Source organism: Rosa rugosa, chromosome 1 (genome assembly GCF_958449725.1).
Source record: "Rosa rugosa chromosome 1, drRosRugo1.1, whole genome shotgun sequence".
Classification (NCBI taxonomy): Eukaryota; Viridiplantae; Streptophyta; class Magnoliopsida; order Rosales; family Rosaceae; genus Rosa; species Rosa rugosa.
In genome coordinates this window covers 56,069,670-56,207,474 of record NC_084820.1, presented here as the reverse complement: position 1 = coordinate 56,207,474, position 137,805 = coordinate 56,069,670, and the positions used below count along the sequence as shown (strand labels likewise).

Below are 137,805 nucleotides of genomic sequence, written 5' to 3'. Positions count from 1 at the left end.
GTCTGTTGCTAAAATCAATGGTTTTAAGAAATCCATAACAGTCTATCAACTTTTTAAAGAGTCTGTGGACTTTTCAAAAAGTTTGTCATTTAAAAAAAGTCTGCACAAATCCAAATACAATACACCCCCCTAAATAACTTAAGGGCTAAATACTACTATACTAGTTACTACCCTGTGATTTAGGTCCAAAATCAATTCAGTCCCTGTACTTCTAATTTCATCAAAAACACCTCTGCACTTTCAATTTTGATCTAATAGGTCCAATCTGTTCATCTTCTGATAATGGAGTCATTTAACTTGTTGACGTGGCTCATATATGGCTTATGTTTTATGATGTGGTGTTGAGGTGGCATGCATAGTCAATTTAGGAGTGAGTCTCACTATTAGAAATCTATCAAATAAAAAGTTTTTCAACAAATAATCCAACTATAAGTTGAACCCATAACTGAATATTAACAAATTGGACCTATTATATCAAAATTGAAAGTACAGGGGTGTTTTTGATGAAATTAGAAGTTCATGGACTGAATTGATTTTGGACCTAAACCATAAGGTAGTAACCAGTATTTAGCCCATAACTTAATGAGAATGACTATTTGTCATATCAATATTTTTTTATTTGATTGAACTTATCTCTGATTTGTGAGTTCCCAACCCCTGCCGCCCCTTCCAAGTAAGTGAATGTACCATAATTTTTTTTTTTTTAATAAAAGGCTGGTACAGTTGTCCTCATTCCTTAAGCCTTAATTAATGAAACTGTCGAATATAAGGGGGGATATTGAGCCTAAACCTCTTATTACAATAAACATCTAGAGTATGTCCCGAAATGATATCAGGATTCCCTACACAAGACATGTATTCTAACAAGCACCAACTAGCAAAAAGTGCTCTATTGGCTCATTCATTTGCTTTTACATAGTGGTGACATAAATGAAAGATAACTCGATATGTAACACGATTACAACGTATCATAATTATCAAAAGCACAGCTTTCCTATTATGTTGCCGCCGGGAAATAAGTTTGACGACACTTAGGTTTACCCTACCACTAGGCGGTAGCGACCATTTGACGAAGCAAAAAACTCCTGCCTACCTAGAGTAGACAAGACACTTTGAGTGCACACACAGACACATAGCTCGACTAGCTCTACATAATTAATGTAGGGACTTATTGCTCACAAAAAGCGCAACCAAACTAAAAAACAGAAATAAATAACAATAATAAAGAAAAACCCAAACCCTAATGGACCTAGGCTGATATCCCAGGCCCAAAATAGGTCCACAATTGGACTAAGGTTAGGAGGGCCCAAGCATTGAACTCAGCCCGAGACCTATGTTGCACAGCCACCATCATTGCACTGCCCAGATCGTCGCACCGCCGCTGTCGGATCCTGCTGGCCATCAAACAGACGCCGCTGGTAGAGTACCCGCAGATCATATCCCCCACCCACCACAACCCCGATCCTCGAGAACCCAAGCAACAGAAACCCACCACTGTGACTCCCTCCATCTCCTATTGCGCGATCCAAAATCAAGCCACCCCTAGACTCCAATTGATCAGTGACAAGACCCAATTGGATCCAATAACAGACTGGGAATCTAGATCGGGAGCGCACCCCAGCCACACGAACGATTACCACTAACTACCACCCTCTGAAGTCTTGTGTAGCCACCGCCAGCAACTGAAAACAACGTAGAAGCCCCCCCAGCCCCAATCCCTGATTACATATACTAACTTCCCATTCGGTCGCACTAGACGCACGCCGGCGAGGCCAAAAGCCTGCCCCAATGCCGTGGCGCAGCTTGACGAGACCAGATAGAAATAACAACGACGACAAGGTTAGGGTTAGAATGACAGATCCTCATGAATGTACCATCATTCTAAAGAAAAGAGATTATAATCGGTGGATGAGTGCATAAGAAAGAAATGGCTAGTTCATAAGCATATAAGCATATAGTCCTAGTAAGTTAAATTAACTTAAAAGCTATTTCAGTAATTTTCTTTAACGATATCTCTCATTTGTTTTACTAAATCCTCAATATTTTATTCTTCCGTAAATTTAAAAAATATTAAACTTTTGTAATTAATTTTCATCGTTTCATGAACTACATGGCAAGAGGCCAAATAAATTAAAGTAAAAGAGGAAAATTTTGAAGAGATTAGTGAAGCGGTGTTTTTGCATAACTTTAATTATAATAAATTTGAGACGAGGATAGAAAGGCTGTACTAAAAATTTTATAATACAAATGTGAAAATTAAGGTGTGTCAGTTACAATAAAGTGACCAAAGATTTGAAGTTTTTTTCACTATACACAAGTGAGAGCAAGGCAAAATAAAATTCAAGGTATTGCGAGTTTGGAAGGAATTGACAGGACACTACACAGGGTATTGCATAAGCTTGCTTATTTCAGTAGCTCTTCAAAACTAAAGGATGCATGTAAACATATGAAGCTTGGACTTGAAATTATCCTTCATTCAGACACTGATAAAACGAATGAGAAGCTTAATTAACCAATTACATGGGCAAATATCGAAGAGGCACCGAGATATATAGAGCTAAATAAATCCCTGGGGAGGGATAGATTCTCAGCTCATTTCTACTAGACCTACTAGCATGTGGTTGGAAGCAATGTAAGTGTACGCAGTCTGTTTACATGTTGTGAATGAGGGTGCATATGTTTCAAACTTGAAGGCATGTTGTTGGAAGCACTGTAAGTGTAGTCTATTTACATGTTTATGAATGAGGGTGCATATGTTTCAAACTTGAATATATACACTTATATACAGCTCATCTCAAAAATGGATATCACTCAACAAGTGCCTAATTTCATGCTTATTGGTTTATGCAGTGTGATTTATGAGTTGATTTCAAAATCTATTATGAACTAGATGAAGTATGTGTGTGTGGCCCTTCTAGTGAGGGATCCATTTTTTAGCCATTTTAAGGGATTTTTTATGGGACCCACTTTTCAATCAAATATCAACATCTCGACTGTTTAATTTTTAGGTCCCATTGTATAGATCAGTTATGAAAATTTTCAGCCAAATTGATGATCGTTAAGATATCGAACTAGATCAAGTCCATGGATGAACCAAATCTGTCCAACCTAAACCGTTCATGTTTAGAAACTTAAATCACGATTATGAATATCTTAACAATAATCAATTTGGCTGAAAATTTGCATAAACGATCTACTCATATAGACCTAAAAACTGAACGTTGGAGATTTCCATATGTGATCTAAAAATTGGTCTAATAATTGATCCCTTAAAATGACCAAAAAAGGGATCTCATCACAAGAAGAGCCATATATATATATATATATATATATATATATATATAAACTGAATGTTCGAGATGTGGATATGAGACCGAAAAGTGACCTTAAACTCTAAGCTCGCATTTTAATTTCAGAGCGAGGCCTTGCTTTAGATAAATATTATATATATATATATATATATATATATATATATATATATATATATATATATATATATATATATAGTTGTCATTTCTTCCTTCTAAAAGGGCTTTTGCACTAGAAAGATGTATTCATGAACCTGTAATCACACCCTCCAAATCGATGCACTCGATCATAACTGTGATGACCTGGATTTCTGTTATTTAATTTTGGTAATTAATAATGGACCAGTTGTACGAATAATTATTATTGTGCTTTATTCGTAGATTGTATGTGAAGTGGAATGGTTTTCGTCCGTATAATTATTTGAATTTCACAGTTTAGGGGGTCGTGTGAAGTTTGACTTTTTGTACGTTGGGATTCTCGGGAAACTTCCTTCACGAAAGTTGTAGAGCGCGTCGATACGAGTTCGTGGACATGCGGAACGCGGGAATCGGAGTTCGTATGAGAAAGTTATGGCTAGCGGAAGAAGTTTCCGTTTTAGTATAAATAGAGGAAAATCAGAAATTATTTTCATTTTTTCACTTTCCATTTCCGGAAAGGTTTTTCTCTCTCGGTCGACTCCTTCAGAAACAAAATTTTCCGTCTGACCTGACCCGAACCCGGGGATCCGACCCGGCCGGAACTCGCAACTCCGGTGACCTCTGGCCGTGAATTTTGGACAGCTGGTTCGCCTCCTCCGTGCGCTCCTCCCTGTGGTGTCCTCTAGCGTCGATAGCCACCGTGTACGGCGCAGCTAGGCGGTGCAGCTTGGCGTTTTCTGACCCGACCGGAAAACACAGCTTCGGCGATTGCACGGCTTCAAGTTTCTTGTTGTGAACTCAGAACAGCCTCCTTGATCGATCTATGGTCTTTGTTTCGATCGATTTACGTGGAAATCGGTCCAACTCAGTTTGATCAAAAATCCAAAGCTTGTGAGGTAGTTTTTGATCCCTTATGGTTGTTTTCTGACTTCGAGCTAGTTATGAGATTTCACAAGCATGCTTAGATGAAGCTTTTTGATGTTGGGAGTTTTGTGAAATAATGAGTTTTGGCCGGCGGCGGTGCGCCACCGCCTGTGGAGGCGTTCCGGCGGTGTTCCGGCCATGTATGAGACTGTTTCTGGTATTATATGTCTTCTACTCGTTGATACGAGCGTTTCGATATATAATATGCAAGTTTTGGAGTTCGAATGAATTTGTTATGATTTTTATCGTTTCATATCGATGAATTTATTCGATCCGTGAGGATTCGAGCGTCGATCGACTTGTGTTTGGGTCATATCGATCGTGGGCGTATTCCGGAGACTTTGGGAGGTCTCGGATGTGGTTTTGCCTCGATTGGCGCCACTTTGGGGATTTTAGTTCAAAACAGGGGTTTCAGACTTAAATCAAATGTGAATCGTTACTAAGTGGAAACCGTTTGTGATTAGGTACTTGACGAAGTATTTGGACGGTTAATTGGCGGATTGGCCGCTTTGTTCTCGGTTGAAGACGCAGCGGGAATTCGAGGTGAGTAAATCTCACAAGGATCTTTATGAACAGAAGTACCATTATGGTTTTGGCGCTAATTATTTAACTGCAAACTATAGTTGGTATTAGTAGGCATTCCTGAGCGAATGACTACGTATATATATATTTACGTGAAATATATATATTCTTGTGAATGGTATTTGATGAATAATATGCATGATGATGCTTATATTATTGTTGAATGTGACTTTTCATGGAAACAATATTGTGGAAAAAGATGTTTTCTATTGTTGAAATGTATTGAGTTTGATGTTACATTTTTGAGTCAAACGTGACTCATTTAAATGTATTGGTCTTTGTACCAAGAGTCACAGATGGTGAGCAGAGATAAGGAAAGCCGAAATTAGATGTTAGTAACGTTTTAGGTCAGGTGTGACTTACTTAACGTTCAACTTTGAGACCGGACGGGGTCTGAAGGTCATGTGTCACAGATGGTGACAGGTTGCAGATGGCGACCTTGATGTTTGATTTCATGATCAGACGGGGTCTGAAATCATATGTCACAGATGGTGACAGGTCGCAGATGGTGACCAAGGCAGGAAATAGGTAATCACGTCCTTGGTAGGACGAGTGATTACGATTTCAATAGAGTTCTAGTCTGTCTGTCATGATAGCTTATGGGAGTAACGGTCGAGGTTGCTGGAGACTCATAGGTATGTAGTTTAAAGGAGAGTTCCGATGGTATTCTTCTTTAATTATCTAGATGAGGCTTAAATTGCTACTTGATGGTTAAGTTAGCAAATAGAACATTGTCACGGCGGTGACTCATGTTGTCCTTTCTGTGGAAAGGATATGGAATGTTAGAAGGAATCATGGTTGCATGTGTTCCTTAAGTAGATTGATGTGAGTTGTTGATTGATGTTCATGAGTTACTCATACGGGCTTGCAAAAGCTTACCGGGTTTGTTGTTTGGCAACCCCGGTGCACCATTCAAACGGTTTAGGGGTTAATCCTGCAGGTCAGGAAAATCGTGGTTGAAGCTGAGGTAGCTTGTTGGCAGCAGAACGGGTAGGAAGTAAATTTTGTTGGCTTTGCCAGTGTATGACTTCCGCTATGTAGTAAGCTCTGAGGAGCATTTACGTTTTATTTTGTGATGACAATTTAATTCATAAATTTGTGTAATATATAACTCTGTGGAGCGAGTGTATATTAATTTGGATTGTTTCAGGGCATCAGTATATACTTGTTTTAAGGGAAAGATGTTCCAGGTATTTGTATTGATGACTGAACGTTCACGCATGTATAATTATGGGATTATATATATCGATTTTTATTTTGTTAAATACTTGTTACTCCTCAAACTTTTCCCTGAAAAACAGTTTAGTCCCTCGCCTTTCAAATTAAACTGGATGGTCATTCTTCTTTCTAATTCTCACACAACAAGTCCAAAACAGGTCTAAAATGACTATTCTACCCCCAAGATCATTTTTATATTTTTTTTCTCTCTCTTTTTCTAATTTTTCACTCTTTTTTTATTTATTTTTTCTGCTTTTCTCTCTCTCTCTCTTCTCCTTCGTTCTTCGTTCTTCTCTGCTATTTTTTCCACAACCTACCACCTACCACCATTAGCAACAAAGAGCAAATGAGGAGTCTGACCCATAAACCATCAATTACAAAACACCTGCCCAAAATCAAAGCTTTAATCTTTAGTCAAACAACCCCCTAATGCAATTTCTCAATCAATCACCCATTCTTAATCTTTGATTTGATTTCAGCGATTCAAACACTGAAAAGAAGGCACCTAAATTCGACATATTTTACCTCAAAAGAAGGTAAGACCATTCTTGTCGGTCTCGATCTGGACTCGTTCCGTCGCCGATAGTCTAGAATGCTTCAGTTCAGATCGAGGACTGGTAAACGAAGAGATCCTCGCCTGATGAAGCCAAACCCCATCTGGTCATTGAATCAGTTCACCGTTCCGGTCAACCTCTCACTCATCCTCACAGAGGAGAAAAACAAAAACCGATCTCCTGTTGTTCTTGAACTGCTTAGTCCAAGTTTCTTCATGAACTCCAAAATCTCAGCTTCTAGAGGAAACCCTCCTCCAAATTTGAATCCCTACACCACTCACAAACCCAAAACATCCTACTTTCCTCTCTCCCTACAAAACCCCACAGCAGAAGTCCTGCTTTCTCCGACGACAACAAATCTGGCCGCCTCACTCCAGCCACCGGATTGACGATTTGGAGGATCGGAGGAAATGCGCCGGAGACTAAATGAAAGTAGGTCGAGGTGTTTGTGAAGGAAGAATAAAGTATAATTTTTTCTTTTTCATTTGAAGCGTGGTGGGTAGAGGAAGAAGAAGGTGGGCAAAAAGAAGAGAAAAAAGGGAATAAAAAAATAAAGGATTAGAAAGAAGGAGAAGAGAGAGAGAAAGAGAGAGAGAGAGAGAAAAACAGAAAAAATAAATAAAAAAAGAGAGAAAAATTAGAAAAAGAGAGAGAAAAAAATAAAAAAATGATCTTGGGGGGTAGAATAGTCATTTTAGACTTGTTTTGGACCTGTTGTGTGAGAATTAGAAAGAATAAGGACCATCCAGTTTAATTTGAAAGGCGAGGGACTAAACTGTTTTTCAGGGAAAAGTTTGAGGAGTAACAAGTATTTAATCCATTTTTATTTTGTTAAAAATCAGGGGCGTGACAATAACAAACATAGATTCTTAGATTTACAGTTTATCGATTTGTCAAAGAGAGTTTCAAATTAGATTGGGGTTTGCAGAAGCCTCAGGGTTTCATCAATCGCTGTTGAGCTTGAACCAGGTAATTAAAACATTCGATTCTATGTCATTTACTTTGCGGTTGAATTCACGTGTGATTGGGTAGTTGCTAAATCATTTTGGTGGCATTAGATTTATACCGCTAGGCCCTTACCCGTATACTGCTAGACAAAATTCCTAAAATTTTACTCTCCACCTTTCCTTATCATTTATCTTCTCTTCAATAGGCTGTAATAGTCGATGAGAAAGTTGGGAAGTTCTGCTGCAAGGTTAGTCCAATCACTTACTATTTTTAACTTTGAACGAATAATACATATATAAGAAAGGCCTGCAATTGCTATACTTTTTTCATTAGAACTTTTATGTTATTCCTTTTATCATCCTCTCACATTCACTTTTCTTCTTACTAACAATCTATATCTCAGTTGCTAGCTCCCAGTTAAATATTCATACAAGATCAGAACATGCTGCAAATCTTTCCAGCAAGTGTGGTGAAACTATGGAACGGATGTGACGTATGGAGTCACCACTGCTACATACTAACAATCTATATCATCCTCTCACATTCACTTTTCTTCTTACTAACAATCTATATCTCAGTTGCTAGCTCCCAGTTAAATATTCATACAAGATCAGAACATGTTACAAATCTTTCCAGCAAGTGTGGTGAAACTATGGAACGAATGTGACGTATGGAGTCACTACTGCTACATACTACCTAGTACCTACTCAATGGAGGACACTGAGCTTTGGTTAAGGCACTTTCTAGGTTAGTAGTCCAGGAGTGGCTTTCTATATCTTCATATGGACAGCTAGCTGGAATTCTCAAGTATGGAGAGTGTTAAGGGTAAAAAAGGAAAGTTATATGTAGAAGTATAAAAGGTAGATAAGTTGATGTATTTTTGTAACAACTGTGGTTTTAGCATCAATCATACGAAGCTCTCTCTCTCTCTCTCTCCCTCTCATTTTTTGGGTTTTTCATCATTCTTCTTCAATCTTCCTTACAATTCTAACATGGTATCATGAGCCAGGTCGATCGGTGACCTAGTGATTGGTGGCCTAGTTTCTCTCAAGAATTGAAGAGTTTTCTAGCTTAGTTCTTCAACATTCTTCTTCATTTGCAATCCAATAGCTTTTCACAACAACCTTGTGACTACTTACAGAATATGAGCTCTAATAACAATGGGAATATCTCTCGTAATTCCCCTAAAGCTTGTCAAATTTGCAACAAAAAGGGTCATACTGCTCATGTATGTTCTTAGAGATCATCTCCTAGGCAAGTTGTGGCCATTGATTTTTCTTTACAGTGTCATATTTGCTTCAAGAGGGGTCACAGTGCAGCAGAGTGTTTTCATAGGCATCACTATGATTTCCAAACACCATCTTCTGCAGAATTTCAAGCTAAGGCTGCTTCATTTTCTCAACCAAGTCCATGTCTATCTTGGCCACATGACAATACTTCTCAATTTATGTCGCACATTCCTCCTGGCGGAAGCAAGCATCTTCACTCCTATCATAATCAAAACATTTTATTACTGTTACAATCTGATGTTAGTTTTCCCTACCATCAGCTTGAAACGGTGTTGGGGAGGGGGGGGGGGGGGGGTGTTAAGGGTAAAAAGGGAAAGTTATATGTAGAAGTATAGATAAATTGAGAAGTATAAAAGGTATACAAAAGTCGATGTATTTTTGTAACAACTGTGGTTTTAGCATCAATCATACGAAGCTCTCTCTCCTTTTCTGGATTTTAGCATCAATCATACGAAGCTCTCTCTCCTTTTCTGGGTTTTTCTCCTTTTCTGACACTTAGACCATAGTTTTCCTTAAGTGTATGATTCTCCCCAGGTACGGCAGAGGTCGTATATCCTAACATGCAGTCTATCCAGGTACGGCATAAATTTAACACATAGGACTCATTACGTTTTAGAAAACAAGAGAATCATGCAAACCATTACTTCAGGTACGACAATAATGTAATTCACAACTCTTAATCACAAGAAGCTGATTTGAATTATATTGCAGGTACGCCTCAAATTCATCTTCTAATTACTAGATGCAAAGCCCTAAGGTGATCAATCAAAGAACTTAAACATAAAGCATCAATTTAAATAGTGACTAAGAATTCATCATAAAGAAACTATAAATCCATCAATAAATCATCAAAGTACATAAACAATCATGATAGGGCATTATCCTGACCCAAGAAAAGGTTTAACAAAAGATAACTAAGTAAAACATAGGAAAAACATAAAAAGAATGGAAAGGAAAATATGGGGAAGATGGATGAGTCGTCTCTGCTCCTTAGGCATCTACATTGTGCTCCCGAGACTCCCTTTTCATGTAAATTCATGCTCCCTTATATAGAGAAGATTTCTACTCATCTTTGGCTTCATGTTTCCTTGTAAAACTTGGATTTAGATTCATTTCTTCATTTGGAATGGGAAAACCTTGAAATATCTCTTGTAAAAGTAGGAATAAGTTCTTCATTGAATACTCATCTGAATTAACTTCCTTGAAACATTAGGATTGATGATCTTGTGCCGCGAAACTTGAGTTCTCCACGAATGGTTGTAAATTCCCGAGCAGATTTCCTGTCCGACCTATCTTCACTCAAATAATCATAACTTGCTCTAGAATAATCAAAATCAAGATCCGTAAAATTCTACAGAAAGTAGACATCCGTAGCTTTCCATACATATAAGGCTCATTGTCTGATTCGATCTGGGTAACTCCCAGTAATTCGGTGAAGTTGGGTATTCTGCACAGACAGATTCTGGGATCTGGGCGTCTTTTAATCCTAGTTAGCTTATTTTAGCTTCTTTTCTTCTCTTTATGAGACAAACCTACAAAAACACTATAACAATATAAATGACTCGAAATAAGGAGGACTAAGCATAAATACTAAGATTAAGAGGCAAAGAAATATAGTACAATATGAGCACATCAGGAGGGGGGGGGGGTGTTAAGGGTAAAAAGGGAAAGTTATATGTAGAAGTATAGATAAATTGAGAAGTATAAAAGGTATACAAAAGTCGATGTATTTTTGTAACAACTGTGGTTTTAGCATCTACGAAGCTCTCTCTCCTTTTCTGGGTTTTTCATCCTTCTTCTTCAATTTTCCTTACAATTCTAACAAAGCGGACTTGCGTCATGCGGTCTGTGAGCAGCGAGAAGCTTGCTGACTCCTTGCTTTCACCTCCTTATCTTGGGAATAATTATGTTGATTTTGAGGAGAAATATAGCACTACAAAAGCTCGAGTCCAAGAGGTAGGGTTTTGGAGTACACTTACTGAAGGTAGTTCTCATATAGTGTCCTTTTGTCTTATGAATTCAAATTCTTTTCATAATTTCAATATTATCTTGCATGTGATTGTTTAGCTATTTCTTTCAATACTATTTCGACACAAGAATAGTTTCACTCGAGTTCCGAGATACAAAGTTCGAGAAATAGATATTAGAATAAAGTCCAGAAGACGGTTTACCAAACTTGTTCCGCACACCCAGCTCCGTCCGCCATTGTCCCGTCACCTGTGCATAGTACCTGCATCCACACTGTTCCTTGGAGTCTTTAGTTTAAGCATGTTTTCATACTGGGATCCCAAATATATATTTACTGGTTTCAAACCTAGTCGTGGTAGAGTTCCTGTGGAGCAGCGAGGACGAAAGCTCACCCCTACAACAATGTGGATGCAGGTACTGTGCACTGGTGACGGGACAATGGCGGACGGAGCTGGGTGTGCGGAACAAGTTTGGTAAACCGTCTTCTGGACTTTATTCTAATATATATTTCTCGAATTTTTTATCTCGGAACTCGAGTGAAACTATTCTTGTGTCAAACTTAGTTAATGTCTTATTCCTTGAACTTTGTATTGTTGTTAGTCGGAACTATTGTTGTTCTTCCTTTGAATCCCTTAATCCGAAAATCGTTATCCTTTGTTCGAAAGGCTTACTTATGTTCCAACTTGCCTTTGCGGTTAAACTTGTGCTTGCGTGATTTTCTGTCTTCTTGAATGTTGATAAATTATGGATTCACTTCCCGATTTGGTTGCTTGTCATTGCTTTGTTTAGTGAATCCGGATTGTTACAATTGTGCTTATTGCTATTAATGTTGGACTTGGTAATTATTCCTTCTTTGGGTATCTTGTCGAGTCTAGTTTACTTGATTGCTTCCACAAACACGTCTCCATCCAATTCCCGCTCACTACAAGCACATCGTTATCCGGGAATTTGAACTTAACCAGAGACATACGTAACCACCCGTAGGTGAAATCATGACTATCCATAGGTAAAATTATGTTCCTATCGCGGAACCTATGTCAACTATGAGAGCAAGTCAACGTCGTAGCCGCGACTCGTAGCTTCTGGCGACCATTGACGTCTAATGGAATACATTCTCTGTCAAGAGTTCATTGATTGTTACTTTGCGGAATTCGCAATTCACCGTGGAAGACATATCTGTCCTCAGAAGGACAACCACACACAAAGCTGGCCGCCTTCCCTAGTCACGCTTTACGGGGAATACATGACGGGCCTAATAAATGATTTCTAAAAGTTAGTCCACGAATTTCCACGTGATGTCATTTAACGATCTCGATAAACATCAAGGCGCTCGAGAAAACTTTCAGAAATTTTCATAAAGTGAAATCTGCGATTTAAGAGTTGAATGATAAAGTACACGATACGACGAGTTTGTGAAAATTTTCGGGGAATTTTTCGAGTAAGCGAGCTATTTATATCGATTTTCCGAAGTTGTGGGATTTTAGAAAATGAATTAAAGAAACAGAAATTTCATTACTCTCCTCATAACACTACCATACTCGTCATTTCCACAGACAATTTGTGTTTATACCACATAAGACTGGGTAACTACCAACCTTCTTACCCTAAAACAATACTGCCACAGCTGGCAACTCGTAGACGATTCACGTCTCCATCCAATTCCCGCTTATTACAAGTACAACGTTATCCGGGAGTTCAGACTAAACTAGAGACATACACAACCACCCGTAGGTGAAATCATGACTATCCATGGGTAAAATTATGTTCCTATCGTGGAACCTATGTCAACTATGAGAGCAAGTCGATGTCGTCATCGCGTCTCGTAGCCTCTGGCAATTTCTTGTTCAAATCTCTCATCGAAACACCTTTTTGAAACACTTTCAGGACTCCTTCGTAAACAGCTTTTTGAAACCCTTTTTTAGAAAGCTTTTCCGAAACGTTTTTCGAAACCCTGTCTTTGAAACCGAAGTCAACAGTTTCAACCGTTAGATAGAAATTCCCAAAACTGACCAAGTCAAAAATTCGGAAACACGTTCTCGAACAAGCGTTTCTCAGGTCGAATTTTTAACAGGATTGGAAAATTTTCACGAGCCGACAAACTTTATAAGATTTTATAACTTAAAAACCGATGCATAATGCTTTAATAAATACGGCGCCAAATTCAAGTATTACCTGATGACCGATCTCATAGACCCACTACACGACCTTACCTCAAATTAATTTATCATCAGGTAAGCGTAGTAAGAGCGTCCAATACCTAGCTACACACACATACCGAGTCCGTGATTGCGGATACTCGGACGACCGACATAGCTAACCCTCTGGAGGTTTAGGGAATCGAACCTAAGGAAGTCAGTGCCCCTTTCGCTCTCAAGCCATCACATTTCTCATGATTTGGTTAGTATGCATTGCACTTTAACATAACCAAATCATACCACTTAACATGCATCATTTTAATAACAATATATAAGAAAACCACTAACCGAGGAGAGTCCTGAATCCCTACCTTGACATTTCTCCATTAGAATTGTTTCCAAGGTTTAAAAGATCTTAGGTTTTGAGAAAGCTTTTCAGGTTGCAAAAGTATTCTGGTTAGAGTGATTTGGAAATTGCTAACGAGATTGTTTTCAAATCAAGGAAACTGTTCCAACAAATTTCACCCAAAGGCGAGAACTTCTAAAACCCTCCAAATCAGTTTCCAAACTGAAAATTTTAATCTCAAGGTTCTGCTGATTCTCCGTAGCAGCGACTTTGGGATCAGTTTTGAATGGCTTCCAAACCTCCGAATTTTTTTTGAAATTTTAACCCAATAATGTTCATCCTTTTGCCTAGTGATCTAGAAAATTTCACCTCGTTTCGACTGAAATTGAAGTCGTGGTAATTTTTCCAAGTCTGCCGTACGAGGAAGGAAAGTTTGAAAGCTTTTTCTGCAAGTTGTTTGGGCAAAATTTTCACTTCCTTTCTCTTTCCTTTTCCAAGAGTTTACATCTGGTGTTGAAAATCATTTCACGTTCCCTAGAGCTTAATTTCCTTCCCTTGGGAAATTTCCAAAGAAGTTTTGTTATTACTTTGGTTGCTTATTCATAAAAGTCAAGTTCAACGTAAATTGTAGTAAGGGAGGATTCTCTCTACACTACGAGAAATTTCGTAAAGTGTCGTCACGTGGAAATTCGTGGAACAACTCTTAGAAATCGGTTGTTCGGCTCCGTCATGTATTCCTACTAAATTTGACACAAGGCCAACTATTAACAAGTTCCGAAACACGAAGTTCGAGAAATATAATTTAGAATAAAGTCTAGACAATGGTTTACCGAACTTGTTCTGCACACCCAGCTCCGTCCGTTATTGTCCTGTCACTAGTGCACAGTACCTGCATCCATACTGTTGTAGGGATGAGCTTTTGTCCTAGCTGCTCAACAGAAACTCTACCTCGACTAGGTTTGAAAATCGATAAATAAATTATTGAGGTCTCAGTATGAAAACATGCTTAAACCAGGTATTTAAAGGAACGACAAACATTTCTTAAAATGTTTTTGAAAATCGATGCATGTTACTCAATTGAATACGCGCGTTGAATCTTACCCGATGGTCGGTTCCATAGACCCACTACACGACCTTACCTCAATTTACTTTATCACCATGTAAGCATAGCGAGAGCGTCCACTACCAAGTTACACACACGTACCGAGTCCGTCATAAAAATCGGAATTTTTGGACGACCGGCGTAACTAACCCTCCGGAGGTTTAGGGAATTGGACCCAAGGAAGTCAGTTGCCTTTTCGCTTTCAAGCCATCACATTTCTCACGATTTGGTTAGTATGCATTGCATTTTAACATAACCAAACCATACCACTTAACATGCATCACTTTAACACAATGCATAAGAACACGACTAACCGAGGAGAGTCCTGAATCTCTACCTGGATTCCGATGCTTTCTCTCACGTACTCTGAGAGTCGCTAACCCTCCATTCCTCAGGTAACTGGAGTCCTAAGTTCCGACATTTCGATAGTTAATAATCCATTGAACAATTAGATGAAATCTCGACGATTAATAAATCGTCCAACTTACTTTTCCTGGTTTTACCATTTTGACCATTGTTTGAACACCGTTTGACCAATTGAGACAAGTTTCACGACTCTCGGAGTACGTGAGAGAAAGCATCAGAATCCAGGTAGGGGATTCAGGACTCTCCTCAGTTAGTAGTTTTCTTATATTTTCTTACACGGCAGCTCGAGACCAAACCCAGAAACGAAATCAGCAAAACTCCATCAATTTCAAAGACTAATTGATCTAACGTGTAGAGAAAGGCGAGAGGAGGAATTTCTATACCGAATGCGGCCCAGACGATGGCCGGAAATTGCTGGAATTTGCCGGAACAGTCAGACCTTCTTTCTGTCGTTTCTCCCTCCTCATCCGGTGCATGAGCAATCGAAGACTGCAGTTGTGACAGCGACGACGAGAGGAAGAGATCGGTGGCCGGACGGCGTCACCTCGGTCGAGTTTCTCTCTCGGGTCGCGGTTGTGTCCGGGTCAGGGAGCTCTGATGCTCTCTCGAGTTTTCTGGGAGCAATTGATCACAATCCTTGATCTGATCAAGGGTATTTATAACCCCAAGCTCAATCTATTTTAATGGCTAGGATGAATCGGTGGATTTAAGGATGGTTAGGATTGCACCGCAGAAATTTCTGTTTCTTTAATTCATTTTCTAAAATCCCACAACTTCGGAAAATCGATATAAATAGCTCGCTTACTCGAAAAATTCCTCGAAAATTTCCACGAACCGTCGTGTCATGTACTTTATCATCCAACTCTTAAATCGCGGATTTCACTTTATGAAAATTTCTGAAAGTTTTCTCGAGCACCTTGACGTTTATCGAGATCGTTAAATAATTTATCGTACGATCTCCACTAAGCTGGAAACATTTTTCCGGGGCTCACATGTATTTTGTTTTTGCTTTGTTGGTTATGATATTTGCCCAAATTCATAAATGAAATCCTTCTTTAATTGTTATATGCATGACTAATGAATTCTTACTTTCAAAAGGAACAATGGTCTACATCTCGGTACTTTGGTCAAGGAAAATGGGTGCATATCTGATTTTGTTGCATCGAGTTTGACTCGGAAGTTGTACTTCAGTTTGAGGGTTGATTTTCAGGCAAGAGCAATGTTGATATTTGGAGAAAGATGATCTCATGTCTCACCCTTTTGGAGTTGAATCACAACCTGACGCATTGAGTTTTGGAACACTTGCAGCTAATAAAGCCCCTTTTAGTAGTGGATTCTCTTATGATAATGACGGATTCGAAGGGAAATATGTGGACTGTATATGTAAGCCCCTTTGAATGTCACCTATGAAAACTAGCTACTTGAAGAAAAATTTGTGGACTGTATATGTAAGATTTTACAATAACTTCGTTATTTAACAACTTTATTGCGTACTAAATTTAAGAAGAGGAAAAAAAACCCGCAGCATCATGCGGGGCTCATGCACTAGACTTTATAAAATTATAGGCAACGTTGTACTTCATTAATGCGAGAAGTTTATTTTGAACCAAATTATTTGTCTGATCATTCATTCATTTATACTAGGTGATTGATTTGGAAGGAATAATGGTGATTCTTATTGGTAAAATATATGGTCTAATTGCTATATTTATAATAAAATTAAGAACTCATTTATGCAAATCAAGTAATAGGTAAAAAACATAATTCAAATCAAAGTAAACCAATAAAAGTTAGAAAAACCTTAAATAATTTGGTCGAGTCTAGAACTTGGTTCTATGTCCTTAAGACAAAATTGCCTCCTCATCGGTGCTTAAAGGTTTCAATGGCAAACGTCTCCCAGGATACAACAACCTTCTTCTTGTGATAGTAGCACTCCAAACCTCAATAACATCAAACTTAGATTGTGTATGAACTCTCTCTTAAAAAGACTCAATTTGGTTTCAAGACACTAGGAAAGACTCAAATGTAAAAGAAGAGGAGGAAAGATGAATTCAAGAAGTTATTTTCAGAATATGGTGTAGCAAGTGTTTTATAGATGTAAGGTGACTTTTGGAGGAGAGATGACTTTTCACCAAAAGTTATCTTTTGTGAACAGTCATGACTTTCCCATTGCATAGTCATTTACATTTATTCAACTTCACACCTTTTCAGTTTTCACTATATTATTCATCCACAAATTATGGAAATTTAATAATTTAATGTTAAATTTTCCAACAATTCTTTCCAGTCTGGTTCCTGTCTGAATCGAGTTCAGTCCCGCCTCAGCATTAATTTGTTTAACAATGATGCTTTTGGTCAGTCTCAGATGCCATCTGATTTAAGAAGTCGAGCAAAGCTTGATAACTTTTCATCAGTAAAAGTAAAATGGAATTGTAACTTTTCCATTGTAAGTAAACCTTGCCAAGTAACAATAAAAACCCTGTGGGACAAAAAATACACCTTGGTCGAAGGAAAAGAGCACAACGCACCTTCTACATTTGAGGATGACATGTGTGTGTGAGACTCCCCCTGATGTCTACACCTCCCCCTGATACTTGCATTAATCAAGGGAGCTTGGAAAGTCTTTGCATTCCTATGTTTTTCACATGTTTCTCAAATGTGGCCTTAGGCAATGATTTGGTGAACAAATCTGCCACATTCTCCTCAGACCTTACTTGATTCACTTGAATCTTGAGGAGAGCCTGTTGTTGCTGATTGTAGAAAAACTTGGGCGATATGTGTTTTGTATTATCACCCTTGATATATCCTAGCTTCATCTATTCGATGCAAGCTGCATTATCTTCATAAATGCACGTAGGCTCTTCAGTGGTAGAACTCAAACCACTAGTTCCTCGAATATGTGTAATGATAGCTCTTAACCATATACACTCACGAACCGCCTCATGTAGAGCAATGATCTCTGAGTGGTTCGAGGAGGTAGCCACAAGAGTTTGCTTGGTTGATCTCCAAGATATCGTCGTGTTCCCAATGGTAAATACATAACCAGTTTGGGAACGACCTTTATGTGGGTCAGAGAGGTACCCAACATCAGCAAAACCAACCAAAACTTCATTTGGGGTTTTGGTGTAGTGAGTGGCGCTTTCGCCATCAACATTTCCTTTAGGGATTGCAGGTCCATTTGCGGTCCCTCTTGTCTCTCTGTAGGGAAAGAACAGTCACAAGTCAATGGTTCCTTTTAGGTATCGGAAAATGTTCTTGATACCATTTCAGTGACGCTGCATTGGCACTGAGCTAAATCTAGCTAACAAGTTCACTGAGAATGTAATGTCTGGTCGAGTACATTGGGCTAAGTACAATAATGCGCCTATTGCACTTAGATAGAGAATTTCAGCTCCCAACACCTCTTTGTCATCTTTCTTTGGACAAAATGGATCTTTCTTTGCATCCAAACTTCGACCGATCATGAGAGTGCTAACAGGATGCGCTTTGTCCATGTTAAATCGCCTGACCTTTGGACATACGCAGACTGGTGGATTAGTATTCCACAAACTCGGTATTCTAGTTCAAGGCCTAGACAGAATCGAGTTTTCCCAAGATCCTTCATCTCAAATTCCGATTTCAAGTAGCTCGTGGTTTCTCTTATTTCATCAAGAGTACCTATTATGTTCATATCATCGACATATACGGCTATAATTGCAAATCCGGAACTTGTTTTCTTTATGAATACGCAGGGGCACAATTCATCGTTCTTATATCCCTTCCCAATCAAGTAGTCACTTAGACGGGTATACCACATCCTCCCGGATCGTTTCAATCCGTAAAGTGAGCGTTTCAACTTAATTGCAGACGCACTCCATGGTTTAGACTCACTTGACTTGGGTAATGTAAGGCCATCAGGCACTTTCATATATATATATATATATATATATATATATATATATATATATCTCTCTCTCTCTCTCTCTCTCTCTCTTAATCAAGATCCCCATAGATATATGCATTAACCACATCCATGAGCTGCATTTCCAGTCCTTCTGAAACTACCAAGTTAACTAAGTAGCGAAACGTTATAACGTCCATTACGGGAGAGTATGTCTCCTCGTAGTCAATTCTAGGGCGTTGTGAGAAACCTTGCGCCACAAGACGAGCCTTGTACCTCAGGACTTCATTCTTCTCATTACGCTTTCTGACAAAGACCCATTTATGTCCTACAGGCTTTACACTTGGTGGGGTTAGCACTACCGAACCAAATACCTGTCTATTTGTCAGAGAATCTAATTCTACCCGGATTGCTTCTTTCCATTTAGGCCAATATGCTCTTTGTTGACATTCTACAACAGAGCGTGGTTCGATATCATCGTGCTCTATGATTTCTTGAGCAACAGTGTATGCAAATACATCAATGTGTATGGAAGATCTTTCTATCAACTCATACGTACTCTCATATTCCATTGAGATTTCTTTGTTCTCTGGAATCATTTCACACATCAGGGCATCCTCCAGTATTGATTCATGGACATAACTGTAATCAGAGACAATCTCATGAAAGAGATTCTCTACATTGATGATAAATGGATCGGTTTGTGCTTTACTCGCCCTCTTCTTCCTTGGGTGAGTGTCAATCAAACTAAGTGGCCTCCCCCTCTTCCTTTGGGGAGCCACGGCCTCAACCACACCTCCACTAAGTGTGGTTGTAGCGCCTCTATCTGCGGCGCTGTGCCCCTTGTTGGGGACTTCTAACCTTGCAGGCACATTTGCAGCTAGTATATGTGATCTCGTCACTTTTGCGTTTGCGATATCAGTAAACGCATCAGGCATCGAATCTGCTACGTTCTGAAGATCGATTATTCTTTCACTTCACTTTCACTTTGTGAAGTGCGGGGATCAAAATTAGACAGAGTGGGGACAAACCACGACAATTCCTGTCGTTCCCTTGGAAAATCCTTTTTCCTATCTCCCCCTAACGACGGGAAGACTGTCTCATCAAAGTGACAATCCGCAAATCTAGCCGTAAAGAGATCGCTTGTCAAGGGTTCCAAATAGCGGATAATTGTTGGAGATTCGTATCCAACATAAATACCTAATCGTCTCTGAGGACCCATTTTATTGCGCTGTGGGGGCGCAATAGGCAATATACTGCGCAACCAAATATGCGTATGTGTGAAATGTCAGGCTCATATCCAGTTACCAACTGGTACGCAGAAAATGGTTGGCTAGCAGTGGGTCTGAAACGAATAAGTAAAGCTGCGTGCAATATTGCATAACCCCATGCAGATATAGGCAGGCTGGTGCGCATAACCAATGCCCTAGCGACCATCTGTAGCCTTTTGATGGTGGCTTCTGCGAGACCATTTTGTATATGCACATGAGATACAAGATGCTCTACATCGATCCCAATAGACATGCAATAATCATCAAATGCTTTTGATGTAAACTCTCCAGCGTTATTAAGCCTTATAGACTTGATAGGGTGATCAGGGTGGTGAACCCTTAAGCGTATAATATGTGCTAGGAGTTTTGCAAACGCAGCATTTCTTGTGGACAATAAAACGACATGTGACCAGTGTGTCGAAGCATCCACCAGAACCATAAAGTACTTGAATGGTCCGCATTCTGGATGGATAGGTCCACAGATATCTCCTTGTATCATTTGTAAGAATGGAATGTTTTGTTTTGTGTCTTTAGCATAGGAAGGTCTCGATCCTGTTTTTGCTAAAGAGCAGGCTTTGCAAAATGAGTGATGTGCCTTTGAAATAGTCAATAATGAGGCAAAACGATCATGTTGGCACGAATATCTTTGAAACTTAACAAGGTTCGATTAGCTCTTGGTGCATACAGAGCATCTGTGACATTAAATATATCTCATATTCTTTAAAGTATTTCTATTTTAGGTAGAATGATAATCTTTTCATTCTAATAATTTTTTTCTTCTCTAGATGTATTGCTTTACATCTTTATATTGCTATTTCGAACCATGTAAATATGTGTAGTAAATAAAATCGAAGAAATTCAATGCTTTAGAATAAAATCCGAAATTTATTAATAAGCCAACGATAATCAAATCAGGGTCTTGTTCAGAAATCTAATTCATCAAACCATTATTGAAAATAAACTTTAAGACCAAGCAATAGTCTAATTAAAAATGAGGCATTATGCCTTCACAACTGTCTTTGGAAAATAAATAGATAAAGCAGATCAGTCAAAATCTAGTGCATCCATTGATTGAGAAAGTTCCTTGTTGCCATTGAAGTCTGCAATTGTGAGGATGACATCTGGGTCATGGCCTCTTTCTTCCATATAGTGAGCCTCTTGTTCTTTAAACTCCCTATACCTCTTGTAAGTGGCTGCAACTATGTTGCTTGCTTGGCAGTTCTTTTACCAATGCCCAATGACTGCACACCTATAGCATGGTTCATTGCCAACTCTTTCCTGTTTGACTGAAGGATTCTTAGGTGCCTTTTGCACCTTGTTTCCATGACCCCCACATCCCTTTCCACGTGGTGCATTGTTGCCACATGGGTAGGGATCAGCACGTCCAAACCCCTTTGCATTGGGGTTCTTTCCACCTTTCATTTTGCCATAATTAGCCTCGGGAATTTTCTTTGTCCCATTGGGCCTGGCATTGTTGTTCAAGAGAACTTCATTATGCCTCTTAGCCACTTGCAGTAGGTTGATCAGCTTATTGAAGGTTGTGATTTTTTGTTGTCATACTCCAGCCTATACTGGTTCGCTAGTATAAGTGCTGAAGTGGGAAAAGTGGAAAGAGTCTTCTGGATCATATCATCCTCTGTGAGTTTCTTTCCACATAAATTTAGACGTGCCTTTAAGCGCAACATGTCCTTGTTGAAGTCATTGACCCTTTTGCAGTCAAGTAAGCGGATTTCATTCCACTGAACGGTCAGTTCTGGGAGCAAGGTGTCATGAATGTTCCCAAAACGTCCCTTAAGGGCATCCCACAGTTCTTTGGGTGTCTTCAACTAAAGGTACTCCCAGCGTAGGCTAGGATCAATATGTTGCCTCAGAAACATTAAGGCATTTGCTTTCACCTTGTTAGATGGTTCATCATCTTTAGGGTCGGTAATGGTGGCAGTGTAGTCTTTTGCCACAAAGGCAGTTTCTACATCGGAAACCCAAAGATGGTACTCAAGTCCTTCTGAGTCCAAAATGTCAAATTCAGGTCGAGTTGAATCAGCCATCTACATAAACAAGAGGGAAGATATAAATTACGCAGTCATAAAGACATCCACGTGAATTATTTTCCAAAAATATGAATTAGATTTCAAAACCAAGATTCGTAATGGTCACATTTTTTTCGATGCTATGTGAAAATGTTTTATCACGGTAAGTATATATGTATTTATAATGCGCATGAATTTTCATTATCATGACAAAACGCAATTTATATGTAGCATTATAAATAAAACAATTATAATATAAAGGCATGCTCAAAATAAAAACGTAATATATAGGGGTAATTATATAAATGTAAATAAAAATCACAAAACATGCTCAAAATTACACAAATAATATATAACAAAATATATATGGCATGCTAAAAAATAAACAATAACATAATGTAAAGGCATGCGTAGGCATAATTATATAAGCGTAGATAAAATAAAACATGCTTAAACATAATTATGTAAAAATATAAATAACAGGACATGCTTAAAATGACCAAAATTATCTAACTAAACATGCTCAAAAGTTCTAATTATAAATAATTAAATATACCATAGTATGAAAATAAATAAAAGAGAACATACTTGGTTTCGAGAAAATAAAACAATCCTAGCGCACGCGCGTGTTGATGCAGGCGTGCGTAGCGATATTTTTCAGCTTGAAAAAAACTGGGCCGCTTCCTCTCTCTTTTCAGCAGTGGGCCTTGTTGTTCTTTTTTTCTTTTCTGGGCCGGGTCTTTTCTTTGGGCATTTTTTTTTCTTTCTGGGCCGAGGGGCCTGTTTCTTTTTTTTCTTCTAGGCCGCAGGGCCTTTTTTCTTTTGGGCCGGCTCTTTACTTTAGGCCGGGTTCCCCTCTTTTTTTCTTTTCTATCTTTTTTTTGTTTTCTCTCTTTTTTTTTTACGCGTCTTCTTCTTCCTCCTTGGCAGGGCTGTTGCGTCGAGGTTGATCTTGTGGTGTGGAGGTCCGGTTGTCGACGTCAAGATGGCGACTGATCCGGTCAGGTCTGGTGCCGCAGGTTGCAGGTTGTCTGGGTTTGATTTTGTCTGACGTGCAGGTCGTCGCTGAGGTCGCCGGTGATCTGAGGAGGTTCGTTGATGCCGTCTGGTCCGGGACGGTGATTTGGAGACATCAAGAGATGGTGGCTGTGATGGTGGAGAGCGCCGGCGTGGGGCACCTGCAGGTCTGGAGGAGGCCGGTACGGACGAGCAAGCAGGGGTGTTGCTGCATCGGGGCTGGGACCGGTGCTGCGTCGGAGATGGGCTGTAGGTGAGCGACTGGAGGAGAGGGCCTGGAGAAGACGGTGCCGCTCTGGTGCTGGATGAAGATGAAGGCGGTCCGGCCGGAATCGGGCTGGAGGAGCGTGGGTGTCCACAGGGGAAGCGTGGGTGCCCAGAGAAAAATTCAGATGGATTTTTTTTCTGGTTTCGATGGGAAGAAGAAAGAGAAAAAAAAATCTAGGGTTTTTTTTTTTTTTTTTTTTTTCTTGGTTATTGGCTCTTAGCGTGTAAAAGTAAAATGAAATTGTAATTGGTCTACTTATTTCATTTCATAACCCCTTTATATAGGGATAAAATTACAATGGAAACATCGATTAACATCAATTACAATAATGATAGTAAATGCTGATTGTAATGTGATTGCAATTCCTTGATTCCCTCTTCGTCAGTTTCTTTGACGAAGATACATAATGTGTTTTTCCTTTAACATCATCCAATTTTTAATCATTATTATGTTTTGATCCGAGAAGCGTGGGTGGCCAGAGAAAATTCAGTTTGTAATGGTATTTTAATGATAAAAATAAAAATCATATCCACTGTTCATAAATAAGATAATGGACTTAATAGATCGAGTTCCATGAAGCTAATAAATTCTGAACATATATATATCATTAAGACATAAACCTGGAGAAGTATTTTATTTAAATAAGTTTGAGCACCCGTACACATTATTTAGGATAAGCAAACCAAACAGTACGTAATAATGCCTACAGATCGACCCAATAGAAAGTCTGAGAGTGGCATAAATTACACCAAAGGAATTTATTCTTTAGCAGTTGAGACATGTTACAGATGATGGATGAGCCTTCACCAGCAACAAGCGTCAATCAACAACCAGCATACACATAACGTACGTACTTGATATAGAGACACTTCCCTCGCTCCCTAGCTCGCTCGATGAGGATTAGATCAAGCATTGGCGGCATCTTCTAACGTGAATGCCGCTTTCACTACAGGGGAAGTGCCACTGCCAGTTGCTATATATTGTTCCAAATAACCATACATTACTCCCCACCAAGTAGTGAAGTGGTTCACAGCGCGGGCCTCAATATAAACCTTAAAAAAAAGAAAAAAAAAAGACTTGTGATCCCAGTTATGTACGTAGTAAAAAAGTGTAAAATAAAATAAATAAATAAAAATCTGGGTAAAGTAGGAAGCTAGATTAATATATTTACCGAGTTGTCGTATTTTGCCTCATTTCCTGGGTTACGTACGCTACGCCATCATGTAGTCAGAGTCAACCCCATTGCTTTTTTTTGCCGCGAAACAGAGGAGCGGCACAAGAACCGTTTGCTTCTGCAGAGCTTTGCACATGCAGAAATGCACCCCATTGTCCATTTTGAATTCGCATTGGGTAGTAGGGGTGGCCAAACGAAACCGAAAACCGAAAAAACCGCACCGAAAACCGAACCGTAGCCTAAAAAAACCGAACCGAAACAAAAAAACCGAGCCGAACCGATTATGTTCGGTTCGGTTTTCGGTTTTGGCTAGGTGAAAACTGAACCGAACCGAAATATTGTGAAATTTTATGACCACGGTTTACCAATCCGATCGGGTTCGAAACTATTGTGAAAGTTGCTAAATTTTTTACCACACGCATAATTTATTGTAATCATCGCATCCAACGGTCGGTTTTTTTATTTTCTTTGAATTTATAGAGGTTTCTCTTTGGAGTGTATGATATATAAATATAGGTTTATAAGAGTAACTAAGTTTGACCTAGTTGATCGAATTCGAAACGAGAACCAAATTGGCCGGATTTTTTACAACCACCATAAAACATTACAATCTCTCCATCGACTGGTTGGTTTCTCCAAATTCATTTTTCTCTTCATGGTTGCTTTAGAATGAACCTCAATAATTTAAATACAATATATAAGTCATACTACTTTAGGAGACAAATTGGTATAGGCCAATGTATTGGTAATTAAAATTGAAATTTTTATCTTATGTCAACGCACATCCATCAATGAAATATTTACAAACATGATGTAAAAAAATAAGCACGTTTCGCGGTCGTCACTTCATTGGCCAACCAAGAAAACATACAAGTGACTACGGTTGACCAATCCGATCGGGTTCGAAACTATTGTGAAATTTGCTAAATTTTTAACCACACGCATAATTTATTGTAATAATCGCATCCAACGGTCGGTTTTTTTTATTTTCTTTGAATTTATAGAGGTTTCTCTTTGGAGTGTATGATATATAAATATAGGTTTATAAGAGTAACTAAGTTTGACCTAGTTGATCGAATTCGAAACAAGAACCAAAGCCAACCATTTCATATAATGAAGCTTTGAAATTTGATTATGAACTACGAAGCAAGATTATTGTCTTGCCAAAAAACAAAAAAAAATTGTTTTATTGAAAAAAAAAAACTGTTTTATTGAAAGAAAAAAAAACCGAACCAAACCGAACCGAACAAAAAAATACACAAACCGAACCAACAATTCGGTTCGGTTTTCGGTTTCGGCCTAAAACCGAACCCACCCCTATTGGGTAGGGGCTTGGCCAATATGCCCATACCAATCTTTAGGAGTAACAAAAGTTAAGGTGTTCCCAGTAGCATTGTAAAGGAGGCAAAGTGTGGAGACTCCATCTCGGTACTGCTTCTTCAAGTTCTGCACGAAAGTGAGTGCGTCGGTAGCCCTTCGTGCCGATGCTTTGCATGTTGAGAGCCACGCGTGCCCTATCAACTGCTGTCGGTTGCTTGTTGGCATACTCTGGCATTGCCGCTAGAGTTGAGTCGGTTATGGGGTTGCCAAATACGTTCGCCATCTCTGTCTCTCCATTTCTATCACGCACTCAATCACTCTTATCTCTGTGCCAATCTAAGCTGGAAGATGGAGCAGCTATATTGTGTTAAGAGTAAAAATGTAATTACAAAAGCAAGATTTAGAAGTAGAGTTATAAAGGAACTTTAGCTGTCGTTTTTCACTGTATTAGAGAACTAGTCATGCTTTTCCTTCTTCAATTTCTCTGAGATTCTGATTATTGTGGAATTCTATCATGGTAACAGAGCCAGGTTGATCTGTGACCTAGTTTTTGTCAAGAAAAATCATCAAGAATCAAGTTTCTCCTCACTTTTACTACAATTTGTTCAAGCTAACTGTCACGCCCCGAATTTTGAATAATAAATTCAAATCCGAAACCTGAATAATTACAATTACAAAAAACCAAATCTCGAAACTTCGAGTTCATTATTACAATTCACTCTCACAATATATTATAAAGCTCAAATGAGCATAACACACCTCACAACTTACAATTGTTGTAAAACTCTAACAATTGCTCTAACCGCACGATCACCGTCCTGGTTCTCCTGTCCTGTAGGATTACCCGCTACACAATTTGAATAGTGTACCGGGAGTTGCAACAACACAAAACCCGGTAAGCTTTTTACAGCCAGTATGAGTAAACAAGAAAGAACTGTTGATTTATTAGATTTCAAGACTACCACAAACCCACGTTACTTTCTCACTCTCATATATATATATAGACACTTATGAGTTACTCTCAATTTAGCTCATAAGATCACTCACTCTCATATATATATGTAGACACTTATGAGTTACTCTCAATTTAGCTCATAAGATCCCTCACTCTCATGTATATATATAGACACTTATGAGTTACTCTCAAATTCGTTCATAAGATTTCCCAACATTTGGTAGACAGACTCATATATATATATAGACCCTTATGAGTTACTCTCAATTTCCCTCATAAGGTTACCATATATATATTGACACTTATGAGTTACTCTCAATTTCACTCATAAGGTCACTCCACATTTGGCAGACAGACTAGAGCTCTAACTGAACGTAACCACTCGTCCGGCCACAGACGTGATTACGATTTAATACTATTAATAACCACCAGCCCGGTACGAGAGCGTGATTCACTAATAGATGCCATGGTCACCTCGTGACCTAGTGATCTCCACAGATCACAACAATTTATTGTTCCTCAACAATAAAACTCAACACCTCTCACAATATATTGTTTCTCAACAATAACTCAACACAACTCCAACAATACATATTATTTCACGTAATAATATATATACAGACATTCACACAGGAATGTCTAATACACCAACAATAGTTCATATGATTGCAAAATAAAGCAATTAAATATATTGGGTTCGTAATATGAACCACGTGAGGTTTACTCACCTCGATAATCCCGCTGCGTCTTCAATTCAGCTCAAAATACGATCCACAATCGTCCACCAACTCAAACCGTCAATCACCTAGTCCAATAATGATCTTGACTTAGCCAACAACTCAAATATGTAATTAAACGACGATCCAACGCTCAGATTCAAATTAAACGATGATCCAACGGTCGGATCTGAATTTAATGATGATCCAACGGTCGGATCCTCACGGATCGCCTTTAGGATCATCCTCCAAAATTATCACGAAGATCCAACGGTCAGATCTTCCTGAATCGCCTTTACTAACATCTCCACAAAATTATATGAAAATCCGACGGTCAGATTCTCACGAATCGCCTTCCGAATCACTATTTCTCAATTATACGAAGATCCAACGGTCGGATCTTCGCCCGTGACCTCACAAGGTCACCGGGACAGTCATACGATCAACATATCCAAAATTGAAGCAAAACCGATGGTCAGATCTTCACAGATCGTAAACCGAAGATAAACGTAAAAACGTTAAATAGTAACGTCAAAACGTAAATCCACTATTTATCAACTTTTTCTAACATGACCATGTTATATATCAAAACGCTCGTATGGATGCATAGATCATCGCCTAGATAATGAAAACTCGAAATATGGTCTGATGCGCCGCCACAAGCGGTGGTCAGTGGGCGGTCAACGCGGCGGTCAACGACGGTCAACCACCTCAGATGGCAAAGTGACCAACTACAAACTGGTTCAAAATGAAAGGGTGATCGACTTCCATACCTGGAGCTAAGTCTGGTTTGGCCTAGATCGTCCTAGATCAAGCGTTGAAGTTGGATTAATCCGGAGCGTCTGATCAGATTCCAGATTAAATCAGGGACGTCGAAAAAGTCAAACCATGATCTAGCGTTCTATACAAAAAATCGTGATGAAAGGCTTACATGGGGATGATCAGTATGAGGAGGAGATCACGAAAATGGGGACGATCGGCCCATGCAACGCCGGAAAAATGGTTTTCCGGTCGGGTCGGGTTCACCTAGCTGGGGTGTCTTCGATCTCCATCTGGGGGCAGCGGCGGGGCAAGGCGGTGGCAGGGAGCGGCTGGGCGGCTCGAGGCGACCTCGGGGAGGGCCGGGTCGTGGCCGGAGGAAGAGCGACGGCGCCGCTGGCGTCGGGTCGGGTCGGCGGGTCGGCAAGGGTAGGGAGGGTTTTGCGCGAGAGAGAGAGAGAGAGAGGGGGACTATTCCGCAAAAAAAACAAATTTTTTGTCCTTAATGAAAAAAATCAGATATTTTTCCTATTTATAGAAAATTCCCAATTTTCAAATATTCATAACTTAATCATACGAACTCCGAATATTGCGTTCCACATGTCCACGAACTCGTATCGACGAGCTCTACAACTTTCATGAAGGAAGTTTTCCCAAATTTTGAACGTATAAAAAGTCAACTTTGTTGACCCCCTAAAAACGTTCGTTTTCGAAAATAAAATCGTTCGAACTAATTCCACAACTTTTCCAAGCTTCGTACTCGATCCTACTATCGTGAAATCATTTCTAAAAAAACCACGGAATTTAATTTGGATTTTCCCGGGTATTACACTAACAGACTGTTCGTTCAATTCCGGCTCAACATTCAGATAAGTTCATCATCGATTGGGAAGATTTTTGTTAAAGTTTTAGCTATTGTTCATATTATCGAAGCTTTGGATTTCAGTTTTGAGTATATGATTACTGGAAGTTATAGTTGATTACTGGATTTCAGATAATCATCATTCTTACATCCTTATATAGGGGAATTAATTCTGCAATAATGCATGCTACTTATTACATCATGTGAATAACATGGAGTGATATTATTGATTGGGTTTTAGTTTCACGTGCTGCATTGCATTTGAGAATGGCACAGTGCATTGCATTTCGCATATGAAATGGTATGTGAAAGGTGAAAATGAGATACGGACAGAACAACGTCTAACAAGGAGCGGACCACATTGCAGCAAACAAATGCACCACGTTACCAATCTCAACACAATTACGTTCACCATTTGCCATCTCCTCTTCACCTTAATTACCTCTGCCATTTCACATATCCAACACCGACCATGGGATCGATTTGTCTGACATAAGTTTGGCAGATTTGGTTCTCTTTCCCTGGAATTTACTCCACCTACACATTTGATTCAAGCAGGAATGGATTCTATGAGGTCTGGATTTAAGTGAGCCCGAGAAGTATGTAAAATCGATCTATTCACGTTTTACTACAGTTATCACAATGAAATTTTGAGAAGCTCCGGAAGCAAAATGTTGAACTCGTACCTCAGACGAGTTCATCCTCCATTGCTGAAGAATCGCTTCTTTCCATATATTTGTTAACTTCTACAATCCTCGATCAGTTACCATGGTGCCCAAGGAGGTATTAACACTATTGAAGTCTCTGTTCCTTATCCAAATATCATATCTCTACCCTAAGACCTCATTTGATTCGTGAAATTAAATGAAAGCAAGTCCTTTGTATTTTTCATGGGATGATAAAATTTTCATTTATGTATTTCACAACATAGGAAAAGTTGTTAAAAACCTTGTAAGTAATGCAAGAAAATGATGGAAAGTGAGTAATAAATACAAATGAGTAATATAATAAATAAATCTCTTGGGGGCATGGAATGCACTTTCCCCCATATTTTTCCTTTAGGAAATTGTTTCATGACCCTTTGCATTCCAAACACGAGAGATTATTCAGAGCACCGCCGTGCACTTGCACCAACATAAATGAATGGTTAGATTGTATTAAATACACTTTTTGTTTATTAAAAATAAAGTTGATAATAAATATCAATGGTTGAGATTATTTTATAAGGGTTGGGTCACTTGCACCGTCGGTGCATAGAATAATTTCCATCCAAACACAAGAAATGAGTGAATTTACTTTCATAATACTTCAATTCCTCAAATTAAACGAGACATAAGTTCGATAGTATTTTGATGTTTTCTATAAATTCATCGATTCAGATGAGGCCAATCTCAAGGAATCACATGTCAACGGCGAAGCAGTGGACCGGAATGGGGGCTGCGCCGAATTTGAACTGATTGCTCTCTTCGACGACCCCTTTTTGGAGTGACGTTCCGTAAAGAAATCGGGTAGTTTCAATATGGATAACAATACACACCAATTTTAGGCTTCTCCATGTGACATGATTAATTTATTCATACTTTTTTTTTCCCTAAATTTGTAGCTATACGATGGAATTAGTATTAGCTTAGGTGATGAGAGTAGCTGGATACGTAATCAACTTGTAAGTGGTACTACCCAACAAAGGGCTGAACAACGTGTATTTGTGATAAAAATATATGCATGACAATGATTTCAACATGACAATGATGAATAACAATATTGCATCGAAGGGAGACGTGGGGCAGTTTCCTAACACGGCCTATTTCATTAACGGAGAATAAAGCCTGAACAATGTGTATTTTCGGTACAACATGCATGGCTTTGGATTCAACATTTATATATATAGTAACATTTATATTTGTTTTAGTTTTTCTGTTTAACTAAATTTTGAATCTCACACCCACAGTCAAGACCAGATACTTATGTTCTCACCATCGATCTAGTTATTAGTTTCTTTTCCTTGGTTGGGTTTCTAGAAAGCAGCTTGAGAGAGAGAGAGAACCCCATAGCAGCTTAGCCTATTCAAATGAGTGCATACCATAACTAATGGCCATTCAGATTCACAACTCACAGCTCACACAAAGAGAAAGAGCACCCTCACTAACACAGCTTGCAATAAAACTTATAGGGCTAAATACTGATTACTACCCTGTAGTTTGGGTCCAAAATCAATTCAGTCACTGAACTTCTAATTTCATCAAGAACACCCCTGCACTTTCAATTTTGATCTAATAGGTCCAATTCGTTAGACTTCCAACAATTGAGTTATTTAACTTGTTGACATGGCTCATATATGGCCTATGTTTTATGATGTGATGTTGAGGTGGCCTGCATAGTTAATTTAGGAGTGAAATCCACTATTAGAAATCTATCAAATAAATAGTTTTTCAACAAATAATCCAACTATAACTTGAACCCATAACATAATATTAACGAATTGGACCTATTAGATCAAAATTGAAAGTGCAGGGGTGTTTTTGATGAAATGAGAAGTCCATGGACTGAATTGATTTTGGACCTAAACCACAGGGTAGTAACCAATATTTAGCCCAAACTTATAATAGAGAGAGATAGAGAGAGAGAGAACCTCATAGCAGCTTAGCCCATTCAAATGAGTGCATACCATAACTAATGGCCATTCAGATTCATAACTCACAGCTCACACAAAGAGAAAGAGCACCCTCACTAACACAGCTTGCAATAAAACTTATAATAAAGAAGCCAGCCATGCCATGGTGATCGAACACTTTCAAACTGGTGCTCTCTCTCTGAAATACACATGAGCCAAGCCATTGCTTTCAAACTGGTGCTCTGTATCTGAAATAGTGGGCCGGAGACTTCCTTCATTGTTCTGGACATGACACTGTGGTGTGTGCCGAGTAAGGGGCACATGTAAAACAAAGAAGAACCCAGATATTAAGTATTAACCCGTAAATGATGACCTCAGGTGTTGATTAGTAATGAACTTAATATGAAGAGAGGATTTCAGGTAACCAATCTAGCTGGGTGTTGAACCCCAAGTAACAATGAAAGTAGACCTTTCTTCTCGAATTGTCTTACTTCTTTTTGTGAAACCAAAGTAGTACGTCCACAATGAAAAAGAACTACTTCCTGCTTTCGAACTATAGTGATACAATGATTGGAATCAATAAGGGTTTTTGTCCATTTACCCCATTTCTAGAGATTTTTTTCCCACTAACCCCATTAAGTTTTTTTAATTCTCTCTTACCCAATACACTCTAGGGAAGTCTTCTCTAATACCCTATTAAGATTTTTTTTTTGTTTTTAATTTTTTTTAAAATACCATTCTACCCCTCACCCCTTTGTTACTTAGAGAAAGAGAGAAGATGGAAGAGAGAGAAACCATAGGAGACTTCGCCGGAGCTCGTCACTAGTCGCCGAAATCCGGTCACTGGCCGCCGGATTCCGGTCATAGGTTGTCGGACATGTTTATTACCCCAATAAACGTCTATTGCTCCCCAATGAAGGGGCAATAGACCCAATAGATGTATATTGGCCCCCAATAGATGTCTATTGCCTCCAATAGTCTATTGCCCCCTAATACACGTCTATTGCACTCCAATAGAACTTTCAGTCGCCAGAATATAAACAAATCTTCTTAAAATTAGACAAATAAAACTTTAATTAAAGAAATAAAATGAGAAAATTACATCAATTCAAAACGTCTATTGCCCCCCAATAGATGTCTATTGCCCCCCAATAGACGCTTTAACAAATGTATATTGCCCCAATAGAACTTTTTTTTCTTCATTTTTTCTTTCTATTCGGGCATTCTGCACCATTTTACCCAAAAAAAAAAAAAAAACAGAGAAATTGATTGAGTCACCCAATGAAAAACTTTGGGCACCCATGTCCTCTTCTCCATTCCTGTTGCAGTTGGAGTCGACTTCTTCTTCTTTCTATTTGCTGCTTAAGACGCCTCCACGTCGTCGCTACTGTGGGCGGTGGCGTCGCTAGACTCGCACCCGGAGATTCTGACCAAGGTCCGGGAACTGATCACGGCGGACCAGCTAACGCGGATGAGGTACACGCACTCAGTGGTTCTTGAGGTCGTGAGGTACTGCGCTCCGGCCACCATGGTCCCTAACGTTGATGTTGTTGACTTTCCGTTTTCCGAGAAGTGATTTCGACGAGTACGCCAACGCATATCCAGTGAGAGGGATAACAGCGAGTGCCGGAATGATAACAGCAACGACGGCGAGGCTGCTGAGGCTCGGGATCGGCGAACAATCGAACGACGATGAGAACGTTCAAGTGGCTGGAGCTCCGATCGGAGCTTCTTCGTCGTCTTCAGGCTTGGACTGCATCTCCAGCGCGGCGATCGCAGAGAGAGAGAAATCGGAAGTGGAGATCAGGGGTAGAGAGAGAAAGGAGAAAGAGGGGTTTGCTGGCAGCGTGGAGAGAGAGAAGAGAAGACAGAGTGGCATAATGTAATTTTTTAATTAGGTGAAAGGCAAAGTTGTAATTTCTCTTTAAATTGGGTTAGCGGGAATAAAAATTTGTTGCTGGGGTAAGTGGGATAACTTTGGTTCATTTTGGGGCTTTTGGTCAAGGACCCAATCAACAAACAAACCGGAAATAGAAATAATTCATTAAGTAAGGTAAAACACTTCATCAAAGTTAAAACTTGGGAACATTCATCGTCCTACAACATGCTGAATGAACTACCTATTTGCAATCCTAAAACCAACAAAATGGTTGGAAAAAGTACCATTTTGGATATAGAAGGATGATCAACTAAAATAGATTAATTCGTATGATAAACAATTTAGAAAGATGCATATGAACCGTTTAACATATAATTAAACAACGAAAATGATATTAATTCCTAGTCTTCCTCACCTAATAACAGAAATGTAGGTGCCCTGCTCGTGCTATATAGGTCCAATATAGACCCCGAGCTTCTCAGAGCGCATCAATTTATGCATAGAAGAAGTAAGATGCATAATTCCTTTCTGTGTTGCATCTTGTTATTTTCTGTGGATATTGAGTTGTTTAGCATGTTCCAGCCTATCACTTTTTGTTTTGGTGTTCTTGGGATGGATTCGGCTTTTGATGTTTGCACAATTTTTCAAATCACTGCTAATGTTAAACCCACTTTCAAGCTATCATGTTATACAGCTGGGGCAACTTCACTTGCTGATGGATGAAAGAAAGTTAACCGATATTGTTAAACGTTTGAAGGACTATGTTAGAGCTTCTGGTCCAACAAGAAAGTTCAGATCTTACATTTTCTATTGAGAAAAATTCAGCTACCGTCCCCAAACTATTTTGCCAAGGCCAATTTGATACCCGAACTCTCAAAAGTATCAATGTGATACCCAAAGACCTAAATTGGTATCAACGTGATACTTCCGTCAAAATTTTCAGACGACGCCGTCTGTTTGCTGACGTGGCAAGCACGTGGGTCCAAAAAAAAAGTGAAATGACCAATTTACCCTTTTTCTTTTCTTTTTTTAGAAAAATTCATCTATCGTCCCCAAACTATTTTGCAAGACCAATTTAATGCCCAAACTCTCAAAAGTATCAATGTGATACCCAAAGACCTAAATTGGTATCAACGTGATACCTCCGTCCAAAATTTCTGACAGCGCCGTATGTTTGCTGACATGGCAAGCACATAGGTCCTAAAAAAAGTGAAATGACCAATTTACCTTTTTTTTTTTTTTTTGTTAATTCATTTTTTTCCTTTTCTTTTCATTTCTTTTTCTTCCTTCTTCTTCTGGGATTTCCTTCTTCTTCTTCTTCTTAGGGTTTCGCGGCGCCAAGCAGCTTGGGCATTGAAGCTTCCAATCGAACCCAATACCGGTCGAAGAACCTGCTGGTGCTGAGATGATCAACGACCCGTCGGCGTAAATTGGGGCCGCCGAGTTGTTGAGCGAGACGAGGCGTTCAGCCGGAAGGTACTGTGAAAGAGTGACCGTCGAGGCGGAGTATGTAAGGTCTCCGAATGGAAGGCAGTCCAGTTCTAGGGATGCCATTTTAGCTATTCTTCTTCTTCTTCTCTCTCCTCCTCTCTCTCTCTCCTCTCCTTCTCTTCCGCCCAAACCATCACTAACACCGCCGAGATCCTCTCCAATTCCTGCTACAAATCCATCTCGACGGCGTTACTGATGGTTTAGGCGGAGGGGAAGGAGAGGAATAAGTTCGAGCATGTACACATTATTTAGGATAAGCAAACCAAACAGTACGTAATAATGCCTACAGACCATAGAAAGTCTGAGACTTACATAAACTACAGGAAAGGAAATTATTCTTTAGCTGTTGAGACATGCATGAAGCATTAGTTACAGATGATGAACGAGCCTTCACCAGCAACAAGCGTCAATCAACAACCATGCCAGCATACACATAACGTACGAAATTGATATAGATACACTTCCCTTGCTCCCTCGCTAGCTACATCACCTAACTAGTAGGTGTCAACTCGATCAAGATCATATTAGGCTTTGGCGGCATCTTCTAAAGTGAACACTGCTTCCACAATAGGGGAAGTATCCCTGCCAGTTGCTATAGTTGACAAGCCTCCCTGCCACGTGTCACTGTAGTTGTAGCGAAGCTGTAACAATTGATTGGCTATTACGCTCCACCTTCCATCGAAGTTAGGACTGGGCATATAGGACCAGAAATCCGGTTACTTACCCGACCTGCCCGCATTTTCCGGTGCGGTAACTGCACTGCATCTAAAACGGCGCCGTTTTGAGCACTCACCGAACAGTACCGCTTCACTTCGGGTCGGAATCGGGTCCAGGTGTCGAACCGACCGGATTAAAACCGACCGACCCGAATTTATTTAAATATATTTTTTATTTAATTTTAATACTTGTCAATTTCTGATTGGCCCAAAAGCAAGCTTACCTAGGCTTGGCTGCACTCGATCTGGTAGAAACCCTAAGAGACTGACCTTTCTTCTTTGCGCATTCGATCCATTTTACATTTTCTCTCCTAGTCTCTCCTCTCACTCTCTCCTTTGACTAAACGGCGCCGACGCCGAGGCATCTTCTCTGAGGCTCTCAGTCTCTCACGACTCAGGTGAGCATCTCCTCTCACTTAGCATCTTCTCTTCTCCACTGGTATATCAGTATATAGTTGTTGTTCTTCATTTTTTTCACAAGGGTAATTGAATCAAGACGTTTATAACTGCTTGGTTTGCTGGCGGGTTTTGTTGATTTTGGTGTTGATTGGTGTTTTGTTGAAGTAAATTGGTGTTTTGCCAAATGGGTACTGAGTGTTTGACTATTTTCTGGAAATTGGAACTATGGGACTTTGAATCTGTTTTATGTGGACTGTTTTGAATCTGTGCTTTAGGCTTTAAGCTTTTGAATATGATCACTCAAATATCTTAATCTGTTTTGAGACTTTTGTGGCTAGATGGAGGGGCTGCTGTTAGTGACTCGGAGGAATGAAAGCTGAAAGGGTGAAGTAGATGGCGGGGTTGCTGTTGTTTGGACCTACTGCAGCAGTGCAGCTTGCTTGCTCCAAATTTCACCACATCTTCTTGTGTTTACAATTCGGTGCAGATCGACACCGCACCGGCCCGCACCGATAAAACGGTGAAACCGGCAATCCGGTTGAAACAATTATAAATCGGTTGCGGTTTGGATTTTGGGCTTACCGCATTATCCGGTGTGGTTGCGGTTTCAGGCCCAAACCGGCCCGAACCGCACCGAGCCCAGGCCTAATCGAAGTGGTTCAGTTCGCGGATCTCAGACCATACTTGCAAAAATGTCACTATTTGTTATCCAGTTGTGTCCGTACGTAGGTTAAATAGTGTGAATCAAATAGACAGGTTTCTAAACTTGGGTGAGTTAGGGATATAGGTTAATGTATCTACTGAGTTGTTGGTGTTCACAAAAGGGTTACGCCATGCCATCATGCAGTCCCAGTCAACGGCGCCATTGGGGTTCTTGCCGCGATACACAACACCGGCATAAGATCCGGTTGGAGCTTCAGCGGTTTTCACGTGCAGAAATGCACCCCACTGGCCATTTTGAATTCGCAATGGATATGGGGCTGGTCCAATGTGCCCATACTCATCTTTAACAGTAACAAATGTTAAAGTGTTCCCAGTAGCATTGTAAAGGAGGCAAAGTGTGGCTGGTACTTCCACCTCCGTACTGCTTCTTCAAATTCTCCACGTAAGTGAGTGCGTTGGCAGCCTTCATGTCGGCGCTTTGCAAGTTGAGAGACACGCGTGCCCTATCAACTGCGGTTATTTGCTTGTTGGCATACTCTGGCATTGCTGCTAGGGTTGAGTCGATTATGGGGATGCCAAACACGTTCGCCATTTCTGTCTCTCTCTTTCAGTATTTCTAGCTATCACCGTTCACTCAATCACTCAAATCACTCTTTTATCTCTGTGCCAATCTAAGCTGTTAGATGGAGCAGCGATACTGCACAATCATCAATCTTATATCCTTATATAGGGAAATTAAGCCTGCAATAATGCATGCGACTTATTAAATCATGTGAATAACATGTATAATGCACATTGGGTCTTGGTTTCCCGTGCTGCATTGCATTTCGCATATGAAATGGTACGGAAGGTGAATCTCATTTACAAGGACTGGACCACGTTGCAGCAAACAAATCAATGCACCACGTTACCAATCTCAACACAATTACGTACACCATTTCCCATCTCGTCTTCACCTTACTTCAGTATCCAACACCGACCATGGGATCGAATTGTCTGACATAAGTTTGGCAGACTTGGTTCTCTTTTCCATCGAATTCACTCCACCTACACATTTGATTCGAGTAGGAATGGATTACTTTAGGTCACATTTTACATGAATAAGGGCTGGGCAGATATATATATTTTTAATAAATATTGACACTTACGATCAATGTTTTCAAAGGTGAAGGCGTGAGGCGAGGCGGCTTGTTAGTGCCTTGCAAGGTGTCTGCCTCGAGGCGTTGAGGCGTTCGCCTTTCCCGCACATATTATTTTAATCACTTACATATAAACATAACCATATGATTGCCATGTTTCATATACTTCAACTTTTCTGTGTGTATTTCCATACTTTTATCTCTTTCATTTTCCTTTCTCACTCATAGCCATGTTTCATATCCTAAACCCTAAAGACTATTTTACCCTCACCCCTTTGTTACTTAGAGAGAGAGAGAGAGAGAGAAGCCATAGGAGACTTCGCTGGAATCCAGTCACCGGCAGCCGGATTCCGGTCACCGATCGCCTGATTCCGGTCAACGACGTCTGATTCTGGTCACCCGCCGCCGGATTCCCGTCACTGGCCGCCGCCCACCGGATTTTCTGAAAACCTTGCCGGAGATCTCCTAAGAGGTTGTCGGAGATCTCATAGGTCACCGGAAAGGTTTATTGCCCCCAAATAGACCTTTATTGCCCCACAATAGAACTTTCGACCCTAGGAATGGGAACTAATCTCTCTAAAATTAGACAAATAAAACTTTAATTAAAGAAAAAAAAACGAGTAGATTACATCAATTCAAAACGTTTATTGCCTCTCAATAAACGTCTATTGCCCTCCAATAGACTTTTAACAAACCTCTATTGCCCCCCCCAATAGAACTTTTTTTTTTTTCATTTTTCTTTCTTTCTGGGCCTTCTGCCCCCATTTTACCCAAAAAAAAAAAAAATCTGCCCTCTTGAAAAAAAAATTTGATTTGGCCACCTAGAAAATAATCTGGGCACCCACGTCCTCTTCTCCCTTCTTTCCGATTGCAGACCCGGGATTGATTTCTGTCTTCAGCACGAACTCGCCGCCGGCTGCATGATCGATGAGGCGAACTCCGAGCTCGCTCCACGAATCAGAACTCCGAACTAGCTGCACGGAGGTGACGTACCCGAACTCTAAGCTCGCTGCACGAACTCGCCACCGGTTGCACGATCGATGACACCTCCTCAAGACAATAACCAGCTTCTGGGCTGCACGACGATCACTGGCTGCACCATCACGGCTGAGAGAGAGAGAGAGAGAGAGAGAGAGATGACATATGGGTAGTTTATTAATTTGGTTGAGGATAAAATTATCTTTTTACATTGAATTGGGTAACTGGGAATAAAAATATGTTGATGGGGTAAGTGTTTTGGCTCATTTTGGTGCTTTGGGTCAAGGACTCAAAATATAAATTGATTGTACGGTACTTACAATACATAATAGGGGAAATGATCATTTACCCAATTTCTGCTTAACAATTGCCCACTTGCACAACGAAGAGTTTAAAAACCCCATTTACCCAAAACACTCTAAGGGATTATTTCCCCTTTACCCAATTAATTCTTTTTTAATTCTTTTTATTTATTTTTGGGACTTTTTGCCCTCTCCTTCTTTCTCACTTAGAGGGAGAAATCATCATCCACCTTGCCGGACTTCGGTGACCAGTGGCCGGCCGCCGACTCCGGTGACTAGTGGCCGACCTCGGACTCCGGTGACCGGTGACCGGAATCCGGCGACCGGTCCCCAATAATACCCAGTAACCATATTATTGCCCCCCAATAATCATATTATTGCCTCCCAAAAATTATATTATTGCCTCTAATAATCATGTTATTGCCGTCCAGTGAATTGTATGAACTCCCAAAACCAAAATGGATACACTACCGGCACAATTGATCAATTTATAATCAAATTATTGGCTCCCAATAATCATATTAGTGCCTCCCAAAAATCATATTATTGCCCCCCAATACAAAGTCCAATGTCTCTACTGCCTCCCAATAGACCACAAAAAATGCACCATTTTGTAGGATTCACAGATAATTTGACTTTAATACACAGAAAACAACAAGTAACTTATCAAAACACCACACTATAGTGATCCCTGTCCATCGTATCAAAGTCTACTGGGGGCCAATAATGTGTCTATTGCCTCCCAATAATCATATTATTGTCATCAAGTGAAATGCATAAACTCCCAAATCCAAAATGAAACAGACACAATTGATCAATTATATATTCAATTGTATAAGTTCGCTTTTTTTTTTCTTCCCCATTCTCAAAACTCAAAGTATACCAAAAAAAAAAAAAATTGCTCTGGGCACCCTATCGGATTGACCGGGATGAAGTCACCGGCGATTGCTCTGGCCCAAAACCACAAAGCCGCTTCACCGGACGAAGACACCAGCGCCGAGATCCGTGATCATCATGAACCTCGACAACCGACCTTCGCTTCACGATCTGCAGAAGCTAAGAGGAAGGTCGCCGCCGATTTGCCCGACCTGTTCACCTTCCCTCCTCCTCCGGAGTCGCCGGAAGCCTTCCTCGCTCTTCCCCTCCCTGCTGACCTGGCAGATCGCCGTCCGGGTCGACCCCGCCTTCGTCCTTCCCTTGGATATCGTCGAGGAGGACGTCATGCGCTCCAGGCGATCCATCTACTGTGACCAGTGCCGAGTCGTGGGTGAGAGAGAGAGAGAGAGAGAGAAAGAAAGAGAGAGAGAGATCGGTGAGGAAGGGGAGGAGAGAGAAAATCAGTTTCAATTTAATAATAGGGGCACAATTGTCAAAAGATGTTAGATTTGGGTAAATGGGTTAAAAAACTCTTAGTGGAGTAAGTGGGCAATGTTTATGCTGAAATTGGGTAAGTGGTCACGGCCCCTACATAATAATATCGTAAATAACTAAAACTTGGAGAATAAGATAAATCTATAATCAAGAAATCAAACCAAGGGAGAGATTAATAACATTAATACTTATTGAATTCAATAAGTAATTATGCATCTAAAAATATTCGAAAGAATTATGTATCTAGACAAATACATATTTTTGCTGTAATCTCCTTATCAAAGGGAAGGATTTATCTCCAGAAATAAAGGATTCATGTTAGGGGAAAAAAGAAGGAAAAAATAGTAATTAAACCAACGTAGAAGGAAACAAAATGACCGTATTTAAAGGTAACCAACTATAGGAGACGACGTCGTACGTTTTAACAGAAGAAAGGGAAAGAAAAAAAAGGATTAAATACTGTTGACTCCTTATACTTATAGGGTTTCATCGTTTCAGTCCCTGACCTTCGAATTTCACCTAAAAAGTCCCTGAACTCTCAATTTGCTCCCAATTGGTCCATGCCGTCAAAATTTTCTGTTAAAGTTGCCGAAAATGTCTATTATGCCCTCACTTACTTTGTTTTTTTTAATTTATTTTTTCTCTCTCTTTTATTTCTTTTTTTCATTTCACCTCTAAAAGGTCTGTGGATGAGGAGATGAACAGAAGGAGGCGAGAGAGCCGGAAGAAGAAGAAGAGGTAAAAAAAAAAAAAAAAAAGGAAGAGAAATATATATATATATATATATATATATATTGTTGTAAATATTATTATCTATGTGGATGTCCATGTAAATACTCATTAGTTGTGTAATTTGATGTAAACCTTACCTCTATATAAAGGAGGCTAATGAGACTGAATGAGAACACTTCTATTTCCTCCCAACTATTCTCTCTCTTTCTTCTCTCTACTTTATAACACGTTATCAACACGCTCTATTCTTTTCTTTAAAAACTCGATGATGATCCACGAGTCCTTATGGTGCAACTCTGTTGCTTCTAACCATTACTCAAGATCTATGAGTCTTATACTTCAATTTACTTTTCGCAGCAATTTTTACATTTACTGTATAATATTTATTGGCAAGAATGCGTCAATGTTTTGTCTTATGTTTGCTAATTATGGGCAATGATCTCTAACTGCACTTTAGTTCTGCATATATATATATATATATATATATATATGGTTTCATGATATGATCTTTAACACGTTCCTATATATATGATATATATACGCTGTTAACATAATGGATATATGTTTGCTGTTTCATTACTTATCGCATATTTATTATGTATTTAAATAAATTTATCTTATCTTCTTTATCAAGCATACTTACTATTCATAATACAAGTGAACCTGAAGTTTCACAACTACTACTCGAGCCAGAAGTTTCGAGTACATATCCATTTGAACCCGAAGTTCAAAAAAAAAATCAGGAATTTTAGAACCTGAAGTTCTAATCATAAGAACACGAACCTGAAGTTTCGTGCATATAATTGCGATCCAACGTTCATTTTATTTTTCGAACCTGAAGTTTCTCTAGGGTCATGAAATGTAAATTGGAAAATTGTGACATGAAGCTCTTTAGAACTTATGCAATTACGAGGGCTAGAAGATCCTCAGAGTTATATAATAGAGCATATGAACTCACATATTTTTTTGATCCCCAATAATTATAAGAGGGCCAGAAGTTCCTCAAAATATTTGGGTATTGGGGTTTCCTCCTCCGCACGACAATGTGAATTTGAAGTTCCTCACCTTATTTTGAGATTATGTTCTTGTGCAATTAGAGGAGCGAAAGAAACAAGATTATCATATTTGTGAAGTTAACCAGACCAGAAGTTCTGTGTATTTTCTTCATTCATGGAACCACAAGTTTCCACTGTAAAATACATTCCATTATTTATTTATTTTCTTCCCTGCAATTCCTATTTTGTTATATACTTTCATTACAGTACTCATCTTTTAATTTTTTTTGTCACTCATACGGACCAGCAGTCATATACCTCGAACATATGAATTTCAAATGTAATATTTTTGAACCAGAAGTTCAAAATTTCATAGTAGAACCTGAAGTTCTAACAGTAAAACTCAAACCCGAAGCTTTGAGTATAAAATATAAATTAGTTAAAAGTGAACTTGAAGCTTCACTTTAGTCACCTCGAGCCTGAAGTTTCGAGCACCAAATTTATTTGAACCCGAAGTTCAAATTACGAAATCTTAGAACTTGCAGTTCATAGAAAAAAATTCGAACCTGAAGTTTCGATTACACATATAATTCATTCATAGTTTATTTGACTTTATGTCAACTCGAACTAGAAGTTTCGAGTAAATTTTCATATGTCGATTGATACATTGTTCTTTATGCCTACTTAAAGCATTCCACCTTAGAACCTAAAGTTCTAATTGTGCAGACTCGGGCCGTAAGTTTCGAGTATATGGACAATTTATCGAACAGCTTTAACCTCAAACCTGAAGTTTTGAGGGGATTATATTGACATCAATTTTTACGTAAGCATTGGTTTATGATGAATGAGTATGAGTATACCCTTTGAATTCAGGTACGTCATTTCGTTAATTTAATTACGTCAATTTCAATTTTTTTCCTTATCATAAGTTTTGAGAAAGTGATCCATTAAACCCAAATTCATGATCGTGAATTTTGTAATTATAAGAGATCAGAACCTGTAGTTTCTTGATCCTTAATTACATGAGGACTTGAAGTTCCTCAATGATCATACTCACTAGATGACAATCTAAAGTCCCTCACTTATAGGGTATGATCATGAAGCTAATCATCTCAGATCTTACATATCTAATTACTGGCTCCAGAAGAGCACATAATATTATTACCAAAGATGTACAATCTCGCACTATCATGGTCTCATTGTGTAGCAAGAAAGCTGATTGACAAGGCTACACCATGAAATGCCACCAGAAGTGGATCATGGCAAGAGAGAGATCATGAGTCAATACAAATACTGCCCTAACAATCACACATGTGAGGAAATTGCGAAATGGACATGTGTCTACGGTACACTATATGGTGGATCTTTCTCAAGCCATTTTCAAAATGGCCCTATTTTCAAAATGGCACTAGTGAAATTAAATTTCATTGACTAATAAGAACATTGAGATTATCACACATCCCTGATGTCTTTTGCTTACAATAAGCAAAGTTGAAAGCACAATTGTGTTATTCCTCAGATTTATTGTAACCTCTTGAGTTTCCATTGAAACTAAATGTTTCTTAATCTGATTATCTTAGAACGTCATGTTCCTCAAGAAGTTGTTACAAAAATGAAAAAAAATCGAAATCGAAATCTCAAGTTTCTTGGATCTCCAATTATATGAGGGCCTGAAGTCCCGGCCTCCTCTTTATGACTACACATTTGTATGTGACGCAGAACTTGAGGTTCTCCACATGATAAAGTTAATTTTTGTTATGGATTGTAGTCTTTAACTCGAAATTTCGAGTAAATCATTTTGCCAGCAGTTCAAAATGAATTTGGTCTATTCCAATTATCAAAATTTCACAATTGATGTTTACTCAAGCTAAGGTAACACTCATATCAAGAGTTGTAGATCTTGATTTATGGCTTCGAATGAGTTACTATCATGTTACCAAATTTGAAATATTGTAACACTAAGTGCCTTCAATATGGTTGGAGAAGATTTTTTTTTTTTTTTGCTATCTGATATATCCTGTGTCAAATTTTCACAGTAAATTGAGGCATATAATGTCATGAACCAAAAGTTCATTAAACCAAATACACTATTTTAGCTTTATCGGTTACGTCATCTTTGTCTACCATGTTGCATGGAATCACTTACAAGTTCTGATGACTGCTAACCTTACTCACAACCAAATTGTGTATTTACCGCATATTTGCAAGTTGTCACTTTAATGAGACAATCCTCCTGCAATGAGGGGGAGAAAGATTGTTCCTGAAGAACGCTATGAATTGGTGTGAGATATTTATCCACTGTCTCATTTTGATTTTGGGAAATATCTAAGCTAGTGATTTGATTAAAGATAGTGACAAAATTATATGCTAAATGCAAAGGCATCTGCCTGGGTTAAAGTCCCAGAGACCAACCATATTAATACAAACAATGTAGACTCCATTTGATTTGTGGGATGCAAGTGTATCCAATTGACATGGTTCTCCTAAAGAGAATGTCATTAAACAATATCACAGCTCCTAATATGGCTACACATACAGAGGGTGTAGGTACGCCATTAGGAAATTGTGTCTTAGTGATACAATAATAAATCAATATGGTTGATGCTAATGAATAAAGCATGTTTTGACCTAAATCTTGGTTTGGGTTCGCCACCAACCAATGAGCATCTTCACTCCAAAGAAAGTGATAAATTTTTGAACGCATCTCTTGAGCATGGTCAAAATAAGACAGTCTTCCCGCCGTTAGGAGGAGGAAAGACTACTGTCATTTGAATAACAAGGTGAATTTGTGTGGATTATATCCACCAGGTCTAAAGTTTTAAGCTCCCAAAACAGGGAAGATTATACAAGCCCTATAAATGCTCATACACGAGATTATAAGTAAAAAGATCCACATTCGCTACATAATTCATCTATGAGAGATGATTGTCCTAGAAGTGACAATATATGCCCCAGAAGTGGCATGGGTACCCAATATCAATAAGCTTCTAACAGCTAATGCATGCATATAAGAATGTGTGAGATCTATGATTAATGATCATCGATGATAATTTACATTTGGTAGCTACCAAAATTCATTAAGGGTTGTATTAATGCTATACCACGTTTCATTATGAATGTTGACAAAGTATATTATTGGCCAAATTGAAAAGAGGCAATTCCAATGAAATTGAATATTTGAAACGTGATGAAATACTTTGACCTTTAACCCTACATGGTACAAAAGGGTATTTATCAAAAGTGAAGATAAATCACTATGACACAATGTCTATTTATAGAGACATGAGATTGTGAACATCTTCTCTTATACGATTGACAATTTTCTATAAGTACAGTGTTACATATAGCTGTTATATTGACAAGAGATTTATGGCACATTGTCATTGTATATTATAAAGATCTTAAAGACACATTGCTAAAAGCAAAATCTCAAAAGTAAAGTGTCATTGTAAGCGTATTGCTTATCAAATCCTCAAGGGATTCAAATACATGAATGATTCAAATGCAAGTCCATGAAAGGTTGAAAGAGCCTGAAGCTCACTCATGGAATCAAAGAGTCTAAAGTCAGCTCATATGTACTCATTTCGTTCTAGTCAACGAGATCTAAATTGCCTTAATGAGTACTATGACGAGACTACTATCGAATTCGAATTATGATTATAATGTTGCAACATATTCTAACTTTCGCAAAGTTATGAATTACTTAGAGCTCTTGAAGAGCTTATATGAGACATATCAATACATAAAGATATTGATATTTATGGCTAGGTATGCCATGGTGATTTTTCTATGTTTTAAACTATACAAAGATAAATGTATCAATTTCTTTATATTGTCTAGTTTTGTTAGTATTGCTTTAACCTTTGCAGGTATGAAAATTTGTGATGAGCCCCTACATGCAAAGCACACATGGTCTCACTTCAGTGATAGACACATCAAATTACTATACATGGTACATGTAGCTTATCGCATACATGAATGAGGCTTGCAACAATCAGGGGGAGATTCTCATCCAGAAGCATGCTACCTAGGACATATGCGCGTTGTGCTCTTTTTGTCATTCGACCAGGGTTATTTTTGTCCCACTGGGTTTTTGTTACCTGGCAAGGTTTTTAACGAGGCAACAAATAAGTGCGTCCAATACCATCATTCATGGGTGGACATCCAAGGGGGAGTGTTGTAAATATTATTATCTATGTGGATGTCCATGTAAATACTCATTAGTTGTGTACTTTGATGTAAACCTTACCTCTATATAAAGGAGGCTAATGAGACTGAATGATAACACTTCTACTTCCTCCCAACTATTCTCTCTCTATCTTCTCTCTACTTTATAACATATATATATATATATATATATATTTAAGTAAATGAGGGTATAATAGACTTTTTAGGGGAAGATAACGGAGTTTTTGACCGATGCTTGACGGTAGGGACGAATTGGGAGGAAATTGGGAGTTTAGGGAATTTTTTAGGTGAAATTCGAAGGTCAGGGACTGAAACGATAAAACCTTGTAAGTATAGGGAGTAAGCAGTATTTAACCCCAAAAAAAAAAAAACGTGACTTCATCTTCTACCTCTCGCTCCCGCCACTATGATGCTCCGTCTTCTCCAAAAAAATCCGCCCCGACGCCTGAGCGTCCGCCTTTCCAGCAGCACGCCTCTGTTTGGACCGGCGAGGCATTTTCTAGTCGCCTCACACCGGAGCGCGCCCAGGGCTCGCCTCAAAATCATCTTTGAAAACATTAAAAGACTATCATTAAAACATTTTCTTTTAGTGCTAATCATTAAAACAATCTCGCATCAATCTTTCTATAATCCTATCTTTGTTTTTTTTTTTTGGTTTTTTTTTTTTTTGGAATAAAGGGTGGTGCCGCTGCCCTCAAGCCTTCATTAATGAAACTGTCGAATATAAGGGGGGGACAATGAACCAAAACCCCTGATTACAATATGCACCTAGAGAACATCCTGAAATACTATCATGAGTCTCTACTAACCAACTGTATTCAACTAAGCATCAACTAGCAAAGAACGCTCTACTGGCGCCTCTATTTGCTTTGACATAAGTCACACAGCGGTGACATGACGAAAAGATAACTTGGTCTATAACTCGATTACAGCTTAGCATAATTTCCATACGCACTGCTTTCCCATCATGTTGCCACTAGACAAAACATCTAGCGACACTAAGTTTCACCCTGCCACTAGGCAGTAGCGACCATTTGACCAAGCAAGGAACTCGCCGCCTACCTAGAGCAGATATATTACTGCTACTAAAAAGTTGCGACCATTTGCCAATGCAAGAAACTCACCACCAACTTAGAGCAGTCTAGGCACACAGAGTGCACATACCGGAACCAAGCCCACTAACTCCTACCTTCACTCGATAGGGACTTATTGAAAATCAAAATAAAAGGCAAAACAATAAAACATAAATGTACCACTGGACCAGGGCCAAATACCAGATAGCCCAGGCCCAGGCCCAACTCCCAACGAGCCCAGGTCCAAATGGAATACGGCAAAGGCTGTGAAACCAGCAACCAGCCTGCAAATCCGGCACCGTCCGACCACCGGCAGCCTCTCCTTCGTCCCTGGCCGTGCACCGAGCGAACTCGGGCCTTCTCTCCTTCCTGCCATCATACTCCAAATATCAGCAAGGAACACCAGCCCGCCCAATCACCACGAACACCAGATCAGAACCTAGTCCCAAACCAGATCGGTGGTTTCCGATCAGAACGGAACCATCCTGCAAACCGCCGCTGTAACACCCCTCGGAAAGCCGAAGCACGAACAGATCTAGATCGATCTGCCCTCACCTATCTCAAGCACTCATTCGCAATTCCAGGACCGTAGCTCCACCAAGGGACCACCCTGCAAGTCAGATCCACCATCCTCTCCCGGACCAGAACGCAGCGGTCGGAGCGCGGGCGGCGTTCGGCCGGGAGAGGGCTCGCTTGAATTTTCCTTTTTCTCTCCTCGCGTAAAGATGGATATATTCTAACCTCCAAATTTAATATATAACCCTTTCTTGATTTTTGAAATTTTTAATCTTTAGGTCATTTTACTTAATTTGGCACCGTCAGTTGTCTCGGTCATCAAGCTCTCAAGACTTTGGTTGGTAGTTTCCTTCTATGTTCTTTGTTCCTTGTTCAATCGTAAAAAGGTAATGTAGTTTCATTTCAGAAAAGAAACCTAGAGAAACAGAGCAACCATCTTGGTTGCACCAAATGGCTGTATTAATAGAGAATTTACGACCGTTAGGTTTATGCCAAATGAATTGATAATGAGCATTACATGGACACGGGCTGGGCAGATGAAAACAATTTTAACGGACATTAACACTAGGGGAATACAATATGGCATTACGCCCACCCTCCTACCATCCACAAATACCCCTCAATAATCAATCTCCAGTCAAAGTTTCAAGACAGCCACCCTCCATAGATACCAATATCCGGGCGCAGGCAAAGGTTAGTTCAACCACACAATAATCCCAGGTCTGCCTGTGGATCTTCCAAATAGTTAACTGGACCTTTTCCAATTCTGTCATAACTCACAACACTGGAGGTCATACCAGCAGGGGTACGTTCAATTATATGTTGTTGGTCGAGGTTTAGGAGGTATATAATATGAATTCCCAAAGTCGATTGGAGTGTGCATCAATGGGTTCCATCTATCAAATATTAATCGGCCCCCTCGGCCAATTCTTCCGCGGAATTTAAAAGGTGCTGTGGTTACTCCATTTTTCGTTGAAGAATCTGATGGTGGTACAATGCCTGCAGCTGCCAACTTCTCTGGAACTAGAGGTTTTGTAAATAACAAAACTGGCTCGAGGGGATCCTACATGAAGCCCATGTAACAGATTATTCACTGGTAAAACTGACATTATAACGGAAAAAGCAAATATAATCAACAAAATAACTCCCTGATATATCTACATGGTAGCCTACTAGTCATGATTACGATATCTACATGGTAGCCTACTAGATATTGCAGTCATGACAGTGGGAACTCTCAGCTATCACTTATAGATATATCTTACTGCATATTTAGGAAATAAGAAAGGAAGGGGGATATGGAAAAAGCAGTCTGAAGATCATCAAAGTACCATTTTATGAAGCCACCCTTGAGGTGCATGCCGACGCCTGAAATCTTGCTTCATGGTTCCCGTGATCAAGTTGGGGTCTGGTAAAGGCGGATTAGGCAGTGCAGAAGGTCGTGTACGAGGCCGACTGTTTTCAAAGTCATCTGAATCAACATTTTCCTCCTCACTTGAAACAAACTTGGAAGACATGGGTGGAAAACCAGGAAGGACTAAACTATCTTCCAGGAGCAGTGTCTCATGCTGAAAACACACAAGAAAGTCATACAGAGCCCAAAAAAAAATCGTCAACAGATCTTAAGCTAAAAATTTCTAGTTTTATTATAATTTTTTTTTTCTTTTGGGTAGGGTTGGGGGTTCCACTATCAAGGCAAAACAGAAACTCACGGAGGAGCCAAAGAGAATACCTTGTACTTCATTTGATTTACTTGAAGCTCCACTTCAGCCTCCATGACTGCTCTCTTTTTTTCTTCTCTCTGCATTATACATAAGCAGTCAGTAACAATGAAGACAAAGTTCATCACTTATAACACCACTCAGTTCACATTTCAATAAGAGCACCTTGATTAAAGCCTCCACAATGGTCTTGGCTTGGTCCAGGTTGCGCCTAACCTGAGAATAATCAATATAAGAAACATTGTGATTATGATTATCAGATATAAAGAGGTTTATATCAATGTAAAATATTGTCCAGGAATTATGTGCTTCTTCTAATAAAACTTGAACAAATTTCACTTATTAAAACCAGTCCCATTTTGGCTTTATATATTTGTGTGCGCGCACGCATGCATACAATTCCCATTATTGATTTCTACAAAGATCAGCAAGTTGCAAGCATCAATCAGATCAAGAGAACAGTTAATATATATGTGTGTGTGTGTGTGTGATGATGTCAAGAATCTTGTGGCATTCAATCCATCAGCAATCTTTCCATTGGCCATGGTATTAAATACATGAAATATTCACAAACCAATGTTCATAAGACATACCCAAAAAAGCTTTCACATCCCACACACAAACGAATCTGGGGTATAAAACAAATATTTGACGCCATCATGAGGCCCCATGCTACTCAGCATTAGCTTGCACAACCCACTCACATAGAATTGGGGCATTAAATTTCAACAGAAAGACAAAAATTGTGCTCTCAACCATATAGCTTCATTTAAGACATTGGCCAAGAAGTAGAAGTTGCGATGAAATGCTATCCTCTATTGTCAGTCTGTTGGTTTCCATCATCCTAGCCTACATTATCTACATGTTATTTAGCTCCCTCTTGTTTCTTTCTACTGCATGAAAGAAATGTAACTTTCTCTGCCTTAGGATAATGGCAATGCTTATTGCATATATAAGAATTGGCTCACTCGAAAAAAGACTTGTTCTTTGGAGTTCTATCTTGTTGGATTTGAGGTCGGTATTTTAGGAAAGTGTCCTTGCCTCTATATAGCCACCTCCGGACCCTTTTTACGGAATTTAGGAAGAATCACCTCAAAACCTAATTTTACTAGACTGAGGAGAAGAAAATGGATAACAAACTGACCATGGCCTCATGCCCAAGATCTAAGAACTAAACAATTTGAGCATCCAAACACTCATACATGCCCATCCTTAAGCCAAGGTAAGCATAATAATCAGAAAAGAAGAAATTTAAAAGCAGTCTAACCTGGCGAAGCTTTTCAAATGATTGCACATTGTTTTCCCTTCTTTGCATCTGAAAACAAGACCAGCATTCAGCAAAACAAATAAGTTTTCACAATAACTAAAAGACTCTTGCCCCAAGGAAAAGATAACAAAAAACATGTTTGCTACTTACCCTTCTCGTGTGCAGTCTGTGGGTTTTCTCCCTTGGCCTGAAGACATTGTATGGGTTGGTATCATTAACCGGTGGAGGAGGCTGTACAGAAAATGTAGATGAGAATCGAGATGCTAATAGCTGATTTATACAATCCAGTGGCAAATTATTTCATGCAAATTCTAACATGGAGATGATCTGCAAGCACATATAGCCATGTAGGTATCAACTCTTTGTTATATGAGTTAAGCTTAAAAAACAACATCCAATTTTCCTCCCCATGTAGTTGTATAGATTACTAGAAACATTAACAACTAGATAATCAAAGACAGAAGGAATGAAACAAGTCAAATGTAGCAGACCAAATTAGGCTCTTGACAACTAGATGATCAAGATCAATAGTTAATCATTTATGACCACAAATATCACTTTTATCATTTATGGTGCACTATTTATCCAAATAGTGAGCCATACAAGCTATCAATATAAGCACAGAATCAAGTGAGTAAACTAACCTGCAAACGTCGCAAGATAGGCTTCTGCCATCTTTCACGCTGCCACAATTAAATGAAAATTAAATCATAACAAAATTTGTAACAAAAAATTATTAGCCTTAAACTAAATCTAGGAAATATTATAAAAGTAAAAAAAAAAAAAAAAAAAAAATGTAGCTGCCAAAAAAAAGTAACCGTTGCACTGGTTGGTTAATTCCCTAAAAAAGTATCAAGGATTCCATAAAATTACGTACCTTATCTCTCCAATACTCATAAACAGACCGGATGACAGCATATCTGAGGGACTGACCTTGTAGAGCCTATAATCAAAGAAGACAAAATTCCGGTCAAAAAAAAAAAAAAAACCATCAAAACACGGATAGATCTCTGACTACCAAACGAAAAACAAGTATAACTTCCATGTCTAATGAAAGACAAGCAGATGCCCATACAGGAGCTATTTTTTGCTCTTTGAGAAAAAAGGAAAAAAAAAAAAAAAAAGCTTTAGTAAACGGGGGAGTAGAAATTTCTTAGGAACATGAAAATAGGTACCATGAAATTGACAAATATAATTGAAATGAAAGTATTGAAGCAAAAGAAGTATCAAGAACCAGCATTGATGACACCGGTCAAAGTCGTCAAGGTTAAAAAAGAAGTCAAAACGCACATCACATCACCTCAGTAGCAACATCAAGTTGTAGAAGTACAGGGATTGGTGAAGCAAGAGTAGGGGTTATAACTCCTGCTCTCTCCCGAGCCTTATGATCGAAAACCTCCAGCTTGAAAATAAGACTCTCAAGCCTGTACGTACAAGCACACATTGAGGATCAAAAGAAAATACTTGAAAATTCAAGGTTAAAAACAGGACGCAAATTTATCTACTCGTAAATGCATCAATCACTTGCACCCTAAATGCATCCAATGAACTTATTAAATGACAGGTTAGGTTTGGTTGCTTACTTTTCGGCAGGAAGAATTTCCTCCTCACCATTGAACTCTTCAAGCCAATCCTCATCCTCATTATCTAAATCATACTCCACAAACTCTCCGAGCTCGGCCCGGGCTGCAAATGACACAACACAAAACCAGTCAGCAAGTAACGAAACAAGCATGAGAGTTAGAGAGGGGGGAAGGGGAAGGGGAAGGGCACCTCCTCTGGCGCGGAGATAGGAATTGGGTTGGGCAAAAGTGCGAGAGTAGTCTCTCTCATAAGTATCAACAACAACAAACTGAGGAGTCGGGATTTCAGGGGCTAGCTTCTTGGCGGGGGGAGGGTGGACCTCGATTTCGGTGGCGGAGGCGGAGGCGGAGGAGGAGTCGACGGCGGAGAGACGGAGGAGCTGAGAATTGCGGGTGGAGGTGGGGGCGGCTTCATCGTCTTCGAAGTCCTTGAAAGACTTGACGACGGGGAGCCTCTTGTGGATGTCGAGGGGCCGAGGCCTGAATGAGAGCCTACTCATCTCTACTCCTCCTGCTGCTCATATCTCTCTTCTCACCTGATTAGGGTTTGCGTAATTTCGAATTGGGGAATTAGGGTTTTTGTAAATTTCGAATTGGGGATATTAGGGTTTGTGATTTCGAATTGGGAATTTAGGGTTTGGATGAAGAATCAGGAGGAGTGAAGCCCTAATGTGGGAGGGAGAGACAGGAACCAGAGAGAGCAGAGAGTGTTGGAGACGAAGAAGAAGAAGAGAGCTCGAATTGGATTAAAGTACGATAAAGGCCCAACTACTACTTTCAGATTTAAGTGATGAATGGGCTTTGGCGCCAAACACTAAATCCTTTTTATTTATCTTTACAGCCAACTTCATTTTCTTTTCTCATTTATTTATCTTTTTTATTTATTATTGTTGAGGTCGGGACGCACATCTTTTGATATGCTAATCAAAATTAGGTATAATATTCTCTCAAAAAATTCTCATAGCCGGACAAACTATAAATGATACAGCTGTTCTGGCTACAATTAAAAGGACACATGAATAGTTGTGACCCTCAACTAGGGTCATGTCAATAGCCACAACAGTAAAAAACTAGTAAGAAATCTTCATTATAATTATGTCAAGTTCCATTATGATCCTGTCAAGTTCCACAAATTCAGACGAAGATGAGCATAGCTGTTCCATCAAGTTTGTTAAGTTCTACAAATTCCAACAAAAGAAAAATAAAGTGGCTCAACTCATATCTTCTCAAATCTTCACAAGTTTATTTATCTTTAACGGCAACTTCATTTTCTTTTCTTTTTTCTCATTTATTTATCATTTTTATATATTGTTGAGGTCGGACTTGCATCAATTTCAAGCATATCTTTCAATAAGCTAATCGAAGGATCAATTAGCAATCTTGGAATATAAAATTTCCTCAAGCTGCTTGTGGACAAAAAATTAACCTCATTTTGCGTCTAATGCAATCATATTTGATAACTTAAATGGCATATTTGATAACTTAAATGGCAGGTTTCGTAGGCTCTTCCGTCTAATTTATTTTTTCTTTTTCTTATTAAAAAAAAAAATCCAGGTCGATAAACAGTCCCCATTTTTTCTCCCACTTCTCCCCTCGACAATAACCACAATTTGTGTAGTGTGTGTTGCTGGTCTAGTACACATCAAAAGCTTCAGTATTGTAGTTATTTACAAGTTGTATATGAACAACAGAACAAGAACTTCCCAAATCAGGAAACGAAAGCTAACCTACATCTTTTGGGCCAATAACCTACATCATAAAACTGTACAATCGTTTCTAGCTTCAATAACTATCTATCTAGTATTTACAAGTATGGAAATTACATCTGTACAAGCAACTCCAAAGGGTATAGGCTTGTTCTTTTTTGGACAAAGGGTATATAGGCTTGTTGCTAGGCTTCTAGCAGCACACCTGCTGTTTGGAAATCCATTCCTTCAAGATTGTAAAAGAAGCCCACGTATAGACCTTGTTGATATTAGTCTACTTCATTGCTAAACATGCAAAATCATTAACAGGACCTCCGTCAATTCAGTTCTTCAAAAATCTGACCTATTTGATATTACTTCGGTGCAGAATATTCCTACAACCCCAACCTTGGTCTTTTCCCAGTTCAATTGTAGACAATAAAACCTGTAACAAGTTCTCCGCATCTTCTTTGTGTTCCAGTTCCAAGTTAGTCTGAATGAGGGGAACAGTAGGATTATTCCAACGCACCGCCCTTGTTCCACTGCTTCTTTTGGCTAGCTGGTTTTGACGCAAAGGCGTATTTGAGCTGCTGCCGACTATATGAACTACTCCTTGATCGCAGTCAGCATGCATCGCACTCTCCAAATGAATTTCTGATTCAATCACCCATTTGAGATCAGAAGGAACACCACGAAATTCAGGCTTACCCAAGTCCACCAAACTCGAGCAGCTTACAATCAAAACCAGTCTCTCTGTGATGATGACAAATTTACCAGCTTCTTTAAGTTTCTTGCACATAACAAAAATTTCATCCTTGAGCCTCAAACTATCATCTGCCTCAACAAGTACTGATACTCCAACAGCTTCTTCCCAACAGTAAGGTCTTAAGGGATATTCTCGGCTTAGAGGCCTTGGAAGACGGACTCTAAAGCGCTGTTGTCCTGTTTGATAGATCCTACTTCGGTTTCTAATGCTCTGTGCAGTTTTTCCTGTAACTTCAAGAATACTAGCAGCTGGTTTGGCCACAAGTCCTGTAATACCTAAAGCTATGCCTGCACGATAGATACTGAAAACATGAAAGAATGGTCCAACAGCCAGGAAACCAACACCAATCATCTGTGTATTTTAGGTGATTAAATTGATTAACCTGTGGAGTAACATTTATATGGAGACAAATATGATAAGCTTATTATTACTGCATCCCAGCAATAAATTACCTGAGAGCACACCAGGAAGACCATGTTTCTCAGCTCCATTGATCGGTGATTGAAGAAGACCTGTGAGTCCCTGGAAATCGATAAAGTTTAAACAATTAAATAAACCTCAGCATCTAACAGACTAATCCACAAACTAATACACTATGTACATACCTCAAATACTTCATTGATAACACCTTTAGAGTGAGATGCTATACCAGTCTGTTGCTGTTGCACCCCTGAAACAGCCTGGTCATCAAATGTAAATGCCACAATTCCCTACAGATAAAAAAATCCAATTAATATTTTCCAAAGAAACTAGGGCATGGACTACACGAATGTTACTATATGAGCAGTTACCTTGTGTGCAGCTTTGCTGAATTGGGTGGCAGCATCACTTATAGCATAGACAGTATTACTTAGGAGACTAGTCGTGCCTTGTGCCATGCCAGTAATTAATCCAGTAGGGCTCTATCAAAGGTAAAAAAAATATTAATATCTCTAATATAGCCTCAAGGCTTCACCAAATTTTAAAATTCCTAGACTTCCCTTTGCTGCATGCCAATAGCTTGGTAAGTGACATGTGAAAAGGTTAAAAAGTAGGTAATGAACAATTTAACAGTTACTTCTAATATGAATGTTGGGAGTTTATCTTTTTCTCTAGCTGTTGTTTATCCATGTGAAGATACAGCGTTTAAAGGTTAGTACTGATAAAAAAAACGAGGAAAGGTCAAATATAACAAAACACTAACCTGAAAAATGCTTCTAGCAGGCACTGACAAGAAGTCTCTAATGCCAAGCCCCAAACTCCTTGCAAATCCCATGGGATTGCCAATTACACCAGCTGAACCAAACACCTGTAAATTCAGCAATTATGGGGCCATAAGCAGATTTGTCAATGAACTTTCTGATGGAGGTAAGACGGAACTCCTTACACCCTCATATAAATGCAAATACTTTCGAGACTATAAAGTACTAAGCTCCGAATCTAGCAGAAGATGAACAGATGTTAAGGTATCGTACAATTGCATAGATAAATATTAGACTATCTAGTGTATTTGACACACGGACCGAACAAGAGGTGCAAGTTAGTTAAACATATCTTAATTGCAGGCTAGCAACACTTATGAGAGAACTCATTTCTGTTCTATTTCCCGTCAAAAAGTAGAAGAGACTAATAAACCCAGGTTACAAAGGATTTTTTAATTCTATTTTATTATTACAATATTATAATTTTTATTTTATTTTATAAACTCATAATGAGAGTGAATTTACCATTGACAACCGAACATCTTGTAAAAGAAACTTTCAATAACACAAACTTGAAATATATTCCACTCTTATAGTAGAGTCTACAGACTACATCCACAGAGCAGTAAGAACATTGACAACGAATACTTTAGCTGGCTGAGATCTTCATGACACAAGTTAATCACCATTCCTATGGTTAAACTAATGAATTGTGATCAAAAGAAGAAGAAAATCACTCACTCTTACCAACTCTCTCAAGAAAGCATAGCAGATAAGTTTTAACATTTACCTTATCCATCTCATGAAGAAGTTGCCTAGCAGATAAGTTCTACCAACTCTCTAAAGAAAGCCTAGCAGATAAGTTTAACATGTACCTTATACATCTCATGAAGAAGTTGCCGAGTATAATGCCTCATAAGGATCTCTTGTAGAGACTCCAAGCTAGCAATTTGATGTGCAATTGTCAACTGCTTCAGATGAATTCGTGCACCCTCCACATCAGCAAGAGCCATCAGACCTCTCTGCAATGAACTACTAGTGTGAGTATGAAATATAAATTACAATTCACACGTGTCAACCTTGCCTTAGAAGAAGAAGAAGAAAAATGAAAGAGAAATTAGCCACCAATTTACAATAGAGGACAAGAAGTCCTCAACTAACCTAACTGAACTTATTATTAAAAAGAATGAAAAAAGACTTCGAGATGGCAATATTAATCAAATTACTGCAGCTTCCAATCCAATTATAAGCTAATAGCGAATAATGTCTAAAACAGTTCATATGTTACCTCTTCACATATACTATTTCACAGTATGCCTGTTCCACACAATCTTCATATTTTGAACTCAAATTTTTTTGCAATTATTGTATTTACATAAGAGAACATTCATACTACTTACATGAATAACAGATTCTCCTGCTGCAAGAATTCCATTTCTAAGCATCCATGGAGTGCTGGAAAAGCTATGCAAACAAAAACCTAACATGTCAAGTGGCAAAATTTAAGATAAAACTAAATATCCCAGAAGCATTTCTCCTTATAGTTTACTAACTCACCTTAGGGTCAACTTGATGGGAGAAAATTCAAACACTTCTACATATATCTTTTTCTGTCTTCTAGCTAAAAGGTAAATTTGCTGCCAAGGAGCTCCAATTGGAACTATTGAAGGTAGTGAGAGTCTCTGCTTGTGGTTTTCATTAAGCAGAGGAACATTCATTAAGTGAAGTTGGTTATCAGTTGCATACGCATCCATTGAGCCAGCATCATTAGAAGGATGGTGCAGGAACGGATCTGATAATGGCAAGACTCTACTCTGGAACCTTGAAGATACATTTCTTATGAAGCCAAATAGGCTTAATATCAATTCTTGTTCAAGCTCAAGACAAACATCTGCAACTCTGCAAGTTTTGAATGAAAGAAAGTAAGCAATTATAAGTGTTAAGCAATCAAACTGTTCTAAATGCAGCAATGTACACCTTAAGCTTATGTATTCAAACGAAACCAGTGAGACATCTTTCTTCCTCCACTTAGATACAGCTAGGCAGAATACAGGTTCAAAATTGCGAGAAGTCCTTTGCAAAATCCTTTCACTTGGTTTAATGTCATCCTCCCTAATTACATGGCCAGCTGGATTGTTTTTGTACTCACGATCAAAAGACAACATAACAGGATATGGGGAAGATCGAAGCTGATTATCGATTTGCAATAATGCGATTTGGAAGGAAAGTTTTTGTTGATCCAAACTCTGTACCAGATCAACTGTAATGCTCTTTGCACATATAAAAAGCAACTCCTACAAAAGATATACCAGATGAACAATGTTTCACAAAGGTCTATGTACCCGGAGTATAAGATAGAATTCCACCTACCTGAGGGTGAATATTGATCAAAGAGATGCCAATCTGTTGAATAAAAACTGAAATTCTTTCCATGAAACCAATAAACTTGTCCTGTTTCTGTTCATGCTTCCCCTTCTCTTTTAAGTGAGGTAGACTAATACTTCTGTTGTCATTCAAGACATGGTAACTTGAATCAATAACATGGAGGACCTGCAAGAGAGGAGATAATCACTAAGCTGATAAAGATAAGTACCGGTTGTTCACTGCATGTCCCAAGTGTAGGAAATGTACCTTTGTTGCTCCCTCAACATGGATGGATATATGCAATGTTCTCTCAGGTTTCTGATGACAAATATTAGCACAAATCAAACATTTACTAACCAACATGGAACCACCATAAATAATACGTGTCTTTAGTATCGTTAACCAAAAAGTTCTAGCAAGTATTCAAACAAGAAGTAAACTAAGACCCATTGACCAAACGTTGTCAATAATAACATATATTTTGTTTTGTGCAACCATGACGTAAATGAAGATCATTTTATGCCCATTCTGCAAAATATATTTCTACATATAATATCTATATATGTTTCAGTGATGCCATTGCAATGAACTTTTACATGTTGCAAATGAACCTGAGCTAATGCTTTTTGAGTCATTTTAAAAGAAACCAAAAAGCACAAAAGCAAAACTCAAAATCAACCTAAAACGACGAAAAAAGAGCATCAAATCAGATAAAATATAAAAAAGCAATCAAAGAGCCTTTAGCCGAAGAGTAGGGAAAAAAAAAAACTTAAAAAAAAAAAACCTTTGAACACTTGAGACGATACCATTTCAAATCCCATGCCAAAAGGTCTCAAACCAATAGTTGAACTTTTAACAAATCTGGAAAAATGATCTCTTAATTGCATGATACACGACTGCTGTAGTTCATCAGACAGTGTGGTTTATTAATTTGTAGGGAAATCAAAAAAAACAATTTAAGAAGCCACTTTTACTATATATGCCTTCAGCTCAACACAAATGCATTCATAAACTATATAATAAAACCATGCCTATATAGTAATACACTGCTAAACTGCCATCTGTTAAGGAAAACAGAGGAATCTACTCCTGACAAAAGAAAAATTTATTCATGCATTATCTTAGTTATATATTCATGAAAATTAAAACATTAAAAAAAAATTGCGTTAAACTACCATCCATTAAAGACAAATTATCTTAAAATTTTCCATAAGAAAAGTGTGATAAGTTGTACAAATATTCTTTGAAAACTCTTTATGAGAGTTCGAAAAGCACAGGACAAGTAAGAAATATTGAAACCGACAAGTTTCTCCCAAACCACACATATAATTTGTTATGAAAATTTATAGTTGTGGAAGAAGCACCTCAGGAGATGATGGTAATTGCACCGGACTGTATTCTTTTACATCATCAAGAGCATATGACCCTAAAACACGCTTACCAGGTACCTGACATTAGCAAAATTTATTTAGTAAAGATTGTGTCTATGTAATGTTATAATTAAAACATAAAAAAGGCATGTACCTCCACAGTGAGACGATGTGGATAGCATGGTTCGTCCCAGGCATAAGGGCAAGAAGTGTAAGACTGAACAATAGTCTCAAAGGTTTCACACCTTTGTTGGTAGATCCTTAGCCTCTAAATTGATCAAGTAAAGAAAAAATAGTATAGTCAATGGTAATGGTAACTTGGTATAAGGTTGAAATGCAAAAGAGATTTCATAAACTTTAGCAAGCATGTTTCACTCAACAGAATAGATGAAGATTGTCAACAATACATTTTCACAGTTGCTTATGGGCTCACAATAGTTGCGACATAAAAACTAAAAGTAATCTCCTTAACAAGATGGTTAACAATTAATGATATAACATTGACACAGTACGCAATACTTTTGAGAGAGATTTAGACAGAAAAAATAGAAACAGACAAACTATTTGTATAGCTAGACGAAGAGCAGAGAAAAGTATAGCTAAATGAAGAAGAAGAAGAAGAAAAATACAAAGTGCTATTACAGAACTAAATGATAGTGAATTAAACTGCGTTGGAATATAGAGTAGTTTTCCAATAAAGTTAATTGTTGTAACCAACCTCGTTAGTAAAATTATCAACCCTGTAGGGCATATACCCAGTCTCATCATCTGATACAAGAATCAAGTTTGTCCCAGAATTTCCATAGAAGTTTCCAACAATCTTTTCATCTCCCACAGAGACGTCGGCATTTTGCACTTCAACCCGTATCATATTTAAGGAACCAGAGAGATAATTCCGCATTTTCACTTGAGTGTCACCGAGATGGTCTGGCAAGAAGCCACCTGACCATTGCCATCCTGGCTCATTATAACGAATTGAAACGAGTAACTCCCTGCAAAAGGGATAGAAGATGAATAAGCAAAGAATAAAGAGAAACAAAGGTTAATACACAAGACTAATAAATGAGATCCCAAAGAAATGGAGGAAACAAGTGGGCAGGATGGCCATCAAAACTCCTTGTTTGGAAGATGAAAGATGAGAAGTGGCAGCAAAACCTTATTATTAAGCAGCTAAGTTACACATCTCTTTTTTTTTTTGCCTTTTTTTCTTTTTTTTGTCGTTTTCTCCCAATTGGAGTATTGTTACATGTGTCTTGAAAAGACAATTCAGTTTGGTATTATGTACCCAAAAGCTCCCCATTGCACATCAAGCCATGGTCAAAGAAGAAAACGTATTGGTAGTTTAGTACCATGGCCTTATGGCAAAAGAGTCTTAATGAGTTCAAGCATTTTGGTTCAACAAAACTCCAAACAACATGTTATAGGGAACAAGAATTTATGGGAAAATAAGGAAAAATACAAACAGAGTGGCAAAAGGGGATGGACACGTAGTCCATCTAGGTAACTATAGAACACAATCCAAAATGAAACAAATAAAGCCACACTCCACGATAGAATTACTGTCCAGTCAAGTATCAGAACATTTAAGATCTTTGTTTTTCCTAACAGACTTTTTTGAAGAAAAAAAAAAGCGTACAATTCTTACGACAGGGTGACCTGTGGAAAACATAACCTACCTTCCAAACTACTAAAAAGAATGAAAGTCAGCACAGAATATACAGCACCAATACAGAACATCACAAGCAGACTCAGACACTAGATTCCCAATCCAAGAATAACAGATAATAACTAGTCCCTGGATTGAAAAGATACCAAAGCCCATAAAGACGACTAAAGCAGAACTCTCTCCCACATATGATCCAACTCCTACCCCCTAACATATATAAGATCCTCTTTACATCTTCCATTCAAAGTCAGAAAAATCAAGATGATCCAACATGTAAAAGGCAATTTACCTGGTTGTATCCATCCAGTGAAGATGAGAATGTTCACCTGTACCCAATTGAAAAGAAAATTCGGTTCCTTTCTGCTTATAACATAAGTTCTTACTGCATGCATTGCTGATGATGTACCTGCAAATAAGAAAATTTTAACATTATTCCGACCTATAAACTACGCATATGAACTAAGAACAGATGGCTGCAATAATTATTGTCACCTAGGTTGGAAGGTAATTGCACTTGTCCTCCCAGCAAATGGTGCGGCAACTGCACTGGACGTAATGGACATCACAAAAGCCGCATTTGACGATGGTTGAGGAACAAGGACAGTAGTTGAACCACTAGGTGGAATAAGGGGAAATGAACTTGACCATAGAGAATTTGGCATCTTTTCTGTTACATATTCAGGCATACACCTACTCACTCTAACCATTACTTCACCAGCAGAGGAAATCAGATTAGGGGAGAACATGCATGCCCTTACTCTTCCACGCTCATAACCACTAGAGTTTAAATCTTTTGAGGTCAACTGACTGCTTGAACTCGATCTATTCTGTGAACTGTGGGAAAGTGAGTTTTCCCTGTCTAAATTATGTTTGCTTAAAAGCTCATGATAGTTGTCTTCAGAGTAAAGAGGCTTGCTAAAACTTATTTCTTTGTGAGTTGTAGCATTATCTCTAATTGAGACAATGTGAACTCTTGAGGAAGAACTTCCCATTGTATATGAATCTCTAGCATTTGGATTATGGTTAGAAGATACCAGACCAAGACCATCCTTTTTTCCCTGAAGTACTTCTTGATCAACCATATCATAACAAGAAGGCACAATGCAGCTTACTCCTTTCATTTCACTGGCAGATTCAGAAATGAAGAGCGGAAAGCCAGTGCAATTATATAACAGAAATGGAACAGAGATAAAGAGTTCCCTGGCTCCAGAAAATGCATCCATCACCTTTTCCACTGTGACATACATTGGACCTGAAACAAAGACACCAATACCATCAATAATTCTACCAAGCATAAAGTTATTTTTAAGGAAAGATTCAACAATACAAGAAATACCATTTGTTGAGTCTCTGTCGAAGGTCACAATTTCAGAAAGTGAGAACTTCGTTCCAACAAACTTGGCCTTTTTACAGAATATTTCAGTACGTGGAAAATCCAAAATAGCTGTTTTAAATCCATGCATATGGATCTCCAATCTCAGCTGATGAGAAGGATCAACATTATGAAAAGAAGTTTCCACCTGCAGAAAAATAAATATAAAAAATAATAAAGAAACTGTCTTCAGTAAACGTATTACTTTTACTTAAGGATGCAGTAAAGGTGAAAGTAGCAAAGAACTCCTTAATCAGTCAAACAGATCTACTTTATGACAAACCTCTGAAAGAAATGCAGTCCGGGTAATCCCACCGCTTTCTATCGTCAGTGTCACTGCATCGGGAAGATAGTTATTCACTACTAAAGGGATACTGAGGACTACTTGGTGAATAAACTGCTTTTTTGCCTCGTCCTTGTGCAATATTTGACCACCACTTGCAACTGTTTGCTTTAAAGAACTCTTTCTTGACCTAACAGGTGAAGGTAAACTGACGTTTCTAACTGAGATACAACAGCGAAATGGATCACTATTGGGATGGGCTGGATAGCAAGCAAAAGACTTGAGAAATCCAATTTTGCCCTCCTGAGAAAGCAGGTTTGAGAGGTTATAAACTTCACTCCAGAGATGAGAATCTCCAATTGGACGCCATCTAATCCTACCAGCTTCGGCCAAGTGTAGAGGCAGCGGTAACTCTTGACCAGGATATATTGGATCTAAGATCTGAAATAGTATTATTAGTACAAAATTATCAATGGACAAAGATATAAAAAGAACTACCTATCGTAACTGACCAAAACAGAAAACTAAGATCGCAGATCACAGAAATGAAAAACGAATATTTGTTTCTACCTTTGGGGACACACCAAATGGAATATCAAATCGCAGCTCCAATGGCATGGAAGTTGAATTCGAAAGTATAACCTAACAGAAGAAGTGTAAGAGATTTTCGATAAACATAAATTCATGCCATAACTAAGTTTGTGCAATACCGTTGAGTATAATCGGATTAATTTGCTGTACCGCTGCACTGAAACATCAAAGACAACAGGAACAACAAAACCAGCATTGGCATTTGTTCTATGGTTTTCCATATTGTCACTGTATGACATAGAAAAATCAACCTCAAAGTAGGTAAGTCCTACAAGATCCATTGAAATCGGTTCAGAAGGCACTGATGTTCCATCAAGTTGAATGGTAATATACTGATGGCGAACCCCATTTGCCTTCTGGTCAAAAAGTCTCTCAGAGAAGTGTGCTGGCTTAACATGAATAAGTTGTTTCTCAGGAGTATTATCGATATATATTGGAATAGAAGAACCTGGTTGCACATATTTTCTATTCGTTTCTGAGACATCCAACTCATCAGAATTAATTGCGCCTTGATAAACGTGATATGCTAGAGGTAGCGATGTCAAGTTTTGAAGTACATAAGGAGCATATTTTCCTGCATATGTGTGCTTAGCAAACGGAGAATTTAATAACTTCTGGCTTTCAGGAAGATCATTTGGACTCACTATAACCCAAGCATCCTTGATCATCTCAACTGTCCTGAAAACACACTGTAAAGAACAAAAATCAGATGTGTACAAGACTTAACAATTTAATAGAGCCAAGGTAATTCACCATATAGAAAATAACCTAGTCACTGAATGTTTTTAATATTACCTTACAAACTAGTCTAAACGATTGAGGCATCTTTACAATCCATGTTACAATGAGCTCAACAATAGATTGTAGGGACATTTCCTAGTCTATCCACTGTTGTAATCAGTTGAACTGACATCCATGGCTAAAGTACGAGATATGCATTCCTTAAAAGGACCCACTCTAGAATGAAATCTAAACTACTGACAAACTTCCAAAACTGTTTGGCCAAATGTACCCCGCACATAGATGCAAACTATTATCCAAATCAAAAAGTAATAGATCATCTAAACTGAAACTCAGTATGTCCAACAAACTTGACGATGATATGGTATCATTGGAAATACAAATTACAATTTGATTGATTTATTGCAGAGACGATTGTTGAAAGAAGAATCAAGAAACAGGCGGTTCTAAGGGAATAAATATGATCAATGGATATGCTTCTCTATATGCAGTTATCAATTTAATAAGTTGTCACATTTCATAGGTTGAAAAAGGAAAAAGAAAAAATAAAGGCTTAGTAAAATGTTTAAAGGACATGGCAGGCTAAGGAATTCAGTGAAGTTCGCACCTCTATAAGGGATTCAGTGAAGTTCACATTAAGGTGTGCAGCTGATTTCAGATGGACATCTGTCAAATTGGAGCTGCTGAGACTCATCTCTTGTTTTCTAATCACATTGACCTCAAACTGCCAAGGTTCAATAAAAGGCTCCCAGAACACCTTCAGTCATTTTAAGCAGATAAGGAAGCTATTAGAATAACATTTACACCGTATTAGATGTGGAAGTAGAAGTTTATAGTATACCTTGTGAATGTTATTGTAGTTCACTTGAAGGTCACCCGAAACTAAACCTTCGAGGTTATTTTCAGTCACAATGATATGCAAGAGGACGTTCCCCAAAAGAAGCTGAAACAGGGGTCCACTACAACTCCACTGTGTCAAAGGAAACACAAATTCTTAGCAAAGAAACTTCAAAAATTGAGACCGCCAAGAAACTTCAAAAACAAACGAGCTAGACCAATATTGACCTAAACACATAGTTCCTTGTTTCAAAAGTAGCATGACTTGATACACGCAAATGAAAGGAAGCACAAATTCTTCGCTAGGAAACTTCAAAAATTGAGACCGGCAAGAAAGTTCAAAAACAAACAAGCCAGACCAATATTGACCTAAACACATAGTTCCTTGTTCAAAAGTAGCATTACTGGATACACGCAAATGAAAGGAAGCAGAAATTCTTCGCAAGGAAACTTCAAAAATTGAGACCGGCAAGAAACTTCAAAAACAAACGAGCCAGACCAATATTGACCTAAACACATAGTTCCTTGTTCAAAAGTAGCATGAATATTCATGCAAATGAAAGTAAATGAAAGACAGATACATAATTATCATATAATTTAAATTATGAAAGATAAAAATAAAAAGAGTAAAAACGTAAAATGCTAAAATTAAGAACTGCAGAAAAGTAAGAAAGCATGACGGTGGTTTCCTTACAACAAGGAACATAAAATCAGGGCATATGAAAATGGCCAAATTATTGCTTTAGAAGTCAGGAAGGTCAACATACCCTTCCATCGCTTAGCAGAAAAGAAACCTTCCTAAGCTGGACTTTAACATCAATTCTACCAAAAGAAAATTGAGAAGGCCCTCCTTCAGCAACACTGAATTGTACACCATGCCAGAAGTAGAGAATGCTGTGTGAAATCCATACATCTAAATGATCACATTGAACATCTACTTCAACATGCATAAGCTCCATACGGTTATTTATGTCAGCTACCAAAAGCACCTGAGATATTTGGAAAAAGGGTGAAGATTGAACACTTCCATCCTGGCTTACCAATACCATGCCCTCCAGTTTTTCTATGTTGGATTTCACTTTCACATTTGTTCCATCAACAAAAAGTTCACTACTTCTACTGCACAAAGTAACTGCAATGGAACTAAAGGCTTTTGCTTCAACTATGTCAGATAAACCATTTGTAGAGCCATCTCCATGACATTCCTCTCCCTGATATTCCCCAAAAGCTCGGTCACCGATCCAAACAGGTACGTAAAATGTAATGAAAATATTCTCTGAGCTCACAATGAGGACATCAGTGTCCTGCTCCAAGTTGTCTGGCAGACTTGCAGATGATTGTCCAGCACAAGATTTGAAAAAGTCAACAACCTCATTCCAGTAAGACAAATGTAACCACACTTCAACACAAGGCAAGGAAACATGAAGTTCATTTACACCATCTTTTTCTTTGGTAAGAGAAAATTCAAGAACTGACGAAGTTGAGCTTGTGGACTTGCATCTTGCTAATACAAAAGAATTAGGTAATGAACATATTTCTAGGGAAGAAAAACTTAGAGCTACACTTAAGAGAGTGTCATTTCTCAATGATGCAGAGCAGATGAATTTCATTTCAGCAGTAGTAATAGGGTCTTCCGAGACTCTTTGGCAGGGATTCAACTGTATCAACAATGAATTGATATAGCATCTAACTTCGGTGTAATTAATGCTTGAAACTACAGGTGGAACTGCATTTTTCTGTGCTAAGCACCTTTTTGACTGAAGAAATTGTAGAACATCAGACTTGAAACATTCAGATACATCAGAAACTACAGAAAATTGATTTATGATATCATTTAGCCCCTCAAATCCATAAAAAAAGTGATAATCTGCAAGAAAAGAAGAGAATGGATCAACAACTTATACAAGATAATAGTGAAATAATTTTGGTTAAACTTGAATATGAAAGACGAACTCCTACCCTCAGGCTTAAGCTGACAGTTTCCAACTCTGATCATGACACAAATGTTTGAGGGAGAACTTTCACATGACGATTCACTTTCACAAGGTATTTTCACCCAAACGTCAGCACATAGGGAAGCAATTAACGGAACATCTACAGAGGAACTGTATTGATTGTCCTTGAAAGACAGGAATGATAGAAACAAGTCTCGTCCAAATAAATTTAAACAATGATTTCTTTTAGCAAGTTTATCAGTCGGGACCCAACATTCATGTGGAATGTCCTTCAATACATTATTCGAACTGCTTTGAATAAATGTACAGTAGAACTGCTGAAGTTCACTCTTTAGAAACTGACCCTCGTTGCTTTCCACGGGCACAACTAAAACAGAGTCCAGTATCTCAATCTTGTAGATAAAGGAACATTCACTTTCACTTTCAGTATCTTCATGCCCTATGGTGACAAGCTGGTCATTAGAATCTGAACTCCAATCAGACAATGAAAAGTAACCAATTATTATGGCCAGATATTCAGGAGGTAAGATGCAATATACATGCTGTATGCTGAAGCATAGTTCAACATGTGAACTCAATGGCCCACATTCTTTCCTCACACGTACATTTAAAATAGGAGATAAATTCGAGACCGAGGGGCCCCACAGAAACTCGCGTAAATTCTGTGACGACCAAGATGAACTGAGAACTAACCCTTCAGTAGAACACAATATATCAAAGCTGTTTTGAGAAATTAATACTGAAGAGTTGGACCTAGGCAGGGTAATTGTTCCAACAATGCATTTTGAATCATGAAAATGCACTCTGATTCCACAGAGATCGACATCAATTACAAGCGGACTACTTGTAGTAGCAGAACTCCCACACGCAGCAGAAGCTTCAACCACAGATGAGTACTTCAATGCTGGGGCATGAAACTTTTTAGATACCTCCTTTATGCTGGATTGTGGGCTGCTGATTCTGCTGTCCCTTAAACTGAAATACTTTCTCCACTCGGGACTGGCATAAAGCAAAGAACTTTCAAGATTACCAAGGGAACCAGCATTTGATAGCATAACAAAAGGAAAATGATCTAAAGGTATGCTTGCATACTCAGAGGACCCAGTTTCTACAAAGTTGGAGAAACCAAACCTTTGAACCCCAAAACCAGGAACACTTTTTGGATACCTAGCATCCACAGATGAGCTCAAGGTGTTCTTACCAGGATTAGATGCACCATATGTAGAAAGTTTATCAAAAAATGCAACCAGAAGCCGGATAACATATGGGTAGCAGTGGAGATCACCGTTATTCAAGCATATTCTACATTTTTGAGGAACTGTCTCCTTCGGATGAGATTCATATTGTAAAGTAAAGCATGCTTCATTATTTCCAACGTTGTTGGCAAAATGATCATTTCTATTGTCAATCCCAATCTCATGTGGGTGTAAAGCATTCATAGATGATTGATTTCCAGATGAATACAAAATCCGACTATCACTTTTATCAGCCAATTTAGAAGTGGTGATACTCAATGCGTTCATTACGATCCAGCATTCCTCAATTTTTGAAAGCGAATAACTGCACATTGAAAAACAGAGCATCAACTTCTTTTCTCTCTCTTTTTTTATTTTTTTATGTGGGAGGGATAAGAAAACTTCAATCTATTAACTAAGGGACTTAAGAAAAAAGATGTCGCCTATCCAGCACAAAATAAAGCAACAAAACAACAAGGAACTCCACTAAAAGAAACCCCTTAGTCCAAAAGGGCAGACCAATTCAAGAGAAGCAAATTTATGGGAGCACCCAGTGTTTAGCAAAATAATCAATCAGGTAACAGAACAGTCACCTCTTCCTTTATATCTTTACAGCTGTCCTTTCCCACCAAACTACCCAAAAAGAAGCCAAAACAGAATAATTCCATAGAGCAACAACTTCAATATCAGCAACAGTTCTTACAGATTAAATGCTCCATGCAAGCAAACACTTTTTTTGTTTTGGCTAAACACATACCGTTAAAGAAAAAAGGAAGAAAATTCATGGTAGGATGGAAAAGTCCATGACCACCAGACCTATACTTCTCAAGCAAAAAGATGAATACTTCTCAAGCAAAAAGATGAACAATCAAGAATCAAAATTATGGTCTAGTATCTCTGACATGCAATCATGCTACAAGTTTATCAAACCTATTGAATGGTAAAAGGTGCAGGTGTGTTCAATTGTCAGATTTCAAGAATGCTTCTATCGAGACAAGTCTAAACGTATGCACTAACAAAAATCAGAAAGCTAAATACCCCATGTCCAATTGTTGGAATTTAAGCATGAATGACGAGCTATTTTCTTTCTCATTTTCCAGTTCGACTTCAATCTTCACTGTCTCCAGTTTGATATTGGTAGAGAAACCGAAAACAGGATTCCCTAATCCATTTGATGTGGCATCAAGTGAATCAATACTTTCCAAGGGTAGAGAATCAAACTTCAATTGCAGAGCACCTAGATATTCTATCAATCCCAGCATTGCAGCATATATCGATGGAGAAAAATGTGCATGAAGTGATGATACAATGACACAAACCTGAGATCAAAAGAAGAACTGATAAACACAGAATTGATACATATGATTCCTATGCACCCTAAATTTCAAAACTGCTAATAAGAGGAGTACATCAAATGAAAAGTTATTACTTTCAACTGTCTTACCTCCAACTGTTTCAATATTGACTTATCTTGGATCAAGCAAAATGCAAAGGAGACAGAAGGACTAAGTTTCTCCAAGATAGAAATTGGAGAAGAATGAGAAGGCATCGTTACCTTCAACTGCACATAACTTTATCGTTACTTATTTGATCCTTAAAAATGTAATAAAACAAAAAAGGGTACAGTCTGACAAGAACCTGACCTCAAAATCATTTAACTTGACCTCATAGTGATCGTACAGATCTTGAATTTGGACGCACGGAGAAATATTACAGCTGGAAACTGAAGTTAAGAACTTTTTCAGAGTATAAAATTGTTCCTCATCTGATGGCTGAGATCCCATATCACATTTAGTCCTAAAAAGAAGAGAGCCTGCTTCAAAAACCTGTCAAAATTTGCATTAAAAAGAGGGAAAAATCGAGCTTATTTTAAAGTTAACGATATCAACTATCTACCATTATTTTCACAAAGCACATGCATGGATAACAACTTGGTTAAAGATTAGTTTGGCCTTGGAGCCAATCAAAATTTTTGGTTAGTTTATTTTGTATTGGCTTCTTTGTGATTGGTTATGATAAGAGGAGAGAAGAATCAGAGAATATGAGTTGGCAACCCATCTTTTTCTTCCTCATCTAGCTCCATGATTTGCAAGGCTAAGTACTGGAGAAGTTTGTTGTAGCTTGGATCATTGCTGATGGCAGGCGCAACGCAGTTGATGTGGTTCAAAGAAGAAAAACCTAATGATTGCATTTTTCTGCACTGGCATATAATGAGTGAAGGTGAGGCTTAAAGTTGTAACCATTTATTTAGGGGAGTGAAATTCACACTCCATGTTTCCTTTTTTTGTGTCTAAGTTTTGTCTTTTGTAGTGTGGATTGTAAAAATGTGACTTAAGACACTAAAAAAGGAAACATGGAGTGTGGATTATAAAATGGGGAGTGTGAATTTCACTCCCCTTTATTTATTCCATGTCCGATTACATTAGATATAGAGAGGAGGGTGTTTAGAGAAGCTGGATTGGATTCGGTTATCCCATAAAATGTAAGTTTTGTTTCTACAATTTTCATCATGTTAATAAGTTATGGCCACTCAGACAAAACAAAAAGAACAAATATACATATGAAGATATTGACAATATTTTGTTAATCAACGAAATTACCAAGTTATGTGGATCGGATATTGGATCTCTCCAAGGAACATTTATGATGATATTGAAAATAGTAACATCCCACACCACTTTCCTATGACGTGATAAAAGGTATCTGCAAGCAAAAAAGCATTGAATAACAGAACATAAGCAAATATCATACATGAGTTCGTATAACTAAGCACAATCATGGGAGTAAACAAGCTTGGAGGGTCGAGACAAATAGCACATTGCAAGTGGCAAGAAGAAAACTTACTCAGCTTTCGACAACAGTCGACCATTGACATTTTCTATCCCATTTAGCGACAGAAGGACCTGCAGCAGATCATATTATCAGGTATTAAAATGAGAAATGAACAGAGAAATAAATAAAAAAAGGTATGCTCTATTTTTTCCCTCTCTCTCTCTCTCTCTCTGTGCACATATCCATTGAAAAATTACTCATGGAGGGAGGTGTGGTTTGTCAAAAAGGAGTGCCAATTCCCTTAATTTTTCCTTCTTGTCATAAACGGTTAGAAGATGGTTATCAGTTCTCAATAATATATACTGTGAAAAATAATTAAAGCAAGGCATATCACAAACCCAAAAATGTCGAGAAAGGAAATAATATCAAATATAAGTATGAAGAATAATAAAAATATTGATTTATTTACCAATAACCAGATCTATCAAGAGAAAAATATAAGTATAATGTGTAACTGAATTCAGTCGATCAAAATTTTACAAAATAAATGATGACAGGAAGGGAAAGTGCAACTATTATGTCACTTTCTTCCAACCAAACTTTCCCCAGATAATGCACCTCTAGTTAAACAGATGAACAGATTCATAATCTAATATGCACAGCACATCTCTATAGCCCATGTAACTTTCTGCATATTTAACTTCTCAACATCTGGACAATTGAGCGACTTGAATTCCTAGAAGGGGCTTTCTTAGTAGCATACTGATCCAAATTTTGGGGTTCAATCAAAAATCTGAAACCCATATAATTTCAGTCTAAAAACTTTCAGAACAAGGAATTTTTTATTTCTTAAAAAAATAAAAAATAAAAATAATAAAAACCTTCTGATGAAAGAAAAAAGGTACAGGAGCTGGGGACAAGTTCACAACAGAAAAGAACTGGAACAAAACGTCATCAACAAAAGAAACATCAGGAGCACAAAACTAGCCTAGGAGATACAAAGCCCTGAAAAATCAGCTACAGCAGCCATCCAGACTTTGAGAACTAGGAATTGATATCTAAAATCTTGAAATAAAAAATACATGTATATCGATTGTTACCTTCCAGGCTGACTTTATGTGAACCAAAAAAATAAGTGCGTATAAAGTCTTAAAAGAGTGGCTCATAAATAAGCATGGCAAAGCCGCCAAAATAAAAAATAAAAAACTCTGGGAAATAATATAACCCAACTCTTACCCTTCCATGCTGACTTTCAAAGGATTTTAAAGCTCCAAGAAAATCCATCAACTTTAAGAAAAATTCTGCATCAACGGTGACTTCTAATGGTTGAAGCACCCCCTGAGTAGAAGTGTTCCAGTAATGAAACTATCAATAAAAAACTTCCTGAATAATAATAACCACCAAAATCTATCCAGAGATACCCAAGAGAGGATCATTAAACAACGTATTTGGTATATCAGAGAAATAGAGGGTAATAGTACCTTAATGGACAATTCAGCCTCGAGGTCTGATGATACATCCACTTGCAATTTACAGGAAGGATTCTCGTTTTCCAGTTCGTTCTTCTCATTATTAGGCTGAAAATAAAGAAGGTCAATCACAGGAACTGATCCATATACGATTGCCTCTACTAAAAATTAACTTCATAAAGGTAAATGAGTCTCTCGGTCAATGACATTATTTGAGCTACATTGTTGAAAGAAAGGCCATCCAGTCAAGAATCTTAATGGTTTGGAAATACATAAAATTTATGCTGCAAGAAACAGTATACCAACAGCCTAAGACCTGATTCTGAAAGCAAAATGCTAGCAATTTTGTATTTCTTAATAAATTGAGTATATTTCCAAGTACTGAAGACCATTAAATATCTCCTTTGGTTTCACAGAATCACTTAATACCTAACTTAACAGATCATTTACTGCTGAAAGTCTTAAAGTCCAATAAAAGAGTGTGTCTGCCGACATACAAAAGAAAAATGAAATTATATCAACTCCTAGATTAAAGATGAGGAAAAAATAGAAACTACAAACCCTCCGCAAATGCAGAATGACTTTCTTGTTACAAGGATAAACCATCTGCCCTGAGTTCACAATGGCGACAATGGCTGCAGATTCTTCCCTAAATTTGCACTCCGTAGTCACCCCGTTCAACATCAACTCTGCAATTTCTTGGCCATACTTCCTGAAAAATCAAACCACCCAGTAACTAAGATCTGTTAACAGCAAAAGTAGTGGCAGAAAGAAAGAGGCAGCAACATTACAGACAATTTTGTTTGCTCAATATACAATCCATCACCCAGAGAAATACGAGTACACTAACTGTAAACCATTTGACAGAAAAGTATTTCCTTATGCGTTCCACTGGTCTTATGATTCAGAATAGTATGCCTAAGAGCCATTAACTACCAGTTCAAATTGACTGCATGAACCCTTAATTATTTTTCATTTGTTCGGATAATTCATTCGTACAATTAAGATACATATTAACTGACAGTACCACAGTATGTGATCCATGGGTTAGGTTTAGATGACACGAATAGGGTAATGTTCTCTTGCCAGAATATATGATATGTTATTTTGTCAATCTGAAACACATATTTTAAATAAGAGCCTAATGGTTTAGATAAACTGTCTTACGTCAGACTGTCTAGCAAAAGAACATTTCCCTACACAATTAGGTATTACTAGTTAAGTTCACCTACAATTTTCGAGTTCAGCAATCAAGATACAGTTTTCATTTGGATGGGAGAGATCCAAGTTTCAGATTGAGGTGTATATGACAGTAAGCTTATGAGTGAAAAGCACACGAGGAAATAACAGCCAACTCTATCCAGCTTCACCTCAATTTTATCAAGCTCAAGAAAAATGCAGAGGCCAAACTCAAACAGCCAATTATTTAACCAGTTAGTCACTTGGGTCTCTTTTTAGCCAGATGAAGTACAGAAAATAGGCACTCATACATGTTACGCAGTGTTGCAGAAATCCGATTGATGCTGAAATGGAGTGCGCATATATCAATCTTATCAGTTGTTCGAGCATCCCCATTGGATAAAATAGGAGGATTGAACTTTGTCGCCTTATATATATCCTGTACACATAACAAGAGGATGGTATTTAAATTTAGAAATAATCTTGTTTTCTGCTACCTAATTGGTCGAGGAATACCTTAATAACTGCATCAGAAACAGAAACGGCCCCAGAAAATTGACCCAAGTCATCTGTTCCTCCAGCACCAAGCATACCAAGAGATAGCCAGTTCAGCCATCCACGGGATTTTCCAGTTGAAGAGTTCACCAAAAACTCCTGCAGCCACATAAAATAAGAAACATCTTACCTCACTGACAGGCAAAACTTTTCATGACATTTTCACAACCCTAAAAAAGGCTAGATGTGATGGAATATGATACAATACACTCATGGGTATGATAGCGTACTTGAATACAACTCATACCTGCAACTCACATTCTGCAGCTGACCTGTAACTTAAAATATCATCTATGTCTAATTCTTTCTCCATCTGCTCCAATTCCCATCGAGTACTTTCATCAATTGGCTGATTATGAGAATATAAGTGTCACTAACTAAGAATCAACCTTTAAATATGAAGTTCCATACTACATTCATCAAAAATATAATGACACAAATACAGAACTGGTACAAGGGAAAAGAAACAAAAGTCAGAATGAAAAAACAATTTCAGGTGTGCAGGATTTAATATGCATCAGGCATGCAAACTATGTTCCCCAATAAAATCCTTGTTAAATTCCATTATTATAACAAAACAGTTGCAAACATATTCAGGGTTTTTTTTTTTTTCGTGTTGTTTGGGGGGGGGGGGGGGGGGTCCCAAAAGGAGAAGGTTGCACAACTTTTTTATTATGAAGTTCAACTATCCTAACGTGAGTTATTTAACTAAAATTATCACATCTTTATACAACCAGCTGGAGAATAAGCTCATCTCTTATGCAATGATGCTGGTTATCTTTTTGTTTTGGTGTTTTGATTCCACTTTATCTTTAAAACAGTGACAATGTTCAGGTTAACCACATGCACAGTCAAGACTTAAGAACTTGAAGTATAACTGATCTCTAAGGCCTTTGCACATTCAACTTTAAAGGTCTTTTATGTAATTTATCCTTCTGCTCTGAGCAGGATCCCTGGCCACATACACCAATTATTGGCATAAAGTGGGGAGATCCAAATACATTCCTATCAGTGGCCTCTCATTAAGACAAATTTTCTTCTTGCCTTCAAAGCCTTAGCCCTAGCCTCCACACAAAAAGAAAGAAAGAAAGAAAAAAAAGAACATAGAAAACATAAACAAAACTAAAGCTAATAAACACGTAATTCCACCATATGCAACCATGAGTGCACAATTTTTTTTTTCAAACAAGTAAACCCAAGAGTGGAACTAGTAGAACACTCACCTGATCATGGCGAAGAAAATCCAACTTAGTCTTATATAGGTTAACATACTTCCGACAAGAGCTTCTGCAATCAGGAATTTATACTGCAATGTTAATTCAAGAGATGTATTCCCGCAAAATAATTACTGTAACAGTTCGTCAAATTTCTTTTGCATGTAAAACATAATGTTGTTCGATTCCAGCCTGTACAATGACTAGAGAGGAAACTGAAAGATAGCACACAAATTATGAGCTTTTCAGGCCCTACACTTCAGCTGGTCAGATAAAATATGAAAATTGTAACAGATGGTGAAAGAGAGTTTATTAGTGAAAGGTCTGGATCTTACATACTATTGCTTTAAAAAGTTACGAGATTATTCAACAGGAGTGTTGATAAGAAACAGAAACTACATATCTGTCAGTTCAGGATCTCAAAAACAGAGATTGTCTAAACCTGATGGGAATACTGACCCCAATAAACACTTTTTGTCCTAATCGGGAAAGTGTTTCCCCAAAAAAAAAAAAATCCCTTATTGGGAAATCCAGAGATTGTCTAAACTTGTTGGGAAATATGTGTGTGATTGTGCAAGCTGAGTAACGTTTGCTTGATGATGTTTGACTTAATAAAATTGTGAAGGTATATAGAAACTCGACTTACAGTCTCTGTCCAAAGTGTCTCCACGATGTTTTCTTTAATCTCTTCCGTACATCTGATAAGATAGATTCTTGCGCATAATGCCACCACAACATTTGCCAACCCTTCACCTTTTTTGATAACGGACTACTCCAGGGACGATAACGCCCATACCTTCACAAGTCAATCACGAGAGATCAATTAAAAGCCACTTGAACTTCATAATCTTAACATCGAGCCCAAGTAATATCAAGATCTTTACTGCTTTTCAAGATCATTAATGTGAAGTACCCTAAAGAAATAATAGTTTAGCAAGAACAGTGGTTAGAAAACTAATAGCTAAAAATAGTATGAGAAGAAAAACTTACTTATTTCTCAATTCACATGTACAAAAATAATCCCACAGAAACAAAATCTGTTGCAACTGAACCTCATCTAAGGACATCACCTAACGGCACATCATGAAGATAGATGAGAAGCTAGTAAACCAACAAATTAAACCAATACACACCTCAAAGATGATTTACAAACCAAGTCAGTTATCTCAGCGGTGATGGAGTACTGCGGGATTTTGCTATCAAGCTCTCCTGATCTGTTGACCTACATTAAAGACCGTGTATTTCTCAACTTCAGTATAACCGGGAGGCATATGTTACAAACTACCAATTTTATTCCTTTGGATCTGATATACAAAACCTATCACCATTCAAAAAGTACTCTTCCCCGAAGATACACATATATAAAACAATTTAAATCATCATGTTTCTGTTTTTTACTCTAAATACCAAGAACAGAGTGAAAAGAGTAATGACGTACAGATGAAACTTCAGGTTATTTTATACAAAGCCTCACAAAATTCAAAATATCAATGGCTTCATTTTATGAGTCAGGAACAGTTGGTATCGGAACACTGAGTGGCGTGGAGTGTGATCTGTATTATTTACTTTCAACATTTTCTACAAATTTGGTAGTGGATTCTGACAATTAATATCCTATACTTCGGAAAAAATTACAATTGGCAATTGATGTTAGGGGTAAAAGTTCTTCAGCTTTTATATGGCGACGTAACAAAAGTTTCTTCCATTAAAATGACTAAAAAAAGTGTCAAATGCTAACAATTAGTCAAGTATCATAAACCTAAAGATCCAGGGAGGGAGGGAGGGAGGGAAAGAGAGAGAGAGAGAGAGAGAGAGTAAAACACCAGCAACTCTAATGACACAAACCAAAACTGTGTTTCATACCGAGAGTGACATGGAAACATCACATGGTGACAGTATGGAGTTGTTATATCTTTTCCCGTCATATCTTATATCTTGCCATACTACGGAGTCCCCATCATTTTTCATAGCCATCAACTCCGCGGCCCCATCAAGTGTGCCACAGTAAAACTCCAAACCCATAATCTCCACAGTTTTGTTAACTTGGGCCCCTCTTCCCTTTGCAAGCGACCTGAGATATTAGAGAATAATAAAACCATTATAACATTAGCAATACAACTGATCACATATCATAAATATAACGCATCCTAACTCCACAACCATTTCTATCGTTGTATTATGGGCTCAAATATGTAATTGACAAAAAGTTTCTTTTTTTATTTTTTTAAAAAGAGAATAATTTTTTTCTTTCAGGAAAGAAAGAGCTTTAATTGATATAATCAAAGAAAGTATAATGCAACAAAAGGTGGCTAATACATCAGTACAACCCACTTAGGCACATGGTATAACAAAGAAAAAATTAATAAAAATAAGAACATAAAAAAACAAGGGAATCCAAAGACCATACATACTTCATCACACATAGCAGACATCAATTAGTCAGCTATAGGAACGTTCATCTTAAATATCAGATATCACTCAACATGGATCCCAACAACCCACGCTTAACTTCAACCAATGTGCACCATTCACTGCTTCACACCACAACCAAACCACATCTATAGCCCACTATAACCCAATAACCCAAACCACAACCTTGTAATCTCTAGTTCACTACCACCATTTAGGATACTACTTGGCTGGCCATATATGGTCAGTCATGCCTAACCAACCTCTCTCACTTTCCAACACTGCGTACGTTTTTCTTTGTTCCTTTAACACCTGATAAGGATCTCTTCTTCTTCCCCATCAGTTCCACTTCTCCAGTTCATAATTAAACCAACTTGAACGAGAGAATGCTCAACCACAGTACATAAATCAATCATCAACATTATCTAGAAAAAGAAATTCTGCAACATGTAACTCTCTAATCCATTGTTATTCCAAGGCGATGAGGACTCGGAGTAGTCAGCAAAGGTCAAATCTAATAAAGGAGACGACCCTGCAGAGTGAGGATTTCCGTCATCATCGGCGACAAGGAGGATCTCTCCACCTTCACCGGCAGTGGGTCATCAGGGAGGTCCACAAATATTGAAGAATTAGAGGAACAGAGTCATGGCTGCTAAGATATTGAAGTATTGGAACTGAACAATGGGGAAGAAGAGAACCTAATCAGATGTTTAGACAGAAAGAAAGAAAGAAAAAAGGGCACGTGTTGGCGTGTTGGACAACTGGAGAGACACGTTAGGGTTGGTTAGGATTGGCTGACCATATATGGGCGGCTGTATTATCCCACCATCTATGCTCTATTGATATATCCTAGGTCAAATGACTCAAATCATTGCTATTAACGAAGGCATTAATATTATTCGTAGGTAGGTAATAGTCACCCTCAAGTTTTGATTGTTATCCAAACAAAGGGACAGCACAACCCGGCATTGCACAAGCAATTAAAAGATTTTCTTTTAGGCCCATTAACGAAAAAAAAATAAACAACCAAGCATTATATAACCCAAAATGCCAAATTATGTCCATATTATTTATGTTAAGAAGCTGTTGTATTGCAACTAAGAAATTCTAGCTCTTTTCTTTTTTGACGAGGAATGAATTTGTATCCATAAGAGAGGAGCAGAAACAAGAAACGAGTGAAAAAAAAAAAAAAAACAAGAAAAAGAAAAAGAAAATACTACAGCAGGAGGAAAATCTATGGAAAGAGATAAACCAATGCAAAAAAAAAAAAAAAAAAAAAAAAACTTAATGACTAAAACCACTGCAGCCTTTCAGTCTAGAATAATGGAGGAGAAAGTTTAGTCCTTTTAGCCAGTACTGAAGCAAATAAAGCTGACAAGAACCTAACATTCTACTAAAATCCCTCCACCCATTCAAATTACCCAAATTACAGCCAAAACACTGCAACTCCAAAGGGGTATCACCAAACCTATGAAATTCTAGCAGGTGAAAGCAATATCGGCCAAATATAATTGAAAAGTATACTTGAAAATTTATATAAAATCTGAAGAATGACAATTAAGAAAAGTAATCCAAACTACCACTATCCCAAAGGAACCTGTGAATTACCCGGAAGGATTTTGCTTCATAGTCCTCAAGCTGGAAAACTTCAAACCAAAAATATTACATGCCTGAAAAAGAAAAATTAGGGAACAATGAAATAGCATTAGGTTATTCTTTGTTATTCAAGAAATGAAGGTCTTGCACAAAACTTTTTACTCTTAAAACCAAATTACAAGTAGAGTATTTGATTAATATAATAAGTAGGTTGTTTAGAAAAAAGAATCATAAAAAATTAAAGGACAGTTTCACTTCTATTTCTGTGGACTGCGCTTGTCAGCATATCGTAATGCTTCTAGAATAAAACTTTTCTTCTCGAAAATAAAAACAAAAACTAATGGAAAAACGAAAAAATAAATTACACCGAGTAAGAAATCTACCGAACCACTGAGCTTGTCATGGTACAAGATGTGAAAATCTCTGATTGACACTTGGATGCTGTCAAGAACCTGGCAGCAAAAGAATGAACATCAGTAGCAATCAGTATTTCAGTAATACTCACGACTCCTAAAAATTATTACATGTGTTCAGCAGTACTGAGATAGACCTTTAAACTCTTTTCATTTTACATATTCACATGGAAAAAATAAGGAAAGATGTGCTTATGATTATATGAAATCACTTCTGCAATCGAAAAATCAATCAAAGTTTAAAGATTAGCTTATTAAACAAGAAATAATCACAAAGTAATGTCACCTTAGCAGTAATTATTGATCTAAGCCCAGCCTGGTTTTCTGCAGAAAAGAGAATAAAAATAAATTAATAAAAGCATACTGCATATAAGCACCAATAGTTTCAATTTAGTTGCTAACTCTAGCTCTGGAAAAGATTAATATAGTAAGTCCCTGAAGATCTAGAACTGTCATCAATACCAAGAGAATTACATTTTCTCTCAGAATAAGAGATTCTGTCAAGAGTGACAAAATTCCAACCTATCCTTCACAGTATATCAGTACCCGCAAACAGTAGGCCAGGCCCCACGTGTACAGACGAGATAGGGTGACAACTAAAGTGGAAAGTTAAAAACAATTTGCACATTTTTCCTATTGTAAACAGCACAATTCTATGTATTAACAAAAACAAAATAGTATACAAACATAGTAAAGCAAGAGTAGACTTCAAAAAAAATAATGTAATTCTAATCCTCCCAGAAACTCAAAATTCTGCAATAAGGAAGGGAGTCCTCATTTTCTACAAATGGTCAATAACTGTAATTCAAACATAAAATGCAATAAAGTATATTTTCCAGAAGGAAAAGAAAAGTATAGATATATAAGCCCATCCTTATTTCCTTTTGAAAGAAGCTTACCGCATACACGTTTTGATAATTTGGCCAGTTCTGCTGCAGCAAGTTTGGCCTTTTTTCCAGCAAACTCTCGTTTTTCAACTTCATCCAAACTCCACTGCAAATAAAGAACAGAGTTTCTAATTAAGGTATCCCTTTTTACATGCTTTCTTAATTATTTACATCTAAAATTCATATTACATAGGATCCCCTTATATAATATGTAAAACCAATTCTGGGCTTTATAGCTTGTTTTCTTTTTTCATTTTTTCAGATAGGTCTTTTGATGTATTATCTTTTTCCCATATATTGCCAAAGGCTTGTACTTGTCAAATCCAGTTACATTTATAAAAAAATAAAAAATAAAAAAAAATTACCTCTTCATCATCTCGTTGGGATGCACATAGGAAGACATTTTCCAAACTAATTACAAAGGGGTCCCTACCAAGCGTTTTCCATGGAATTTTGATGCTTATCTTTCCAATCCGACCTATCAGTAAAATCCATAAATTAGATGGTATACAAGCACGCAATGAAAAGGTCCACATTCTTATCATCCAACCGATTAATCCAAAGTTATCATGCACAAGAACAACGAAACAGGTTTGTGAAGCTCTAGAAGAAACGCTTCTTTCCACAAAGAGTATCCGATGCCGGAAAACACAAGTGCCCGGTGATAGTGACAAATTATTCAATTATCAAACAAACACACACATAGCGTAGCTTAACCAAATCCATTAAAACCTACATTCCTGGGCCACTTACATACAAAATTCACTTACATTCACACACACCATTCATTCCGGTACCTGAAGATTTCTCAAGTGAAAGCAGTACCTTGTTTGAGAGCGAAAGGCAACTGGAGATAATCAAAGGCTTCGAGACTAAGCTCGACGTTTTCCAAGAACACTTCCTCTGCAAATTCAATCATCAATTTTTTCAAGAAAACACGAAATCAATCAATCAATCAAGGTGAGAATTGAACATACCATTCCAAATGGTGATGTTGAGCTGGTGCTTGTGAAAATCCTTGACGTAGCGACCGAGATAGCCGTCAAGAACCTGACTGACGAGTCGTTCGAACATTGTTCCGTTTCTGATCATTCACACCGTCGAACACATTCGAATTGCAATCGGAACAAGTCTGTGTATGAATGAAGTAGTAGTAGTAGTAAGAGAGCACCGCCGGAGAAAGAGTCTCAACTACGACGACGGCGTTGAGAACGACAAAGAAGAAGAAGAAGAGAGCACCGGCGTAGTGGTAGCGCCAAGCCCAGAAAGTGAGAAAACTGAGGGAAATAAAGCCTTGGTTGTACCTGCCGCAGCCTATTTACACCTGTTATTTTTTCTTTTTTTTATAAGCACTATTTACTTGGGAGACAGTTCAATTTTTCTTGGTAGAAAAGAAAGACTGCTTTCGGTTTTTTTTTTTTTTTTTTTTTAAAAAAAAAACAAACAAACAAAAAAAAAAAACGTAGAGGTGGAGATGGAAGGAAAATGCAGAGATCAATTGGGATTTTGATGTACTTCTCAGCAGTTATTGTACATTATACATTATACATTTTTCTCTAAAGTCCTACTATACATTATACATTTTTCTCTAAAGTCTTATCAAGCATTGCTCTTAGTCTATAGCCAGGCAAACCAAAGAAATTTACTCGTTAACTTGTATACTAGTTTTTTTTTTTTTTCTTTCTGTTTCCATCAAATCTTATGGCCTGAAGGTGAACTAGAGTTGAGGAGTTATAGTTTGAAGAGTTTTCCAAGACTTGTTGGCATGGGTTTTTATTTTTGGATCTTCATTCTTCATAGATTTATCGTGGAATATGATAACAAACTATAAACCTAAAATGTGGAGAATGCTAAAATCGAAGCCGAACTATCAAGTTTCGTGCTAATCATTAATACATATTAAGACCCGTTAAAAAAATAACTAAATCTTAATTTACAAAATCTTAATACACTTAAACAATTGCATCTGGATAGGGCTATAGTTGAGACGGATTGTCTTGCTGCAGTCCAAGATATTGCATACAAGGATGCTGCACTCACCGAGTTTGGCAGCATTATAGATGATATTCTAATGCTATTACATAGCATGCCGGAGGTGCAAATCAAGTATGCTCCTCGGAGTTGTAACAAAGTGGCTCATCGTCTTGCTAGTATTGGTTTTGAATCACATCAGAATGAGACTTGGCTCACTCATTCTCCTAGTTGCATTGTTGATGTACTACTCTAGATTGTAACCTTTCAAATCATTAATAAAGTACCTTGCAGTTTCTTTCAAAAAAAAAAAAAAGGAAATATTTATTCTCCCTTGAGGAACCGTGTGATCTCGATGAAAAAAAAAACATTTATTCAAAAAAAAAAAAACTTGGAGAACATAATAAACACACATAAATCTTATACAGTTGGGATATCATTTTTTTTTAAAATGTTGAGAGTTGAGATTGTTGTCATGAAAAGTGACAAATGGATCATGATGAATTAGAAAGACAACTCCAATGATACGCAAAGAGCCCTTAAACGTTACCTGCTGATAAAAGATTCAAAACCAAAGGACGAACATAGAGGTGGAGATGGAAGGAAAATGCAGAGATCAATCGGGATTTTAGGAGACCAAAGAAATAAGCCATTTTTATGCATGCTAGTAATTAACTTAGAATGTTTCTTGTCTTTTAATCAATTAAGCATTGCTTTGAGCCTATAGGTAGACCAAAGAAAATGTTTCGTTAATTAACTTGTATGTATGCTAGTTTGTTTGTTTTTTTTTTTTTTTTCCATCAAATCATATGGCCTGAAGGTGAAATAGATTTGAGGAGTTATAGTTAAAAGTGTTTTTCAAGACTTGTTGGCATGAGTTTTTATTTTCGGATGCTTCATGAAAAATCATTGGTTTTGCATTGAATTTAGGACATAACCTAAGAATTTGTGAACTTAATAATATGAAAAAATAATGTAACACGAAATGATGAGAGAATTTTGAACCTAGCTAACAAGTTAGGATAATTTCTTTAAATTTTATCACTTCAAGGAGATTGTAACTCACCGTAAATTCATTTCGAAATTAATTAATTGCTGAGCTAGCTACAGCCATAATCAAACACTGACGTTTATCCTCATGGGGACATATAATCAAACCAGTGTGTACGGTGCCTAACGTTCGCTCGCTCATAGGGACATATAAATAGCAATTTTCTACGGCAAGGAGGTTCCGTGCCTCTTTTATCCTTCTTTTTGAGCCATGAAAAGAATAGCAACTTTCTTAACTAATCCCATGATATTCATCAATTAAAACCCCTCATCCGATCTCTCACAGTCCCAGATTTCTCATTATCCAAGTCCAACTCAGTAGACCTATTTGTTTTGTTGAAGAAATGGCTATGTTCAAGGCATTCACTTACTGCATCATTGCTCTCTTGGTGTGCTCGCTCTGTATTGACACTGCCAATGCGAATCTACTTAAATATGGCGCCTTGAAACCAGACCAGCCATCATGTCGGGGGAAAAACCCCTGCATGCCTCCACCAAGCAACAATTATGACAGAGGTTGTTCAAGGGAGACACGCTGCAGGGGTGGCCCAGATTCCGGTAACAACAAGGTGAAGGATTAACCCAGACGACAGTAAATAAAAATAAAATAGATCCACCAACAATGGAGCTTGCAACAAAGAGTCGATTTAATTTTTAAACCCCTACCAAGGGGTTGTACGTACCATCTACTAGAGAAGGACGTTGATCATGTTAATTACTATATAAGTAAATAGGATCTTAACTATATTGCCAACATAATGTAGAATTCTGTAAATAATTACAAATTTCAATGTTCTTAATTATAAACATTATTTCACTCTTACAATACATTCCTCTTTTCTCTAATCATGTATGGCAGGGAATATATCTAATTATCTATAGGCAGATCAAAGAAACTACTTGCTTATACATGCCTTTCAATACCAACTTGATTCTTTCCCAGTTCAACTGCCAAGGAAAATAAGAAGTTGCTTGTTTTTTTTTACTATCATTCCCCATTATGCAAACATCAACTACGTGTAATCAAATCCATACACCAACAATTCTCAGATGAATGAAACCATTTCATCTGTATTTACTGAACACGTCTCTTACAGAGGTAAGACTCGCTGAGAAGACAGAATTTACTGATCACGTCTCTTACAGAGGTAAATCTTAGATGAATGCCAACACATGCAATTAGAACATGTTTATCAGAGCAAGATAGAAATTAGTTTATACATGACAAGGCAGCAATTAGTTGAACTAAAATACTTAGCATTGCGTCTTTAGGTGGTAACTTCCCTACATCAATGGCGACAGGGGCCTTCCATTTGAAATTATCAGAATCAAAATCCTTGAACCTCTTTGGCATGGAAACCTGCATAGTAGTATCTGAATTAGTTCCAACCAGTTTATACGCTTAGTGATTGTCCATACTTCTTTATGAATAAAACAGCTGGTACAATTTCAGGGGAAGAAACAAAGCTCACTTCTATAAGTACTCAAACTGGTATGTACTTTCTGTTGGAATTTTAATAATCTAAAATCAAAATCACATTAATTTTTACTATTTGGTTCATGTTTTTTGTATGAAAATTCTCATTTTACTGTTATAAGAGTAATGAGGTTAAGGTAAGTGTGGCAGTTATCGAACGAACAATTCAGCTTCAATCTCTGTCACATTGCCTAGAATTGGCTGGCACAGACACAAAAGTAGCAAAACTTTCTCAACCCCACCATGACCATCACCTCCTCTTATCCTATCTCTCCCAGATTTATGATTATCTGTGTCTAGACCACTAGACCTATTTGTTTTGTTTAAGAAATGGCCATGTCCCAAGCATTCACTTTCTACATCCTTGCTCTCTTAATGTGATTGTTTGCATTAAAACTACCAATGCCAAACATATTGGTATGGCAGATGCAATGATGCAGTGCCGAGGGTCACTGTGTATTCCTCCACCAAGAAACTCTTATAACAGATGTTATGAAAAGCTGAATCAATGCAGGGATGGGCTGGGTGGCCGTAAACTAAATTACGGCGTTAAGGGCCATGAAATAAAGGAACTTTAAAAGAAAGAGATGATGACCTTCAATCCATTACCAAGGACTACAGAAGGGCTTAAATTCTTATATCCAACCTAACTCTACAGATTGACTCGACTTGTTTTAAAGTACTAGGAAAAGAACACCCCCCTGTATTTTGAACTATTCAAACTACACCCATATGCTTTGCTCTCTCTTAAAGCAGATGTTACCAAATTAATGGTGTATCTGGCAAAAGGACGCAGCTCAGATTTACTATCTGTATAAATTGATAACAAAAGACCAAAGTGTTCTGCTCAAATGAAATTAGTTCATTGTTAAAAATCCTAACTACTTTCCTTTGGGAATAAAGGTAAACCATCAAAATCTATCAGACCCAAGCTAAACTATATCTATGGACTTATTGCGCCAGCCATACATAACATAATCAACATCGGGAGTCTCAATTTGCAGGAGTATGTTACATGTTCAGTAAAAATGAACACACGACTAGCAAATATAAGTGTTACCTTCAAGAATCAACATGAGGATTCTGAAGCAGATATGTAGCATTATGCAGCACAGCACTAGCCTCCTCATTCGAAGCATCAATCGCGCGCAACTCTCTGATCTCCTCCTGCCATTTCTCCATTTGCTCCTTGTGAATCCTGCACACAAAATTTCAGTCAGGCATAAACACAAACACCTTCCGGTCACTATTTTTCGAAACTCACATAATCAATCGCTCCTCATAATCATCACTGATCTTCTTGAACACCGCCTTCCCCGAATCAAGCAGCTCCGATATCTACAAAAAAAAAAACAAAAAGACTTCCAAAACATCACACGAAACTCCACAAATCAAAACTGCAGATCCACAAGAACCGAAAACGCTCACCATCTCAGTGAACCGGTCAATCTTTCCGAGGATCTGACTGATCGAAAGCTCCACCTCTTCAGATCCTGCCACACTCATCTCGAACTCTCCCCTCTGCGCCATCTCCGAGTCTGAGACAGCTCCGTCTCCTTCCTCGCGACTCTGATAACCAAATCAACCGGATTTCAATTTTCAAACACTAATTCACTAAATCCGAAGCACAATTGAAATCGAAGATCGTTCGGTGATCACATACATCAGGCTTCATGCGTTTTCTGTTCGATTCAATTCCTTCGCTCTCCATCGGATCGATTAGGTTTTTCAACTAAGCAAACGGAGCAATCAGTCAAGCAAATCCATTACAATAATAGAAGTCTTGAGGTAACTTTAACTGATCGGTAAATTAGCTAAGCGTAAAAATGAAAGCGTACCTTCAATCTCGGCCGGAGTGATTCCGGTGAAGAAGACGACGATGACGAATGCCGGAGCTCAATTCAAAACTACGCGGGAGTCTTTTGTCCGCTCAAAAAAATTTCACACTTGGGTGAGCTATTTATATAAGGACCCTAGTGGCGAACTGGCGATTACATTGTAGGCCCTACCTTGGATCCGTTGCGCCGATGTATTTAAAATTTTAAAGTTTTTGGTAAACATGACAATGACCCAATAACAAAAGAAATATCACGAATTCTGAGGTGAAATCTACTCTGTTTAATATCGGGAGTCTCAAAGCTCCGGGTGCAGATGGCTTCCTTGCGTTGTTCTACCAGAAACACTGGGATATCTGTGCTATTGAAGTGTTTAATCTTGTAAATCAAGCCTTCTGCTCTGGCGTTATTCCCCACGGTCTGAATCACACTCTCATTACCCTAGTGCCAAAAACTGCTAGCCCTCAAGATATGGCTCTATTCAGACCCATTAGCCTTTGTAATACTCTTTATAAAGTTATTTCTAAGGTGATGGTGGCCATAATTAGACCTTCCCTCAAGAATCCCATAAGCCCAAATCAAGTTAGCTTTGTTCCAGGGAGGCATATCATTGATAATATCATCATTGCTCAAGAGGTTCTACATAAGTTCCAGCACTCCTATGGTCAAAAAGGGTTTATGGCATGGAAGATTGATTTGTCTAAAGCTTATGATAGACTAAATTGGAATTTTATCGAGTCTGTGCTATATGAAGCTCAATTTCCTGATCGTTTTGTGAAATTAATTATGCAATGTGTATCTACAACTAGTTTCCAAGTCTGTGTCAATGGTGAGCTTTTTGAAAATTTTACTGCTAGCAGGGGAATTAGGCAAGGGGATCCCCTGTCTCCTTACCTGTTTGTTTTATGCATGGAAAAGTTGTCTCATCTAATCACTTCTGCTGTTGAGGTTGGGCAGTGGAAACCTGTTCGTGCTTCTGGTTCTGGACCTTTGATTTCCCACTTATTCTTTGCAGATGATCTTATTCTTTTTGCCGAGGCTAGTTGTGAGCAAGCAACTGTTCTTAAACAATGCTTAGATGTTTTTTGCACTCTATCTGGACAAGAGGTTAGTTTCAGCAAGTCACTTCTCTATTGCTCTCCTAATACTTGTAAATCTTTGGCTGGAAACATTAGTAGAATCTGTGGCTCTTCTCTAACTAATAATCTTTGCAAGTATCTCGGAATGCTGTTGATCCACACAAAGGTAAATAAACAGACTTATGCTCCTATTATTGAGAAAGTTCAAAGTAGACTAGCTGGATGGAAAAGTAAGTGTCTGAACATGGCTGGTAGGCTCACTCTTATTAATTATGTGTGCTCTGCTATACCGGTTTATGCTATGCAAATTGTGAAGCTACCTATCTCTCTATGTGATTCTTTGGATAAATTAAATAGGGACTTTCTTTGGGGTGATTTTGAAGCTAAGAAAAGGGTGCATCTAGCCAATTGGGAGATGGTTTGTCGTCCTAAGGAGTATGGTGGCTTGGGAATCAAGAGTACTTCGCAAATGAATCAAGCTCTTCTTGCAAAACTTGGGTGGAGATTAACTCAAGGAGATAATGGATTGTGGAGTAAGGTTCTCCATCAGAAGTATGTGAAGACTAATTCTTTACTTCATTCTCAATATGTGTGCCCTTCTAGGTGTTCTAGTACATGGAGAAGTGTCCTTTTTGGTACTAAATTGCTTAAGCAGGGATTGTCATGGAGGATTGGTGATGGTAATACTGTGAATTTTTGGACTGACATTTGGACTCCAGGTGGACCTTTGATTAAGGATGCTGTAAACCCTGAAAATGTTGATTTGAATATGAAAGTGAAGGATTTTTGGAACGGTGCTGGTTGGAACCTAGATTTGATAAGACAATGTGTGAGTGAGGATTTCATTAGCCAAATTATCCAAGTCCCTGCTGGTTTCCTTGGTGGTGGACATGATAAATTGATCTGGGGAGCTACTTCAAATGGTAATTTCACTGTTAAATCTGCCTACCTTACTCTTATAAAGGAGAAAATTTTTGATAGTTATCCTTGGTTCTTTTGTTGGAAACTATGCATCCCTCCCAAGTTGAAGACTTTTATGTGGTGTTTATGTCACCAGAAATTTTTGTCCAATGTTGAGAGGGCTAAAAGGCATATGACTATAGATTCTTCTTGCCCTTTATGCCATGAACAACCTGAAACTATGATTATGTTTAGAGACTGTAAGTTTGCTCGTGTCGTTTGGAATGATATTGTATGTCTTGATACGGTTGCTACAAGCATGCAGCTAGACTGGAGTAGTTGGTGTGCTGCTAATTAACATTGTCATAGGCGGTGTTATGGGGATTTGATGTGGAGTATTGTGTTTGTCTTCACCTGTTAGTACTTATGGAAATGGAGAAATAAGGTAGTGTTTGAGAATGACTTTCATAGGCCTTTGAATCCTTGTAAGGTAATCATTGATGTGGCTAAGGATTGGTGTGCAGCAAATTCTAGTAATTCAGGTGATTCACTTAAAAAAAACAATTACTCTTAAGTGGAAGGTTCCTCCTGTGCACTGCTTTAAACTTAATGTTGATGGAGCAAGGAATCAAATGGGTAAAATTGGGGCAGGTGGTGTAATTAGGAGTCATGATGGCTCTTGGGTTGCTGGATTTTATGCCAACCTGGGAAGTGGCTCTGTTCTCCAATCTGAGGCATGGGGTCTGTTGTTGGGGCTAAAATTGGCCTATAATAATCAATGCTCCCATTTGTATGTTGAAAGTGATTCTGAAACCCTTGTTAACATGGTAAAGAATGGAGTGGATGAAGTGCATCCACTAAAGACTATCCTCAATTGTTGCTCATTCTTGTAGCAAAAGTTCTTGAGCTTTGATATTAGACACACCTATAGAGACGTGAATGCAGTTGCCGATATCCTATCCAAGGATGGGTTGCAAGCTGAAGCTGGGGTGCATGTCATGTTGCATCCTCCTCCACAAGTCATTACCTCTCTTCTTGATGACTTGTGTGAATTTCCTACAGTTAAGATCGTGAATTCCAAAGTTTAGTTTTTTCTTTCTTTTTTGGCATCTTGGCTCCCACTTATCCAAAAAAAAAAAATGACCTCATTTAGATCGAACTATTACTATGTAGTCATTAACTGGTAACTGCTAAGTGGTGGTTAAATTAAATCGTTAACGCCAATTGAACTTGGTGAATATAAATAGGGGCCAAAAATAAATAAACAACAAAATATCAATCAACAACAAGTCTCTCTTTCCTGTTTCTCAAAAAAAAAAAAAACAAGTCTCTGTCCACTAATTAGATTAGCTTGCACTATGAATTTTGACTTAATTAATATTTTGAACGAATTAATAAAAAAAGAAAGGTTTCGGTTCATTTACCATAATTCTAGGGATTTTTTTTCCACTTACTTCATTAAGTTTTTTTAATTCCCCCTACCCACAAAGACTCTAATAAAGTCTTTCCTAATACCCAATTATGTTTTTTTTTTTTTGAGACTATTTTATCATCACCCCTCTGTTACATAGAGAGAGAGAGAGAGAGAGAGAGAGAGAATGGAAGAGAGAGAAGTCATAGGAGACTTTGCCGAATTTTGGTCACCAGTCTCCCGAACCCCGCCAACAATCGCCGAAATCCGGTCACCGACCACCACCCACCGGACTTCTCTGAACACCTCGCCAGAGGTCCCCAAAGAGGTCGTCAGGAGATCTCATAGGTCACCTTAAAGATTTATTACCCCTCAATAGACCTTTATTGGGGGGCAATAGAGGTTTATGAAACCTCGCCAGAAGTCTCCAAAGAGGTTGTCAGAAATCTCATATGGGACCGGAGAGGTTTATTGCCCCCCTAAATAAACTTGTATGTCCCCCAATAGAACTTTCGGTCACCGGAATGAGAACTAATCTCCATAGAATTAGACAAATAAAACTTTGATTAAGGAAAAAAAACGAGGAGATTACATCAATTCAAAACATTTATTGCCCCCAATAGACTTTAATTAGACGTCTATTGGGGGGCAATAGACGTCTATTGCCCCCTAATAAAAAAAAATTGTTTTTTTCTTTCTTTCTGGGCCTTCTGCCCCCATTACAAAAAAAAAAAAAGACGAGGTCTGATCGAATTCAACTCCGGCCTAAAGCCTTCTGCCCCCATTTAAAAAAAAAAAGACGAGGCCTGAATCGAATTCGACTCCTGCCGGTCACCGAAGCAAATCTTCTGTCGCCATGACAAGTTGTCGGAGCCCGAGGCTAAAACGAGGGCGATTCGTGGTTTTGCAAAATGGAGCTGAGGTCCACGTTGGATCAGGCCCTCGGGTCGAGCAGTGGAGATCGGTCTTATCGAAGTTGATGATGACCTCCTCGACGAAGCCGCGAGTCGGACTGAAGTGACCTCTCTCCGGGAGCAGCAACAACGTCTTAGCGTCGTCGATGAGACCGGGAGCAACTTCGAGAATCGCCTCCAGGTAACTGTTTATCCAGTCATTTTCTGGCCATTCTGGTACTCTCCGGCATCGGAGCCTCCATCGTGGAGCAAGCTGGGCTAGGAGGTGTCGGGTTCAGAATCCGCAGAGAGAGAGAGAGAGAGAGAGGCATGGCAGTGGCTGTAGTTTGTTAATTAGGCTGAGGGCATATTTGTCATTTCTTTTAGATTGGATTAGTGGGAATAAAAATCTGTTGCTGGGGTAAGTGAGATAATTTTGGTCAATTTTGGTGCTTTGGGTCAAGGACCCAATATAAAACATTTGTTATATAAATTAGAGAAATAATTTAGTGTTTACTACATACACTAGACTGATGTATTGTATATATTTGAATGGGCTAAATACTAGTTAGTACCCTGTGGTTTAGGTCCAAAATCAATTCAGTCCCTGGACTTCTAATTTCATCAAAAACACCCCTGCACTTTCAATTTTGATCTAATAGGTCCAATTCGTTAATATTCTGTTATGGGTTCAAGTTATAGTTGGATTATTTGTTGAAAAACTATTTATTTTTAATAGTAGGACTCACTCCTAAATTGACTATGCAGACCATCTCGACACCACATCATAAAACATAGGCCATATATGAGCCACATTAACAAGTTAAATAACTCAATTGTCGGAAAACTAACAAATTGGACCTATTAGATCAAAATTGAAAGTGCAGGGGTGTTTTTGATGAAATTGGAAGTTCATGGACTGAATTGATTTGGGACCTAAACCACAGGGTAGTAATTTGTATTTAGCCCTATTTGAATTATGATACGTGTTTAATATATGATTCTAAATATTCTTGTCACAAACTCTAAAACTGTATACCATAGACTTTAACAAGATGGTTAAGAATTACGATAACTCAAATTTCTGTCTTTCGTTCGTTGTTGGCTTGTTAATGAAGAATGTTGACTGGTGCGAATATTTTTCACTCCTTTTATTCTAGTTTTTAATTTATGTATTAGAGAAACAAGAAGACCAATTTATTGAATAATTGGCCTCCAAGACGTTGAGTAGTCAAGCTTGGTGACAATGTGCTTGTATTTGTACCTAATTTTTCTCGTCGCAAAGCTTCTAGACTGTACCTTATAGCTTGGCCTGAATTGGATGCTTGAGTAATGTACATACATGGCATTAATGGCCATAATCAGCACTCGCATCAGGCCATCTCACATTGTCGGAATGGCCTTGACGGTGTAACCCCCGGGAACACAGCAAGCCAATCTTCACAGACAAACCAGCCTCAGGCCGAAACACACCTCAACGCCCCGCCCAAAGTCACCCCTGTAGAAAGGACCAAAAGCCATCAGATTGAAGCATATCAGTCCCACATCGAAAACAAGGCTAAGGTAACTCACTATTTCACCTATAGGAGGACAACTTCTCTCTCTTCATTCATTACGCATTTAATAGCTACCAACCACTACTCTATCAATATAAATACATTGTCTAACTTTAGCATCGGAGGAGCGAAGACCGCCTCTTGATGCCGTTGTATTTCTCTTGACAGTTAGCAGGACTTTGTGAACTCACAACATATCGGAAGATTGGACCTTTGTTCATGTTATGGGAAGCCGACACCTTGTTGCGGTATTCTGAGCATTAACATTGGCGCCGTCTGTGGGAATCTTTGAACTAAAGATTACTCCACCATAATCTACCATGGCTAGCGGTAGTGGAAATAGCGTTGACGACCAGACAACCAATCCGTCGACCTTCAACCCACGAACCCTGCCAATCTAATAATCGTCGTCAACTTCTTCAACCTCAACTTCGTCGTCGCTTTAACCCGAAACACCGACACTACCCTCACTAGTATCAGATGATACAGCGTGTTCTTCACTTTGCTGCGACGCCATTCGTGGTGAAGAAATGGTCTGTAGTGGAACTAAGTCTAGCGGCTCTTCGAACCTACCTCCTGTAGAAGTAGAATGACGCAACGAGTCAATAAATTCCCTCTCCAACGAATTAAGTGACGACACGTCAAGGCCGAGTCCTCGCTACTTGAGATATCAATAATGGCCGGCATGCCCCACAAACACTCTAACCTAGAAGTTAGCAGTCAAGTTAGATCTAAACCTACTCTACGCTATTAGTCACAAGAAGTCACTCAAGAACACAATCGTTCAAACCCAGGAAAAAAAAAACCTAATATAAGCCCAGAAAACACAAAATTCCCAGACCCTCGGATACAACATACATCAAACCACAAACATATTTCTACAACCCCAACAAGGCATGCACATTCACAAAGAAACATATTCAGCCAGAAAAATATAATCTCAGAAAAGAATCCATACCTCAAATTTGGTAGAGCAAAGAACTAAAGAAGAACAACATAACAAGGCAAGCAAAAAACGATCTCTGCTTTTCCACTTGATCTCTGCTTTTCCACTCGATCTCTACTTTTCCACTCGATCTTTGTTTCTCCCCTAATAATCTATCTCAGCGAAGAAGACGAAGAAGAGTTTGCAGAATAGGGCAAAGTGAGGAAAACTCAGCCTCGTTTCCCCCTTAAATACAAATTCCTCTGACAAATGTCCATCGTTGCTGCAAAATAACCACCTCACAAGATCGAGCCACGTGCCCCACTATGTTATAATTACACCGGTTAACCGAGATGTCGCCTCGGTAAAACCACATAATCATAACACCGTATAATCATAACACCGCATTTATGGCGAAACGACAACTGATACGAAGCGATGTGCCTGCACACGCCAATCCAATCAATGGCTCCCACACGTCCCTTAACCTTGTCAGAAGATCACTCTGAATCTTCGCGTGAATTCAAAATTCTAAACACCGCTAACATGCTTTCTTGTCCGATAACAGAGCTTGTTCATCGTTAACAAAACTTGTGTATTGCCAACAAATCATGTTAACCACTACACTTCTTCCATTTCCCGCTAACAAACCTCTATTACAAAGCTTCGCTCTCTGCCGACAACTATTATCCACCGCCAGCAAAGTTAGTTTTCCGCTAACAATCTCCATTGTCCGTTGCTGAACTCAACCATAAATTCAGAAAATCCTTCACCAAACAACATGATCATAGTAATCGACATAACTTAACGAAGGAATATCCAGCAATGGACACCCCCACCTACTATCGGTACACTGACTTCTACGAGACAGTGCAGACAAGTTTTCTCCTCCAAGAAAGAGTAAGGAAAAAGTCAACATAGCCCATGGCAGCCATTGATCAGGTCGATAAACTCCCAGCACTAAGGCACCAAAAGAGCAGGATCGCTACCCGTCGCCTCAAGCTTTCATACAGCTCCCCTCACCAAACAATTATCCTACCAAACGGAGGTCATTCTTAGCCAGGGAGTGAGGGACTCCCTAGAGGGCCTAGAAGGGGCCCACCTGAAAGGGCAAAAGCGTCCGCTCAGACAAAATCCATGGTTGACGGTGAACTCGCGCTGATTACGCCCGACATGTAACCTAAGGTTTCGCCTTAGCGGTAATCAGCCTCATGCCGAAACACACCTCAACGCGCTGCCACGCGCCACCTAAAGTCACCCTTGCAGAAAGGACTAAAAGCCATCAGACTGAAACATATCAATCCCACATCGAAAACAAGACTGAGGTAACTCACAATTTCACCTAGAAGAGGTCCACTTCTCTCTCTTCATTCATTATGCATTTAATAGCTACCAACCGCTACTCTGTCAATGTAAATACATTGTCTAACTTTAGCATCGGAGGAGCGAAGACCCCCAACCGCGGTCTCCCCTCTTGACGCGGTTGTATTTCTCTTGACAGATAGTGGGACTTTGTGAACTCACAACATATCGGAAGCTAGCTTGGACCCTTGTCCACGTTATCGGAAGCCGACTCCTTGTGGCACAGCGGTATTCTGAGCATTAACAAGTAAAAAATTAGGATGACTCAATTTTTGTGGCAAAGAGTTAAAAAAACCTTAAGTTTGATTTTCCATTTGAGCTTGTTAATATGTGAGGAACTTCTACATTATAACGCGTGATCTCCACAGTGTTACCCAACCGGCCATAATTCACCAACATGATATACACAATTTAGTCAAACTACATACTGCACATAATTGCATTCAAATGATATCTCAGATATTCTTGGGAAAAAAAAAGTATTGGCGGTTACTTTCTCTCCATTCGATCTCTCTCCTAAAAACCCTAAATAAGGTTTCATTTTTTCCCTTCATCCCTCTCATTCGGCAGCCCATCCCCGTTGGTATTGGTCTCTGGCCACGTTGGCGCGCTGTCGGTGCAGTCGGACAGGTCCTTTATGCCTTCGGTGTGTTATGAGGTTGAAAGTCCCGTGGAGGGGACATTTGGTAGAGGAATAGTCGGGTCGTCGTTCATGGGTGGCCGCTGGCAAGAACAGGTTTTGTGTGGTTGGCCGATGGCGGAAGCTGCGTTGTCGGAGTGGGCTCGTACGACAGCAATCTCTCTCGCTAGTTTTGACTAGAGATGTTTAGAGATCTGACATGGGGATAGGTTGTCGCACAGTCGATTCCGGATTGGGTCTCATAGACCTGGTGGTTCGATGGAGTACACACGAGTTATTGTGCGGTGTTGCATTGACCAGCGATGTGTTGCAAGTTCGGGGGTGCTGGGTTTGGCTACACTTCACCTTCCTTGCTACGTAGGTTGCTGAATGTTGGGCTAGACTTTTGCCATCGGGTTCTTACCTATGGGCTTAGCCGCTTAGGTTTTTCTGTTTTTAGTTGTATTTTGTTTTAATAAGTCTGTACATGTTGGGTAGGTCATTAACTAGGTGGTGATGATGGTTCCCTCTTCTCTGGTGGTGACAGGTCGGAGGTGGGGTTCTCTGTTTTGTCAATGGTTTTATTATTTTGTTTAACACAGTTAGGGGGTTTCTTTTTTAGTATGGTTGTGGTCGGCTTTACCCTATTCGTGTTCTGTGTAATTTGGCTCTTATCGTTGGGGGTTTTGGGGAGTATGTTATTAGTTAAGGGCTTATTTTCAGGCACAATTCTGGGCTACGCCGGGCGGGCGTAGCGTACGCCTGAAACGGACGTTAACAGGAGGGCAGAATTGTCAATTCAAATCGGCCAGACAACAGACGACGTGTAACAGGTAAAAAAGATTTAATTGTGGCGACCTCCCTCGCACGTGATCCTTGGTACCTCTTCGAAGAACCCAAACACGCTTCTCAGAAGTCAGAAGTCAGAAGTCAGAACCACGAAGAACACAATCCGACCCGGAAGTTTTTCCCACTTCCGGCAACTTCCAAGGGTCTTGCCGGTGTCAAATGGTTCAAGATTGGCGGTGCAAAGAAAACCTTGACACCGGTTCAACCAACCGTCGACTGGAGGAGAAGATTCGGAGTTCAAAATCATCGAATTTTTCCGGCGAATGTTCTGCAAATTCCGGCGGAAATCGATGCTGTACTAGGTATGAAAAACGATCATCTCGTCCTGCTCTACGTCTTTCAATAATTGATTTTCAAATTTGGTTAAGTTTGGCAGAATGGGTATTTGGAGCGGTTTCGGCCACCGCAGAAATTCCTTTTCACGGCGGCTATCTTGGTTGCCCTTGGTTGAATTCCGACCCTAGTTCATATTTAAAAATGGTTGGAGCTATGTGTCGATCGGTTGTTGAGGCTGAGAATGGTGATAGGGAAGTTTCCAATTATCTTGATCTGTTATGGTTCAAGCTGATAAACTGGAGGAATCTGTTAAATTTATGGTGAGGAGTTAAAAGCATATGTTATGGTGATAGAACTGAAGGAAGCTGATAAATTTATGCTGAGGTCTTCTGTCTTCAGCCAGGACTTGTATTTCAAGAGGACCGTCAAATATGAGGACTTGTATACTCTCAAAGATCACCTGCAAGTCTGAAACCATATTAATGAATCATTCTGTTCTTGCATGTTCACTACTCATGAGAGGAATTTCAACTTAGCAGTTAAACAAAATGACAAAAATCAATAATAGGTTTGCTCCAAATGAAAGAGCCCGAGTAGATCAATCAAACAAGCTTCGGAGCATCGATGCTTTTAAGCCGCTCTCTTCCGTCTCCATTTCTACCTGGTTTCATATTCGATTTGCAGGAAAATATCTGGGCTACAGTTGGTAATCAAATGGGAAGAAACCGATTCCATGGAAATACAGCCTTGGAATTCGAAACTTGGCAGCAACATGCCCCGGTAAAGAAAGCTGATGCTTTCCAACGTAATAGAGAGCGAAGAAAGTATTTACCATAATGGAGTATTTTTTAATGATAACAGTCGTATCTGGAAAATTACATCATTACCCTTCTCCTTCAAAACTTGTGGACAGGAACGACCCACGCATCCGACCCTATTTTCAGATTGTGATTGACTTCTTGTCATGTTTGTTTTGATGTTGAATAAAGGTGTTCTCGTTTCTCTCAAAAAAAAAAAATTATATCTCATATTTACCATTGATTAGGGGTCCTTTTTTAGTTTTTTGCTTACTTCAGAAAGCTAGGTTTGAAATCCGAAGTCTTATCATACTATGTATGTCGGAAAAGTGTTCTTTCAATTCACTCAAGCTAAAAGTCTCCACAGATAGACCGGATATCTAAAAAAGTTGTGTAAACTCAAGGAGTCGGTCATGACTCTCATACTTGCTGTGAAACTTAAGTAAGATCGAGTAATTGACTCAATCCCTTGATGGCTTGATCTATCAAACAGGTTAGAATTAACTTTCAGATCAAGAGGTCTTTATTTGTAAATTAAACTGGTGCAACTCAATATGCAGATAGGTAATTGAAAAATTTGCACATCGATCTCCAAATTAAGTATTAAGAAAGGGGTCCAATAGCAGATTTATCAACTTGCAATTCTTTATGGCATAAGATCACAAACAAGGCAATTGCCCCTTCCCATTAGCTTCATAACTCATAAGCCACTCTTCTGAATGCTATAAATAAGAAGAGTGCCTAATTGAAAAACTTCTATACCTCTCCAGAACGATCTCTTTGATTTCATAACTCTCTCGAAAAAAAAAAAAAAAAATTCTTTTTTTCCAACACATTTCCGATAATAGCTTTTCTTCTACTAATATCTCGAAAGCTAGAAAAACAACAAGCTCCACAACTTGGTTTAATAAAAAAAATAAATAAATAAACATACATGATCCAAACATATGAAGCACACGCATCCACGATAAAGTTTTGCAAAAGAGAGAAAGACGGGCAAAATGACAATTAAAGAACAATACATGTCCAAACTGTGTAGAGTCCAACCGCATGCATGCCACGGTTGGAGTAATTATTCGATGATATATTATTGTTGATTTGATATATCATGCATTTTACTCAAATGCTCTTATACATCTAATATTTTTGAGAAATAAAAATTATACATTCATAAATCGTATGTCTTGTCGCGTCATATATTATTCAAGTGAAATGATACGGTACTCATGTAATAGTAGTGCATGCTTATACGGAGCTAGCTGGTGGTGACAATGAGAAATGATATAAGGATATGGGCATGATGCTCATTATAATGGAGCTTATTATAGGTCGTTGTGTGTTATATGCATATAGGTATTTGCCTACACGCAACGGCAATACTCCAATTCAACCAATTTGAGCTTTGACACCATCCATATCGATCGACCATTCTTTCATTTTCATATATAGCATGCACCAACAAAGCTATAGAACAATTTCAGTGGCGCCTAAATTCTCTACCAAAAGCGCCATAGCCTCCAAACCCTAGCTAGCTAGCTATGTGTCTACATGATGGATGCCACTAATACACGTACATTTGTATATAAGTTTCTTACTTTCTTTCATGATCGATCTGCAAGCTAATGCCTTTATATATAACGACTATGTATGTTTTGGTGAAGTATTCGATCCATACGCTACTAGAAAAACCATCTTTAGGTATGGACGTTTGGCTAGGGAAAGATGATAGCTAGGGTGAGAAATATATACATTTTGGACTTTGGTGGGTTATTGTGGGATATAATCGGCAACTTCTTTTTCTTATCTATTTCTAATATCGAGTGAAATAGTAGATAATAAACAATGAAAAGAAAATATGATTGTGACATATAACCGATGACTTCGTTTTCTTTATTATCATAGATGTGGATAATAATTTGAAGGAAAATGATTTGTGGCCTCAATGAGGCTTAAGATTTGTGGCCTCAATCTTAGGTGTCATGCCATATCACCTACACACATCACCAATTTATCAAATCATGACATGTAATTCTTGAGAAAAAGACCATCTTATCCTTCCAAAATCTAATGAATCTAAGTTATTTTGGCTTTCTTCTAAACAAAAATTATTTTGGTTTTTTTGTTTCATTTTTTCTTTTCATTACACTCATGATTAGATTTAAACAACAATTTTTTTTTCTTCAATCAAAAATAGAAAAAAAATTCATGTAATTCAATCAATAGATTTGCATAACATATGTATATGAATTCAACCTTTGTTGGGCTCCTGTAAATTTTGAAAATATAATGTGAAAAATACATATTCATATGATTATATATATTCTTTTGTTCATTTTTCTCTCTCTTTATGTAGCTAGAGTTTACACGTTATATTTGAGTTTATTATTTTTTGTTTGTTTTTTCCCTTATATTTAGATTTGTAGATGATAATTAATGGCTGGAATTTTTTCTTACCTCTTAATTTAGACATAATACCAAATTCAATTTATTAAGGGTCCTTGACCCAAAGCACCAAAATGAGGGAAAATTATCCCACTTACCCCAGCAAATGATTTTTATTCTCACTAACACAATTTAAAGAGAAATGACAGATATACCCTCAGCCTAATTACTAAACTACAATACTGCCATGGTATTCTCTCTCTCCAGTCACAAATCACGATGCACAACTCTCTTCTCTTCACACTCCCCCATAGCCATCTCCACTAACAGAGCCACTGCGCTGAGTCCACTACGAAAATGGACTCGTCATCTTCATCTTCTTCCACTCATCAACCTCTGCTCTGAACCTAGCCATGGCCGCCTTAGTCGGCGCCTCCCTTATGGCCGTCTCCGCCTTCTACATCCACAAACGCAGCGTCGACCAAGTCATCAACCGCCTCATCGAGATCCACCGCAAGCCGCCGTCTCGCGTCCTCTCCGAAGACGACGACGACAATGAAGATTACATCGAAGAAGACGAGTAAAAGCTGCAGCAGCACCGAGGGGTTGGCTCTGACCGCGACACTGTGATCGATCGGAAAACGACGTCGTCCAAGTCCTTGGATGAGAAATCGATTCACGGCGGCCGGAAAGTCCATCAGTTGCAGCAGCTGCCATGCTTGACCTTCTCGCTTCTCTCCCGATTCTCTCCATCACCTTCATATTTCTGCTCTGTTTTTAATAGTTTTATAGTCATAAGAATACCATTTCATGCATAGAGAAACGTATTAAATCATTCTATTTCTCTATGCTATTAGAGTTTTATACTTGGATTCGATGTCTATGGTTTTAAAACTGGAATTGTTAAGCCGTTAATTAATAGATTAGTTTTTGTATTCTTTTGGACAAGAATTGGGAGGCGATCACTGATCATGTAGCCATTATTTTATTGCAGGAAGAAGGTGCAGATCAATGCAAACACTAGAATAATCTTAAGATAGAAAGAAAGATATAATAAAGTAAGCACATTTCTGGTCCTATTCTGGATCTGAAATGATTCTGTTGGTTTTGTTTATCATATTATTAGTATCTGGGTGCTCAAATTATTATTATTTTTTGGTAAAATTTAGGCAGAAAGCTGGGAAGGAAAGAAAAAGGTAAAATTGGGGGGGAATAGACCCCTCTATTGGGGGGCAATAGACCTTTATTGCCGTCTATTGGGGGGCAATAGACGTTTTGAATTGATGTAATCTCCTCGTTTTTTTTATTTAATCAAAGTTTTATTTGTGTAGTTTTAGGAAGATTAATTACCATTTTGGTAATCTAAACGTCTATTGGGGGGCAATAGACGTCTACTGGGGGGCAATACATGGCTGATAGTCGTCTATTGGGGGCAATACATGGCTGATAGTCGTCTATTGGGGGCCGATAGACGTCTATTGGGGGGCAATAGACGTCTATTGGGGGGCAATAGACGTCTATTGGGGGCAAAAAAACTTTCCGGTGAGATTTTCAGCAAATTCCGGTGGGCGGCAGCAGGTGACCGGAATCTGGCGACCGGTGACCGGATTCCGGCGATCGGTGACCGGATTCCGGCGACCGGTGACGGGCTCCGGCGAAGTCTCCTATGGTTTCTCTCTCTTCCATTTTCTCTATCTCTCTCTCTAAGTAACAAAGAGGTGAGGGGTAAAATGGTATTAAAAAAAAAATTAAAAACAAAAAAAAAAATCTTAATGGGGTATTAGGGAAGACTCCCTTAGAGTGTATTGGGTAAGAGAGAATTAAAAAAACTTAATGGGGTAAGTGGGAAAAAAATCCTTAGAAATGGGGTAAATGGACAAAACCCCATTTATTAATGCTATTTTTTTGGATGAAATTAATCAATATTTGTAAAGAAAAGTCAATGCCTATTTCTTGACTACATTGATGCTATTTGGAAAGAAAAATTATAGGAAAGAATTTAATTAAATGAAGAAAAATATTTGTCAAAGAATTTGTAGACATATCTCTTAAATTAATACATAATTAATAGCTTATCTTTTTTTTTTTGTCACCTAATTTAATTAATTAATGTAATTGATTCATCCCTTAACATCTAGAAGGAAATATAAAAGGGTAGAATTGGTGTTGCAATAGTATGATGTGACAAGATTTATTATGTGGAATTGAAAATAAAATTTGTATTTGCTTACATGGCATGACACCTAGGATTTGAGGCCACAAATCTTAGGCCTCATTGAGGCCCTATATCATTGCCCTAATTTGAAACATTCATGTAAGAATGATAGCTAAATAAAACGAGTTTCCCTAGATTTTACATGATGACATTGTAAGAATAAGTTTTTTTTTTTTTTTTTAAATAGCTCTTGAGATGTTTTGATGTATAAAATAGCCACATCTTATAATTAATTAGGGACAACATTAAAGTCGCTTAATTAGTATGATAATGAAAATATTTGATGTGTTGGGAATTGGAGAGTCCTCACTAGCCAAGTAACATGGACAATGAACCTTCAATAATAAGTCCATGCTCCATCGATTAAAGTCAAAATGCAATTCCAATTAACTAGTTAGCTTTGAGCTTTGCTTACTCTCTCCACTGATTCCTTGCCACACCTTACGGGCTTACTTGCCATAATAGACCCATCACTTCACCTTTAAGAAAAACAATGAAATGAACAATTTAATTAAACACATTAGCACCACATAATCCACTCACATTTCCTTTGCAGTAAGCTATAAGGTGGTTACTGATGTGTTTCCTTTATTAAAGGTGATAGCCTACTTACACACCTATATATATATATATATATATATATATATATATATATATATATATATATATATATATATATATATATGCAAACCCTAGATAGTGGGCTGATGGTACACCCAACATAAATGGTACATTTCACACCACCTCTTCCCTCCCACCTACACCTTCCTTGCAATTTTCAGCTTTCCCAGTTCTCTAACTCTTCTATTAATTACATTAATTTCAGAGAAGAAATTTACTTCCTTACCTGAACCAACAGACCTACTTAATTGGTATTTATACTCAATCACTTGTTGGGTATAGAGTCAAATATTACAGCCAACCATGCCTTTGTTACGTACCTGTATTCTTTTATCTTCTTTAGTGTTCTTCAATATCCAGCGGGGAAATTATTGCAGAGGTGAAACCCAGGCTACCTCTAGTAGTTTTGCTCAAACAAAAGGAAACCATTTTGTTATGAATGGGAGATCATTCTACTTGAATGGGTTCAATGCATATTGGATGATGTACATGGCATCTGACCCCTCTACAAGGGCCAAGGTCACTTCTGCATTCAAACAAGCCTCCAAGTATGGTATGAACATTGCCAGAACTTGGGCTTTCAGCGATGGCGGTAGCTACAGACCCCTTCAGTCCTCTCCTGGTTCCTATAACGAAGACATGTTCAAGGTACGCACGTTGCCTTGCTGAGAAATTTGTTTTCTCCAACTAATTAGTCGAACATGTTATGTTGTTGGATGATCAGTTTCAACCAATAATATGACTGTTTGATCCTGTATAGGGATTAGACTTTGTGATCTCAGAAGCTAGAAATTATGGTGTGCATGTGATACTGAGCTTGGTGAACAACTTCGACGATTATGGGGGAAAAAAGCAATATGTGCAGTGGGCAAAGGAACGTGGCCAAGCCATAAACAACGAAGACGACTTCTATAACAACACTGTTGTCAAAGGCTACTATAAAGATCACGTTAAGGTAAGGTACGGTGTGTGTCTATATATATATATATATATATATATATATATATATATATATATATATATATATATATATATATAGGGTTTGAATATTTAACTTTACCAGTTGCAATGAATTAAATCCAACCCTTGATTTCTTACTCTATATATATCTTTTTTCTTTTTGAATTTTACAGACTGTTCTCACGAGAATCAACTCCATTACTGGGGTGGCTTACAGGGACGATTCAACCATTTTTGCTTGGGAATTAATGAACGAGCCTCGTTGTCAACTTGATCCCTCTGGAACCCTTCTCCAGGTCTCTATCTCATTTTAATTGTTTTTTTTTTTAGTAATATTAATGGGAAATTAAGGTGGTTTGATGTGATGGTTTGAACATTCATCATCATTTCTTACAGCAATGGGTGAAAGAAATGGCTGCTCACGTCAAGTCCATTGATAGTAACCATTTACTGGAGATAGGGCTTGAAGGATTCTATGGTGGAACAACCCCGGAAAAGAAGCAGTTCAATCCTAGTAACCTAGAATATGGGTCTGATTTCATAGCCAACAACTTGATTCCCGAGATTGACTTTGCCTCGATTCATATATACGCTGAGCAATGGTACGTTATCTCTCCTTATCTAAGATAAACATGACAAATATCTGACAAGAGAATATTACACATGCATAACGCCATATTAAGGTCATTAATATCCTCTCAGGTTACGAGGGGCAAGTGAAGAGGCACAAGCTGATTTTGTGGACAAATGGGTCGGAGTACACATTGAAGACTGTAACTCAGTGGTAAGAAAACCACTAATTATGGGGGAGTTTGGCAAATCTTACAAACTACCAGGGTACACCATAGAAAAGAGGAACGCCTACTTCGAAAAACTATACGACGTCGTCTACCGCAGCGCAAGCAGTAACAGAGCATGCACAGGTGCGCTTTTCTGGCAGCTGCTTGCTCAAGGAATGGATAACTTCAAAGACGGATATGATGTCGTTCTGGAGGAGAGCCCTTCCACGGCTAGTGTGATTGCTCAACAATCTCACAAGCTAATCGAGTTAACTAGGCAAGATAGTAATGTTACAAAAAGTACTTGACACGGAAATTAGAAAGTAATGCTCATCTATTTGAGCAAAGTACTCTACAATTCCTGAATAAACATACACGGAAGCAAGTCGAGCAACATTTTGAACTCTTGCCAATTTGGGTAACCAAACTTCATTTTCAAACTTTATTATGGAAAAAATGAAATTAATAAGGATAAATGCCTTCCAGTACAACTGCACTAATTCATTCCTACAAAATATGGACCTAGCTAGTTTTGATTTGCTACAAATTACACCATGAAGCTAAAGCCTTCCTCCAAATTTCTCACCTCTCAATGTTAGCAGACAAGTCTTGAGGTTACTGTTCAACTACAATAACCATTGGTCTACTCTATAATAGATACTACAGCGAAGATGACTATCAACTTTACTAAACTTCATACAGGAACAAAACAATATTTTGTTTTTCTTTACAACAATGTACATTTGGTGATATCTTGTCCCTCTTTTCTCAAAACTAGAACAAACAATGCATTGACAAAATCTGCATCCTCCATTTCCGGAAACAGTAAGAGACTGTTGTTCTTTACAAGAGAATAAAGGATAAAAGGTTTGTCATTGCTCTGCGGAGCTTCACTGATATAACACTTATATGTACTAAGTGTCTAACTTTCCTCAAGGCTCTAAATCTAATTCTCAATCGCCTTGTAAGGAACACACTAAAGAGAGAAGGAAACTAAGCTTCGAACAAACTACCGCCATTTCAAAGCCTGCAAAAAATTCACTGATCTGGCCGCAGTCGTACTAGGGTGAGAATACTGGACGTATAAATGGTCAATCCATCACAAAAAAATGCGCATTTAAATTCGCATATCTCCTGAGAAAGGTGGGGCTATTGAGTTGGATGCTTACCTGAAGTATTAAGATGGAGAATATTAAAATATAATAAACTTGTCAATAGCATGAATTATATTCCAACCAACAAGGGTGAAAAGCATAAATGACAATATTAAGAATGATATCAATTATGCCCAAGGAGGTTTTATATTCCAAACCATTACCTCTAATACTGGTCTCCTGCCTTCTCTCAGAACAGGCTCTTTTGATGTGAGGAGCAATCAAGTCATCCAATTTCACCAACCAGAGTGCAACTGCAGATGTTGTATGAGGCATAGATGCAAAAGAAGCTATGATATCGTCACCAAGCTTGCAAGAACCTTGCACAATTTTGCATTTATACAGCCAGTCCTCATTGATGGCTCCAACAAAATCAGTAAGAACCTGCAAAGTTAAACAAAAAGAAACTACTGGTTCAAGACTTAAACATGAACATAAAAATATGATGTGCAACGAGAAGATAAGGAACCTGCAAAAGCTCAGACAAACATGAAGTTCGTCTAAGGCGTTTCACCCATAGCTTATGAGCAAATTTTTTCCAAGCACCCAACAAGGCATCTTCAGGCATAACCGACTGCACACAGAGAGAAGTGGAGGTGAACACAATGTAACTTACAAGGTTTTGGGTAAATAGAAATGTCTCTTGATAAATGTAATCTGTTTTAAATATCAACCAATGACATTTGCTCAAACATCCACCCATACGGTTAATTAGCCACCAGAGACCCAAGCTAACCAGGGGAAGAAGGAACACCACTTCAGATTCTGCTCTATTTCAAGTGGTATACACTTTAATATCACTAACCAGTCATGTCTCAGTAACACAGATCAAATACATATTTTGGCCTAGTTTTCCCTCCCCTCCAGCCCTTCATCTAAATTATACTGCAGTTTAGTGGGAAAATAAATGGATTTGTTTGCACATGAAATTCAGTAAAAATCTAAAAACTCATGCCATCAGTAATCTATATTTCCTAAATCACCTTTATATGAAGCCCTATTTCTCCTCTAGTCCAATATATAACTTGAAACCTCTCAACCTAATAAAAACATATCAGCAAATGCAAAGCTAAACTCTAAATGACATGTTACCTCAATTGCATGGATCGCAGCTTTTAGAGATTGGATTTGTGAAGAGAGAACCTTATGCTCAGGAAATGTAGTACTTGTTTCTTTCTCCCTACATGTGGCTACATGGATAGCAAACATTTCTTCCAGATCAAAATGAAGCTCAAATGTTGTATGGCAAATCCTGCAGTGCTTCTCATCTCTCCAATACAAATCATGACAACTTTCACATCTAGTAAGTGTATCGAAATATGACCGTTTACCATGTTTAACGGAATTTAGGTCTAGGTAAAACGAATTCCATAACCACGAATCAAATGCTTGGATTCGTTTCCACTTCTGTTTCAGTTCTTCTCCTTTCTTTCGAACTTCAGGAACTACAGTTCCATTTAAAGGTACAGAATCATTTATAGTCTCAGAAGAATTGTTATCCACATCGGATACTGGTGAATAAGTGTCTTCTCTTGCATTATCCAGCTCAGAGCGATCGGATTGCGTCAAATGCTCACTTCCATCACTACTTGCCATTCTATTTGACATTGCTTGGCACAGAAATGTTAGCCGTTTCTCCAAAGATTCAATAAGAAGAGCCTCTCGTTTACCCCTATCATCCAAAACTGACAACAAGGCACATAAAGCCTGCAGTCCATTGAAAAAAGTGCAAGAAAACATTAGAACTTACAAAAGGTCGGGCAACACAAAAAATCATGTTGAAGCATATAACAAAAGCTATGAAGAATACCTCTTCGGTATCAATAACCTCCCAGTGACCATCTTCTGAAGATTCAAAATAAACCCTTCTATGGCCCGGGTCATATGCATTGCAAGGGCCCAAGAAAAGCCAGTATCTACTGTACCTACGATCTGACCCCAAGAACACAGATTGCATTGGGTGTAAGTCGGACCCGCAATCTTTTCCTTTTGTGGAGTATCTCTCTTCATAGAATTTTGAGATTGATGCCGAACAATCTATAGGGTGGAACTTTGAACGGGTATGGTCTTCGTTTACACTATCCATATTTCCAGCATGGACCCATGACGACCTGGGCACACTATGTGGTTTAGCTGATAACCTCTTAATTTTCGCTCCAGAACCAGAATGGAGGCTGTTAGGAATGCATTCAGCAATACTATTTGCAGGATCCTAGAAAGAAATAATCATACAAAGCTTAGAACACTCAAAAGAATATATAAATCAATATAATTAATTAATTGATTTATATATTTAATTAATTCACATAAGTGTAATCTGCTTAATACTGTACTTAAATACACAGCATTACTGAATGGTGTTGAAAACTATAGTCAAAATTGCAGCACATTGATAGGCTAAATACATGATGCATGACATTAATAAAGATAACAAAAAGCTAGCAGTTATTTTTCATTGATAAGTCAAAGAAGTCGGCACTCATTAACCTGTAAAGACCTGAATTTTCAGCCTGTAAGGGAAATTAATTTGAAGAAAAGATTGACCCAAATCAATACTGATGCAGTAAACCACCATACTCATTGTGGCTTCCTAGAACTCATTGTAAATTTAATAACTCTTTACTCTCATAATAACTCCAATTTAGTATGCAAACATCAGCATAAATTTAATTTATATGGAAACGTCATTGCAAGGGAAAAGAAATACAAATAAAGATAACTCAAAGTCCATGCCAAGATTCTTGACATTACCTCCATTCTCATGGTAGATCCTGCATGAAGAAGATCAACTAGAGCCACTATCGCGTTCAACTTTTCTTCAATGCTTAAATCTGAATATTCACCTTCCATCAATCCTAACAACCATACTTCTCCTGGATGGCTCTCATCAATCTCAGTGTGTACTTTCATCATGTTATTTTTACTTCTATGACGGTTGATATGAGTCAATCTTCTGATATTGGAATTTCCTGAATTGCACCCAGAATCATCATCACTGCTACATATACCACTGTCACTGAGGTCATCATCAACTGCACCAGAGTCTTCACTATCTGATTGGAGTTCCTCAACTTCGTCTTCAGAAGAATTAAGACGTACACGGTATGTGGATGATGAAATCTTTTCAAACAATGTAATATCACTTGAAAGAGTTGAACTAATTAAAGACTCCAGATCATCTATTCTGCTGGAAACGTTCAATTCAGCAATCTTCAAGCAAAAACAAAGTCCATGAGAAATTCAAGCATACAGTTGCTTCTGTGGTAACAGCTTAATTAAAGGAGAGATGATGATAACATGTTCAAGAAGCTTACCTGCAATGACTTCGCCAAGTCGGAAACTTTCAAACCATTAATTCCTTGCACTAGCAGAACTTTAAATAATTCAGCCTTCAAAGTACCAGAATGCAAACCATACTTCACCATAAGGCTCATTTCCTATATACAAGGACAGAAGATTACGTATTGAAATCCAAATAAAGCTTAATAAGAGTGGAAAATAAAATCACTAAATCAAAGAAAAGAAACCCTCCCGCACTTTTCTGGTCATTAAATCAGATAATGCCATAAGCATGCAAAGACCAAAAAAGTATACTGAACTTATTGACTTATGATCTTAAGGACGACAGAAAAAAAAAACGAAAGAAACTATTTGCTTTATCACCTAAGTTTTACCTCTTATATGTAAACGTTGAGTTCTGGTTGGTCCTTGAGTATGGTCATTGCTATCTAACTACAGCTCTGGTAAGGTAAGAAGGGATTATTGGGTTTGGGGTCATGATAGATCTTAAGTTCTCATTTTATTGTAAAATGACTAGCGAAAAGAAGGGATTGTTTGGGTTTGTCACCAATGTTTTGAATACACAACAGTAAGGAACATATAATATAGGGTATCTAATTACTAGCGAAAAAACATGCTGATGTGTTGACATAGGATTTTTGTTTCTTGTTTCGTGTTTTCAACAAAAGGTTGCTTCTTTGCAAAAAAGAAAACAATAATAAAATAAATAAATAATTAAAAAAGAAATAAGTAGTAATAATATAAAGACTCCAACAATGCAGCTAGCTAAATCAAATGCAAATATAGCATTTAAATAGTTTAGAAGACCTTGCTAAGGGCTTCCCGCCGGATTGCACCCTGCTTTGAACCAAAACCAGCTGCAACCAGTACTTGACGCAGTATTTCTGTCCATGTTAAGGGGTTCAGAGATCTCTCCCAGAATTCCAGAGTCGATTTTTGATTTTCAACCTGCCAAATCATCAAGAAAGATTGTAATTATAATTGTTGAGTACTTCCATTCAATAGTCAGACTCATAATGAAAGAAAGAACGATCAATTTAAGAGATGGCCAAAAGATTTAAAAGATCGAGTTCCACAAAGACCAAAAATGTTTAACCAACTTTCTCGTACAGATGTAAATATGATGAAATACCACAAAGATCAAATGATATTCCAAAACTTCACATGGATGGACAACTCAAAATCAGTTTATGATTTTGTTCAGAAGTAAACCATTATCATCTAATGGAAAAGTTACAAGTAAACCATTATCATCTAATAACTCCTCTGGCCCCGCCAAATTATCTAACAACTACGATGATAAATCCACAAAGACATCTAACCAGTTCCAATTGTCAATATGAGCATAGAAAATTCTCACAAAATCAAATGAATTATAAATGTTTGCGATCTGCACCACTAGTTATATCTTCTTTCTTGTTTCTAACTCACCCAGTGGATAAATGCAAGAAAATTGCAAGATTTGCTCAAGTGAGGCATAGATCCAGAGGAAAGCTCCGCTTGAACGTGGGATAAAAGAAGCTTCAGAAGAGCCACATGAATTTTTCCAAGTAACAAGGAATCCTAAAAGACATGCACAAAACAAAAAAGTTGAGCAGCAAGACCCAATAAATCTAATGCTAGATCAGATGTCAGGTATAACCTTATCATGAAATGCTTGAGCAAACTCATCCAGAGTGAAGGAGGATAGATCTACCACAACAGCATATGTATAAAGGAAATGAAAAACCTGCCCACACGCCAGAATATATATTAGTATGATAATCTAACAAAATGCTTTAATCCAAATTCAATACACATCCTTTAATAAACCCAACAAAAAACAGCAGCAGGGATCTAGAATAGGGTCACAATCATAAGCAAGATACTAGAAGTCACCAATAAGATGGAATGTATAACATCTTTCACATGATCCTATAGGACTAAGCAAAATTGGGTCACAAGCAGTACACAATATACGCACCTTAAACAATTTCTTGACAATCTCTGGTGAAGAATCCCAAGGTTGCATATGAAATGGTTGCTTCATCTTGACTGAACTAGGAGGGAACTTAACCAGTGAATCTGAAATGACAAAACTTCCTGATCAAGAGCGTGAAATACCGTGATCATATATTTACATATCCACTCACAAAAATGTGATAGAGCATTCCAATTATAAAGTGGAAAGTTTGTTGACTTCTCTCTTCAAACTAACCTTTGCATAGTGAACAACCATGATCTCCACTAGGAGTTAAATGATTCAAGCACCCCAGTGAAATTGGTCTTGCTTGTAATTCTCTAAGCTCCAGCTCTTCATCATCCATAAGCATTGCAATTTTATCCAAGTGTTCTTCAGAACCTGTTCCTTCCAAAGCAAGTTCACATTTTTCTTTGCTAGGCAGCTTCTGGTTTGAATCTTTGTTAGATTCCACCTGGCATACAAAAGGAAATGAGTGTTGCTACAGCAGCTAACTTACACCACAGTTTACAAGAGCAAGCTTTCAATTACCTCTCTTCTTTTAACAAAACGCTTCCTCTTTTCTTGTAACTTACTTTGTAACCTTCCCTGTTTCTAAATAGGCAACATAGAGTCAGAGAACCTTCCAGAGGCAAGCAGTAAGATTGATCTTAAGATGATACTTACAGGAACAGATTTTTGTTGTTGTAATCTTCTGCTCCGAGTTTGTGGTTTCTGTGATACACGAGTGACTTCACCATTAGCTAAACCCATGTCAATAAGAAAGTCTCTAGCATCAGCATCAGGATTGGTTGCGCGCCAGACTGTCATCAAACCTTTACCACCACCAGGTTTTTTCATTGTCATCAAATCTTTCCCACAACCATGTTTTTTCATTTTCATCAAGTCTTTACCACCACTATGCCTTTTCACTGTCATTAAGTCTTTCCCAGCACCTTGTTTTCTCACAGTCATCAAGTCTTTTCCAGCACCATGTCTTTTCCTTGGAGCACTGCTATTAAACTCCTCATGACTAGTTACAGCACACTTTGTAACCTAATAAAAGTTAAAAGGTAGGAATATACGTCAGGCTGGGTAAAGAGTCTTAAGGTATAAAACAGAACATCAAGAAAGATGATAGAATTTAAATTTTCATCAATTACCGTGCCCCTTTTAGGTGCTATTTGGTTCTCTTTGCACGTGGGAGGATCACTTTGGGAATCTAAATAGAGGAAAAAAAAATGAGTTAAACCTTATTCGAATATGAAGTACAGTGAGAGGAAAGCTACAATTAATTAGATATAAGGTTGAACCATGCTAAGCAAAACAAGACAACTGAAAATGTTATCTACAACTCACATAAAAGAGAATGTTATCATCACCGATCCAAAACATCCAAATGAAAATGCTGCTACTCATGCATAGTTTACTTTTCAAACAAGGTCTATTATTTCTACTACACCTGAGAGTTTCTCATATTTGTACCTGTAGACTTCCAAAGTGCTCGAGAAGGAAGAGAGTCAAATTCCACACCGAGGGGAGGGCCGTCCTTGCGGAACACTTTCTTAAGAAGGTAGTCCGGATTCTGCAATCTCTGAATACTCGCTTTCATCTTTTTCTTCTTGCACTTCAAAGCCGAAGCAGCTTTTGTTTTCTGACTCGACACACTTGTAGCAGCATCCCCCAACCCATTTCGTCCACTCAACACTTCACTAGCGGTACGTTTCCTCTTCTCCCTCCTCCTCCTCTCAACAAACCAACCCCGAACCTGCTTGTAAGTCAATCCGAAAACTGTAGCATGGCATTCCATAGCAGTTCGAGAAGGATACTTTTCCTCTGTGCATTAAAAAAAAAAAATCACCCAATATTATGCTTCATTCTAGTGTTTAAGACTAACAGTATGCTATTAACCTAAGTGGGTTCAATGAAAAAAAAAAAAAAAAAAAAACACCCAGTATTATGCTTGATTCTCTTGGGTTCCCAAAACTAACAGTACTATGATTGCTTCTATGATTAACCCATGTGGGTTCTATGATTGCTTCCTAAAACCAAAGCAGTTGCTGATATTAATTACAGGGTAAACTTGGTAACGCAATTCTGAACCCAATTAAGCAACAGAGCAATATTTACAGATAAACCTTCATCAAAATAAAGCGCGCGAACAGAGAGAGAGAGAGAGATTAGGAGGAGTACCTGCATAGAAGCTTTCGAGGGCTTCGAGCTGTAATCGAGTTTTCTTCTGTGTCTTCTCCATCTTCGTTTTCCCTTAATCGCCGAAAAAATCAGCGAGAAAATTTGAGTACCATTTCCAACGAGTTAATGGAGGAGATTGAGGCGGTTAGGAATGATGGGTGGTGTCAGCAGAGAGATGGAGCGGCGGAGTCACGGTGGCGGAGAGGCGGAGTGTGGAGGAGACTGAGCTCTGGAACCACCTGCTGCATGCTTAGTTGAAATGACGAGATAATGAAATGGGGCACAAGTAGGGTTTTGGGTTTAGCCAAAAATATCTCTATCATCAAAATTTTCAGGACAAAAATCAACTTAAATATTTATATCATCAGTTACGCTTTTTTTTTTTTTTTGTTCAGTCTCAATGACAGGTAAACAGTCACAAATATGGGTAAATAACCCAAATAACTAGACTATGACATTGGGGTTCGTGGCGGAGCATGAAATATGGAAACCTAGCTATTAGCTAAACCATGTTGTTCATAGGGTTGTATACGGTATATTGATGTCTCGATAGATCAAGTAGACAAATTAGATATAGTTGTAGTCTTGTAGGCTAACTTCATTCATTGGTAGACTAGCTCAACATCGGATATTGAGCTATCCTTTGCAAAGCTGGTTTATTATAATACTGAGTTGGTTTACTTTAAAATTACTGAAACATGAATGTATCATATAGTTTTCCTTCAGTAATTTGTCTACTACAAGAGCTGGATCATAAGATGACCATATATAAACAAAGTTAAAAAGAAAGAGCAAAAACATATCAGAAAGAACAATTTAGAGGTAAGAAACTCATGCTCAAATATGCTTGTCAGTAGTACGGTACTACGGTATAACTTAGAAATGATATTTTTAAATGTATCTCATTGCACGAGCAACAATAAATTGTGAAAACTATAAAAAATTAATATGGTTGTTAGTATGTGGTGGTGGTGCTGGTATAATTCAAGTGGTTAACATATTTTGACCAAAACTAAATAGTGAGATTAACATATTTTGTGAATTTAACGAGCAAAAACTGATTTCTCATAGCATGCAAACACTTTCCCAATTACAATCATGTGAAAACAAAGTTTAGCTTGTTTTATAATATTCGGTTTGTAAAAAAGAGGGTCTCAATTACAACCAGATATATATATATATATATATATATATATATCAATCCTCTTAAAAAAAATAAAAACATTTTATAAAACTAGAAGAAATGTGGTTAGTGTTTAAACTCATTTTCGAGGGAATGCTCGCCCACATGTAGTGTTTTAGCCGTCAAACCCATTTTTCATAAAAATAAACAAAAACTGATAAATGTAGCTCATTCTTTTCATCCCATAACCGTCGTTGAGTCTCAAATCTCCGGATGAGTACCATGTTTCTCACATTAATGTGGCTTCCGCAACGACCATTAGGCACAACATTTAATCTGTACTGCAAGGGTTACAACAAATCAGGTTATTGAGCCTTTTAGTTAAGTTGCTTCGTTGTTTTTGGATAAACAGTCCAACTACACGTTTTTTTTAAAAAAACTACGTTTTATGTATGAAGAGATGAGGTATTCTTCTTCCTCACCTCAATCAAATATCATATAAACTCTAATAGAATGGAAGAACAACTGCAACTGGGTTAAATTAATGGTTGATAAGTTTGGTAACCAAGTTATGACATATGATGTGAACGCATTATGAAAGATATTAGTGTCACATGATTACCAAAGGGTAATTATGAGTTTGCTTATTGGCATGAGAGCGCTATATTGTGAGAACCAAGATTTTGACATTAGCTTGGATTATATCAGTGTCTGTGAAAGTGTTGCACAAATTAATACTACTAATATGATGTCTGGTCAAAAATTTAGGTTCTCAAAATTTGACACGATGTTGTTAGTTTCCACTAGGCTTGTCTTGTGAATTGAATAGCATGTAATTGAAGGACTTTGCGTTTATAGTTTTTACATACGTCCTTGCGGTTAGCCTCCGTTATTTGGTTAAGCACCATGTTCCGCATTGATATTGGGCTTCCGCCACCGTTGGGCACAATGTGTCAATATGTAAGATCGTTCTTTTTCTAAAATTATAATTTCCCAAACTATTATATGCCTATTTCGCAATTGAAATTGCATGATAATCGAGCTTCTTCTAACCACTATGGGCTGTTGCATTCATATTGGTGTTTTTGTAGTTGAAGGCACATGACCATCTGAATAACTTAAAAGACTGACTGCTCGATCCAAGACTGTTGGCGGATATTTTTTTTTTTACTCAAATATTCAGACTTTATTAGAAGTTTAGAACTGAAATAGTAATCAAACATGACATCACACCTAAGTTTCACTGAGAGAAACTATATTTCTTTATATTATCCAGAGCTAAAAGTCACTGCATTTTGTCTAAAATACAACATGAGTCTAAATTCTATGAAAGTATCACTGCTTAAGCACATACCAGAACATTCTCTTTTCTATCTACTTCATCCGACATATCAAATCGATTGTGCTCTTTGACTTTTTGCTTAGACGACATTGTATACTGCATATCATCACCTCATGGAGGGCTGAAAGAAACTCCTCAGGCGAATTAACTTTCTCAAGATCTAGCTCATCTCCACTTAAAAAAGCTTTCTCCGCTCTGGCTGTGTCATACTTGGTTACAAACAAAATGTGATGGAACGCAAAATACTTTGTAACAGCTATGTGCAGCCTTAATTTTTAGCGTAGGCCAAGTCTTTTTAATGTCCTTTGCGGTGAGAGTATTCTTCCCCGACACAAATAAAAATGGAACTTCCTCAAAATCTGCTGCATAACAGTGAGAATACGCGTCCAAGGCATCAATATAGAACATTAGATTATAAGAGCCCTCCTTGAGACAACCAACCTCTATTTTTCCTCCAGTGTATGGATTGTAGAAAATATTGTGTATCATAATTGTAATTGAATTAGGATTACATATTATTACTTCAGGAGATTATGTAGATTACTTACCTTATTAATTCCTAGATTGTTGTAGTAGGACTCTAGTATCTTTAGACCTCTCTTGTATAAAACGTTCTCGGTATCTATCAATGAAATTATCTCTTCAACCAATATTTCTTTTTCATGGTATCAGAGCAGGACTAGAATCCTGACTCTATAGCCGCTGCACCTTGTCTCTAGTGCAACAAATTTTTCTTCTCATTCTGTTGTACTCTATATCTCGTACAACAATCCTTGATCTCGTCTCCATGGGAAATCAAAATTTCAAATCATTTTTCATTGATCATTTTGATCATCCGGCCTTGGTGATAGTTTTCAATCACCATAATAGACCAAATCAATCTAATCGGCAAGATTGTTCCTCCGGTTGCAGTCCTCTCTCCGAGCAACAACTTCAGCAAGTTTTGGCTATTTTGAATCACAAAGGATCTGATGATTCTTCTAGTCCTCAATCACATTCAGCTGCCATGGCTATTATGAGCAATAAGCCCAATCAGTCCTATTCTTCAGGTTTATCTAAGATCGCTTCCCGCAGTTGGATCATTGACAGCGGGGCGACGGATCACATCTCTTCATCTCCTAAATTATTTTTGCATAAGAGTAAAAATTGTTCATTGCCACCTGTGTTATTACCTAGCGGAGATAAGGCTAATATTTTTGCAAAAGGATCATTGTCTCTGAATTCTGTGTATTACCTGCGTGATGTATTGTGTGTGCCTACATTCAAAGTTGATCTGTTATCAGTCAGTCGTCTGACAAGGGGCTTGAATTGTTCTGTGACTTTTTTCCCATATTGGTGTATTTTGCAGGATCTGGTTTCGAAGAGGACGATTGGTTTGGGTAAGCAACGTGACGGTCTCTACTATTTGGTGGCATTAGCGACGGAGAAAACCACGTCCAAACCACATCATTCATCACCCATTCAACCTGCCTGTCACCTCACCATGTCCTCTACCAACCTTTGGCATTGTCGTTTGGGCCATGTTTCGTTTCCTCCTCTAGATTATATTGCTAAACATTTCTTAAATATTCCTCTTCATTCAAATCATGCTTGCGATGTTTGTCCATTAGCAAAGCAAAGTCGTCTCTCTTTTGGTACTAGTTCTATCTCATCTGTTAAACCTTTTGATCTTATTCATTGTGATATTTGGGGTCCTTATAAACATTCTTCTCTTTCTGGTGCCCATTATTTTCTTACTATTGTGGATGATTATTCTCGTTTTACTTGGGTTTTTTTAATGCAACATAAACATGAAACTCAATCTTTAGTAAAACAATTTTTTGCTTTTGCATCTACTCAATTCTCATCTCAGATAAAAAGTTTTCGCAGTGATAATGGGGCTGAGTTCCTTTCTCTTCAAAAATTTTTCCAAAATAATGGAGTCCTTTTCCAGCATTCTTGTGTTTATACACCCCAACAAAATGGGGTAGTGGAACGCAAGCATCGCCATATCCTCCAGGTTGCACGTGCTTTTAAATTTCAGGCTAATCTTCCTCCAAAATTTTGGGGAGAATGTGTACTCACTGCTGTTCATGTTATTAATCGTTTACCCACTCCACTTCTCTCTTTTAAAACACCGTTCGAGCGCCTTTATTCCAAACCTCCTTCCTTTCATCACCTTCGTGTTTTTGGTTGTCTAGCTTATGCTACCAATGTCAATGTCACACATAAGTTTGCTCCTCGAGCAATCAAGTCCATCTTCATCGATTATCCCGTCGGTCAGAAGGCTTATAAGCTCTACGATCTTTCTAGTCACAAAATTTTTACTAGTCGTGATGTTGTTTTTCATGAATCTTGTTTTCCATATAATTCTGCTGCTCTAGAGCCCAATACAGCTCACTCTCATCCGCGTCCTTTGGCCCAAATAACTGGCCCAACTGACAATCCCACACATCGTCCTTCTCCTGCCTCAGAAACACAACCAATGAATTGTTCCAGTGATCTGCCCTCCCTCCCACCGCCATCCAGTCCCGCACCCAGCCAACCTGGTTCGCCTCCTCTGCCTGGTTCTCGCCTCGTTCTCGACGCCGCTGCAACTCCACTCGCAGTAATTCCGGCGCTCTCTCCGTCCCCATCTGCGCCACCGATGCGATCAGCCGGTCAACCTTCAGACGGGCCGCTTCCCTCCGGCGCTGCACCACTTCTTGACGCAGCAGCATCCCATTCAGACTCAGCTGCTACAACTCCGGCAGCCTCTACCCTTCCAGCAACATCCCCACCAATCGCTGCGTCGCATCACCCCATTCCCGAGCCCCTTGTCCCCGACCCGCAGCCTCTCATCCCGGAACCACAGCCACCCAACCCAGAACCCCAGCCTCTCCGTCGCTCTGCCCGGCCAACCATGCCTTCAGTTCGACTCCGGGATTACATATGTTCACAGGTCACAACCTTCCCAAACTCGTCATCTTCGTCTCCAGGTTCTGTTAAAATCCAAGGTACGCGCTATCCTTTGTGCTCCTACATTTCATATCACCGCTATACTCCTGCACATCAGTCTTTTATTGCTCAGCTAAGCCAGGCTACTGAGCCCCGCACTTATGCTGACGCTGCTCCTCATCCGGAATGGCAAGAAGCTATGCGTTCTGAATTGCACGCATTAGAGGCCAATAACACCTGGACTCTCACCCCGTTACCAGCTGGAAAGACACCTGTCGGTTGTCGGTGGGTATATAAAATCAAGCATCGATCAGATGGTTCTATTGAACGGTACAAAGCCCGTTTGGTTGCCAAGGGCTTCACTCAATTGGAAGGTATCGATTATCATGAAACTTTCTCTCCTACTGCGAAGATTATTTCTGTTCGATGCTTGTTATCTTTGGCTGCTGCTCAAAATTGGTCCATTCATCAGTTGGATGTCAATAATGCCTTTTTACATGGTGATCTTGATGAGGAAGTTTTCATGTCTCCTCCTCCTGGTCTTCGGCGACAGGGGGAGAACTTAGTTTGTCGCCTTAACAAATCTCTATATGGTTTAAAACAAGCTTCTCGACAATGGTTTGCAAAATTCTCTGATGCTATTCGATCAGCTGGGTATATTCAATCTAAGGCAGATTACTCATTATTTACTCGTAAACAGGGGAAGTCATTCACTGCTTTATTGATATATGTTGATGACATATTAATCACTGGTAATGATCCCATCACCATTTCTGCTTTAAAGAACTTTCTCAACAGCCGCTTTCGCATTAAGGATCTTGGTGATTTAAAGTATTTTCTTGTAACGTCCCGTATCTTAAATTACCAATTTACAAGTTAGGTCGACGGTAAACGACCGTTATTTTCACTTTTACTGTCGTTTAAGTACTTTTAGTGGCCCTAAAAGTTGACTTTTTGATCGGGCCAAAATTTGAGGAAATGTTCTTCATGAAAGTTGTAGGGGACGTTAAACCGAGCGCGTGCATATGTGGTACGTAAAAATCGGAGCTCGTATGCAAAAGTTATAAGCGAAAGATTGAAGTTACTGTTCATGGTAATTAATATATATATGGAAAATTACTGTTGGTAGATTTCCATTTTCGGAAATCCACCCCAACTCGGTAACTCTCTCTTCTCCTTCCCCCGACCCTTTCTCCTCTTCGGTCCGAATTCTTCCTCCTTCGATTTCTTCCTCCTCCGGCCGACCCACGACGGAATCCGGGCACCGGCAGGCTCGCCTTCTCTCCCTTGTCACGCCTGGGGTGGTGTTTTGCGGTGGCTCGACCGGTGGAGCTCGGAATTGAGCTGCGAAGATTACTGTAGCCGATCGGAACTTTCATCGATTTCCGGCGATTCCGGCCGTTTCCGGCCACGAAATTGGCATCGAAGGTTCGGTTTTTGACATATATCATTTCCCCTATGGCCTTGTATCATGATTTATTGTGTAGAAGTCGAATTGACGAAATGAAATTCTAGGGTTCTTGGAAATTTCTGGGTTTGTGTTCATCAAATGATTTCGGCTGTTTTTACTTGTTATTTGGATGTGTTGTAGTTGAGAAAGAGGTTGGGTTTGTTGTTTTGCAGCTACTGCCAAAATTTGGTGGCCATTGGAGGTGGTGGCCGCCGGCGCGTGGGCCCCACGCGCCGCCACTGTAGGTCGCGTCTGGAGGCGCGTAGGGCAGCTTTTTAATTTCAATTTTTAGCCCATTAAATCCTATAATTTGAGTAGAGCTTGTTTATGAAGTTTGGTAATTTTTGGAGGAGTTTGGAATTGTTTGTGAATTTTGAAAGTGTGGAGTTTCGGTTGTTGATTTGTGGGAATCCGGCCTTCGGATTTCCCTTATTCCGTCATGGAATACCTTAATCGACGGATTGATATAAATGGTGAAGTTTGGCTTGAAGTCGAAAGGAGTTGGAGTTGCTAGTTTACGTGGGGTTTTCGGGATTCAATATAGAATCGTATTGTTTTATCGAATTGTTGTTTACGGAATACAATTGTGTACAGGACGAGATACTGACTCATGGCTCGACGAGGATCCTTACGCTTGGATACCACGCTAGCCGTATACTGTGAGTGGACTTTTATTTTTAAATATTGATGCATGCATTTATTTTCTTAAATAATGCTCTAGTTTTAATCATATTACTTATTGAGCAAATGATTTGATTTTCGGAAATTCAATCTCGGTTTATCTCGTGGATTCGCTCTCGACAACGAGTTTCAAAGGTTGATTATGATTTATAATATTATTTGACAAATTGCTTATTTCCGAGGTAATTTTCCGGAATTAAGTATATTTCTAATTGCCGATTTAAGTTCCTGGAAGATTCTCGAGATGAGTTTCGATAGAGTTGGATTTTCTTATATATTTATCGACTTTCGGTTTTGGCGTTGGGAATGCCTTAATGATGATTTCGAGATTTTTCTGGAATATTATCGGAAATGGGATTTCCTAAATAAATTATAATGATTTATTAATTCTCGCCCATTTGTTTATGATTTCGAGACTATCTTGGCGTGCGGGGTCACGTCGTTGAATACATGGATTTTATCTTGAGAGATTTTGGAGAAGCCTTATGGATTTACGGATTTACTGGTTTTCGATGGTTTCTCCTCACCATACGCGGGTCATGTGATTAGGTCTCCTCCTCACCGACTTTGTGTTGGTGAGTGGCAGTTGAGGTAGCTTATTCTCCTCCTCACTTACTTTGTGTTGGTGAGTGGCAGTAGAGGTGATTTATTCTCCTCCTCACGTGGGTGGCAGTCGAGGTAATGTTCTCCTCCTCACACAATCTATGTGTGAGTGGAAGTCGAGGTTATTAGTTCTCCTCCTCGCACAATCTATGTGTGAGTGGCAGTCGAGGATAGGTAGAGCCTGGGAGGCTCCATTACCCGTATGGTGATATTTCTTCCCCATATCCTATCATTACTTGACTAGCGGGGCCTAGTCTGATTTCCGTTTAACCAGCAGGGCTGGTCTTATTCTGTTGAGTATCGGAGTTTCCATCCTTCCTTTCAGTTGTTTGGGACTAGCGGGGCTAGTCGGTTTTCTTGAGCAGAACTCCTTTTGTTTCGTTTCCTAAATCAGTGCATGCATCGGGAGATTTTTTTTAATAATTAAATGTGGGGAAGTATAAAATCTCTTTTGTTTAAAATTGCTTATTTTTGTCCACTCACACTAACGTGTTTTCAATACTTTCCCCTGGGCCCTTCGGTTTCAAATGCCCAGTTTGCAGGCGAATTGGTTGAGGTCGGGCGTACACGGAGTTGAGGCATAGTCAACAGCATGGCTTCCGCGATTGCCTTTGAGTTAGGTTGTCCTTATTTACCTTTCTATTAGAATTGCTCTGATTACCTATGGGATTTATGTTTTTCAAGTTGAGGTTTGTGTTTTGTGAATTGGAGATTGATGTTGAGTTGGGGAGCAGGGTGGCTCCAGAAGTATAAGGATGATTTGATTTAGAAGTGTAAATGCTTTCTACAGGTTTTGGGTAGCCCATTTTAGGGGAAGTTCTGCCAAATTTTTGGTAGAATTTCTTCTAAGGTGGGCCCCGCAGGGCCACTTCGGATTTCAGGGTGAAATCCGGGGTGGGTCCTGTCAGTTGGTATCAGAGCATTAGGTTGTCAGATTCTGTAGACTCGTTTCTATTCTGTTACCTTATATGCTAGGTGTTGCCCAGTACCTCCCGAGTGATGGCCCGACTGCAGCGGTTCCCCATCGTGTACTCTTCGGTGCTGTGGTATTCATCAAGTGTGTAAGGTACATGTCTAGTGGGTATTTCCTTCAAGTACTATGCCTCGTGTACGCCGACCTCATAGGAACTTCACTGTGTATCGGATTGTCTTCATTTCTTATACTTGTCCGGTTGTGGTAGGGTAAGAGCACTCTACCTGGTTGTGTTGTGCTATGAAATGTGATTCGAGGAAATGTTGCGAGTAGCTTTTCCTCGATGTCAACGGATTATTGGAACATGGTTTAGGGTACAAGACCGGAGTTTGATGGTGTGTTTCATTTCTGGAAATGAGCAACTACGGTTTGACCTATCTTTAGAGACTGTAATTGATTCAAAATCATGATTGTTGGTGGAAATAGAATTGGTAATTATGGTGGTTCTGTTTGGAACCAAGTTTAAGCAAACGTGTGTTGTGAGGTGATTGATTGTAGAGCAGTTTATAAAATACTATGGGAAGTTGATGGGAGGTCCCTTGAGAATCTTAGTGCAAGAAACCGATTGTAGGTAAATCTGGACTGGAATTTCTTCAATTGGACAATTTATGTGGGAATTGTGAACGTATTACCTTTTGGTAGACAGCGGAGGAAAATTGAATAAATATTCTGAGTTGTATAGCTGGATGCCATGTTTTCTAGTGACTGTGGTCACTGAGGATGGTAAATAAGGAGTGGAGGTGATAACAGTAGATAGGAGATTATAAGTGGAACGAGTCATTTTGGGTTGTTGACCTGACTGAAACAATTGATAGCTTTGTTTGGATTAGAAGAATGTGAATTCTAGATATTTTGATTTATAATTGGTCAAATGTATGGGAAAACGGATAAAGAGCGGGTTTTTGAAGCTAAAATGTGGTGGAAGTTTGAAGAATTGAGGAAATGATTAAAGTTATGACTTCGGTCCATATTTCTAACTAGTAGAATTAGAATCAACCTTTAGTATGTAATATCGTGCCAACAGGTGTCCTTTTAATTATATGTTTATTGAGATGGTGGAATGTAATATCAGAGAATTTTTCTTAGGTGATATCGCCAGATATTTGTAGTATTTTGAGTGGGATTACTTTATGATACGGAATGTGATTCGAGTTTTGATTAGTGAAGTCTTGGTGATTAATTGTGATAGGTTTTGGTGGAACTTTTGATCGACAGTTTGGTAGTGACTTTAGAAACATTGTTAGTGGAGTAACTTTTATGGAAATGAGTTTTCTAGTTGGTTCCGGAAATCTTTGAAGTCGGAAATATTTGAAGTTAAAGAATTGACCAGTATATTTAATTATATTGGATGAAGCATATTGAGGTTTGCCTTTCTAATGAAATAATTCAGCATATTGGACGATTAATTTGAGGAATTGGATCGTCATACTGTAAGATCACTTTTAGATTCGGGTGTTGTCTTAATTGATACAAGGTTGGACGAGCGTCCTTCGTTTCTTTCCAGCAACTTGTTCGAGAAAGACCGGGTGAATGATGGCTTGTTGTTTTGGAAAAAAAAAAAAAAAAAAAAACTGTTTGTTGATTGTGTTGGGTACTTGTATTAAATGTTTTGATTTGGGGAAAAATTGAATGAGTTCTTACTACACTGGTGTTAGTATAGGTGGAAATAGGTAAGTCTGTTGAATTGTGATTCTTACCTTGATTAACATTTCTGTCCTGTGGTGACCCTTAATCGAGAATTTAGAAAGGTGAATTTGCAGACCTCTAGCTTTCTATTCGAATGTAGTGGAATATAAAAATTTTGTACAAAAAGGGGGAAAAGTGGTTCGTTTATGTTCCATAAGGTTTTATCCTTTCCGATCTCGTGGATTTGAAAAATTGGCAGTTTGAGAAATTATAGGTCCGCAGTAGCTGCATAACAATTGATTGTATTTGATAAGCTGCTGTCTACATTTAATTTGAAAAAGGAGTAATCTATAAGGAAAATTTTCGATCTTGTTGCTTCTTATGAGATTGAGGCTTGAGATATTTAGTATGGTCATTCAGAATGTCGCTGAAGCTAAAGTTTTATTGAATAAGTATTGTTTAGAAAGTGGATCTCTAGCTACTTCATCCTCAGTCAGTGAAGACAATGACGCTTGGGAATATCGACTTTGAGCCATGCAAGGGAGAAAGAATTGACTACTTTGTGGTAGTCTTGTACGGAAATTTAAACAGGAATGGGTGTGTGGTACTCAAAGAGTAACGCCTTGTGGCAGCCAAAGAAACTATTTGAATAGGAACTTATCGGTTTAATCGAAGTTATCCTACGTTACTTTTGACAATTGTGGGATATTTCCGTAAACGACATTTGACCAGAAATCTAGGCACAAACGGACAAAATGAAAGTGTGGTCCTGTGGTGGTTAAGGAAATTGGTAGTTTTAGACTTGTGGGGAATCTGCGAATATCTTATGGTGTTTTATTAGCGGTTGGACTTTCCCACAAACCCCTATACGAATTGAGAACGTATTAAATGTGGGTCAATGTATTTTCACGACGTTGTTAGTGAACGGGTTAGATCTTCCCCGTACGAGTTATATGAGAATTCTGTGAATGCTACTGTTCCAACCGAATGGTTTGTGATGCCGATACCTTGCGTCATTTGGGCTATTAGCGGACACGAATTTCTTGACGCCGAAATTCAGGTACTTGTGAGATTATGTTGCTACATTATTAGGCAAGGCATGTGCTTCGACTTGGGTGTTGTTAATTCGGGGTTATGAGCATGTTTTATTTTTATTTGTGTTGTTGGGTTGTCGGAGAGTCTATTGGCTGTTAAAGTAGTTGATCTGAGGTGGTAAAAGAAAACTTAACCAAAGGAGAGTCGACAAGTTTTGAGATTCCGGCAGCATCGGATGGGGCCTTCCTGCGATAAGTTTTGGGGATTATGAAAGAAGTTGTTCTTGCATGTGTTATAAGTTGTTGCATCAATATCTCGTTCCCCTTGACACGCTAGTCAATTTTCCATTATGTGGTACTCAAAGTATGATTCATTCCAGTCACCGACCTCGGTTTAACCATAAGTCTTTATTCTCGAAATTCTACCATGTGTTCCTGCTCACATATTCGAATCATTTACGGGTTTCTTTGAACATAAGGTTTTTCAATCACGAATGGAGGTAAACTTTTCTTGTGGGATGGTTAAGTTCAGCGGGGTTACTATGGAATCGATTGAATTATTGTGACGGACAAGGTTTCAGTTTACGAATTGTTCATTTCAAGTATTGAAATTCTTTTCTAGTTGATTAATTCTTGAACCAGATTTGGAGTATTAACTAGTGTTGGAAACCTTGTAGTCCATTAAAGAATCTGGTATATACAGAGTTGGGAACTTTCAACAATGTTGTATCTGTAATGATGTAGTTGTGAGGTTTTGTCATACAGTTGGGTGGAAATATCCTATGTAGGGCTAGTGGAGATCATCAGAGTTTTTTGTTGATTGCCGATTTGAGGTTACGAAAAGGAAAGTTTAATTTAAGGGAAGAGTGATAAGTTTCGAGATTGTGATATTTTTGAATTAAATGGTGTGCCGTTTATGTTCTAACCGGCATGAAATTTCGAGGGCGAAATTTTTATAAGGAGGGGAGAATGTAACGTCCCGTATCTTAAATTACCAATTTACAAGTTAGGTCGACGGTAAACGACCGTTATTTTCACTTTTACTGTCGTTTAAGTACTTTTAGTGGCCCTAAAAGTTGACTTTTTGATCGGGCCAAAATTTGAGGAAATGTTCTTCATGAAAGTTGTAGGGGACGTTAAACCGAGCGCGTGCATATGTGGTACGTAAAAATCGGAGCTCGTATGCAAAAGTTATAAGCGAAAGATTGAAGTTACTGTTCATGGTAATTAATATATATATGGAAAATTACTGTTGGTAGATTTCCATTTTCGGAAATCCACCCCAACTCGGTAACTCTCTCTTCTCCTTCCCCCGACCCTTTCTCCTCTTCGGTCCGAATTCTTCCTCCTTCGATTTCTTCCTCCTCCGGCCGACCCACGACGGAATCCGGGCACCGGCAGGCTCGCCTTCTCTCCCTTGTCACGCCTGGGGTGGTGTTTTGCGGTGGCTCGACCGGTGGAGCTCGGAATTGAGCTGCGAAGATTACTGTAGCCGATCGGAACTTTCATCGATTTCCGGCGATTCCGGCCGTTTCCGGCCACGAAATTGGCATCGAAGGTTCGGTTTTTGACATATATCATTTCCCCTATGGCCTTGTATCATGATTTATTGTGTAGAAGTCGAATTGACGAAATGAAATTCTAGGGTTCTTGGAAATTTCTGGGTTTGTGTTCATCAAATGATTTCGGCTGTTTTTACTTGTTATTTGGATGTGTTGTAGTTGAGAAAGAGGTTGGGTTTGTTGTTTTGCAGCTACTGCCAAAATTTGGTGGCCATTGGAGGTGGTGGCCGCCGGCGCGTGGGCCCCACGCGCCGCCACTGTAGGTCGCGTCTGGAGGCGCGTAGGGCAGCTTTTTAATTTCAATTTTTAGCCCATTAAATCCTATAATTTGAGTAGAGCTTGTTTATGAAGTTTGGTAATTTTTGGAGGAGTTTGGAATTGTTTGTGAATTTTGAAAGTGTGGAGTTTCGGTTGTTGATTTGTGGGAATCCGGCCTTCGGATTTCCCTTATTCCGTCATGGAATACCTTAATCGACGGATTGATATAAATGGTGAAGTTTGGCTTGAAGTCGAAAGGAGTTGGAGTTGCTAGTTTACGTGGGGTTTTCGGGATTCAATATAGAATCGTATTGTTTTATCGAATTGTTGTTTACGGAATACAATTGTGTACAGGACGAGATACTGACTCATGGCTCGACGAGGATCCTTACGCTTGGATACCACGCTAGCCGTATACTGTGAGTGGACTTTTATTTTTAAATATTGATGCATGCATTTATTTTCTTAAATAATGCTCTAGTTTTAATCATATTACTTATTGAGCAAATGATTTGATTTTCGGAAATTCAATCTCGGTTTATCTCGTGGATTCGCTCTCGACAACGAGTTTCAAAGGTTGATTATGATTTATAATATTATTTGACAAATTGCTTATTTCCGAGGTAATTTTCCGGAATTAAGTATATTTCTAATTGCCGATTTAAGTTCCTGGAAGATTCTCGAGATGAGTTTCGATAGAGTTGGATTTTCTTATATATTTATCGACTTTCGGTTTTGGCGTTGGGAATGCCTTAATGATGATTTCGAGATTTTTCTGGAATATTATCGGAAATGGGATTTCCTAAATAAATTATAATGATTTATTAATTCTCGCCCATTTGTTTATGATTTCGAGACTATCTTGGCGTGCGGGGTCACGTCGTTGAATACATGGATTTTATCTTGAGAGATTTTGGAGAAGCCTTATGGATTTACGGATTTACTGGTTTTCGATGGTTTCTCCTCACCATACGCGGGTCATGTGATTAGGTCTCCTCCTCACCGACTTTGTGTTGGTGAGTGGCAGTTGAGGTAGCTTATTCTCCTCCTCACTTACTTTGTGTTGGTGAGTGGCAGTAGAGGTGATTTATTCTCCTCCTCACGTGGGTGGCAGTCGAGGTAATGTTCTCCTCCTCACACAATCTATGTGTGAGTGGAAGTCGAGGTTATTAGTTCTCCTCCTCGCACAATCTATGTGTGAGTGGCAGTCGAGGATAGGTAGAGCCTGGGAGGCTCCATTACCCGTATGGTGATATTTCTTCCCCATATCCTATCATTACTTGACTAGCGGGGCCTAGTCTGATTTCCGTTTAACCAGCAGGGCTGGTCTTATTCTGTTGAGTATCGGAGTTTCCATCCTTCCTTTCAGTTGTTTGGGACTAGCGGGGCTAGTCGGTTTTCTTGAGCAGAACTCCTTTTGTTTCGTTTCCTAAATCAGTGCATGCATCGGGAGATTTTTTTTAATAATTAAATGTGGGGAAGTATAAAATCTCTTTTGTTTAAAATTGCTTATTTTTGTCCACTCACACTAACGTGTTTTCAATACTTTCCCCTGGGCCCTTCGGTTTCAAATGCCCAGTTTGCAGGCGAATTGGTTGAGGTCGGGCGTACACGGAGTTGAGGCATAGTCAACAGCATGGCTTCCGCGGTTGCCTTTGAGTTAGGTTGTCCTTATTTACCTTTCTATTAGAATTGCTCTGATTACCTATGGGATTTATGTTTTTCAAGTTGAGGTTTGTGTTTTGTGAATTGGAGATTGATGTTGAGTTGGGGAGCAGGGTGGCTCCAGAAGTATAAGGATGATTTGATTTAGAAGTGTAAATGCTTTCTACAGGTTTTGGGTAGCCCATTTTAGGGGAAGTTCTGCCAAATTTTTGGTAGAATTTCTTCTAAGGTGGGCCCCGCAGGGCCACTTCGGATTTCAGGGTGAAATCCGGGGTGGGTCCTGTCATTTCTTGTCATAAAATTTTCTCGTTCCAAGAATGGAATCTATATTTCTCAGAGAAAGTATGCATTGGAAATTATCAGTGATGCAGGTTTATTGGGAGCAGCTCCTGTTGATACTCCTATGGAGCGTGGTTTGAAGTTATCTAACAAGGGAGATTTGCTTAAGGATGTTTCACGCTACAGGAGATTGGTTGGCAGATTGATCTATCTCACCATCTCAAGGCCTGATATAACTTACTCAGTGCATGTGTTGAGCAGGTTTATGCATGAGCCACGCAAACCTCACATGGATGCAGCTTTACGAGTTGTTCGCTATCTCAAGAATACGCCAGGACAAGGACTGTTCTTTTCTTCACAAAGTTATTTTAGACTTCGTGCTTATTGTGATTCAGATTGGGCTGGTTGTCCTATGACTCGAAGATCCACTACAGGCTATTGTGTATTTTTTGGTTCCTCACTAATTTCTTGGAAATCAAAGAGACAAAAGACAGTTTCACTCTCTTCTGCTGAGGCGGAATATAGATCAATGACAGGAGCATGTTGTGAGTTGACGTGGTTGAGGAGTCTTCTCAGAGATTTGAATATTCTTCATTCAAAGCCTGCTTTGCTGTATTGTGACAATAAAGCAGCTTTGCATATTGCAGCTAATCCTGTATTTCATGAAAGGACCAGACATATTGAAATGGATTGTCACTATATCAGGGACAAGATTCAAGATGGTTCAGTAGCTACAAAGCATGTGAGTTCCTCTTTTCAATTAGCTGATGTTTTCACAAAGGCATTGGGAAAGGAAGTTTTCATTCCTTTGATTCGCAAGTTGGGAGCTCGTGACATTCACTCTCCAACTTGAGGGGGAGTGTAGAAAATATTGTGTATCATAATTGTAATTGAATTAGGATTACATATTATTACTTTAGGAGATTATGTAGATTACTTACCTTATTAATTCCTAGATTGTTGTAGTAGGACTCTAGTATCTTTAGACCTCTCTTGTATAAAACGTTCTCGGTATCTATCAATGAAATTATCTCTTCAACCAATATTTCTTTTTCATGGATCAACGCCGCTAGCTCGGAAAACAGTATCTAGACAGCGGTTAACACCGTCTAATTCATCCTTGAAGGTAATCTTATCCAATTTCGCCATATGAGAGGCTACATATTCGGAGCCACTTCCTGCTACGACAACATTCTTAAATATTGAGGTAGAATAATCATCCAGAAGAATTTCTTGATGTCCAGGATATTGACAGTATAGGGAAGCTTGCATGGGGTGCGGCTACGTTAGCTCATCTGCATGTCTCTACGTTTTCCTCAGACTATGCTCAGCTTGAAATCGTCTACTTTGTAAGTCATTTTTCCCTAAATTGTGTATCTTCTGTTTTGCTAAGGTTCTTCTGACATGTACGTTCTGTCAACATGCATCAATATATTGTTAAAATCTAAATGTTAACATATTGCATGTTGGAATGGTGCAGTGTTATTCTTTCTCTGCTCGACCAAATACCACACAGACTTTAAGGGAATGGAAGAACGATTGCAACCCAACTTATTTAATGAATAAGTCTAGGAAACCAAGTTATGGCCTATGATGTGACCACATTGTTAGGGATAATTACTGTCAAATAATGATCGAAGGGTAATTAGAAGTCTGTTATCAGCATAAGAGAGCTAGATTGTGAGGACTATGATTTTGACAATATTTTGAATTCTATCAGTATTTGTGAAAATGTTGCACGCTAATGTGGTGCTAATCAAAGATTTAAGTTCTCAAAATTTTACACGATGATGAATGAGTTTCTCCAACTAAGCTTGCCTTGAGAATTGAGTAGCATGGTCGCCCAATTTTGCGCTAATCGTGATACTGACACAACCCTTACACACTTGGCGACACATTCTTCATATGAGAGAAACATCAATCGCCTTTATTATTTTTTAGGATCTATGAGTCAAATATTCATAATCTAAGGATGTATGCATATGATACTAGATGTAAATGCCTAGCAATAAAAATTGATTATATAAGGTGGTCCCACTGGTGAATGTAGAGACTAAGAAGCAATCATACTCACATGTACTCAAATATCTTACGTGGATCCACACCTTAAAATTTTCACACGACTTCTTATGTTAAAGATTATTTAACTCGAAAAGTTTTACGCAATCATTATTTGTCATCCTAGTTCATGTAAATTTCGAGAGTATTCATTGTTCATACATTTTCTTAGCAACTTTATGTAATGCAACCATACTGAGGTGAAACTTCATCAAGAATGTGACAAACTTTGAACTTAGCATGACACCAATATTTGGTATCCACCAACAACTAAGCAATTACATTTGAGAAGTAACAACACTCAACTTGGTTTCGTCGAGTTCCACATAACCCTAAGATTCATATTGAAAATCATGCTTTACAATAAACATTTAGGTTTATGGATGTTTAAAGTTCAAGAGTTTGTCAAAAATTGTAATATAATTTAACCATTTTCACACTACGTTGAATTTTAAGAAACATTAAGATATTTGGAAAAAAAAATGAAGAACGGTAAAGGTGACAATGTTACATGTGGTTGTGACCATCACAAGAAGAATATAATGAGATAACAATCTGAACTCAATACAACGTTGAAGAACCAACAACAAAAGCATTGCAACAAATATTAAATTTAGCGACATATATATTGTGGTTAAGAATATAATGAGATAACAATATGAACTCAATACAACGTTGAAGAACCAACAACAAAAGCATTGCAACAAATATTAAATTTAGCGACATATATATTGTGTTAACCACAATATATAAAGGTGGAATGTTGTCCATGCTATGGAATACAAGTTGATATAACTCTTACAGGAATATGATGATTCAATTAGAACTTGAATAAGTTTAGTGCATTCAAGTCCTTTTGATATCTGCTAGGGTTTAGCGCAGAACCTATCGCCGCTCTTCCTTCAATGGAAATTCTGGCGTGGAATTGTCGCGGCCTCAATAATGATGCCGCTGTACAAGCATTGAAGAGGCTGATCCAACAGAAACGCCCTTCTATCGTATTTCTTTGTGAAACAAAGGTGAATGACTGGGAGTACATGAATGGGTTGCGCTTGCAGCTCGGGCTTTTGAATTGCGAGGCGGTCTGGAGTGTAGGTCATTCAGGCGGGCTTGCTATGTTTTGGGTGGATGGTTTGGACGTCCGTTTCCGATCGAAGTCGTTGCACCATATCGACGTTGAAGTCTGGGCGACGGATGGTTCTCATGTGGGTTGGAGGCTGACAGGCTTTTACGGCCATCCGGTGACTGCGGAGAGGCACACTACCTGGTCGCTCCTCCGTACACTTGCTGATGAGTCTTCCCTGCCGTGGCTGGTGCTGGGGGATTTCAATGAGTTATTGCATGCTTGGGAGAAGGAGGGTGGTCCAGCGAGACGGGAAGGCCAAATGCAATTGATGCGAGATGCGTTTTCTTATTGTGATATCTCTGATCTAGGGTTCCGGGGGGGGACCGTATACATGGAGGGGGGCTGGTGTGTGCAGCCGGTTGGATAGGGCAGCGGCGTCTGCTTCTCTGGTCGACATTTTTCCGGGCTCCTATGTTCTCCATCTCCCTCCGGTGCATGGGGATCATGTACCTATCCTGGTTGGAGTTTGGGGGGTTCCACCTCCAGTGCTGCAACGGAGGCAGCCTCGGTTTAGATTTGAGAGCTTCTGGACCGCCCATGATGGGTGTAGGGAGGCGGTGAACACAGGCTGGGCGTCCCGGGTGTCTGGCAGACCTATGTTTCAGGTTGTGCGAAAGATAAGGCAAACAAGGTTCTCTGTTAACAGTTGGCAGAGAGAGGTGTTTGGGAATCGAGGGCGTGAAATTGAACTGATTAGGAGCAGGTTACAAACTCTGTTGAATCAACCTTTAGCTGATGGCAGCCAGGAGGAGAGTATGGCGCTAAACTTGAAGCTTGACAAGTTGTTGTCTGATGAGCATGCGTACTGGAAACAACGTTCAAAAATTACCTGGCTGAAAGACGGTGATAGAAACACCAAGTACTTCCATCGTAAGGCTTCCTATCGGCGAGCTAAAAATAGGTTGGTGGGATTATTTGATTCTAATGGGGAATGGCAATCTTCCGAGTTAGGCTTGGAGCAGGTCATCCTTGATTATTTTTCTGGTATGTTTAAAGCTAGTGAGGTTAGGGCCAATGATTTGTTTTCTGCTGTTGATTTAATTCAGCCAAAGGTTACTGGAGCAATGAATGATGATCTTTGTGCCCCTTATTCGGCGGGTGAGATTAAGACTGCTTTATTTCAGATGTACCCAACCAAGGCCCCAGGCCCAGATGGTATGCCGCCCTTGTTCTTCCAGGAATATTGGGATACAATGGGTGATGATGTCGTTCAGGCTGTGCAAAATTTTTTACATACTGGTCAGCTTTTGAGGGAGATAATTTTCACCCATATCTGTCTGATTCCAAAGGTCCCCAACCCGGAAACAGTGGCTGACCTCCGACCCATTGCTTTGTGCAACGTGATCTATAAGATTTGTTCGAAGGCTATTACTAATAGGCTGAAGCGGGTTCTGTCACATCTCATCTCCCCTTTTCAGAGTGCTTTTATCCTAGGTCGTTTAATTACTGATACGTTGATTGCGAATGAAGTTTCTCATTTTATTCATAATTGTCAATCCAGCTCTGAAGGGGTCTTTTCCCTTAAGTTGGATATGAGTAAGGCATATGATCGTATGGAGTGGAAATTTTTGGAGGCAATTTTGCTCAGGTTTGGTTTTGATGAAGCTTGGGTGCATATTATAATGCAGTGTGTTACCACAGTGAGGTATGCTTTTCTAATCAATGGCAAGCCTAGAGGATATTTAACTCCTACAAGAGGATTACGGCAGGGAGACCCTCTCTCTCCATATCTATTCTTGTTATGTGCTGAAGTCTTTTCTGCTTTGCTTGTGCGTAAGGCGGAACGACAGGAATTGAAGGGTATTCGCATTTGTCCTGATGCTCCTCTCATCCACCATCTTCTTTTTGTGGACGATAGTTTGCTTTTTGGGCGAGCTACGTTGGAGGAGTGCCTCCATATTAAATCAGTTCTTACAGACTATGAGATAGCCTCAAGGCAACAGGTGAACTTCTCTAAAAGTAGTATTGTTTTCAGTAAGAAGGTGAATGTTTCTTTACAAGGACAACTAGCAAATTCTTTGGGTGTGAAGATTGAAGCTAAACATGATAAATATCTAGGGTTGCCAACTTATCTGGGTAGGAATCGCACTGAACCATTTGCTTATATCAAGGAGCGGTTGAGTAAGAAGCTTGAAGGGTGGCAAGGAAAATTATTGAGCAGTGCTGGTAAGGATCTTCTCATTCGGGTGGTTGCTCAGGCCCTTCCATCCTATGCAATGAGTTGTTTCCTTTTACCACGTACTTTGTGTGATTCTCTTCATCAAATGTGTGCAAGATTTTGGTGGGGGTGTAAAGGCGACAATCGAAAAATTCATTGGCTTTCTTGGGAGAAATTGTGCAATTCTAAAGCTGATGGGGGCATGGGATTCCGTGATTTGTATGCTCACAACTTAGCATTGCTTTCTAAGCAGGGTTGGAGGTTGATTAGATATCCTGAGTCTTTGGTGGGAAGAGTGTTGAAGGCTAGGTACTTTCCATCCACCACCTTTTTGACTGCTCCAGTGGCTAAGTCTCCTTCTGCTTGTTGGAGAGGGATTTTTGAGGCCAAAGCTATTTTATTGCGTGGAATTCGTTGGCAAGTGGGTGATGGTTTATCTATCCGGATTTGGGAGGATCCTTGGGTTCCCCGACCCTTCTTGTTCCGTCCCTTTGTCCGTCGGGCTGAGGGGCCGATTCGGGTGGCTGATCTTCTTCTTCCCGGTGGTAAGTGGAATCATCAGACTATTTTGGAGGTGTTTGATCATGAAGATGCTTCTTTAATTCTATCTATTCCTCTGAGTCACAGAGTTATCCCTGATAGGTTGGTTTGGCACTTTGATTCTAAAGGTCTTTTCTCTACAAAAAGTGCGTATAAATTGGCAGTTGAATCTTCCTTGCTTGGTACTGGAGTTGTTGCAAGCTCTATAGTTCACCCTAGCATTTGGAAGAAGCTATGGGACGCTACTGTGCCTGGGAAAATTAAAGTGCATGTGTGGCGTGTTTGTGCTAACATTCTACCTACTGTTGATAAACTTCGCTCTAAGAGGGTATTTCTTGATCAAGGTTGTTGTTTTTGCAACGATGGAGATGAGTCTGTGGAACATATTAGTCGTGATTGCAGCTTTGTTGGGGATCTACTTGGCTGCTTCCCCGGTTTGATATCAGTGTTGTCAAGGGCTGTTAGAGTTGGGTCTATGTTGGATTGGGTAGCTCGTTGTGTTGGTATGCTCTCAAGTGACAACTTTGCTCTTCTCATGATGGTGATTTGGAGTGTTTGGAAAGAACGCAAAAGGGTTTGGTCAGGTATGTTTCTCTCCTTGGCCCAAGTATTCAATCAAGTGCGAAACTACTTTTTGGCTTTCAAAGCTACCTTACATGTGAAGGTGAGTCGAGTGCGAGTGGTTATACCATGGTCTCTTCCACAAGAAGGTTGGCTCAAGGCCAATGTTGATGGGGCCTTTAGTAGTGTTACAGGGTCTGGGGGCTTCGGTGTGGTGGTACGCAATTGGAGAGGCCAAGTTGTGGGTGGAGCGTGTTGTAAGGTCGAGTTTGCTCGGTCTGCACTTATGGTTGAAGCCTTAGCTGCCAGGGCAGCGTGTATGTTGGCAATGGAGCACCGTCTTGTGCCTATTGCCTTTGAGACTGACTGTCAGCAGCTGGTGCTTGCTGTTGAGGCAGGGGAGGGCGAAGATGCATCACAAATTGGCAGACTAGTTGATGATATTGCTTTGGGTATTAAATCCCTGCATGGCTCTACACTTTCACATATATGTCGCGAGTCTAATGGGGTAGCTCATAAACTTGCTCAAGTTGCTTTGCATTTAAACTTTCAAGTTGTCTGGTGTGGTGATGTACCACCAATTCTGAGCACATACGTTGCTCACCAATGTACTCACTAGTTTCATATTAATGAAATGTTTGTCGTCTTCCCCTTCAAAAAAAAAAAAAAACTCTTACAGGAATGTACATATATTAATGGTAGAGTAACTATTCAAAAAATATTAGCTTTTAACTTTAAAACACTTCTCAGAACATATGTGTACCCCCATCTACGACATCCCGACAAGTTCAAGAAAATATCCACAAAACTTACATCACAATATAAATGGAATAAAATAAAATAAAAATTATAGACAATGATCATTGGTAGAAACTTCCACAACACCTAAAAGTGTAGGTGTGCGACTTGGAGTCTATACTAACTATTTTTGTTATCTTCAATTAAACATTGTTTTATTTAATATGTTGTATATATATATATATATACAATAAAGTTGACTTTTTTTTTTTAGGGAACGAAAATAGTTGAGTGATAATAATATTTGTAATATCCTGTAAATTTATGACACTGAATAGATAATTTACATATATATATATATATAATAATAATAATATTTGTAATATCCTGTAAATTTATGACACTGAATAGATAATTTACATATATATATATATATATATATGTATGTCAAAATAATTTTTGGAGTTCCAAGTATATTGATCAGCAATTGAAAATTGTGTTACTAATGAAAAAGGGTCGATCCACGTAGACGTTCATTTGCTATATACATTTACACAATTATTATAATCCTATTATTAGGAAGAAGGGGTAGGAGTTTCTGGATGAGGTAGTAGGTTCTAGAGCAAAGGAAATGAGAAAAGGAGGAGAAGAACCTCCCAAAAACACAATACCTTTTGTTTGGACCCAAATAAATTTTTTCGTCGGGCCTCTCCACTCGACGTCGGACTGATAACATTGGATCATCCTAAGGTTTGTTCAACCCACTATTGATAATGGTGGATCGGGTCTATTTTCTTCACTCTTTAGCAGTTTCTCCTTTGTTTCTCTCTTCTTGGACAGGATGAAATTTTTGCTCCTCACTTCTGTCTTGTTACTGAGCACCAACAGCACAACAACTCAAACTGAAGATCATCCCCCTTTTCTGTACACCGTCTGTTATGGCAATGGGGGTAATGACAGTGCTAATAGCATCTACCACACCAACCTCAATCAGATTCTGGCAGATCTGTCCTCCACTGACAATGATGTATTTGAGTGAATTTCTTTAATCCACCCTAAATTCAGATTATTTCTTTTGTTAATCAGGGATTGGGGTGTTACTATATCAATACATACAAGTCAGGTTAGAGTAACTATATTGTCAAAACAATTTCATCATACTGTTGAAGTCACAAGCCGGCCAGACCAGAAACCATCCTAGCAACTAGTACTCAATACAATTTGACCTGCTCACTTATTCAAATGATTGATCTAACAAAAAGTAAAACTAACCAAAAA

At 38.5% G+C, this 137,805-nt stretch overlaps 6 protein-coding genes and 2 pseudogenes across 10 annotated transcripts; 2 read left to right on the top strand and 6 right to left on the bottom strand.

Moving 5' to 3' along the window:
- Window positions 1-24,552: 24,552 nt before the first annotated feature.
- Window positions 24,553-26,195, bottom strand: LOC133731009 (23 kDa jasmonate-induced protein-like; annotated as a pseudogene).
- A 10,772-nt stretch (window positions 26,196-36,967) lies between these two features.
- LOC133731001 (23 kDa jasmonate-induced protein-like) lies at window positions 36,968-37,524 on the bottom strand (annotated as a pseudogene).
- Window positions 37,525-47,352: 9,828 nt separating this feature from the next.
- Window positions 47,353-53,533, bottom strand: LOC133725579 (uncharacterized). Its single transcript, XM_062152873.1, has 11 exons — window positions 52,942-53,533; window positions 52,752-52,854; window positions 52,469-52,592; window positions 52,046-52,111; window positions 51,813-51,851; window positions 51,319-51,399; window positions 51,169-51,216; window positions 50,067-50,117; window positions 49,913-49,981; window positions 49,512-49,748; window positions 47,353-49,243 (listed from the first exon to the last, which is right to left on the bottom strand). The coding sequence occupies exons 1-11, from the start codon at window positions 53,249-53,251 to the stop codon at window positions 48,992-48,994; spliced, it is 1,380 nt and encodes a 459-aa protein (XP_062008857.1). The 5' UTR covers window positions 53,252-53,533; the 3' UTR covers window positions 47,353-48,991.
- Window positions 53,534-54,389: 856 nt separating this feature from the next.
- Window positions 54,390-82,598, bottom strand: LOC133725578 (uncharacterized). 4 transcript variants are annotated; one of them, XM_062152870.1, is made up of 47 exons: window positions 82,269-82,594; window positions 82,117-82,194; window positions 81,657-81,769; window positions 81,304-81,397; window positions 80,691-80,728; window positions 80,375-80,443; window positions 80,004-80,065; window positions 77,850-78,057; window positions 77,140-77,208; window positions 76,977-77,056; window positions 76,633-76,782; window positions 75,996-76,059; window positions 75,020-75,121; window positions 74,734-74,871; window positions 74,529-74,656; window positions 73,600-73,750; window positions 73,051-73,146; window positions 72,806-72,907; window positions 71,642-71,700; window positions 71,398-71,500; window positions 70,441-70,623; window positions 70,242-70,358; window positions 69,836-70,116; window positions 67,567-69,122; window positions 66,375-67,474; window positions 65,612-65,740; window positions 65,378-65,527; window positions 64,149-64,718; window positions 64,009-64,080; window positions 63,439-63,879; window positions 63,120-63,303; window positions 62,276-63,035; window positions 62,073-62,189; window positions 60,836-61,109; window positions 60,272-60,385; window positions 60,112-60,195; window positions 59,015-59,065; window positions 58,754-58,933; window positions 58,361-58,677; window positions 57,941-58,282; window positions 57,784-57,847; window positions 57,259-57,405; window positions 56,386-56,490; window positions 55,994-56,104; window positions 55,808-55,912; window positions 55,655-55,724; window positions 54,390-55,489 (listed from the first exon to the last, which is right to left on the bottom strand). In XM_062152870.1, exons 1-47 carry the CDS (start codon window positions 82,381-82,383, stop codon window positions 54,801-54,803), a joined length of 10,332 nt encoding a protein of 3,443 aa, XP_062008854.1. In that variant the 5' UTR covers window positions 82,384-82,594; the 3' UTR covers window positions 54,390-54,800. The 4 variants fall into 4 exon arrangements, 3 of the variants coding, with proteins under 3 accessions (XP_062008854.1, XP_062008855.1, XP_062008856.1); XM_062152871.1 differs by having other exon boundaries at window positions 82,117-82,188; XR_009854508.1 differs by lacking the exons at window positions 54,390-55,489; window positions 55,655-55,724; window positions 55,808-55,912; window positions 55,994-56,104; window positions 56,386-56,490 and having other exon boundaries at window positions 57,346-57,405; window positions 57,784-57,863; window positions 82,269-82,598.
- Window positions 82,599-85,326: 2,728 nt separating this feature from the next.
- Window positions 85,327-87,777, bottom strand: LOC133742226 (uncharacterized). The gene is made up of 6 exons (XM_062169907.1): window positions 87,628-87,777; window positions 87,453-87,521; window positions 87,218-87,358; window positions 87,054-87,127; window positions 86,850-86,987; window positions 85,327-85,672 (listed from the first exon to the last, which is right to left on the bottom strand). The coding sequence occupies exons 2-5, from the start codon at window positions 87,498-87,500 to the stop codon at window positions 86,852-86,854; spliced, it is 399 nt and encodes a 132-aa protein (XP_062025891.1). The 5' UTR covers window positions 87,501-87,521; window positions 87,628-87,777; the 3' UTR covers window positions 85,327-85,672; window positions 86,850-86,851.
- A 15,819-nt stretch (window positions 87,778-103,596) lies between these two features.
- Window positions 103,597-105,724, top strand: LOC133725577 (mannan endo-1,4-beta-mannosidase 4-like). The gene is made up of 5 exons (XM_062152869.1): window positions 103,597-104,157; window positions 104,270-104,464; window positions 104,643-104,765; window positions 104,866-105,071; window positions 105,172-105,724. Exons 1-5 carry the CDS (start codon window positions 103,813-103,815, stop codon window positions 105,554-105,556), a joined length of 1,254 nt encoding a protein of 417 aa, XP_062008853.1. The 5' UTR covers window positions 103,597-103,812; the 3' UTR covers window positions 105,557-105,724.
- Window positions 105,725-105,920: 196 nt separating this feature from the next.
- LOC133725576 (homeobox-DDT domain protein RLT3) lies at window positions 105,921-114,140 on the bottom strand. Of its 2 annotated transcripts, none has more exons than XM_062152868.1 (17): window positions 113,835-114,140; window positions 113,127-113,477; window positions 112,805-112,863; window positions 112,329-112,697; window positions 112,194-112,256; window positions 111,900-112,116; window positions 111,666-111,766; window positions 111,345-111,431; window positions 111,134-111,265; window positions 110,510-110,650; window positions 109,717-109,839; window positions 109,154-109,612; window positions 108,213-108,614; window positions 107,495-108,109; window positions 106,872-106,976; window positions 106,567-106,786; window positions 105,921-106,294 (listed from the first exon to the last, which is right to left on the bottom strand). In XM_062152868.1, exons 1-17 carry the CDS (start codon window positions 113,893-113,895, stop codon window positions 106,287-106,289), a joined length of 3,513 nt encoding a protein of 1,170 aa, XP_062008852.1. In that variant the 5' UTR covers window positions 113,896-114,140; the 3' UTR covers window positions 105,921-106,286. The 2 variants fall into 2 exon arrangements, with proteins under 2 accessions (XP_062008852.1, XP_062008851.1); XM_062152867.1 differs by having other exon boundaries at window positions 105,921-106,417; window positions 113,835-114,139.
- Window positions 114,141-132,309: 18,169 nt separating this feature from the next.
- LOC133730987 (uncharacterized) lies at window positions 132,310-137,566 on the top strand. Its single transcript, XM_062158475.1, has 3 exons — window positions 132,310-132,717; window positions 132,839-136,350; window positions 137,368-137,566. The coding sequence occupies exons 1-3, from the start codon at window positions 132,310-132,312 to the stop codon at window positions 137,564-137,566; spliced, it is 4,119 nt and encodes a 1,372-aa protein (XP_062014459.1).
- Window positions 137,567-137,805: the final 239 nt, after the last annotated feature.

Coding starts and splice junctions, on each gene's coding strand:
- LOC133730987 (XM_062158475.1), top strand. CDS start 132,310: ATGGAAATTCTGGCGTGGAATTGTCGCGGCCTCAATAATGATGCCGCT. Junction 132,718..132,838: donor AGTCTTCCCTGCCGTGGCTG/GTGCTGGGGGAT, acceptor TCTCTGATCTAG/GGTTCCGGGGGGGGACCGTA. Junction 136,351..137,367: donor TTAAACTTTCAAGTTGTCTG/GTGTGGTGATGT, acceptor CTTCTTGGACAG/GATGAAATTTTTGCTCCTCA.
- LOC133725577 (XM_062152869.1), top strand. CDS start 103,813: ATGCCTTTGTTACGTACCTGTATTCTTTTATCTTCTTTAGTGTTCTTC. Junction 104,158..104,269: donor ATAACGAAGACATGTTCAAG/GTACGCACGTTG, acceptor GATCCTGTATAG/GGATTAGACTTTGTGATCTC. Junction 104,766..104,865: donor CCTCTGGAACCCTTCTCCAG/GTCTCTATCTCA, acceptor CATTTCTTACAG/CAATGGGTGAAAGAAATGGC.
- LOC133725579 (XM_062152873.1), bottom strand. CDS start 53,251: ATGAGTAGGCTCTCATTCAGGCCTCGGCCCCTCGACATCCACAAGAGG. Junction 52,593..52,751: donor GAAATTCTTCCTGCCGAAAA/GTAAGCAACCAA, acceptor TTGTACGTACAG/GCTTGAGAGTCTTATTTTCA. Junction 50,118..51,168: donor CATTTGAAAAGCTTCGCCAG/GTTAGACTGCTT, acceptor GATTATTCTCAG/GTTAGGCGCAACCTGGACCA.
- LOC133742226 (XM_062169907.1), bottom strand. CDS start 87,500: ATGGAGAGCGAAGGAATTGAATCGAACAGAAAACGCATGAAGCCTGAT. Junction 87,359..87,452: donor GAAAACGCATGAAGCCTGAT/GTATGTGATCAC, acceptor TTTGGTTATCAG/AGTCGCGAGGAAGGAGACGG. Junction 86,988..87,053: donor TATGAGGAGCGATTGATTAT/GTGAGTTTCGAA, acceptor TTTTGTGTGCAG/GATTCACAAGGAGCAAATGG.
- LOC133725578 (XM_062152870.1), bottom strand. CDS start 82,383: ATGATCAGAAACGGAACAATGTTCGAACGACTCGTCAGTCAGGTTCTT. Junction 60,386..60,835: donor TTGATAATTTTACTAACGAG/GTTGGTTACAAC, acceptor TGATCAATTTAG/AGGCTAAGGATCTACCAACA. Junction 60,196..60,271: donor CACATCGTCTCACTGTGGAG/GTACATGCCTTT, acceptor TGCTAATGTCAG/GTACCTGGTAAGCGTGTTTT.
- LOC133725576 (XM_062152867.1), bottom strand. CDS start 113,895: ATGGAGAAGACACAGAAGAAAACTCGATTACAGCTCGAAGCCCTCGAA. Junction 111,266..111,344: donor CTCAAGCATTTCATGATAAG/GTTATACCTGAC, acceptor CATGTCTTTTAG/GATTCCTTGTTACTTGGAAA. Junction 108,110..108,212: donor AGGTTATTGATACCGAAGAG/GTATTCTTCATA, acceptor AATGGACTGCAG/GCTTTATGTGCCTTGTTGTC.